Source organism: Eumetopias jubatus, unplaced genomic scaffold (genome assembly GCF_037043125.1).
Source record: "Eumetopias jubatus isolate StellerSeaLion01/CBP00866 unplaced genomic scaffold, mEumJub1_p1.0 scaffold_1, whole genome shotgun sequence".
NCBI classification, from domain to species: domain Eukaryota; kingdom Metazoa; phylum Chordata; class Mammalia; order Carnivora; family Otariidae; genus Eumetopias; species Eumetopias jubatus.
The window spans coordinates 160,374,632-160,496,229 of NW_028274807.1; the positions used below are offsets into that span (position 1 = coordinate 160,374,632).

At 40.3% G+C, this 121,598-nt stretch overlaps 1 protein-coding gene and 1 long non-coding RNA gene across 2 annotated transcripts; one reads left to right on the plus strand and one right to left on the minus strand.

Annotated features, from left to right (window-relative positions):
• Positions 1 to 5,558: 5,558 nt before the first annotated feature.
• Positions 5,559 to 95,134, minus strand: LOC114207792 (uncharacterized). The gene is made up of 5 exons (XR_003608918.2): positions 94,929 to 95,134; positions 94,443 to 94,556; positions 7,357 to 7,472; positions 7,150 to 7,260; positions 5,559 to 6,127 (listed from the first exon to the last, which is right to left on the minus strand). It is a non-coding gene; the product is annotated as an uncharacterized LOC114207792 (long non-coding RNA).
• Positions 58,262 to 121,283, plus strand: KBTBD12 (kelch repeat and BTB domain containing 12). The gene is made up of 5 exons (XM_028101819.1): positions 58,262 to 59,331; positions 64,112 to 64,382; positions 66,489 to 66,639; positions 96,080 to 96,277; positions 121,102 to 121,283. Exons 1-5 carry the CDS (start codon positions 58,262 to 58,264, stop codon positions 121,281 to 121,283), a joined length of 1,872 nt encoding a protein of 623 aa, XP_027957620.1.
• The last annotated feature ends 315 nt before the right edge of the window (positions 121,284 to 121,598 follow it).

The window sequence follows — 121,598 nt, forward strand, 5'->3', positions numbered from 1 at the left end:
TTCATAATAAAATCCTGGGGGGAAATTTATAGGTTAACTAACAAAGGAGGTGTGGACAGCAGCTTCCAGGATCCTACTCAAGTGTCCCTGCTGTACCAGTTGCCGACGAGATATTAAATTCTTGTGCAATCACTGTTGTCCCAGTTCAACATGCTTCCCTCTGCCCTCTGGGTCATGCTTCCTCCCTCCTCAGTCTACCCCGGGGCATCTGAGGGATAACAAATACATTGTTCACTGAAATAATCTTCTCATTAAAGTTACCTGGCAGCCCTTGACACCAGTCTCCCTGAGCCCTCTAGTTTGTGAATTCATCGCTGTCTTTGGAACGTCTGTTTATTTTTTGGTTGTAGATCAAAGCAAAATTGAGATGTCCATTTAACAAACATTTGTTGAGCGTCTACTACATGCTAGACGGTGGGGATGTGAAGACATTAAGAAATGGTCAGGGGCGCCTGGGTGGCTCAGTCGGTTAAGCGGCTGCCTTCGGCTCAGGTCATGATCCCGGGGTCCTGGGATCGAGCCCCACGTCCAGCTCCCTGCTCGGCGGAGAGCCTGCTTCTCTGCCTGCTTGTGCTGTCTCTCTATCTGTCGAATAAATAAATAAAATCTTAAAAAAAAGAAAAGAAAAGAAAAGAAAAGAAAAGAAATGGTCAGGAGTTGCCTTAGCGGCCAGAATGGGAAGTTTTAGAGGTGGGGAAGGAGTGGGTGAGGAGAAGGGAAGGAGAACAGGGAGCAGACCATGATCTCATCTTTCATGTCATGCTGAGAGGTTCAACTTCTATTCGCAAAGTAGCAGAGCTCTCCAAGCCCTCCTGAAAAGCTGTGTGTAAATCCTTTCGTGTTTCAAACATTTTACGGAAATGTCCAGGAGATTCTGAAATGTAAAAAACAATATTGGAGATATTTTTGGAAATAAAAAATTATTTTATATTGTCAATCATTCAGTTTTACTTTTTTTTTTCATTTCAAATTTGAAAATATATCCTATCCCTTGCCTTAAAGTGAAGTGTCCTAATTATAAGACCCCTACCCTCACATGGTCTTCGTGACATCAGTGGGCCATCCGATTACACATGCATGGGGTCATAGCTCTTGGATGAATTGATTCAATCTCAACACATAATAGTTTAACATAGGAATGCAACCTAAGAAGGTTAGGAGGGCTGTAGGAAGCACCTGGTCCAATGTCGCCTCACTTTTTGGAGAAAAAAGATAAAACGAGGCAATATATACATGACTCAGAGCTACATGGCTGGTGAGAGGCAAATGATGAGGCTCAGATTCAAGTTTTCAAATTCCAAATTCAATGTTCACATAGTCAGCTATCATTAAACAACCATTGTCTGTTCCTTTTTCTCCCCCTTAATCCATATTTTTTTAACATTTCTTGAGGGATGGGTACAAATAAAACTTAATTCTAAATATTTTTAAATTTCCTATTATTTTAGAAGTTCTTGTAAGAAAAAAATATTTGAGGAGAAATAATTACTCAAAATGGTTAAAGCTCTTAAATTCCACATATGAGCGAAATCATAAGGCACTTGATATAATGAGCACTGGGTGTTCTATGCAGCTGATGAATCACTAAATTCTACCTCTGAAACTAATAATACACTGTATGTTAATTAAATTGAATTTAAATAAAAAAATTTTTTAAATAAATACCCCAAAAAATGGTTAAAGCTCACGATCTATGATACAATTCAGTCACACACATTTCACATCACATGGCTCTCTGTCCAGAAAGAAACTTTCCAGCAATTTATGGATTTTGAAAACATGAACTACCTCACTAAAGGGTATTAAAATATCCTTCCATAAAGTCAAGTTCCACCAAATAAGAAAAGAGTTTTTAAAACAGGGTGACTTCTGGGGTGCCTGGGTGGCTCAGTCATTAAGTGTCTGCCTTCGGCTTCAGGTCATGATCCCAGTATCCTGGGATCGAGCCCCACATCGGGCTCCCTGCTCTGCGGGAAGCCTGTTTCTCCCTCTCCCACTGCCACTGCTTGTGTTGCCTCTCTCGCTGTGTCTCTCTCAGTCAAATTAATTAATTAATATAAAAAACAGGGTGACTTCTCTGAGTGCCTTATTCACAAGGCAACCAAAAGGATGAACGTTCCAGGCACTGTTCTGAGGACCGTGCATGCATTAACTCATTTATCCTTACAACAACCCTGTGAGGTATTGCTCTTATCATGGCTCCAGTAGGGAAACTGAGGCACAGTGATCCCTGTTCTGCTAAGAGGCAGAGATTGAACCAGGCAGTCTGGCTCCTGAGCTATTTGCTGAACCTCCCATGCAAGCCACTCGATAATGTCTTATTACCAATTCCACTGCAACTTCGTTGCTTCAGGGGAGTTGGTCCTTTGCGGTGTTTCAACTTTATCTTTTCTTTTTCCCCTTATGCTGTAGGGAATGGAAGTGAGAAACACCCTTGCCCAGATGCCCCTAGCAGCAGGGATCCAGCTGGGCTTTTCCAGGGGGAGGCCAGGCATATGCCACCCAGATGCCAAAGGCAGGTTCCAGCCATCTGCAGCAGCAAAGGGAGCGTCAGCATCTGCAGAGACAAGCAACAGGCAGACTCCATAGTGAGAGCGCGGTGGACACCAATGGGGGCATCAGCACATTCATTTACGCCCTGGTCTCTGGGCACCAACACCTCCCCCCCTTTATGCACCTCCAGCCCTTCTTAGTTGAAAACCAATTTCCTTCATATAATCCCTCTCTGCTTGAAATATGTAGGTCAATGCTTTTTTTTTCTGGACTACTGATTGATTCTGACACCTTACTTAAACGTATTACATTTCCCTGTCTTCTGAAATGAATATAATGAACTTGTGTACCCTCGACTTGACAAATCACAATGCTGTAACAGCGAGGTCCCTGGGACCTATCTCAGGAGCACGCACATCTGCCGCCCCGCTTCCCAACATCACTTTGTAATGATGGGAGAAAAACTTATTTTTCAATTTATGAGCTATAATAAAATTGGAAGGCAAGAAATGGTGCCCCCTGCAGACCAGAGTGTTAGAAGAATTTTAGGAAGGGAAAAAGCAGCTGGAGCCTAATGGGTGGAGAAATCAGGGCAGAGGGTAAAGGCGTTTTTTCCCAAGGGAGGCCTGGAGAAGCCCTCTGATGGGCATCAGTAGGTACAGAGAGCAGGAGCAAGCCATTCTTGGGCATCTGAGCCGCATCCAGAACCACTGGGGAAACCCAAGTTCTCCCCTCTGTGTACATACATTTCCTAGCAGTAAAGGCACTCCCAAGAAAGGGCAGGACCCCAGCTGAGGTCCTTGGTGAGAGAAGCAGAGCAGAGCAGACAGACACAGGGAGGATGCAGGACAGAAAGGGGAGTTGCTCAGCCAAGTACTGGGATACGGCAAAACAGAGCCCTTCTTGCCATGGTGCCCCGGGGGCAGCTCCCTGACCTGCACCGCGCAGCGGACCTCTGCCAACATGGGCTTCACTTCCGGTTCACACACAAGCTGCCATCAGAAGACCCAGCCCTGGGGGACAGAGGCTCACAGCAGGGGGACTGACACTGGCCAGGATGGTCCTTCCTTAAGAAATACACACGGCAACAAATGGTCACCAGATATTTGAGGAAGATGGACAGAAAGTTGAAGGACAACTGATCCTGAAGGAACCAGAGGTGATTTGGAACACTCAAGAAAAACACAGAATAAATCCTAAATTTAATGTTTAACTTTTAAAATCTGTACTATCTTTGCATGATTCAAAAATCAAAGAAAAGTAAGAAGGGATACATTGAGAAGTTTTGCTCCCACCCTTGCCTTTCAGCCATACTTTATGTGCAAAGGCAAGAAAATATGAAAAACATATACTTATTTTCCTTCCCATCTTACGCAGAACATGGCATGCTACCTGCATTAACAAAGCAGGTGGCTTCAGCAACAGAAACATACTGTCTCCATTCTGGAGTCTAGAAGTCCAAAATCAAGGTGGGCCGGGAGGGAAGGGTCTATTCCAGCCCTCTCTCCTTGGCCTGTAGAAGGCTGTCTTCTTGTTCATATGGTGCTCTTCCTATATGCATGTCTGTCTCCAGATTTCCCCTTTTTATAAGGACACCAGTTGTATTGGGTTAGGCTCATCCCAATGACCTCACCCTGCACTCAGTTACCTCTTTAAAGACCCTATCCTCAAATAAGGTGACAGAGATCCTGAGGGTTAGGACATCAACATACAAATTTTGAGGGGACACAATTCAACCCCTGTCACTACAATACCATTCTACTTTTTTCACGTACTAATATGCCCCTGAAGACTTTCCCACATCAATACATAGAGCGTTTTTTTCATTTTTTCATGGCTATACATTACTTCGTTCAGAGAATTACTGTGGTGTACCTGATCACTCCTTCATACTTGAAAACCTGGGTTGCTTTTTCAATCTGCCACAATTATAAACTAGGCTTCACTTCCTAAGTGTGTTAGGTGTGTCTATATGATCTGATCATAGCCATAGGGTTGCTTGGCCAAAGGGTAAAGGCATTCATAATCCTGAGAGATATTGCCAAAAGGCTCTTCTTGGGGGCTATGCCATTTTGCACTTCCCCCAACATTGTATGAGAGGGCTTGTTTCCCTCAGAGCCTTGCCAACAGGCTATGTTGGTAATCTCTGGAATTTTTGCCTATCCCATAGTTAAGAGATGCTTTCTTCATACAGTTTCATTCTTATTTCTCTTACTAGTAAGGTTAAGCATATTTCATCTATTTTAGGGCCATTTGGATTTTTTTTTTGTGTGCGAATTCACAATTTTTTATTGGGTTATTACCTCATTTTGCTCTAGATTCCTAGCCATGTCACACATTAACCAGATTAATCCTGTGTCTGCGATGTATGATGAAAGTATTTCCACAAATTTATCATCTGTCTTTTCACTTTGCTTTTTAAACTTTTCATTTGGAAAATTTCAAACACTGACATAGGTAGAGAGATTATATGGTGAACCCCACATACCCATCACTCAAATGCACCCATTACTAATGTGCGGCAAATTTTCCTCTGTCTGTAATCCCACTGATTCCCATCCCAGATTATTTTATTTAAAAAAAAGATTTATTTATTTATTTTAGAGAAACAGAGAGAGCATGAATAGGAGGGGCAGAGGGAGAGAGAGAGAATCTCAAGCAGACTCCCTGCTGAGCACAGAGCCCAATGTGGGGCTCGATCTCACTACACTGAGATCATGACCTGAGATGAAATCAAGAGTCAGACGCTTAAACCAACTATGCCACCCAGGCACCCCCCATCCCAGATTATTTTAAACACAACCCACTCATCATAGCCTTCATCCGTAAATAACCCAATCCATAAAAGATTCTGTTTGTATCTCTTAAAAAAAAAAAAAACTTAATCCCAATACCATTATCACATATACAAAATTAAAGTTTCCTTAATATCATCAGATAACCAATTGGTGTTCAAATTTCCTGAACATACATTATAATTAGTTAATATGTCTCTTAAGTCACTTCTATTTTTTATTTTATTTTTTTAAAGATTTTATTTATTTATTTGACAGAGAGCGAGGGAACACAAGCAGGGGGAGTGGGAGAGGGAGAAGCAGGCTTCCCACTGAGCAGGGAGCCCGATGCGGGGCTCCATCCCAGAACCCTGGGATCATGACCTGAGCCGAAGGCAGATGCTTAATGGCTGAGCCACCCGGGCGCCCCTCTTAAGTCCCTTTTAATCTATAGGTTCAGCCTCTGTCACAGTTTCTTCTTTCCTTTGAAATGAATTTTTGAAGAATCAATTGGGTTGTCAGTCTGGCAAAAACCCCACCATCTGGATTTTGCTGAGTGTGTCTCTGTGGTGTCTCTGCACATGTTCCTCTGTTGTCTGTACTTCTGTAAACCGGTAGCTAGATTTAGAGGCACTGTCAGATTTTGATTTGATTTTGGCCAGGGGCTGGGGGGGACAAGACGACTTCATAGGAGGTGTGGTGAACTTCCTTCAAGAGGCGCTTCATGTCAGGTTGTCCCTCTTTTTGTGATGTTGGCAGCTGTTGATGATCATTGCTGAAATCCACTGGTATGTTCAATGTTGCAAAACGATGCCTTCCAGATTCTAGCACCCCTTCTTCATTTATTTTCTGGAATACACCTATAACGAGAAACTCATCATTTCTTCACTTAACTAGAAGAGGAGTTTATGTGACAGAGGCAAAGTAAGTGTCTGTCTCTTTTCCTCTACTGTCACTTTAAAAAAATAATGACTGGTTCCCTAGGGCACTCCAAAGGAGGATAGTATATGCTTGCTATTATGAACTCATTTCTTTTAACATATGTTGTGTTTCTATCCATCATAGTTATTCTCCCTCTCGATGCTCCATTTGTCCCATCTTTGGCCTGTGGGAGCCTCTCCAGGTTGGCTCCTGAGCGCTCCAGACACAACCTCAGTCCTCATCATGACTTCCCCTGCTGTTCAGTCTAATGAGCTGTTGCGGTTCATCTTGCATCTTTCTTGCTCCAGACCTGGAATCAGCTTTTCCTCCAAGAAGCCTGCTTTCTTTTTTGTGGGAATGGTATTTAGAGACCACAGTATGGACATACTTACGAAATAATCTAGTCCATGTACTGTACACAGCATTATTTTCTGCTGCGTAAAAGGAATCATCTGAACCCCAAAGTTCTCAGAAACCAGAACATGCTTCCTGAAATAAAACATTCAGTGGATATAGAGAACGTCATGGGCATAGAGAAATACCAAATTAGTGATCTGGAAAATGAAACCCAATAAAGCTAAGAGCAAAAAGACAGAGATGAAAAAGATGAGAGAAGAAAATTCAGAGACATAGAAGATAGATCCAAGGTTCAATACTCAATTATTAGGAATTCTAGATGAAATGGAAAGAAACAATGACATAGAGAAAATAATTTTTAAAATGATAATCGTAAATGCTGTTTACATTTACAATTACAATTACAAGGCACTGTCTTAGAAATGGAAACAGTAACTGAATCAGCTTCATCATGAAAATGTTAAAAAAAAAAGTAAACTCTGTGGAGACGTGTTTCTGATGTACTAATTTATTACCTGGATTCAGCATTCAGTTACATCTTTCTCTTCTTTTGTTTGTTATAATCACTTATATAATTCTATAAAATTAGAAGACCCGGGTGTACCTGAGTTGAATCCATCTCGTATAAGGTCCCTCCCTTGGAGTGATGAAAATAACCCCAACAGCAAGCTGGTTTATCCTTTGAAAGTCTATTTTCTGGGAATCAAAGCGCCTCCTGTTAGGAAAGAGGATGTTAATGGCAGAAAAAAAGAACATACAGAGCAAACAAAATAAATACACTGAAGAGAGCTTCTCAAACTGGGAAAAATACCATATTGTGCTTTCTCTGTTGGCCTAGAGCAAGGGTGGGCAAAATCAGGTTTGCAGACCAAATCCAAGTGTGCCTGTTTTTGAAGATCCTGCAAGCTCCAGATGCCTCTTCAATGGCTGGGGAAAAAAATCCAAATGAGAGTAATATTTTGTGACATGTGAAAATATATGCAATTCAGATCTCAGCGTGCATCTGTAAAGTTTCATTGGGACACTGCCACGGTGTCCATTTTGCAATGGAGGAGTGGAGTAGTTATGACAGAGGCCCGCTAGCCAGCAGCATGGCTGGCAGAGCCTCCAATACTCACAATCTAAAATGCTCACTTTCCTAGAAAAGTTGCCAACTTCTGGCCTAGAGGGTGTGGTAGCCTCACAACCTCCCCTTCAGCCCAGTGCTCTAAGGAAGGCAGTCTTCAAGCTAAAAGAACACTGAAGGCCAAGCAGGATTTCATTTTACATAAAAGTCACAGGCAGACACATTGAGGTGAAAATTCAGAAGGAAGGTCAAGAACCTAGCCCGTAGCCCTAGCGATAAAGCAGGGCTTGTAAAAGGTAAGCGATTAGGCTTTCCCACCAGAATTTTCATTGGCAATACTAGCCACAAGACTACCGTGGAGCCATGTTTCAAAATTCTGGGGTGAAGACTTTGGAAACTAGAATCCTAGACCCACCCACACCTTAGATGAATGTGAAAGTAAGAGAAAGATGTGTAAAAAGACAAGAACTCATAATTTATTGGCCATAGTCTCTATATTAAAAAAAAAAAAAACTATCCTAGGTATTCTAGCAAAACAAACAAGGCTTGAATAAAAAGACCACATAGGATATAGCAAATTGTGGCATCTGTATGTGGCCCAGAAAGAATGAGTGAGCCAGAATGAAAATAAAAAGGATCCAACAGGATGAGGGGTGTCAGTCTTTAATGTGTGGGAGAACCACACTGAGTACCTATGAAAGATACAAATTCCCAAGAGCTCTTTCGGAGATCGCAGTGGGGTGGTCTGGGGTAAGATGATGGATTTTAAGCAAGCTCCCCGGTCACTTCCTTAGCTCTCTTGGAGAAGCCGCACTGCATTCTGGCCTCTTGCCAGCCACAGTACTAATGGCAAAGAATGACATTTTCTTCTCTATGGGTCCAATCATACCACTGAGTATTTTCACTTATTCAGCAAATACTTATTCAAATATTTATTCAGTGCTTACTATGTACCAAGGCACTGTTCTCTTCTAGGCTTTTGGGCTATATTCATGTCAAGCAGATGAAAATCCCTGCCTGTGGCACTTTTTCTAAATTCTGGAAGGAACACTTACATGATCATCATGCAGTAAATGAAGTTTATTGGCTTTCCATTTTTAGAATCAGAGCATGGAAGACTTGTTTACAAAGATAAAACAGATGTAAATAATACAAACCTTGGCAACCTAAAAATAATAGGACTTACACAAAATTATATGATAAGGGATAAATGGAGGGGGAGAAGTAAGCATAAATTTCATCATCTCTCCTGGTGGCAATCAGAGGGGTGAGGGGAGAAAAGTGTATGTAACAGCTGGGGAGGAGAAGTTCTCAATTATCATGAACAATGCTGCTAATTTTTTTTTTTTTTTTTTTTTGCACAGTATTCAACTATTTCTTTAGAAGAAATCCTAAAAGAAAAAATTGTTTGGTGAAAGGTTTTGATACAATAAACTGCCAGGTGGTCCTAAAAAAATTGTACTATTTCGTCCCTCCTAGGTACAAACTGCTAGTTATAAAATAAATAAGCCATGGAGTTAAAAACTACAGCATAGAGAATATGGTCAATAATATTAAAATAAGGTTGTGTGGTGACAGTGACTACACTACATGATGAGCATTTCATAATGTGCAGAGTTGTCGAATTGCTATGGTGTACACCTGAAGATGATGTCATATCATATGTCAACTATATTTCAATCAAGAAAAAAGAATGGTATGGTCAGATACACCCAAAGTATTAAGCTAACCATAAAGAAAGTACTGCATTACTTTATAGTTCCGCTAAGAGTACAGGAAAGTACCCACTACCTGAAACTTCACCTACCTTGAGTTTTAACCAATTTTAAAAATTTCTTACTTGATACATATACAAAAAAAAGACATCTGACATCCCACAGTTTGAGAATTACATTTATTTGTCTACAAGTAGGAAATATTTATGGAGGGGGCGGAGCAAGATGGCGGAGGAGTAGGAGACCTGGATTTCGTCTGGTCTCAGGAATTCAGCTGAATAGGGATCAAACCATTCTGAACACCTACGAACTCAACAGGAGATCAAAGAAGAGGGTAGCAACAACTATCTGAACAGAGAAGCGACCACTTACTGGAAGGTAGGACATGCGGAGAAGTGAATCCGAGGCGATATTCGGGAGGATAGACGGCGGGGGAGGGGCCTCCGTCGGCCGCTTCTGGCAAGTGATAGAGCCGCGGAGCACAAAATCGGAACTTTTAGAAGCCGGCTCCACGGAGGGACATCGCTCCAGTGGCTAAGCGACGGGTGGAACCCTCGCGGGACAGTGTGGTCCCAGGACCCTTGGGGTCACAGAAAGACTGGGGTGCCTGAGTGCGGCAGAGCTCCCAGGTATCAGAGCAGGGAAGCCGGCTGCAGAGACGGAGCCGCGGCGCGGGCTCTCAGCTCGGGGTTGCCATAAACTGTGATCGGTGACAGTCGGGCCACTGCTCCTCCAGCAGGGATCCAACAAACGGCAGATCCGGGGAGACTCCCCTTCCTCCACCCGGAGGAGCGGCGCGGGAGCGCACCGCAGGGATCTGCTGGGTTTGGAGACTCCACACGGGGTCGGGTGCCAGAGATAGAAACGCTCGGTCACAGGCCGGGTGAGCACGGAGTGCGGCCGGAGACCGGGGACACGGGAGTGACTGCTTTTCTCTGGGGGCGCACTGAGGAGCGGGGCCCCGAGTTCTTAGCTCCGCCGGGCAGAGATTGAGAGGCCACCATTTTCACTCTCATCCTCCAAAGCTGTACGAGAGCTTGCAGGGAACAAAAGCTCCCGAGAGCAAATCCGAGCAGATTGCTTAGCCCGGAGGAACAAGGGTGGGGCAATTCCGCCTCCGGCAAAGACATTTGGGAACCACGGCAACAGGCCCCTCCCCCAGACGATCAGCACGAACAGCAAGCCAAGACCAAGTTTACCGATGGATTGATGAGAACGGGAGAACTCCAGCGCTAGGGGAATACTGCAGATAGAATTCATGGCTTTTTTACCATGATTCATTAGTCTTTCAATTTCTTTTAACTGTTTTTTTTTTAATTTTTCTTTTTCCCCTTTTCAACCAACATCTTACCAGTCCCTTTTTTAAAAAAAAATTTTTATTTTTCATTTTTAGAGTCATATTCTATCCCTTCATAGTAGTTACCCTTATTTTTGGCATATATATATATAAGTTGTTCTCCCTTTAAAATTTTGAGATACAGTTTCTTTTAACAGACCAAAATATACCCTAAATCACGAGTGTATGGCTTTGTTCTAGTCTCCTGCCTGATCACATTCTCTCCCTTTTTTTTTTCTTTTTTAAAAATCTTCTTTCTTTTTTCAAACAACTTCTTATCAATTCCTTTTATAAAATCTTATAATTTTCATCTTTACAGCCATATTCCAGCCCTTCATTGTATCAACCCTTATTTTGTACATATATAAGTCTTTCTTTCTTTAAAATTTTAGGAGGCACTTTCTTCTAACAGACCAAAATATACCCAAAATCTAGTGGGTGGCACTGATCTATGCACTAGCCTGATCATATTTGATCATATTCTGTTTTTTTGTTTGTTTGTTCCGTTTTTGTTTGTTTTTATCTTTTTCTTTTTCTTTTTTTCTCTCTTTGTTTTTTCTTTCTTTTCCTTTCTTTTCCCCTGGTTTCAGGTCTTTTCTGATTTGTTTAGAGTATATTTTCTGGGGACATTGTTAACCTGTTAGCATTTTGTTCTCTCATTCATTTATTCTCCTCTGGACAAAATGACAAGATGAAAAAAATCACCTCAGCAAAAAGAACAAGAGGTAGTTCCATCTGCCAGGGACCTACTCAATACAGACATTAGTACAATGTTGGACCTAGAGTTCAGAATTATGATTTTCAAGATACCAGCTGGGCTTGAAAAAAGCATGGAAGCTATTAGAGAAACCCTTCCTGGAGAAATAAAAGAACTAAAATCTAACCAAGTCGAAATCAAAAAGGCCATTAATGAGGTACAATCAAAAATGGGGGCACTAACTGCTAGGATAAATGAGGAAATGATGGAAAATAAAGAAGCTGAGAAAAAGAGAGATAAACAACTACTGGATCACGAGGGCAGAATTCAAGAGATAAGCGATACGATAAGACAAAACATTAGAATAATTGGGATCCCAGAAGAAGAAGAAAGAGAGAGGGGGCAGAAGGTATATTGGAGCAGATTATAGCAGAGAACTTCCCTAATGTGGGGAAGGAAAGAGGCATCAAAATCCAGGAGACACAGAGAACCCCTCTCAAAACCAATAAAAATAGATCAACACCCTGACATCTAATAGTAAAACTTACGAGTCTCAGAGACAAAGAGAAAATCCTGAAAGCAGCTTAGGAGAAGAGATATGTAACCTAGAATGGTGGAAACATTAGATTGTCAACAGACCTATCCACAGAGACCTGGCAGGCCAGAAAGGACTGGCATGATATCTTCAGAGCACTAAATGAGAAAAATATGCAGCCAAGAATACTATATCCAGCTAGGCTGTCATTGAAAATAGAAGGAGACATAAAAAGCTTCCAGGACAAACAAAAACTAAAGGAATTTGCAAACACGAAACCAGCCCTACAAGAAATATTGAAAGGGGTCCTCTAAGCAAAGAAAGAGCCTAAAAGCAACATAGACCAGAAAGGAACACAGACAATATACAGTAACAGTCACCTTACAGGCAATCCAATGGCACTAAATTTCTTTCAATAGTTACCCTGAATGTAAATGGGCTAAATGCCCCAATCAAAGACACAGGCTATCAGATTGGATTAAAAAACAAGACCCATCGATATGCTGTCTGCAAGAGACTCATTTTAGACCCCAAAACACCCCCACATTGAAAGTGAGGGGGCGGAAAACCATTTACCATGCTAATGGACACCAAAAGAAAGCTGGGGTGGCAATCCTTATGTCAGACAAATTAGATTTTAAAACAAAGACCGTAATAAGAGATGAGGAAGGACACTATATCCTACTTAAAGGGTCTATCCAACAAGAAGATCTAACAATTGTAAATATCTATTCTCCTAACATGGGAGCAGCCAATTATATAAGGCAATTAATAACAAAAGCAAAGAAACACATTGACAACAACACAATAATAGTGGGGGACTTTCACACCCCCCTGACTGAAATGGACAGATCATCTAAGCAAAAGATCAACAAGGAAATAAAGACGTTAAATGAAACACTGGACCAAATGGACTTCACAGACATATTCAGAACATTCCATCCCAAAGCAACGGAATACACATTCTTCTCTAGTGCCCATGGAACATTCTCCAGAATAGGTCACATCCTAGGTCACAAATCAGGTCTCAACCGGTACCAAAAGATTGGGATTATTCCCTGCATATTTTCAGACCACAATGCTTTGAAACTAGAACTCAATCACAAGAGGAAAGTCGGAAAGAACTCAAATACATGGAGGCTAAAGAGCATCCTACTAAAGAATGTATGGGTCAACCAGGAAACTAAAGAAGAATTAAAAAAATTCATGGAAACCAATGAAAATGAAAACACAACTGTTCAAAATCTTTGGGATACAGCAAAGGCAGTCCTAAGAGGAAAGTATATAGCAATACAAGCCTTTCTCAAGAAACAAGGAAAGTCTCAAATACACAACCTAACCCTACACCTAAAGGAGCTGGAGAAAAAAGAGCAAATAAAGCCTAAACCCAGCAGGAGAAGAGAAATAATAAAGATCAGAGCAGAAATCAATGAAATAGAAACCAAAAGAAAAGTAGAACAGATCAACAAAACTAAGAGGTGGTTCTTTGAAAGAATTAACAAGATTGATAAACCCCCCTGGCCAGGGGTTTTCTTATCATTTCTCTTTTCTTATCAAAAAGAAAAGAGAAATGACCCAAATCAACAAAATCATGAATGAAAGAGGAGAGATCACAACCAACACCAAAGAAATACAAACAATTATAGGAACATATTATGATCAACTCTATGCCAGCAAATTAGATAACCTGGAAGAAATGGATGCATTCCTAGAGATGTATCTCTAGGATGGTTCAGACACCTGAACCAGGAAGAAATGGAAAACCTGAACAGACCTATAACCACTAAGGAAATTGAAGCAGTCATCAAAAATCTCCCAACAAACAAAAGCCCAGGGCCAGATGGTTTCCCGGGGGAATTCTACCAAACATTTAAAGAAGAATTAATACCTATTCTCCTGAAACTGTTCCAAAAAATAGAAATGGAAGGAAAACTTCCAAACTCATTTTATGAGGCCCCCATTACCTTGATCCCCAAACCAGACAAAGACCCCATCAAAAAGGAGAATTACAGATCAATATCCTTGATGAAGATGGATGCAAAAATTCTCACCAAAATACTAGCCAATAGGATCCAACAGTACATTAAAAGGATTATTCACCATGACCAAGTGGGATTTATCCCTGGGCTGCAAGGTTGGTTCAACATCCGCAAATCAATCAACAAAAGAAAGAACAAGAATCGTATGATCCTCTCAATAGATGCAGAAAAAGCATTTGACAAAGTACAGCATCCTTTCTTGATCAAAACTCTTCAGAGTATAGGGATAGAGGGTACATACCTCAATATCATAAAAGCCATCTATGAATAACCTACAGCCAATATCATTCTCAATGGGGAAAAGCTGAGAGCTTTCCCCTAAGGTCAGGAACGTGGCAGGGATGTCCACTCTCACCACTGCTATTCAACATAGTATTAGAAGTCTTAGCCACGGCAATCAGACAACAAAAAGAAATCAAAGGCATCCAAATCGGCAAAGAGGAAGTCAAACTCTCACTCTTTGCAGATGATATGATACTTTATGTGGAAAACCCAAAAGACTCCACCCCAAAACTCCTAGAACTCAAACAGGAATTCAGTAAAGTGGCAGGATATAAAATCAATGCACAGAAATCAGTGGCATTCCTATACACCAACAACAAGACAGAAGAGAGACAAATCAAGGAGTCGATCCCATTTACACTTGCACCCAAAACGATAAGATACCTAGGAATAAATTTAACCAAAGAGGCAAAGGATCTGTACTCAGAAAACTATAAAATACTCATGAAAGAAATTGAGGAAGACACAAAGAAATGGAAAAACGTTCCACGCTCATGGTTTGGAAGAACAAACACTGTGAAGATGTCAATGCTATCTAGAGCAATCTACACATTCAATGCAATCCCCATCAAAATACCATCCACTTTTTTCAAAGAAATGGAACAAATAATCCTAAAATTTGTATGGAACCAAAAGAGACCCCGAATAGCCAGAGGAATGTTGAAAAAGAAAAGCAAAGCTGGCGGCATCACAATTCCGGACTTCCAGCTCCATTACAAAGCTGTCATCATCAAGACAGTTTGGTACTGGCACAAAAACAGACACATAGATCAATGGAACAAAATAGAGACCCCAGAAATGGACCCTCAACTCTATGGTCAACTAATCTTTGACAAAGCAGGAAAGAATGTCCAATGGAAAAAAGACAGTCTCTTCAACAAATGGTGTTGGGAACATTGGACAGCCACATGCAGAAGAATGAAAGTGAACCATTTCCTTACATCACACACAAAAATAGACTCCAAATGGTTGAAAGACCTAAATGTGAGACAGGAGTCCATCAAAATCCTAAAGGAGAACACAGGCAGCAACCTCTTTGACCTCAGCCGCAGCAACTTCTTCCTAGAAACATCACCAAAGGCAAGGGAAGCCAGGGCAAAAATGAACTATTGGGATTTCATCAAGATAAAAAGCTTTTGCACAGCAAAAGAAACAGTCCACAAAACCGAAAGACAACCGACAGAATGGGAGAAGATATTTGCAAATGACATATCAGATAAAGGGCTAGTATCCAAAATCTATAAAGAACTTATCAAACTCAACACCCAAAGAACAAATAATCCAGTCAAGAAATGGGCAGAAGACATGAACAGACATTTTTCCAAAGAAGACATCCAAATGGCCAACAGACACATGAAAAAGTGCTCAACATCGCTCGGCATCAGGGAAATGCAAATCAAAACCTCAATGAGATACCACCTCATACCAGTCAGAATGGCTAAAATTAAGTCAGGAAATGACAGATGTTGGCAGGGATGCAGAGAAAGGGGAACCCTCCTACACTGTTGGTGGGAATGCAGGCTGGTGCAGCCACTCTGGAAAACAGTGTGGAGGTTCCTCAAAAGGTTGAAAATAGAGCTATCATACGATCCAGCAATTGCACTACTGGGTATTTACCACAAAGATACAAATGTAGGGATCCGAAGGGGTACGTGCACCCCAAGGTTTATAGCAGCAATGTCCACAATAGCCGAACTGTGGAAAGAGCCAAGATGTCCATCGACAGATGAATGGATAAAGAAGATGTGGTTTATATATACACAATGGAATATTATGCAGCCATCAAAAGGAATGAGATCTTGCCATTTGCAATGATGTGGATGGAACTGGAGGGTGTTATGCTTAGTGAAATAAGTCAATCAGAGAAAGACATGTATCATATGACCTCACTGATATGAGGAATTCTTAATCTCAGGAAACAAACTGAGGGTTCCTGGAGTGGTGGGGGTGGGAGGGATGGGGTGGCTGGGTGATAGACACTGGGGGAGGGCATGTGCTATGGTGAGTGCTGTGAATTATGCAAGACTGCTGAATCACTGATCTGTACCTTTGAAACAAATAATGCAATATATGTTAAAAAAAAAAAAAGAAGATAGCAGGAGGGGAAGAATGAAGGGGAGTAAATTGGAGGGGGAGACGAACCACGAGAGACAATGGACTCTGAAAAACAAACTGAGGGTTCTAGAGGGGAGGGGCGTGGGGGGATGGGTTAGCCTGGTGATGGGTATTAAAGAGGGCACGTTCTGCGTGGAGCACTGGGTGTTATGCACAAACAATGAATCATGGAACACTACATCACAAACTAATGATGTAATGTATGGTGATTAACATAACAATAAAAAATTTAAAGAAAAAAAGGAAATATTTACTTCATTTTCTACCTTTTTAATGTTTCTTGTCTTTGTGACTAGTCTGTTCATGCCATTCATTTCTTATTCATTTGTGCAAGCGCTTATATGTTAAAGATATTAATTAGTTGCCTACTAGATAGATAGATACATACATAGCCAAATTTTCCCCAGTTCACATTTGATTTTAATCATTTGTGTGGTGGTTTGTCACATACAAACATTTAAAATTTCAAGTAGTCAATCTTATTATCATTTTCGTTTGTTTTTCTTCTTGAGGCATCAGAATGACCAAGTCCTCCCCTACCAGAAATCACCTACAATTTCCTCATCTTCTTATGCTGCTTCCTATTATTCTTCCTTTTTTTAAACTCTAAGATTCTTAAACTATTAAAGACTTCTTGTGTTACATGTTATGAGATAGCGTTTCAACTTATTCTTCAAATACCTAACAGAATTTATTAAATAATGCCACCAATTTAAGGCACTCCATCTAACAGACACCGATTCCCATAAAAGCATGAGTCAGGGTATAAACTCCATTCTGTTCCAGTGAAATAGCTACCTGTTCTTCCCTCCACTCCACATTGCTTTATTTCCTGCAATTGCATTATAATGTTTCAGTATTCAATAGGGCAAGTCACCCTTCTTTGCTGTTGTCTTTTTTTTTCTTTTTTTTTAAGTAGGCCCCATGCCCAGCATGGAGCCCAATGCAGAGCTTGAACTCAGGACCCTCAAATCAAGACCTCAGCTGAGATCAAGAGCCAGACGCTTAACCAACTGAGCCACCCAGGTGCCCCTGCTGTTGTCTTTTCTAAATTGTATTGGCCATTCTCATATTTATTTCAAAAACTTACTAAAGTTTCAGTTAAATAAAAAATAAAAATAAAAATTTAAATAATTTTTTAAATAATTTTGAAAGTATAGAAAACATATTAAAAGTAAGCAAAAACCAACAAAACAAAAAACTGCCCCAAATTCCACCAACCAGGAAAAGAAAACAGTGTTAAGCATGACATAAATATCATTCCAGACCTACATCAGAAGACATACACAAATCAAAGGATTTATATTTAATATTTGACTTTACCAAAAGAATAAAAACTTGTGTGAAATTTAAGAAATTGCTGAACTTCAGAAAAAAATATTTTTTATAAGATGTCCCTAAAAGATTTCTCCAAGGTTATAAAACAATTGAAAAGTTGAATTTATTGTATTTTTTTCTACATGCCTCAATTTTGGATAAAAATTATTGATTCCCTGCTATGAAATATGAGATGTTTATTCTTACATCTCTTTCACCCACCGGCATCTTGTTAGCTGTATTTTCATTTTGTCAAGTGTTATAACACATTTGGTTCAATAAACATTTCCCCAGTTGCTCAGTTTTAGTCTGTGTTTTTATATGAATTTAACACGTAACATTGACCTTTTCTTTTTTCACTGAATAAGGGTAAAAAAATTAATCTCATCATTGGTTCTATTTAATGTCAAGTCATTCTTTTTACAAGAAGTGCCATATGCAATATTTCTTGGACTCTTCCGTGGTTGAGTGTGACTTCCTGTTTCCTTTCTACTAGAAAAACTCTGTGGCTGGTCGTCATCATCTTGGGTCACACCTTCTTCCCCTCAGAACACTACCAGTATTACTCCTCTGCAATGTCTACTAGAAATGAATGCTACTGTGGAGAAATCAAAAGTGATGTCCTCCCTCATAAATGACTTCTTTATCCATCTGGATGCCTGAAAAATTATGTCTTTAGTCTCAAAGTCCAATAACTTAACAAAGTGTAAGGTATTGATTGTTCTGTATAAATTTTCCCCTAGATAGTATGTGCCCCTATGAGCCAAAGATGTTATTGTTCTTTCATTACATGGGATGGGGATGTTTTCCTCTATCATATTAATGAAAATTCTTTCTGGTCAGTATCTTGAGTTCTATATTTGACAAACTCTAGTTATCTTTACGTTGGTTCATTTTGTCATTCCCTCAAATCCATCATCTATTTTCCCCAAGATTTACTTACTTTTAGAGAGACAGAGGAAGAGAGGGCGTGAGAGAGCACAAGTGGGGGAGGGGCAAAGGGAGAGAAATCTCAAGTAGACTCCCCACTGAGCACAGAGCCTGTGGCTCCATCCCACAACTCTGAGATCATGACCTGAACCAAAACCAAGAGTCGGACGCTTAACCTACTAAGCCACCCAGGGGCCTCCCCATCTCCTTCTTAATTGCTTTAGTCCTTTTGTATTTTTCCTCTGAAGTTACTGTGATTATCTTAAACTTTTTTTTTTTCTATATTAGGAATTTGATTTCTGGCTCTCTCTAAATTATGAATCAGATCTGTAATGGTGTTTGGAGTCTCATTGTTCTTCCACATCTCTTTTCTTTGCATCTCTATTATTTTATTACCCCTGTATTGAGCTAGTTCTTGCAGTTCTTCCATATCATGAAAAACACCTGGAGGTTTCCTTCTGCTCCTTAGATTATGTTTGCTTCCAGCCTGGGCTCTTTGTCATTTCCATGCAACATTTTGTGCATTTTTGTTGTTACAAACTTACAGAGCTACATGCCATTTCTTTTCATCTTGCACATGCTAATGATGGTACCCATCTGTCCAGATCTTCTATTCGCTCTGCTATCATGTGGATAAGTTCCCCTTGATATTTTCCACCTGATCTGACACCCATTTGTCTTCCCCTCTGAGCCACAATCTATAGCCTGAGAAGCATGTGCCATGTAGGGTGGGGGGCAATGTTGAGATAGCTGAGGTGTCTAAAGCCCTTACTAGGGCACTGACCAGCACCCTCTCTCTTTTGAGCATTCATTTAATGTCTTATATCTGGGACAACCATCCTCACAGAGATGTGTCCCACTCTCATGGGCATTGAGTCATTTTCTTCATGTTTTGGGCAAAACACCAAAGAATCCTGGGAAATGGCCTTTTCTGGCCTCCTCTATCATCTGTGCTGATGTGTGAGATGTCCCACTTTCAAAGATATTCCTTCTCTCTTCCCCAGGGCTGCATAGCTACACATTCCATCCACCTTTCTTCCAGTTGGAGGATGTTTGTAAGAACTTTCTGTATTTCCTTTTGTGGCAGGAAGTGAAAGGGAGGATATTCATGAGTTTGAAATTACTCTCAGGGATCTCAGTAAATTACCTTAAGGACCTTCTGACATGTTGAAAGTTAGACCTAGATTGGTGAGGAGGGAAACTACAAATATCTGCAAAGTGAGAAGGAATCCTGGAGATTGCAGGAAGCCAAGGAGGAGAAGAGAAGTGGAAAGGAGAGAGCCCAGATGTTGGATAGCAAACGTAAAAAATGGCCAATGAAAGATCCACAGAGGCATATGCATCATTTCATGTGTTATGTTCAATATTAAACTGCTCCACAGCTTCAAAAGTTCAGCCAAATGGACTCCACACACAACCTTCAGTGAAAATATTGTGCTGGTTTTGTGGATGTTATCCCAGGAAAAGAAGGAGTGTGAAAAGAGCAAAGGTAGCAACAGTCTAGGACACAGATCACAAAATCAGTAGAAGCAGAGATTTCAAGTCAGCAGTGATCAAGAGAATTATAATCCCTCCCCACTTACTAAGCCCCAGAAATATTGCCAGGGGAAAGCAGGTTTTAAGATTTCTTACCAGCCAAAGGGAGGATGGGGTGACATCCAAGATATTGACACATTTACAGATGTTTAATAATAAGAGTTACAAACTGTCCTTGAAACAGGTTTGGTCACATCCATGTTTTCTGAGTTTTGGTAATGTGGAACTATAGTTTTTAGTGCTTCCTACATTATTAATGTGGGACACATCAGAAGACTTCTAAAGACCTCTCATATGTACATATTAGATGAAACTATTATTCCTTGGGAATCCCTTGGGAATTTTTTTCATTGAAGTGAAATTTACATACAGTGAAATGCATAGATCATAGTGTATAATTCAATACATTTTGAAAAATACCTACACCCATGTAACTAACACTCAGTCAAGATACAGAACATCTCCATCACCCCAGAAAATTCGCTTGTACCCACTTCTAGTCAACTCTCCCCATTCAAAGCACCCACTACTCTGATTTCTGTCACTGTAGATCATTTTGCCTATTGTAGAATTCCGTATAAATGGAATCATGCATATGTACTGTTTTATATCTAGCTTCTTTTACTCACATTTGAGATTTTTGCTCATATTATTTTTGAGATGCATTATTTTGAGATTCAGTAGTTTGTTCCTCTTTTCCATTCTATGGATACGCTACAAATTGTATATTTATTCTCCTACTATTGGACATTTGTGTTATGTTCAGTTTTTTACTATTTTTTCTGTGTATCTTCAGCTGAACCTACATTTTTGTTTCACTTTGCTAAAACCTGTAAGTGGCACTTCTGGGAACTGCATTAACTGTATTGGAAAACACCAGTTTTTCCAAGTTGTTGTACCATTTTATACTCCCACAAGTCATATATGAGACATTTGTTGCTCCATACCCTTGCCTACACTTGATATTGTCTGTCTTTTTAATGTTAGTCACTTGGTTGGACATATAACAGGACCTCATTTCAGGTTTCAAATTGCATTTCTCTGGTGACTAAGAGGTGAGCATCTCTTCATGTGCTCATTGGCTATTTCTGTTTCTTCTTTTTGAAGCACCTGTTTAAGTCTTTTGCCCATTTTGAAAAGTTGGGTTCCAGTGCCATTTGCTGAAGAATCAATCAGCTATGTGTAAGTGTATTTCTGGATTCTCTTCTATTCCAATAATCCATTTGTCCATTATAACACCAATACCATGCTGGGTTTGATTACGTTAGCTTTATAGTAAGTCCTGAATTTAGACTGTGAGGTCTTCAGCTTTGCTGTAGCTTTTTTTTTTTTGAGATTTTATTTATTTATTTGAGAGAGAGAGAGAGCACATGAGAGGGGGGAGGGAAGAGGGAGAAGCAGACTCCCTGCTGAGCAGGGAGCCTGATGAGGGACTCGGTCCCGGGACTCCAGGATCATGACCTGAGCCAAAGGCAGTCGCCCAACCAACTGAGCCACCCAGGCGTCCCCTTTGCTGTAGTTTTTAAAGGTTATTTTGGCTACTCTATGTTCTTTGTACTTCATTTAAGTTTTAGAATTCACTTATCAATTTTTTCTGGGCTTTTGATTGAAGTCAGATTAAATCTAAAGATCAGTTTGGGGAGATTTTACATTTTAACTAAATTGAAACTTCCAATTTATAAGTATGGTATATTTTCCCACTTACTTAGATCTTTAATTTCTCTCTGTTTTATATGCAAGTGCATTTGACATATATATATGAATTATGATAATTTATATGCAAATAGTCAACCCAAAACTATGTGTGATTTTTTTTTAAACTCTGGAGTTCTAAATGAACTGATAAAAGACTCAGCACAGAAGGAGAAAGCAGTCAGTGAACACTATATAGAATTTTTAAGTGCTACTATAATAATGGTAATTTGATTTTTAAACATGGTAGCGGCTCTTAGTGAAGAAAACTGATATTGGAAAGAAGACATTAGTCTCACTGAAGCCTTGTGTAAAACATCATCTCCAGCCTTACCTCCCATGACTTGTTGTCCCGCTCTTCATCTGCTCCTCCCAGAGATCTCTCCTCACTGCCACGAAGGCTGTCTCCTTGCTTCCAACTGAGTACCACTGCCTGGGGTCAGGTGCTCCTCGCCTCCTTCCCTGACCATTGAAATAACGTCCTAACTGCTATCTGTGCCTCCAGCCTTCTAGCTGCCAATTCACCCCACATGCTAGACCCCAACGTTACTTTTAAAAACATACACCTGCACATTTAATATGTTTGTTATTTCTGTTAAATAAAGTGGCTCAGACACATGTTGTTGTTGTTGTTGTTTTTAAATATGGCATGCCAGATATATTCCCTATATATCTATGGTTATTTGGGTAAATTAGAAATGATTGGGGGGTGGCTCAGTCGGTTAAGTGACCAACTCTTGATGTCAGTTCAGGTCATGATCTCAGGGTTGTGAGACCGAGCCCCGCATCGGATGAGCACGAAGCCTGCTTAAGATTCTCTCTCTCCCTCTTCCCCTTCCCCTCTCCACCCCTTATCTCTCTGTCTAAAAAAAGAGAAAAAAGATAGAAATGATTAATCCCCCAGTAAAGAAATTAAAAGTATATGCTATGAATAATTTGGTTGTTAAAACACCTGAATCATCAATCTGATTTCTTAGTGATGAAAACATGAAATTTTAAATACTGCATTAAAATAGAATACACCTTCTAAGTCTTTGCAGAACACCCATTAACTTACCAGCAAACCAAACTGCTAGACCGCACCCTTTGCAGAAGGGAACAAATAGAAATCAAGTCTCCTTGATTGATGATTTGAATTGAGTCTTCCTGATTGTGACATAAATCATGATTTAAAATGTGATTAACGCTGACCAGATGTGAATAAAATCCACACTACCTGGAAGCCACATATTCAAAGATGGATGGTTTGTCATCATGTAAATTATACTCAGAGAAGACCCCCATGGTATCTTCAAGATATAGATAAGCAACAGAAAATTCCTACTCAATAGAATTACGGCTTTGTGTCTTAAAGTGGTGTATTCACTTTATTTTCATTATCGATGACTCTACAATCCATTCTACAAACCTGTCATAATTATGTCGAGAAAAAAAAAAAAGATGTGGTCCGCTGCTGTGTTTCTGCTTGCCAAGTTGGGAAACAAGAAAACAGAGTTATTATGCCACCCTGCTCTACCGCAACATTCCAGCAGTTCCAATCGACAAAATAGCATCCATCATGCTTTGCATCGCAATTTTTCCTTGCCATTTTCTCCCAGCTCATCATGACATAATTACGTTCCATTTTTTCTAGCCAGGGGCCTGTGTTTTCTTTCATCCAGGACAGCAGCTGTGAAGCTCAACCTTGATGTTTCCACAAAATGGTGAAATGTACTTGCTTTTTGTTGCAGCCTTGACAATTTCAATTTTCATACTCCTGCTTGACAAATTTTCTTGCTGCCAAAAAAAATGCAATCAGCCCTGAAACTTTCATAGGGCTGTGCAAAGGAGCTTCCAGGGGGGCTTAGTACTTGTCTGTACTGTAATTGATCCTTGAGCCAAGTTGTTTGGAAATGTGTTGAGAACACTATCTGCTCTCATTCTTTTTATAGCTTCCTAATTGCTAAAGGAGAATTGTCTTTGTGTCAAACCCATCTGAATATTTTTATTCTTCTTTCTATTTATGTCTACTCATGTATACTCACATCAACATTTTCTGAGAGATGGGGACGTCAGGCCAAAGGCTTGTCAATAAAAATCCGATGCTTCATGGCAAAAAATTCTAAGACCTTGTGTGAATGGTAATAATAGCTAACAGTTTTTTGAGTGTTGCTCTGTGATAGATAGATGTTCTAAACGCTTTTGGTGAAATACCTAATCTATGCTTCACAAAAACGGTGAAATACCCAATCTATGCTTCACAAAAACCATGAGATAGGTGCTACTAGGATCCTCATTTTTCAAAGGAAGACAGGCCAAGAGGGATTGGGGAAACCACATCCGCTTGGAGAGCTCACAACGGATGTGGCTGTGCTGGGAGTTAAATCCAGGCAGCCAGAACCCAGATCACACACCTTGCCTTCCCACCTTCCGTGGTGGTCATCACCAGCTCCCAAAACACAAGAGGCCCAGACTTATCCCTTGGGCTTGTTCCTCGGGAAGTAGTACAACGATATTGAAAACCTGATAGCCAATCAAAGACTGGTTACATTGTGTATACCAAATGCCTTCTTGAAATTTCTCTTCCTGATCACATAGAATTTAAACGGCTGTGGTCCTGGTTGTACACTATTCATCTGAATATTCACAGTTTCCTTCATCCCCACGTGGTGATACTGAATAGGAAAGGCAGAGATTCACAAGCCACCAGTGAATGGAGGCTTCCATGGTCCTGTAAGGAGGCTCCATACTGGTGAGACCCCTTATGGGAAGATCAGAGATAGAGGCCTGTGGAGCGCCGCCAGCCATTCTTCCCAGCCCAGGTGCCAAACATAGGACTCAAGAGGCTTTCAAGGTGACCCAGGCCCAGTCACCAACTGCCTACAACCTCATAAGAGACTCCAAGCAAGGACTATGCAGCTGTTCAACCCCCCAACTCACGGACTTTTGCTCCTTTTTAGACCACTGTTTCGGGGTGCTTTGTTACACAGCCATAGATAACTAAAACACTAGGCAAAATAGCAACAGAGAACATGGGGGAGAAAAAATTCCAGCAGGCTCACATGTTAACCAAATGTTTGTAGAAGGACCCACCACTGTGATGTACTCATAACACCTGTTGCATTGGGGCTGGGGTTAGTACGTAGGTAGGCAACGTTACCTGCTGGACTTTTATCCCGTGGATTGGGTCTGACTTGAAGAGTGAGATAATCCATTCTGTCAGTTATCAAAATTCTGCCTATCATCTGGGGACTGGGAAGAATCTATCAATCCAGAAACAAGAACCAAGAAGGGCTTTATAAAGGCATATAAAATAGAATCACTCTCTTGACCAGGCAGTGAATGACTTACCATGTCTGAGAGGCTGAGTCTGTGAGCTGTTGGTGATGCCTTCCGCGTGGACACAGGCCAGGAGCAGGGAAGTAAGAACCCATGTCAAGAGCCTGTCTAGTTGTACCAGCCTCTGGGGGTTCGGGAGGGAAGAGTGAGTGGCACAAGGCCTGTGTCCCAATCAAGTCTGTTAAACTAAGATCTTTTGTAAGCTGACCTCTTTTTATGCTTCTTGTATGTTCCTGGTTTTCACTTTTATTCTCCTTGATATTTAGCAAGGTCTTTTTAAAAACTCTGTCCTGCTTTGGCTATGCTATGGGAAATCATATTTGGGCCACAGTTTTATTGGTTTTTTTTTTTAAGACTTTATTCTAAAGTAATCTCTACACCCAACATGGGGCTCAAGCCCACAACCCCGAGATCAAAAGTCACACGCTCCAGTGACTGTGCCAGCCAGGCTCCACTGGGCAACAGCTTTAAAAGGGAGTAATACAATAGCAACACAACAACAACAACCACAACAAATAATCCAATTAAAAATGGGCAAAACACCCATATAAACATTTTTTCAAAGAAGATATACAAAAGGCCAACAGGTACCTGAAAAGATGTTCAACATCAGGGACGTGCAAATCAAAATCAAAGTAAGATAGCACCTCACACCTGTTAGAATGGCCATCATCAAAAAGACAAAAGATAACACATGCTGGCAAGGATGTGGGCATGCACTGTGGGCGGGAATGTAAACAGGTGCACCCACTAGGGAAAACAGTGTGGGGGTTCCTCACAAAATTAAAAATAAAACTACCATATGATCCAGCAATCCCACTCTGGGAATATATCCAAAGGAAATGAAATCAGTAACTTGAAAAGATATCATTGTAGCATTATTCACAATAGCCAAGACATGGAAACAACCCAAGTGTCCACTGGTGGTTGAATGGATAAAGAAGCTGTGATATGTGTACACATACACACACCAAACAATGTATACACACAATATATACAATTGTATATAAATGTATATATATATACATATACACACACAAATGGAGTATTATTCAGCCATAGAAAACAAGGAAATCTTGCCATTTGGAACAACATGATGGACCCTGAGGGTATGATGCTGAGTGAAATAAGTCAGACAGAGAAAGACAAATACCATATGATTTCACTTACATGTCTAAAAAATCCAAATCTTAAAAAGCCGGAACCCAGAGAAAGAGAGAGTAGAGTGACAGTCACCGGGGGCTGGGGTCTGGGGGAAGTTGGGACATGTTGGTCGAAGGCTGTAAACTTCCAGCCGCGAGATCAACAAGTCCCGGAGCGCTAGCGTACAGCATGGTGACCACAGCTAATAACACTGTATTATGTACTTGATGTTTGCTAAGAGAGTAGATCCTAAGTGTTCCCACCACAAAAAAGAAACAGTAATTACGTAATTAGGGTATTATTTTCCTGCATTGTGGTTTGCAAATCACACCCAAGTGGAAGGCCAGGGTAAACATGGAAGTCATCTCAAGTAGCTTCCCTTGGCTCAAAGATCATGGCTCTAAGCTACTCACTAATGCCTGAAAAGTACTGCTTAAGTTTTGTCCAATTTTAAAACAGTTATTAGTGGTAGAAGGTTACATCTAATACCAGCTACTCCATCATGACCAGACTGGAAATCTGTTGAATAAGTAAATATCAGAATAGGACAGCTCAAAGTTACCTAAGATAACTGAACCCTGAAAACCTACTGGCTGTCGCCCTCTGGGCCCATCCCATAGCTGAGCTGCTATCTTGAGCGCAGGTCCTAGTCTCCTCTTTCTCACCAGCAGGCCCTACAGCTGGTCCCATTCCAGTTGACACTCTATCCTTTTTCCCCCTCTCCGTCCATTCTGAGCCTTTCCTGAGATAGAGGAATTACAAAATGGCCATTGTTTGGAGGAAAGTGAAATTCAAGATAAAAGCTCAAAAGCGTCTCAAAACACAAAGATCATATAACATAATGTGAAACAGGACAATGGCTTCTAAACAGAGGAATATATTCTATTGAAAGGCAAATACAACATGAGAGATTAGAAACCCCTGAAGAGCTGTTGGCTTGTATTGCTCTTTAACAAGGCAGAAAATCCTCTGGATAATATACCCTAATAGAGGAACAGCGATGACAATTCAAAACTCAAAACAGCTCTTCAACGCAAAACAGGAAAACAGATAGATTCTATATATAGATAGATAGATAGATCTTACACTTGAGGTGGTACTGAATCAAGTCATGATCCCAGGGTCCTAGATCGAGCCCCACATCAAGCTCCCTGCTCAGCAGGGAGTCTGGCTCTCCCTCTGCCCCTCCCCCGACTCATGTGCACGCGCTCTCCCTCTCCCTCGCTCTCTCTCTCAAATGAACAGATAAAATCTTAAAAAAAAAAAAAAAAAGGCATGTTCCAAGTAGGCAGTCAGGAAGGTCCCAGGAATATTCTGGGCACCTGCTGTAGCTGACCAATACTGGGATTGAAGATTTGTGACAAAGAATCTATAAAATGGAAATAAACATATAGACAATTGACAACATTAACAACCTATTCTATGCAATACTGGGCACACTACAGGTGCTTTAAAGTATTTTTGAATACTTATATTCAAAAATATATTTTTGAATAAATATATATAACCCAAATCTTTAAGCATTCATCCCAAAGCCTTCCTTTCACGGGCCACGCTTCGATTCTTAGATTCTTCCCTGGTTCCCTCTGTTGACCCGAGATCTTATCCATTCACCCTGTTTACTGTTTTTGAAAATTTGTTTAACTCAGAAACCACTGTTGCATCTCTCCACAGCATTCTAGCTTCACATCTGGCTTTGGGAACCATCAGCTTGCTGAGTGCATTCCCGCCTGCTTATATTTCTACAAGCTTTATTTTGGAAATTCGGTGCACTTTGGCTTTGAAACATGTGTACAGAAGATTTTTAACATAAGAAGCCCTGCACGCATTGTTATTTTTAAATAAATGTATGCAACTGTTAAATTTTGTGCTTCTTGGGTTTTGTTTTCCACAGCTGACTGGGCACATTCCAAGTCAGGAAACGAGCTCGGCGAAACAGCTGCCATGAGCAAGGGGACCGTGGCCACAAGAGAGAACGGATGACAAAGTCTGCTACTGTATTGACACAATGTTGTGCCAATGTTTCATATGGCATAATAAAGTGCCATATGAAATCCTAAGGTATGAGACTTCCATGCAAGACTTCTTACAGGTTCAGAAAATCAAAACTGTATGGACACACTAACACGTACATAGTATAACACATGAAATGTAACATTTATCTTAAACTATGGTGGGTTCTAAGTCTAATGAGTATTCAGGTGGCAGAGCTGGAAGAAACTTAACATTTTTCTTTCTGGAAAGCAGTAATTTTGTTCTAATCTCAAACCTGCTTCTACCTAGCTGCGTAACCATAGGTGAGTCATTTAAACAATCCGAGTTGTCTTAGTTTCCTTGTTTGAAACCAATGATTCTCAGAATTCCATTATCGTACCCTTCTTCCCTTCCCATCCCACGCCCCTGGAAATCTATAATTCTTTGGGAACTTAATATTATTTGTTTCAGATATTGACGTTCTTTTAGCTAAGTGTTACAGATTGCAGTGGAAGAATAGTTGGTGGGAAGTATTTTTCACGTGTCAAAGCTAATGTTTAGAGCACAGAGAACAACCAGCAAATGTCTCACTCAGTGTCCTGATTACACTGCCTTTGTTAAGTCTAACCTTTTAAATTTGGTTTTAAGTCAGATGCTCTGGAGTTAGTCATATGATATGAATGAATTCATAAATGACTGTATTTCCTGTTTGGATGTCTCTACACATACCCTCAATGGGCCAGTGTTGCTGTAGATGTTCTCTATAAGGACTATACAGATTTATGCTAAATAATTACTTAGCATTTTCTTTAAAATACTGAAATCATCAAAACTACTTGCTAAAATCTACAGACTCTCAATTCTTTTTGCTCAAACAATGAATCACGCTTCCCTTATGGCTCTTCCAATTTTACTCACCTCTAAACACCCAATTTGCAGGTTATAATGAGATAACACAGTTACACACGTGGGATGTATTTTTTCTCATACGTTGTATACTTTTCCTCTAGAACTATATAATCTTCATTTGCAATGGCTATCAAATATTTAATGGAGTTGATATAACAATTTTTTGTCAGCTTTATCTGTCTTCCACTGAAATAAATGAGTTAAGGTCTATGATCGGTGCGTTTTGTGTATTTCTCCTTATGTCTCCTTAGTTTATGCTTAATAAAAGATGCTACGATTTGATGCATAGATGTGTGTAACTGCTGTATTTCCATGGTGTTCTGTGGCATAATAAAGTGCCAGCTTTTGTCTTATTCAATACTTTGGGGCCTGAACTTTACCTTGTTTTATATTAGGATTATGATGACCCCCCCACACACACACAGTTCATTTTTCTGCTGGTGTATCTTTGTCTATATGCTTTCTTTTGATTCAACAATTCTGTACATTACTCAGTGCTCATCATCATACGCTAAATCCCCTTCACCTACTTCACCCCTCCTCCCACCCACCTCCTCTCTGGCAACCATCCGTTTGTTCTCTGCATTTGAGAGTCTGGGTTTTTTTTTGCCTCTTTTTTCCTTTGTTTGTTGATTTGTTTTGTTTCTTAAATTCCACAGAGGAGTGAAATCATGTGTTACTTGCCTTTCTCTGTCTGACTTATTTCACTTAGCATAACCCCCTCTAGGTCCATCTGTGTTGTTACAAATGGCTTTTAGTTTTAGTTTTTCTATTTTGCTTTGTGATCCAGTCTGAAGATCTTTTTCTTCTAATGGGAGAATTATATTTACATTTGTTAGTTTGACATATGTTTGGTCTCAGTTTTGTCATATTTTATACGATGTTTTCTGTTTTTAGATGCTGCATTGTAGCAATGCCTGGTCACTTTTTCCCCCATTTTAACATCTTTGGAATTGGGATGTGTCTTACAACTGATGGTGCTTTGTGGTTTCATTGGCAACAGTGATGATTAAAATAATAGTGATCTTACAATCGATACAGTCTTAAGATCTAATAAAATTTGGTATATATTTTAATATATAATGTGATGTATTTTCTCTACCTTTTATTGCAGTGCTTCATCTATTAAGGAAGATTTGTATTCTGCTCTAGTGCTTATCTCTACATTTATATGTTTATATAACACCTGTAATGTCTTCTTTGTCTTGTCTAAAAAGTGAACAATAGAATCAGCTTCTGTCTCTTCTTCCTTCACCTCTTCCTATCTTTTCCTACCCAATTTTCGTCAATAATACTGTTTTTCTTATAGTTTATCTTTTTATTCTTAAATATTCTTAAATTTGGACAACGCGATCTGTCAGCATTAAAGGCAAGGCAATCCAAAAACTTACTCCATCTTATTTGTTCATTGCCAGGGCATACAACAATTACATTATGTATCATTTAGCTCTCTCTGTTTAACAAAACACCTCAGAATGGAGAGGCTCAAAGCAGTGAACATTCATTATTTGTCATAGTCCTGTGGGTTGGCTAAGCAGCTAGCTCCTCTGGGTCAGCTTGGCCGCGTGGTCTAGTTAAGGGGTTGACAGCAAGACTGGTCCTGAGGGGCCTCACTCAGGGGTCTGGCAGTGGCTGGATGTCAGCTGAGGCAACAGCAATACACCTCTAATCATCCAGCAGGCTAGCCTGGGCTTGTTCAGATGGCCACAGAAGGGCTTCCAGCAGCAAGAGAGGCAAGTCCCAACACCCAAGTGCTTTTCAAGTCTCTGCTTATACTACATCTACTATCACTCCATTGACCAAACAAGTCATGTGGCGAAGCCCAGAGTCAGTGCGGAAGAGAGGCCATTTTGCACGGTCTACCCCACACTCTATTCCATTCATCTTGTCCCCTTCTTTGCTTTTGCCTTATGTCTCTTGTCAAATATTTCCAACATTCAATCCTTTTGTGAAGTTTCCTCTGCCATCTCTTGGCTGGTTGGAACTCATCCTCCAGTGGCTCCCTGAAGAGGGTCTCATGAGCTACCTGCTTCCAGTCTGCACAAAGGCACTGTATATGCTGGCTGCAGCCAGGGCCTGAGTCTGAGAAGGAGGAGGATGTGTCTAGAATATATGGGCTGGGGATCAGCCTGCTCATCTGGCCAAACTTCTGTTCCCAGGCTGCTCTATGTTTTGTTTTTTTTTTTAAAGATTTTATTTATTTATTTGAGAGAGAATGAGCGATAGAGAGCACGAGAGGGAAGAGGGTCAGAGGGAGAAGCAGACTCCCCGCTGAGCAGGGAGCCCAACGTGGGACTCGATCCCGGGACTCCAGGATCACGACCCGAGCCAAAGGCAGTTGCTTAACCAACCGAGCCACCCAGGCGCCCAAGGCTGCTATATGTTATTCAAAGTCAGCTGCCAGCCCTTGGGTCTCACTGGATGCAGACAGACTTTTTTTTTAATTTTTTATTGTTATGTTAATCACCATACATTACATCATTAGTTTGTGATGTAGTGTTCCATGATTCATTGTTGTGCATAATACCCAGTGCTCCACGCAGAACGTGCCCTCTTTAATACCCATCACCAGGCTAACCGATCCTCCCACCCTCCTCCCCTCTAGAACCCTCAGTTTGTTTTTCAGAGTCCATCATCTCTCCTGGTTCGTCTCCCCCTCTGACTTACTCCCCTTCATTCTTCCCCTCCTGCTATCTTCTTCTTTTTTTTTTTTTAACATATATTGCATTATTTGTTTCAGAAGTACAGATCAGTGATTCAACAGTCTTGCACAATTCACAGCGCTCACCATAGCACATACCCTCCCCAATGTCTATCACCCAGCCACCCCATCCCTCCCACCCCCCCCACCGCTCCAGCAACCCTCAGTTTGTTTCCTGAGATTAAGAATTCCTCATATCAATGAGGTCATATGATACATGTCTTTCTCTGATTGACTTATTTCACTCAGCATAACACCCTCCAGTTCCATCCATGTCATTGCAAATGGCAAGATCTCATTCCTTTTGATGGCTGCATAATATTCCATTGTGTATATATACCACATCTTTTTTTTAATTTTTTATTGTTATGTTAATCACCATATATCACATCATTTGTTTTGGTGTAGTGTTCCATGATTCATTGTTTGTTCATAACACCCAGTGCTCCATGCAGAACGTGCCCTCTTTAATACCCATCACCAGGCTAACCCATCCCCCTACCCTCCTCCCCTCTAGAACCCTCAGTTTGTTTTTCAGAGTCCATCATCTCTCCTGGTTCGTCTCCCCCTCTGACTTACTCCCCTTCATTCTTCCTCTCCTGCTATCTTCTTCTTTTTCTTTTTTCTTAAAATATGTTGCGTTATTTGTTTCAGAAGTACAGATCTGTGATTCAACAGTCTTGCACAATTCACAGCGCTCACCGTAGCACATACCCTCCCCAATGTCTATCACCCAGCCACCCCATCCCTCCCACCCCCAACCACTCCAGTAACACTCAGTTTGTTCCTGAGATTAAGAATTCCTCATATCAGTGAGGTCATATGATACATGTCTTTCTCTGATTGACTTATTTCACTAAGCATAACACCCTCCAGTTCCATCCACGTCGTTGCAAATGGCAAGATCTCATTCCTTTTGATGGCTGCATAATATTCCATTGTGTATATATACCACATCTTCTTTATCCATTCATCTGTCGATGGACATCTTGGCTCTTTCCACAGTTTGGCTATTGTGGACATTGCTGCTATAAACATTGGGGTGCACGTACCCCTTCGGATCCCTACATTTGTATCTTTGTGGTAAATACCCAGTAGTGCAATTGCTGGAGCGTATGATAGCTCTATTTTCAACTTTTTGAGGAACCTCCATACTGTTTTCCAGAGGGGTTGCACCAGCCTGCATTCCCACCAACAGTGTAGGAGGGTTCCCCTTTCTCCACATCCCCGCCAACATCTGTCGTTTCCTGACTTGTTAATTTTAGCCATTCTGACTGGTGTGAGGTGGTATCTCATGGAGGTTTTGATTTGGATTTCCCTGATGCCGAGTGATGTTGAGCACTTTTTCATGTGTCTGCAGACAGACTTTTTCATATCCAGGAGCCAGAACTGAGGTATCAGAGGCCCTAAGTGGAATTTACATTCCTGAAGGGGAGCTGGCATCCTCAGCCTGGGGTCCTAGAAGGGGTCCTTCCCACGATGTGTCAGACTAGACTACTGCTCTAGTTATTTACTTGTTCCCTGGTACAAGAGTAGACATCCACACCCGTCGCTATGTAACATCCACCCAAAAGGAGCCAGGTATAGTTTCCCATCCTTTGACATGCGTTGGTCGAGGGGATGTTAGCAGATGAGGTGCAAGCAGAGGCTTGAAAGTGCTTGCATGGTTAGGCTTGCCATCTTTGCCTCTGTCATATTCATGCGAAGAACATTCCTGGGGAGTCCGTTGGCCCAAAGAAGATGAGAGACATGTAAACAGAGATGCTCCAGCTGACTCACAGACGGGAAGTAGGAAGCAGAGCAGCCCCGGCTGCCACAGTCTGGGGCAGGGACACCTGCTGAGCCTAGATCAGATCACCCCAAGGCAACCTGCAGTAATAAATATAATACCGGTTTAAGCGACTGAGTTTTGAGGTGGTTTGTTATGCAGCCATGTTATCATTGCAAACTAACTGACACATGTCAGAATTTCGTTTGTGAGTGTCAGTGTCCCTGGCAAAACCCTCAAGAGCCCCAGTGAAAAAAGGTGACCTACTTTCCAGCTGGCGCCACCTCCCCTCTCAGGCTCAAGCTGGAACTGCTCCTCCCACAGCCACTGAAAGCTGGTGACTGAATTCTGCCCAAGGATAGCCAGGAGCCACACAAACGATATGGGTCTCCTGTCTTCTCCAAGTTCTCTTATTCCTTACCACTGCTAGACTCTAAAATATCTCGCCGCTCTCAGCACAGTGCTAATGATTCAGAAGTCCTTTAATACCTATTATTTGAATAATCAATGAATACATTAGGTCATTTTCTGAAAGTGTTACATGAGTTAAAAGGTCCACCATTTATTGTATCTAATGCACTTAAGTACACCACTGATGTTATGAATAAATAAGCAAAGTTATATTTCAGTGGAATTTGATTTTGATTGCATTTCATTTAAAATCTAGCTCTAGGGGCACCTGGGTGGCTCAGTCGTTAAGTATCTGCCTTCAGCTCAGGTCATGATCCCAGGGTCCTGGGATCGAGCCCCGCATCGGGCTTCCTGCTCCGCAGGAAGCCTGTTTCTCCCTCTCCCACTCCCCCTGCTTGTGTTCCCTCTCTCGCTGTGTCTCTCTCTGTCAAATAAATAAAAAATCTTAAAAAAATAAATAAAATCTAGCTCTAGTATTCTGACACTGACACACATTTTAAAGGGCTGCTGGAACCCTCTGACAAAAGAGGGAGTAAAATTCCCTTAAATCTCCTCTAGCCCTTCCAAAGTTGGTGTTAAGGGAAACCTGTTTGGCCTAAAAGGAAACTATCCCTTGCACTAATATACTTGCTTAATCACTCAGCGAATTAAAACTGGATTCTTTGCTGCTGTACTTCTCAGAACTTTTAATATGCTAATGCACATTGTAGAGTTCTGAGTGGGGAATTAGCAGGCAGCATTTCCTAAGCCAACTTGGCCCCGGAACCCTGAGAACTTTTTGTGCTTAGGGCATTTGTATGATTAATATCAGCCCATGGAACACAGTTTGAGAAATTCTGCTCTTTTCCAATGACCTACAAAGTAATAAATCATTTTGTCAGCTACACAGTTATATTTAAATCCCACCTTCCTGGATCTAAATTAACTACCCCCCCCCCACACTCCTTGGTAACCTTTTTATGGCTCTAGCACACTTGAAGGGAATAAAGGATCAAGGCAGGGGGCGGGTAGGAAACCACTAAGCAGGTCAGAAATAATTACAGCGAAAACGCTTTTTTCAGTTGAACAAAGTCTCACAGGTCTCTAAAAGAGTCCACGGTTATCTTGCTATTCACCCCCAACACTGGGTCTTTGAGGGAAGCTTGTGACTGGGCCTGCACTAATAAGGAAAAGTTTTGAAGTGTTCCAAGGAACGCTGGATTTTTTTTTGGCACTGGCCAAGGTTACAGGACACCCTTTAACTCTTATGGGTAAAAAGCAGTATCTTGAGTCTTACAACCTGATCATATGCCAGAGCTGCACATGGACTCACTCGGAGTATAGCAAATTTGCACAGGTTCAACATTTAACAGACACCTGCCCTCAGAAGTCACAGTATCTCTGCAGCGAGCTCCCGGAAACCAAAGGGGAAACACTGAGTCAATCATGGCAAATCATATTGCACCAAAAACTATGTAAGTGCTTCGGATTAAATGGTAACCAAATAGAGCACTATTTTCCTCAATGGTACTCAGTTTAATTTAGTTATTTCAATATAAACAAACACAAGAATAAAAACGAGAATGAAAATACCTCTAGCCCACTTGGCCCTCCAGTGGTCATTTGAACAGCACGCATGATCTTGTGCTCTCATGGGTTGGGTTCTAAAGTCTGCACGTATGGAAAAATCAGTGATAGTCCAAATTGCCCTTAAAAGTCTTAAATTTTTTCTAAGGTGCATGACACATGGTGTGTGCCCCTCAGTGAGGTCCACCCAGGCCAAGAACTAGAGGCATTTTTCATGAAGAGAAAAATAATGCTATCAAGGGACATCATGGAAAGCTCCAACGAATAGAACGTCATATCTGAATCTTTTTTTAAATTTTTTATTGTTATGTTAATCACCATACATTACATCATTAGTTTTTTTTTAAAGGAAGTTGAGGATTTTTTTTAAATTTTATTTATCTATTTATTTGAGAGAGAGAGAATGAGAGAGAGAGCACATGAGAGGGGGAAAGGTCAGAGGGAGAAGCAGACTCAGGGAGCCCGATGCGGGACTCGATCCTGAGACTCCAGGATCATGACCTGAGCCAAAAGCAGTTGTTTAACCAACTGAGCCACCCAGGCGCCCCTACATCATTAGTTTTTGATGTAGTGTTCCATGACGTCATATCTGAATCTTGGATAAAATACCCAATATGGTAAAATTATTTTGTTTCCCCAAATAATATATTGGGCTTTTTTGCAATTCTAAATAACATTACAGAGTGCTTTTTCTTGGACACCAGACAAAATGATGCTAAAATGAAGTAGATAAAGATAGTCAAGAAAATATTGAAAATGAAGAGAAACTTATCCTAGCATGAGTTAAAGAATATTATAAAGCTAGGGGAATTAAAGTATTATGTTACTGTGACAGGACAAACAGACAGCCCAGTAGGAAAAAAGAGAGTACAGAAATGGACAGAAGTAAGTAAGGAAATTTGATATAGGAGAAAGTTAGAATTTCAAATCAGAACACTCCAGATGGAATGATCAATAAATAGAATTGGAATAACTAACTCAACACTTGGGAAAAAATAATAATAAATCTGGATCCCCACGTCATTCTTGACACCAAAATAAATCCCAAATGGGTCAAAAATTTAAAGATTTTAAGTAGACAAAGCCATAAACACACTAGAAGAAATATTGATGCATTTTTAAAAATATCTTGGGATTGGGGAAAAACATTTCTAACCATATTGCAAAACCCAGAAAGCAACAGAACTTTTAAAAAATCCGTAAAGTTGAAAGACAAAGGGGGAGGGGAGAATATTTATAATACATTACAGGGAAAAAAATTAATGTTTGATATCATTTCTATCCAAGCCTTAAATAAGCCAATAATAAAATAAAGCAAACCCATAAAAGGAAACTAGGCAAAGAAATTGGGCAAGAAAAGTTACAAAAGAATACAAATGAACAGTAATCATATGCAAAGATGTTCAACTTTGTTAACAATACAAAGCAAAAATAAAAACAGGATAATAATTCTCGCCTAACAGAATAGAGCAGAGGAAAGATCACAAGGGCTGGCACTGGCCAAGATGTAGACGTTGGGTACTCTCACACCCTGTGTGTGCAGGCTGCGGGTACAAACCCTGAGGGCAAAGTGTGCACACGGTAACAATATCCAATGGGAAAAGGACAGTTTCTTCAACAAATGGTGCTGAGAAAACTGGATAACGATGTGCAAAATAAAGAAACTGGACCACGTTCTTATACCACATAAAAATAAATTCAAAATGGATTAAAGATCTAAATGTGAGACCTGAAACCATTAAAATCCTAGAAGAGAGCACAGGCAGTAACTTCTTTGACATCGGCCATAGCAACTTTTTTCTAGATATATCTCCTTGAGGCAAGAGAAATAAAAGCAAAAATACACTATTGGGACTATAGCAAAATAAAAAGCCTCTGCACAATGAAGGAAACAATCAGTAAAGCTAAAAGGAAACTTATGGAATGGGAGAAGATATCTGCAAATGACATATCCAATAAAGGGCTAGTATCCAAAACATATAAAGAACTTATACAAATCAACACCCCAATTTAAAAATTGGCATAAGACATGAACAGACATTTCTCCAAAGAAGACATGCAGTTGGCCAACAGACACATGAAAAGATGCTCATCATCACTTATCATCAGGGAAAGTCACATCAAAACTACAATGAGATATCACCTCATACCTATCCAAATGGCTAAAATCAACAACACAAGAAAAAAACAGGTAGGTGTTGGTGAGGATGTGGAGAAAAAGGAACCCTCACGCACTCTTGGTGGGAATGCAAACTGGGGCAGCCACTCTGGAAAACAGTATGGAGGTTCCTCAAAAAATTAAAAATACAACTACCCTACAATCCAGTAATCGCACTATTGCATATTTACCCAAAGAATAAAAAAACACTAATTCACAGGGATACATGCACCCCTATATTTATAGCAGCATTATTTACAACAGCCAAAATATGGAAGCAGCCCAAGTGTCCGTCCATCGATTGATGAATGGATAAAGAAGATATAGTATGTGTGTATATGTATATACTCCATTCCATACATGTATGGCCATAAAAAAAGAATGAAATCTTGCCACTTACCATGACATGGATGGAGCTAGAGAGTATAATGCTAAGTGAAATCAGTCATTCAGAGAAAGACGAGAGAGAAACCAAGAAACAGAAAGAAAGAGAGAAACCAAGAAACAGACTCTTAACTATAGAGAACGACCTGATGATTAACACAGGAGAGGTGGGGGGGGAGATGGGGGAAACAGGTGATGTTTCTTAAGGAGGGCACTGGTGATAAGCACCTGGTGTTGTATGGAAGCGTTGAATCACTATATTGTACACCTGAAACTAATAAACATTGTATGTTAACTAAATGGAATTAAAATAAAAACTTTAAACAAACTACAAAAAATTATAAAACCAAAAAAAAGTATGCACACCTTTTGCCCACGAAATCCCATATCTAAGAATCTATCGGAAGAAGAAAATTATTAGAAGCTCAAAAAGCTGCACATGCAAGGAAATTCATCACCATATTTACAATTGCTAGACAAGAGAACAGAAAAAAAGAAAAGACCTGAAATGGAACGAGATCAGTGAGAAGCAGTTACATATATTCTGGTATACTCCCTGCACCATACCATGCAGACGCCAGAAGTGATGATCTATGTCACTGACATGTCTATCAACTGTCAAAACACCAAACCAAGTTACAGAAAAGGAAGTGTGATTCCCGCTGGCAAATAGTGTGTACCTTTATCAAAACAAGTACATGGTGTTTTTGTCTAGAGCTACGCTTGTCAAAAGGCTTTTGTTGTTGTTATCCTTTGCGGTACGGTTTCTTTTTTCTTTTTTTTTTTTTTAAAGGATACGGATTTTATTTATTTATTTGAGAGATAGAATGAGAGAGAGAGAGCACATGAGAGGGGGGAGGGGCAGAGGGAGAAGCAGACTCCCTGCTGAGCAGGGAGCCTGATGCGGGACTCGATCCTGGGACTCCAGGATCCTGACCTGAATCGAAGGCAGTCGCTTAACCAACTGAGCCACCCAGGTGCCCCTGCGGTACAGTTTCAATTAGTTTACTGTGATTACATAAAATTTTCCATAACCAATGTTTTCAAAAGAGAAAAAAGTCATGACTAGATGGGCAAGGAAAGCCGAGAATGTTTTTTAATGTAATGAAGGGGCATTTGCCCTTGCTGGTAGTAAAGCATATTCTAAAGATGTAACCATTAGAACAGAGAGGTAATGCTGCAAATGCGGGTGGAGATTTGAAAGGCAGAGAGCTAACAGAATGCCGAGAAAGTGATCCAGCTACATAGGGAAGTTTAGCTTATGACTAAGGTGGCATTACAAATTAGTAAGAAAGAGACGCATTCTGAATAAACTGTGGTGGAGAAACTACTGCATCATTGAGGGCAAAGAGGGGCACGCTCCTTTCACACGACTGATCCCAGAGGCATTAAAATTTAAGTGTAAAAGCCAAAGACAAAAGACGACTAGAAAACACAACAGGAGGATGTTTGTACAATCTTTAGGTGTGCGTGTCGGGGGAGGTGTCTTCTAAGTATGTGAATCCCAGAGGCCCAAAAGAGAAAAGATGGATAAATTTGATCACATAACAAATTTAAATCTCTATAGTGAAACATACCATAAACAAAGTTCAAATACAAATCTCACGCAAGAGAAAAATAGAGTATTTACTATAAGTACTACAAATTCTGTCTGCAAAGATATAACCAACACCTTAACTGTGGTGATCTCTATAATGTTTTGCATTTTCTTGACTTTTGTTATTGAATATAATACTTTCATAAATGAACAAAAAACTTCTTATTTTTTTATATTTTTTAAGATTTTATTTATGTGTCAGAGAGAGAGCGCATGTACAAGCAGGGGGAGCTGCAGGCAGAGGGAGAAGCAGGGTCCCCCTGAGCAAGGAGCTTGATGTGGGACTCGATCCCAGGATCTGGGATCATGACCTGAGTCGAAGGCAGACGCTTAACCGACTGAGCCACCCAGGCGTCCCCAAGAAGCCCTTTTTAAAAACTAAAACCAAAAAATGCTGGGAGGAAATACAATTATTCATAAAAAGTTTTGAAATAGGGGATGGAGAGTAGAATTTTCTAAGCTTAAAGGTTTTAAAGGAAGGAAAGAAAGTCCTTTCCTGTGTGGGGCCAAGACTTACACATCCAATGGCATCCTCGAAATCTCCACTTGGGCATCTTAGACATACTTCATCCCAGCACAGTGCAACTTCTTGGCTCCCACACCCAGAGAGGGTGGGGGAGATCTAAACCCCAACTACCAAAACAAAATGAAGTCAACGTATAACTTTTTAAATGAGTCCATCAAGACATAACAGGGTCTGCTGTTTTTTTGCTAAAAGCTCTTTAGTACTGTCATCACTTGGAAGGAAAAAGGGCAAGAGGCAGCCATGTCCCTTCCTCCTTGAGGACCTGGCCCAGAAGTCGCGCACCCTCTGGTCTCTCACATGCCATTGGCCAGAACAAAGTCACATGACTGTGCCTAGCTTCAAGGGAGACTGGAAGATGCTGTCTTCACTCTGGGAAGTCATGTGCCTAAATGATATTAGTCTGGGAGGAGGAGAGGCTGGGTATGGAAGGGTCAATGGTCTCTGGCATCAACAGAGCGTAGCCTGCAGTGCACAATATCACCTGTGTAAAATACACTGCCCACGCTCACACACACATGCACCTTGATGGATGGGAAGACACAACAATATTGGGACTTTGGGGACTTTTACTTACGTCCTTGAATTTTTTGGTAATGATCAAATATTTATAATGGGCATATTTTTCAGTAGAAATGAACAATAGAAATTAAATCTAAGGTCAGAGACTTCCTTGTGAAAGACATATAAGCCATAGGAGGCTCTGGGTCTGGGCTGGCTCTTCAAAGCTGTCCCAAAATGAGGGCCTTTATACACCCTCAACAACCAGTCATGGGATGCAGGCTGCCCTCAGGGAGGGGGGAAACTTGACCCAGACACCTCCTCTGGGTCTAGAGCAATTCCAGGAGGGGACTGAACTATGGGTCCTCAGCAGCTAACACTCAGTTGGTGGAATCAGTCAGTGGGATCTATCTCTGTGCTGGAGGGGGGAATCTCAGTGGTGGACGAGAGCATACACTATACCAGGGACAGATACGAGGCATGGCCTAGAACCAGAAGAAAGAAAGAAAGGAAAGTCAGAAATATCATTTTACACATACTACGTGCCATGTGTTTGTCACTGTGCATGTTACCTTCTTCAATTCAATAGTCCTGCAAGCTGAGCGCTTAAGTTCACAATTTTTGTATGTATGGAAACTGAAGTAAGGATATTAGGAAAACTTGTCCAGGAAGAGACAACAGAGAAATAATAGAATGAGGATTCAACTCCAGACGGGATATTTTATTGCAGAACCACTTTCTACCCCAGCATTAAGTCATGAAGATTGAGACCTTGTTTGGTTTGATTCAGATGAAAATTGCTAACGGCATCACAAAAGACTTTTAAAACTATGTTGGCAATGAGAACAAAGAAGGGAAAGTTCTGGTTTAAGGAAAAGGTCGTGAAAACAAATTAATAAATAGAAGAGGGGCGCCTGGGTGGTTCAGTCGATTAAGCACCTGACTCTTGTTTTCTGCTCAGGTCATGATCTTGGGGGTCCTGGGATCAAGCCCCGCTTTGGGCTCCCTGCTCAGAGGGGAGCCTTCTTCTCCCTCTCCCTCTGTGCCACCCCCACCCCCCGCTTGTGCTACCTCTCTCTCTCAAATAAATAAAATCTTTAAAAAAATAAATAAATGCAACATGTACTCTTGCATTGGGGGAAATTGTATAAAGGGCAACATGAGGGCTTAGGCATAAAGTCAGTATGGATTATAGGTATAGTAACAGTTTTGTTACTGATATTAAATTTTCTAATTTTGATAATCACACCATGGATATGTAAAATATATTCCTGTTCTTAAAATTATATGCATAAGTGTTTAGGGGTAGAGGGTCATGATATCTGGAGTTTATTCTCAAATATTCAGAAAACAATTATATGTAGAATAAAAAAATTATCTATGTATTATATATATATATCAAGAGAGAAAGTAAATGCAGCAAAAAGTTAATAACTGGTGAACCTAGGTGAAAGATATATGAGAATTTATTGTAATATTCTTGAAACCGTTTTGTATGTTTGAAATTCTTTCAAAATGAAAGAAGGAGAAAAATCCCCAAGACAGGAGAACCTCATCAATAGGATGAGAGAGTCTCCAGCCTTCCTAAAGGAACTCAGATCTGGTAAGTCTCCAGATGGGCAAGTGCCGCAATTGATAAAAAGTGGATTATGATCATTATCGATTAACAAACTTGAAGTTGATCCTTGGGAAAATTCTGAAATGTATTTTCAAATGGATGGGCTAAGAACATTTTAGAAAAGATTGCAATCTCTAGCAGTCAGTATGAACTCCCCCACAAAAACAAATAAATATATGCAAATTCGGTCAAGCTAAGCTCATTTTCTCTTGTAAAGTAAATTAAAGAAATGATCATCTGCACAAGGTGTCCTGATTTTGGCAAAGCTATTGACTAAGTTGTTCATAACATCTTCATGAATCAGAAGACAATACAACCCTTGCAGGCATTTTTACAGCAACCTGAACACCACCACTCACAATGAAGACTGAATCTGCTTGTGGGTAGGGATGGGGTCGTGGATTATTTTCTAGGGCTGCTGTAAGAAAGCATCACACACTGGTACCACCGCAGCATGAAATTTATCTTCTCGAAGTGCTGGAGGCTGGAAGACTGAAATTAAGGTGATGGCAGGGGCAGCAGGTTCCTTCTGAGGACTGGGAAGGATCCATTCCAGCCCTCTTTCCTTGTCTTGTAGATGACCAACTTCACTTGCATGGGCGACCACACATACATGTCTGTCTCCAAGTCTTCCCCCCCCCCTTTTTTTTAGATTTTTATTTATTATTTATTTGCAAGAGAGAGCAAGCAGAAGCAGGGGGAGTAGTAGAGGGAGAGGGAGAAGCAGGCTTCCAGCCAAGCAGGGACGCCTGATGTGGGGGCTTGATCCCAGGACCCTGGGATCATGACCTGAGCCAAAGGCAGACGCTTAACCAACTGAGCCACCCTGGCGCCCCCATGTCTCCCTTTTTGATAAGGACACCAGTCATATTGGATTAAGACCCACACTAATGACCTCATTTTAACTTAATTACTTCTGTACAGACTCTATCTCAAATAAGGTCAGATTCTGAGTTGCCAGGGAGTTAGGACTCCCACACATAAATAGGGGGGACACAATTCAACCCACAACAGTAAGAGGTGGTGGGGGATATCTAGCAAAGTGTCACAAAGCCTTGCTCTGTTAAACTCTAGCGACAGGAGATCCTCTCTTCACACTTGGGGACTATCTAAAGATGCAAAGGGAAAATAACCAGTAGGATGATGAAGCAGCTGGTATAACAGATACGGAATGAGGGGGTGGGATTCTGTGGCCACATCCCTCACCGGCCAGTGGCACCGCCCTGTTATTCCTCACACACACTCTTGGGTGGCGTGTGGATTAAATGAGAACTAGGCAGGAGGCATTATGCAAACGGCAAGGCTCACATGACCCACTAATCACTGGCACCGCCACCTGCTGGAGACAGAGTCAGAGCCCCCGCAGGAGCGCCAGGCGGAAGACAGCATCGACATACATGAGTGACAGCACTCTGTCATTTCCTTTACAGCTGTCTTTAGTAGGTCTGGGAGATGGAGAGGTGCTTGTGCCACTTTGGTTTCTGGTTCCTTCCCACCTCCCCGCCTTGATCCCATAACCTTCCACCTCTCTGACACTAGGGATCTCCCCCTTTCCAAGGATGTCTCTCAGTTCTTGTCTTTACAGAGACTTAAAGCTTCTATCTGAACATATTCTTAACTTAGGCTGAGGTCCTCTTCCACCCCTGTTTCTCAGGTGTGCCCCACAGGGTCTTAGCATGCATCATACCCAGACCCATAGTCACATCACTGATCCAGAGTCAAGAATATTTAGGAAATGCTTTGCATCTTTTTTTTTAAGATTTTATTTATTTATTCATGAGGGGGCGGGGCAAAGGGAGAAGGAGGCTCCCAAGGAGCAGGGAGCTCAATGCAGGACTCGATCCCAGGACCCTGGGATCATGACCTGAGCCGAAGGCAGACGCTTAACTATCTGAATCCCCCAGGTGCCTGAACTGCTTTGCATCTTTACTGCAGGATTCATCAGAACCTTTCATTCTGCATTCTGATTCTCCAATAAGGGTTATGGAACAAAGCGTTTCTCAAATTGTTCTAACTCTGAACTCCATTTTCCAATCTGTAGGAACTATTGTCCTGTGTTCGTCAGTGCTGGTTTGCACTCAGTGTCTCTGCTTCCAGTTGGTCCATGACACACAGATACCCACCAAAATCCTTTTCCCCTTTTTTTTGGACATGGAACTAGACTCCACTTCTCACCCTTCCTCAAAGCTATGCACCTTCATCCTCTCCAGTGGGATGTGAGCAGTGAGATTTACCCCTTCTGGGCCTGACCCACAAACCAGCTATGTACTCTCTACAGCATCCCTTTCCTTCTGGCTGGCCAGGAGATGAAGACCCGGGGGCCTTCGGGGGGGGCCACTGTCAGCTGGAGTCCCTGGACCACTAGATGAAGGACAGCTACCTCGATGGTCTAAATATCTGCCTCAGGCTTTGCATCAGCAAAAGATCATTTCTATTATGTTAAGCCATGAACCACTGAGGCCAGTTATTATGGTGCCTCACACTGCCCCATCTGCTTCTTCACTCCCTGTAATTCTGCATGAAGGAAAAAGAAATTTCATTTTCGTTAGGGAACTATTAGTCAAATTGGTTGTTAGAGCAGCAAAACCTATATACCTGAACTTACACAGTGTATAAATAGTGGTCACTGCATAATAATGCAACAGACGATAATAATTAGTTATACCTGTGTTGAGAAACTACTTGCTTAAAAAGCAAGATTTGATGATTCATATACTCGGGATTTGAGGATTTCATTGCTGGGGAACATGAAATAATCTTGGGGTATGGAGAGAAATTTGGCTTCCAGAAAGTTCATGATCTTTGAAAACCCCTCAGATCTACTAGATTTAGGGTGCAGCCTTGAACACCTGTAGGCTGAAGGCTGGACTGTCTGAGCATGGTTTATCATCACTGAAGGGGGAAAGCAGGGCTGAGTAGCTGAGAACTCCCTTCCCCATGCTTCCCTGTGACAGATTCTGAAAGTGGAAGAGCCTCTGGAAGAAATATGGTCCATATCTCTGCCTCAAGATGGGATACGATCAATATTACCAGGAAGAAATGGCTTTCGGTCCCATTTTCAAGATCTTTGGGGAAAGGAGTTTCCAGTGAATATCACATGCCTCATTAGGGAAAATGACGTTGAGTTACTTTACAGTTTATCAAAGCCCTTTTACATATCCGTTCGCTCCCCTCGCCCATACTCCTAATAACTTGGCCGTGAAGTAGATGCATCTTCACTTTGCCTTTATCCTCCAGGAGTCTGAGTTACACGAGGCTGTGAGGCCTTCAGGAGTGGTGCCAGGTTAGGATACCGGGTGTCCCATTCCCCAGCCCCACTTTCCTGTCACTTACCAGCCTTGCCTCTCGGTCATCCAAATCAGTGAACGTTCCCTGACCATCTATTCTCCGGAGGGGCTGAGGCAGCCACGTGAATGCACCACAGAGGTGAACAGGACAGAGCCCTTGGCCTCTGGGAGCTTTCGGGCTTGATGGGAAACTATGACAAGTGTGGACACATGCTACAAAACAAAGCTCTGTAGGGTGAACACCATGTGACAGCCACAGGCAACAATGCTCTGAGCCCTTCAGACCAAAACAGCCAATGAGGATATCAAAATGAAGGTGTTGCAATTGCTAGAACCCTCGCCCTTTCCAACCCTCCAACTATGAGAGCTGGAAAGTATAAAAACACTTTTTTCTTCAGGATCCATTTCTCAGCCTCTCTCAAAGCCAGGGTGTGGAGAGGTGACCCGGCTTCTGTCAATCAGAGGCACCCACAGTTCACCTGGAGGTGGAGGAGAGTCAGGTCACCTGGAAGTGAATCAAGGTCCTCTGACAAGCTCTGTGAAGGAAGAGTATGAGGCAGTTGTAGAAGTTTCTGATGTCCATGCCCTCACGGGGCAGAGCAGCAGGCGACGGGGGCATTTCTTCCGTTGCCCTGGGACACACCGCCCCCAGTGCTCTAACATCCAAGCCTGCTTCCAGGGCATCCTACACTAGCCACACTGAATTCCACTACCCGCAACAAACGGTTCTGACCCACTTACTTGTTCACTCCCTAAGAATTATTGAGCACCGCCTTTGTGCCAGGCACTTTTCCAGGTGCTAAGGATCCAGCAGTGAACAAGAAAGACATACTCCCTGCCCCTCAGGGCGCTAACATTCAGGATGAGAAGAGAACCAGCTACAGACAAAAGACATAAATTAACAGTGTGATAACTTTGGTTCTTGTTTCGTCCCTCTCCCTTTCAAGGTGCTCCTTGTTGCTTGCTGAAACTCAAGTTGAAAGAAGAATCTCCAGGCTCCCTGAACCCTGTCCCACATAGGGTGACAAACCACTTCTGCGGATGCTCAATGCTTCTGCACCAGACTCTGCGGGTGTCAAGCCCTCCATTTCCACAGTCCACAAACTACAGTGTGGGTGAAATACTACTTTATTAGTGTCAACACGTTCTAGTTGAAGTTCTCATGCCACCAGGATAGCCAAACCTTCCCTTTCCTCAGGGTCACATCTAAGTTCTGGGGGGCAGGGGTGTCTAACCAACACTGGAGTCAGGCCAAGGGGTGTGCCTTTGCTTGCTCAATGTCTGTCATCTGTCTGCACAGACCCACAAGAAGTCTGTTGCCCCTAGGTCCTTGGTCTTGCCAGAAGCTTCACGTACCTGTCTGCACAGGCCTCTCTGGTTCGGTGGCTCTCTCTACCACTGGGACCCCAGGAGGATAGGCAAGCCTCTGGAATGGTTACCTGAAGCCCTCGCTGGCCAAGATGCTGTGGGGTTATTTTTTTTTGGGTTCTGGCTGCCAAACCACCCCACACTTAGTCTGGCTGAACAGGGCATGGGTCTTTTTTTTTGCACATCAGAAATGCTTTTTTATTTTTATTTGAAATGGCATGGGTCTTCTTTATTCTCCTCCAGAGACCTCCCTGTTTCTCAGTTGGGGAAAGGGGTACTACGGGAAGAAGATCCATTACTGTAATTTAGGTTTCCTCCCAAATGTATTACAAATGCCAATAATTCATTTATTTCTTGAAAGAACCGAGGCTTCTGGAATCAGAAGAGAGCGTTTCTTCCATTCCCCACCTGCCAGGTTTTCTGAGGTCCTGATTCCTACCCACCCCCACCCCTGAGGCAATGACCCTAGAGCACTTTCAACTTTGAAACGGCATAGAGAAGCAAAGCATCATAAGGAAATATATGATGAAGGAAAGAGGGTGGGAAGAAACAGATAATATTTCAAAAATATCACTCCATAGACAAGAAGATAGAGCAGAAGAACTACAGCAGGAGAGTAAGAATGAAGACCACGAAAAGAAAGCTGCTACCACTGGTGTGTATCCATTTGTCATTCTGTGGCAGGACGGTTTTTTTTGGGGGGGGGCGTGTTAAATTAAGTTTAAAATAATCAGGTTGGTTGTTCATTTTTTCATTTAGAAGCCTGGTTTTCCCTAATCAAGGAACTGCTCAAGCCAAGTGATAGAAAATAGTTCAAGATGGGAACCAGTGTCAGGAATAGTAGTTCAGCTGTGTGTACTTTTCCTTTAAAATGTGGCAATGTCATGGCACAGAAGTGGATATGTGGGGAGAAAAGTGACTTCTCTATTAAGGAAAAGCTGCTCAGAGGCAAATCACAATCGAAGGGAGCCAGGCACAGGGTAGATTAGCTTCAAGGCACCAGAAGGAAGAATAAATTAAACCAAAATGGCAAAATATACCCAAAGGAATACAGGAGAAGCAACTCAGCATTTTAAGAAAGTGAAGGCTAAAAACGAAGCAGTAAGTCACTTCTGAGTAAAGTACATATTCATATATAATCTATTCAAAAAGCATGTTCCCTAAAACAAGTTTTGGGTACATCAGTATATTTGATAATATTAATCCATCATTAATCATCTGGTGAATCATCCGAGAATCAGCTAAAGTCCCTGAGAGCCCAGCTTCCAACTTAGCCTCTCTACCCACAGAAAGCCCTAGCTCTTGACACCATATTTCACTTCCTCTAGAAACAAATGAACGAGAGGAAATAAAGTAGCCACATGGGAAATCAGTCTTCAGAGCAAATGGAGAAAGATTCATTAGCTTAGCACAATCATCTGGTAAACAAAACCCGAAGCAAGAATAGAATCAGGTGTAGAAGGACCTAAATGGGGCTCACAGATCAGGAGATGTTTGTGGGAAAGGGAGACAGGAATTTTATCAAACAACTCTAATATGTACATGTAAATATAAATGAATGCAAGGATTGACATGAGCTTCTAAAATGCTTTAAGGAATTTTATTTACCAACATGGGGAAATGTGTTTTGTTTTAAATATGCTATGTGTGTAAACGCATAGACGCATATGTGCACGCACACACACAATGGAATATCATTCAACTTTTAAAAGGAATGAAATACGGATGCATACCACGACATGGATAAATCTTGAGGACATTATGCTAACTAAAATAAGCCAGACATATATGGACAAATACTGTATGATTCTACTTATATGAGGCACCTGAAATAGGCAAATTCATAGAGACAGAAAGTGGAATAGAGGTCTCCAGGTGCTGGGAGGAGAGAGGAAGCAGGGGAGTAGGGGTGGTAATTGGGAGTTAATGGGTATAGAGTTGCTGTTTGGGAGACTGTTTTTCTTTCTGATGACGAAATTCTGGAAATGGTTAGTGGGGATGGCTGCACAACATTGTGAATGTATTCAATGCCACTGAATTATACACTTAAAAATGGTTAAAATTTTGGGGCACCTGGATGTCTCAGTCGGTTAAGCGTCTGCCTTCGCCTCGGGTCATGATCCCAGGGTCCTGGAATCAAGCCCCGTATCTGGCACCCTGCTCAGCAGGGAGTCTGCTTCTCCCTCTCCCTCTGTCCCTGCTTGTGTTCCCTCTCTTGCTGTGTCTCTGTCAAATAAATAAATAAAATCTTTTAAAAAATGGTTAAAATTTTATGTATATGGTAAATGGTAAATTTTACGTATATTTAACCACACTTTAAATAAAGGAAAGAGGGAAGCAGAAAAATCAGTACCAAGTGCAATCTGGGAAAGACTCAGCTGTTTTCCAAAGGCTTTGAAGATGGAGGAAAGGGCCATGAGCTGCAGAGAGAATGAGTACAGTTAATAGAAGCTGGAAAGGCAAGGAAACAGATTCTCCCCTAGGGCCTCCAAAAAAAAAAAAAAAAAAAAGTGCAGCCCTGCAGACACTTTGCTTTTACCCCAGGGATACCAGTTTTGGACGTCTGCACTCCAGAATATAAGAAATAAATTTGCATAAGATAATTTTTTGTTACCACAAATTTGTTTTATTTTAAACCGGCTGACCTAATACTACTGCCTTATCCACCCAGTAGATATTTTGTTACACTTCCCTCCAGGGAACATTCCTCTTCCCTGCACCACCCCAAACCTGGGCATAACTCACCAGTCTTTTCTCGGGCTTATAGGGGACCTCCCACTTGAGGCCGAAGGTCATGGGGCTGCTGATTTTTCCAGGCAGACTTGCCAGACGTAGCAAATAAAAGTACGGAACCCAAAAGAAGCAACAACAAGCACCCACATTCCATTAAATGTGAATTGACCATGCAGTATTTGGGACATATACTTAAAAACTGTTGGTTGTTTATCAGAAATTTATATTTAACTAGCATTTCATCTGGCAACCCTATTCCCTGGCCACATTCAGTGAGCCCACACATAGTGGGTTTTGGTCGTTTGCATTTTTTAAAAAAGATTAAGCGGATAGATGTGTCATTTATAGAAATCTGATTTCCAGATGCTCTTTAAAACTATGTCCTCGCCCACTGCGGGCAGATCTTCCGCCGCCCTGGCACGCGGGCCCGCGCGGGAAGACTAGCGCAGGCGCAGAGCGGCCCGCGGGCCTGCAGATTGCGGATTGCCTTCGCAGAGCCGCTTGGACGACTAGCGCAGGCGCAGAGCGGCCCGATCCCGGGCTCCCGGGGAGCGGAGGGCGAGCACCTGTCACTTCAGAGGAGCTGCCAGCGCCCTCCCGCCCCCTCCGCAGGGCGCGGGCCCTCGGTCCCCTGCGCTCCCAGCGCGGTCTATTTATATCGTCAGGCCTGCACAGGCCCATATTGGGCAGTGCCCGCTGGTCAAGCCCGCTAGCTGCCCCGCCCCGGCCAGACTGGCCCGATCCGCGCGGCCACAAGGCCAGGTTGCGGCGCCATCCCTGCGGCCTCTGCGGAGCCAGTGGGGCCGTGCCTCAAGCCGGGGGTCAGCAGCTTGTAAGTAACGGTGACAGAGGAAACGCGGGCCCCTGTAGAGGGCCTTGTCTTAGCTCTAGGGCCAGGCCAATGGAGAAAGGTCGAGGGCCGGAGTTGGGGGCAGCCTCCCGGCCCTTGGCACTTGTGGGACCCACTGCGCTTCCCTCCCGTCGTCATGGGGCCGGCTCCTACCTTCACAGCTCAGCCCAGCCAGCCGCTTCCTTCTCGAGACCAGTTTTGCTCAGCCAGGAGTCTCTTCCCTCTTTAATGTGGCAGTAGTCACCGTCCTAGCATTATCTACGTTAACGTTTGCCTCCCTCACTAGAGTATAAGCTCCATAAAGGGAGGGACTCTTCTGTCTTTCCCTTCCTGGCTGTCTGCCTAGGACCTTGAATAGTGCCTGGCACTTTAAAAAGCTTCAATAAGCATCAAAAGTATCCCCAGGCAACTCTCTTAACTTTAAAGCCAGGAATATAATTACTCTGCATTTCCCCCCCACACACGTGATTCTTAAGAGGAACTAATGAGCTACTGCATAATGCATATTAAAGCACTTTGAAAAGTATAAAGTGCTCTGAGAATGCAAAACAGTGTGAACTCCTCAAAGGAAAGCAAGCAGAAAACTTGTCTTTTTAGCTTTATCACTTACAGGCCTGGCCGTTATTAAACACCTAGAGTATGGGATGGATTATTGCTATTAAGTGAATCAGGTGTTTTTCCATACTAGTGGGAGACTCAAAGTGCATTTAAGGTAGCCATTTCCTACCAGTGCCTGTGCAAGTTTGTGATACTGAAGCAAAATAAGGTGTGGGGATGGAATGGTGAAAACCAGAGGTCACAAAGAAGTGGCTGGAGGGTAACTAAAAGGGTGGGGGGAGAAAAGCAACAGCGTGAGAATTATAAATGAGGACTGACACTCAGGATAATGGGGGCTGGGGAAAGTAGATAAGATGTGCCATCTGAGAGGTGGCAACTGTCTACTCAGGTCGAATACACTGTTGTCACCATGGGAATGAAGGCTCCAATGTTGCCAAACCTTCCATTTTTTTCAGTAGATGTTACAGTGTTACAGTTGCACGTTAACAACTACTTTGCAAAAAAAAAGTGTGAGCAGCCAATTTGTGATCTCTGGCTTCAGTTCTCTAAAAATTGGGGCCGAATCCCTGAGAGCACGTGGTAACTGGGAATTAATTTTGAAAGTAGAAGTGAAGTGAGAAGTGGGTGTCTCAGTGCATCAGGGAAATCAAGTTAAGGATTCTGGGTGATTTGCTTGACTCGGACAAAACATGAGCAACTTAAAGAATCAAGCACAACTTTTAAATGTAGAAAAGAATCTTCAAGATAATGGTTTATTAACATGCATAAAACAAGAAGAAAAAAGGTTATCATGAAATTGTAATTTAGGACAAAGCAAAACATTTAGTTGCACAGACCTTATTGAGCAGCCCTAATGTAGCAGACATCATCACAGACAGATGTTAAGAGTATGGAAATGACTAAAACATGAGCCCCCTACGCTCAATGTGCTCATTATTGAAAGGGGAGGCAGGCAGATGCAACTATGTTCAAGGTACAGGCAAGGAAAAGCAGAGAAGGCTTCACAGGGGAAGTGATGTCTAGCTGAATTTGGAAGAACCACTTGTATTTCTTCAGGTGGAAGGGGGAGAAGGATATTCCCGACAGAGCACCATGTGTAAAGGTAACACGCATTAGAATTGTTAGTGGTTCGGTACTACTAAAAGACTGAAGTATAAGGAAGGAAAGCTAGGAGATGAGGTAGAAAAGGCGGGGGGATGCCAGACTGTGAAGGGCCTGGTAATGTTTGAATGAGGGGTGGTGCTGGTGACAATAGGCTCAGGATACATTTTTTTATCTTTATTATTGGAGTATATGTGACATATAATGTCGTATCAGTTTCAGGTGTACAACACAGTAATTGGACAATTTCAGACATTGTGCAGTGCTCACTACGGTAAGTGCAGTTCTCCAATTGTATCCCCTCCTTCCATACTTCCTCAAGGCAACCCTAATTTGATGTTTTTTATAATTACCCTTCATTTCTTTATATTCCACCAGAGTTGTATGTATCCTTAAAGAATATATAATTTTTTAAACTTTTTTTAAGATTTTATTTTATTTGGCAGAGAGAGAAAGCACATTTATTTATTTTGTCAGAATATATTGTCTATATTTACTCTATTAGAACATAATTATTTTGCATATTTTAAACATGAGATCAATGGTTTGTAGCATCTATTCTTCTGCAGTCTTTTGCACAGATTATGATGTTTGTGAAATTCATGTTGATACATGTAGCTCTAGTTCATTTTTTGTTTATGCTGTGCAGTATTCTCTTGAGTGAATATCCTCCAGTTTATCTGTTCTCATGTTAATCAATACTTAGGTTATTTCCACATTTTTGCTATTTCAAACAGTGCTACTATGAATTTAAACTAGTTTTGACTTCAGCAAAACATGGAAGCAAGCTCATGTATCATTCGTTATGTAGAAAAAGTAGCAACTTCAAAGAATAATATCAAACATTATAAAAGTAAATCCTTGGCAGCTTAAATTAACATTTTTATGCCACATTAGAATTTGTAGCAGTCCATCTCTCAAAACTAAATATACTGGACATGGGTATAACTGCATTTTGGATTTGCAGAGTAATTAGGCTTTATTCTTGTGATTTGTATTTATCTTTGCTACTCATTTTTTCTCTATTATTATGGGTACTATTAATATGAATGCACCAGTTCAGTCTTCTATAAATTGGAGCAGAGAATAACTTCCCATTGATATCATGAGAACATTTATACAATTTTGTTTTGCTGATGAGAGGAGAATGCCCTCTCTGCCCTCATTATAAGAAAAAGTTGCTGTCAGCTCTCTTTTATTTATGAGCTGTCTGTACCCACAAGCAGTTTGTATCTGGACCCAAACATTGTTATTATTAGAAAATTATTTATACAGGTATATCCCGCTTCAGCTGTACCAAGCAGATTTTACCAGGCAAATGATGTATTGTACACGCACGGCCTTATTTAATTCTCCCAACTATTCTTAAATAATTCTCAAAGCTAATCTCAAGTGAGGATACTGAACGAGGCTAAGAAACTTGCTCATGTTACTAGATAGTAGAGCAAGGATTCAAACCCAGGCCTCGGCAATCCAGCCAAAGCCCGTGTTTCTAGCCTCTGAGCTGCATTCTGCTACACTGTAAAATAACAATAATTTCCATTTATGGAGCACTTGGATGTCAAGAACTGACCTAACTACTTTTATATACATCCTCCCCATTTTACAGATGAACAAACCAAGGTTTAGAAAGGTTAAGTCATTTTAGGATTATAGCAAGTAAGTGGCTAAACTGAGATTCAAACCCAGGACTCTCTCAAAGCCCCCATCTGCAATGCTAGTATCTTCTCTGCACCTTACAGGAACAGGACACATTGCTGAGAATGTCTTTGAAGTGTGTTAGAATGTCTTTTAACTGCCTGGATATTTTTCAGGATTTCCATCAGTAGATTCATTTGGTCCATAAATCCATAGAAATTTCGAGTAGCTTTCAGGAGGTGTATAAAAGGCAAGTAAAAGAAGGGAATACTTAATAAATATATACGCCCCTGGGTGGCTCAGTTGGTTAAGCGACTGCCTTCGGCTCAGGTCATGATCCTGGAGTCCCGGGATCGAGTCCCGCGTCGGGCTCCCTACTCAGCAGGGAGTCTGCTTCTCCCTCTGACCCTCTTCCCTCTCGTGCTCTCTATCTCTCATTCTCTCTCTCTCTCTCTCAAATAAATAAATAAAATCTTTAAAAAAATAAAATAAAAATAAAAAATTTATAAATCCTTCTTCAGATTGTTGGGAACGATTATTTCTGTTTTAAAAGTGTTTGTTGTTGTTGTTAAAGCCAATATCTGGGGCAGACAGGCTGCATCCAAATTTATTCAAGAAATTGATTTATATTTGGGAATCTTGGGGACAACCAGATGATCTTTTTGAATCAAAACTCTTCAACTGGGCTTAAGCAGAGAAGTGGAGGTTGGGCACCCAGATGAGATATTGTCCTCCTCAGGATCTAGAAAGTGGATTTATTTATAACAGTAGAGCAAGAGTTGTTGACCTGCGGCCTGTTTTTGTATAGCCCACAAGCTAAGAATGGATTTTATCATTCTAAATAGCTTTTAAAAATCAAAAGAATACTGTTTCATGACACATGAAAATATATGAAATTCAAGTTTCAATAGCCCTAAAACAGTTCATTGGCACACAGCCATGCTCATTTGTTTATGTATTGTTTATGCCTGCTTTTGCATTACAACAGCAGAGTTGAGTTGTTAGGACAGAGACCCTAGAGCCTACAGAGCCTGAAATATTTACTCTCCGGCCCTCCTTTGCCCACACTTGCACGAGAGTGAATGGTTAAGAGTATAGACTTTGGAGTCAGATAGAACTGTGTTCAAAACTCAGTTCCTGCACCTGTAAAATGTTGTGGCCATTTAATGAGAAGAGGTAAACTTAGAAGAGTGACTTAGTGTATATTGCCTTCAAGAAGAAATGAAGGGGTGCCTGGGTGGCTCAGCTGGTTAAGCATCTGACTCTTGGTTTCAGCTCAGGTCATGATCTCGGGGTTGTGAGATCGAGCCCCGTATTAGCTCTGCGCTCAGTGCAGAGTCTGCCTGAGATTCTTTCCCCCTCTTCTTCCCTCCCTCTCTGCTCTTCCCCGTCTCTCTCTTTCTCTCGCTCTCAAATAAATAAATAAAATCTTTAAAAAAAATGAAGATAACTAGAAGCTTCTATGGTTCTTTTACTTGACAGCATACTAATAGAAAACATAAGAATATAACAAAAGTGGAATTTTACAAAATATATATTAATGTAATTACCTTAGGCAACCTTTTCTCAACCTTTTTGCATATGTCACTTATACCAGTAAGGACTCTTGAGTGTCAGTTACAGCAATCCCAATTCAAACTAGCTTAAACAATAAAGGAAATAGTTTGTCACTGACGCCTGAAAAATACAGATATAAAGCATGTTTCAAACCCATTACTCTGGATTCTCTGCCTTCTTCCCTGTATTAGCTGTGTCCTCATGCTGACTTATGGGGACATGGCTGTTGCAGTTCCAGACCTCTCATCTGCAGAACACATGGATGCCGCCAGCCACTAACCAGAAACCTGAGCTTCACTCTGATTAAGCCCATCTCTGGTCTCACACCCGTCCCTGAACCAGTCATAGTGGTCCTACACCATCCACTCCAACAGAAGGCAGGTTGGATTCTGGGGGAAACCCAACATTGTCCACAGTGTTTATAAGGTACTACTATATTTATAAAGAAAAGGAACACATACTTCTCTTTCAAACTAATGCTGCTTGTGTTTTTATTAAGATAGCCTTATGCCACAAAGTTCAACAAGGGTGGTTTGGTTCCTGCATTAAAGATACAAAATCCTGAGGTGCCTGGGTGGCTCAGTCGGTTAAGTGTCTGCCTTTGGCTCAGGTCATGACCCTAGGGTCCTGGGATTGAGCCCCGCATCGGGCTCCCTGCTCCGCGGGAAGCCTGCTTCTCCCTCTCCCTCTGCCCCTCCCCCTGCTGGTGCGCGCGCGCTCTCTCTCTCTCTCTCTCTCAAATAAATATATCTTTAAAAAATATATACATATATACATATATATATATATATACATATATACACACATACACACACAAAATCCTAGGGTTACAGCCACAACATCTGAGCCCCCAGCATCTCATTTCTTCCTAGCAGCAACAAGGTCAACACTCTGGGAACTTGAGGCACTTTCTGAACGGCCTGCCTCGTACTCGATCTAGTGATCCTATCTGGAAACTGCTCTTGGCTTTCTAGCACTGGTATCGATATCATCTAAGTGATTCTTAGGTATCAGTACAAATGGAATAGGAGAAACTCGTTCGTATTTATTTCCTTATAAGGAAACTTTTCTGGTTTTCAGCTCAAAGTAACAGCTGCCATCTTTAAAGTTGACTGATGTGTTTGTGTACAAAGAGGCCCACATAATATGATTTGGGCTACTCATAATGTGTTGTAGGAGAGCTCAGAAATATAATGACCTCTTAATTACCCATAACTGGATTCTCTTTGTAAAAATCTAAAACAAAGTTTCACTTTTAATCTGCAGGACCTCACAAAGAAAGTTTTAAGCTTTTATTGAAATAAAGCTGAGGCATTACTGCTGGAAAATCTGGCAAGAAGGGTTTTTATTCCTATTTCAAGTATACAGATTCTTGGATCGGCTAGTTGTTATCATTCCACACACTCCAGCACAGTGATTTTTTAGGTCTTATAGTTGCCATCATATACTTAAACATTCCTGTCGTGCTTAACACTTGTTTCCTGAAATGAACTTTAATTCAACACTGAAAAAAGTGCCATTTCTCATTGAGACACAGTGAGAATTGAGACGGAGAAATCTTGCTGCGATTTCTAATCTTGATAGGATTACAGAAATGTAGAACCTTTGCAGCTGACAAATTATGCTTTCATATGCTCTCTTAACTCCTAGGACTGACTTTTTTACCATGGCTCATTCTTACCTAGAAAGTGGATTTATTTATAACTGCAGAGCAAGGACTGACTTTTTTACCATGGTTCATTCTTACCGCGTGCAACTTCTAGCCAAGGAAGAACTAGACAGGGTGACTGGGCCCAGAGATGTGCTCCTCATTGTGAAGGTTGCTCACTCTAGGAATTCCTTCTTTAAATCCAAACAGCTAATTAGCTTCCTTGAAACACCCTGTTTCCATTCCCCTGGGCAAGGTGAAGACAGACAACTAGCTGAAAGAGACTTCTGATTAGACCAGGGCTTTTTAAGGGGAAAAGTGAGTCCATTTCCACTACTGTGAAGTAAGGAATGAAGAGAAGCTGAGCAAGGAGTGGGGATAGAGAAACGGGATGGTTTTTGTGCACATTCTAGGTTGAGGATGATTTAGCTGTAAGTTTCAAGTCTTGTGAATTCTCAGATCAGCAGACGTTTGGCTGTGCTTTCCAAAGCACTGTTTTGAATTATTTGCCCCATAGGAAAAGTCTGGGCAGAATTTTAATAGACTTTTTTTTTTTTTTCTCAGCCATCCTGTGTGGTTCTGGGGCCATTATAACATTTGAGTGCAGTTTTTTGTTTTTGTTTTTTTTTTGGCAGGGACACATGACATTTTCAGAGATGCACGTCCTCAGAGGGCAGGTTACCTAATGCCCCTGCCCCCTTGGCCTGCAGGCAGCTGTGTTTGGTAACTGCAAATGGAGTTGCAAAACGGGCTATCTTATCACTTCTCTCTCCATTCATCTTGGGAGAGAGGACTTTCCAGCCCTCCTAGAAAAAAAAAATCTCTGCTGCTGCTTAGGTTAATGTTAGAAGTTGATAATTTACTGTTTATGCAATCACTGACATTATTTCTAGGTACAAAAGTGGTTGTCTTAAACTACTGCATTTGGAGTGAATAACATTTATTTATAAATACTTTTTAGTACTAATGCTGCATATTTAAATCACAGAGAACTGTTTTCTTATGGGAAACCAGATTCTTTTCTTTCCCTCAGGAGTGTTCCAGCACATCTCTGTAGCTTTTTGAGTAATCAGACATGCAAATAGCCCCACAAGAATCCAGCTACCTTTAAAGAAGACGTACTTAAAAACACTGAAAAGTGTATCATGGAGTGCAAGGCTGAGGCAAAAGAAAAATACCAACATAGTTTGAATTTACTGAATCAAGTTAAGAGCATGAAAGAATTAGCAGAAATGATCGATGTCGTACTCATAGCAGAAGGGGAGAAATTTCCTTGCCACAGGCTAGTCCTGGCTGCATTTAGTCCTTATTTCAAAGCTATGTTCACCTGTGGACTACTCGAATGTACTCAGAGGGAAGTCATACTTTATGACATCACAGCAGAAAGCGTGTCCGTGATACTGAATTACATGTACAATGCGGCTTTAGAGATTGATAACGCCAATGTTCAGACTGTAGCTATGGCTGCCTATTTTATGCAGATGGAAGAAATCTTTAGTGTGTGTCAAAAATATATGATGGACCATATGGACGCCTCGAACTGTGTAGGTATCTATTATTTTGCAAAGCAGATTGGAGCTGAAGATTTATCTGATCAATCGAAGAAATACTTGTATCAGCACTTTGCTGAGGTGAGCTTACATGAAGAAATACTAGAAATTGAAGCACACCAATTTCTGACACTTATTAAATCAGATGACCTTAACATATCCCGGGAGGAGAGCATTCTGGACTTAGTCCTGAGATGGGTAAATCATAACCAAGAACTGCGTACAGAGCATCTTGTTGAGCTTTTGAAGCAAGTCAGATTGGAACTTATAAATCCTTCTTTTTTAAGACAAGCCCTGAAAAGGAACACAATGCTTCTGTGTGATGCAGATTGCATTGACATAATTCAAAATGCATTCAAAGCCATCAAGACACCCCAACAGCACTCTCTAAATCTTCGTTATGGCATGGAGACTACTAGTCTTTTGCTTTGCATTGGCAACAACTCTTCAGGAATCAGGTCAAGACATAGGAACTATGGGGACACAAGTTTTTGTTATGATCCCGCTTCACAGAAGACCTATTTTGTCTCGTCTCCCAAGTATGGAGAGGGCTTGGGAACTGTGTGTGCTGGTGTGGTCCTGGAAAACAACACCATAATTGTGGCCGGAGAAGCAAGTGCCTCTAAACTCTCTAGACAAAAGAACAAGAATGTTGAAATCTATAGGTTTGTATCTTGCAAATTTGTAAATTGGTTTTAATTATCTTGCTCTAACATTAGCAATGGTAGAAGAAAGTACTCCTGAAAGAGTGATCATCTCTTCAAAGATGTGTAGTCAAAATTACCCTGTAATTACATATTTTACATATATAGAAAATTCATAATGAAATCACCCACATTTCAAAATTATTTTTTCTCCTTTTATTTGTTCAGAGCATACAGCTGGATTTCCATAAGTTAAATGTATATATGTTATGATTCCATTGTACAATTTCATGCTTAGCTTTCATTATTGATCCATATGAAAGGATGTAATTGTTTAGTTACAAGTTTTGAAGAGCTTAAGACAACTTTTAACAAGAAGAAAAGTTTATTAATATGGATTCCTTTGAACTTTTTCATAATTCAGAGTAGTAAATAATTTTTTTTCTCAACCAAAAATTACTAATTATCTGTCAGTTTTCGTTCTGTATCCTTAATTTGTAGATCTTTCCTAAACCTCCAATAGCATGAAATGTTCGTGGCCTAAGAATCCTTTAAGTCTAGAATCATTGGAGAAAGGAGTGTCTGCTAAGAAGTACCTTGTCCTCTAGGTCTCCTGTGTGAGGACTAGTCATTCATTTACTGTTTCTTCAGCAAGTATTGAGTAAGCAATTCAGGGCTTCAGTCCAACTGGGTAAATAAGAAATATGTACATAGAATAAGCACTAGGCGTAAAGCTCTCCTTCAGTATCCTCCCCCTCTCAGTTCCCTCTGTGAGGGTTTGTTCAGACTTTTCAGTGAGAAAGGAATTCTTCTTGCCGGCAAAGTTGGGACAAAGAAAGGAGTAAGAGGTCTACTATTTTCCTGTCATCTTTTAACGTTCCATTATCTGCTTTCAGTGATAGACCTGTCCCCTTTTCACCTTCATCTCCCCTGGTAGTGATGGGGGAGGGACTGCAGAGCCCTGGGTGAATGACCTGGCCCTATGCCCTTGGGGGCCGAGCATGTCCCTGGGCAGCAAGCACAGCCTTCTTCAGAATCATCAGGTAGAGACTACAGAGCCAGGATGTCAGATCCCAAGGGCCATTCTTTTCATCATAGATGCATAGCTCTTTTTCTTCCTCATCAAGACAGTCCACAGTTCTGCCATTATTTTTATTTGTTTATTGTATTTAAATTCACTTAATTAACATATAGTATATGATTAGTTTCAGAGGTAGAGTTTAATGATTCATCAGGTGCATATAACATCCAGTGCTCATTACATCACATGCCCTTCTTAATGCCATCACCCAATTACCCCATCCCCAAACCCCCTCCCCTCCAGCAACCCTCAGTTTGTTTCCTAGACTTAAGAGTCTCTTATGGCTTGTCTTCCTCTCTGATTATGTCCTATTTTATTTTTCTCTCCCTTCCCCTATGATCCTCTGTTTTGTTTCTTAAATTCCACTATGAGTGAAGTCGTATGATAATTGTCTTTCTCTGATTGACTTATTTCACTTAGCATAATACCCTCTAGTTCCATACACATTGTTGAAAATGGTAAGATTTCAATTTTTTGATGGCTCAGTAATATTCCATTGTGTGTGTGTATGTGTGTGTGTATGTGTGTGTATGTGTGTGTATGTGTGTGTATGTGTGTGTGTATGTGTGTGTATGTGTGTGTATGTGTGTGTGTGTATGTGTGTGTGTATCTGTGTGTGTATGTGTGTGTATGTGTGTGTGTATGTGTGTGTGTATGTGTGTGTGTGTGTGTGTGTATATATCTATCACATCTTCTTTATCCATTCATCTGTCAATGGACAATTGGGCTCTTTTCATATTTTGACTATTGTAGACGTTGCTGCTATAAACATTGGGGTACAGGTGGCCCTTCAAATCACTGTTTGTATCCTTTGGATAAATACCCAGTAGTGCAATTGCTGGGTCATAGGGTAGCTCTATTTTTAACTTTTTGTGGAACCTCCATACTGTTTTCCAGAGTGGCTGCACCAGCTTGCATTCCCACCAACAGTGTAAGAGGGTTCCCCTCTCTCTGCATCCTCACCCATATTTGTTGTTTCCTGACTTGTTAATTTTAGCCATTATGACCTGTGTGAGGTGGTATTTCATTGTGATTTTGATTTGTATTTCCCTAATGCCGAGTGATGTTGAGCATTTTTTCATGAGTCTGTTGACCATTTGAATGTCTTCTTTGGAGAAATGTCTGTTCATGTCTTCTGCCCATTTCTTGACTGCCATTATTTTTAATAAACATCCAGCCCTGTCCATGTGTCTTTCTTATGATCCTCAGGCATCTTTCCTCTTAACTTTTTTGAAAGCCTACTTCCCTTTTTGATGACATATGTCTAACTATATACTCTGTGTTTTCCTTCTTATCTGTCTTGAACTCAGCCACATTCCCATCACCAACCAGCTACTCCACAGTGGTCAGAGTTAGGGTAAAAGTATCCGTTACCCTGCTTACCTCCTTCAATAATGAAATTGTCAGCAAGGCAAATAATGAAATTATCAAAAGCATTGCTTTGGGCTTCAATGAGCCAGACTTCCAGCAGATACCCAGATAGTTAAAATCTTAGAGCACTCCTGAAGGTCATGTTAGTGCCAGTTTTGTGATATGTGTGAGAAATGATCATTTTTGGTACATTCCTACTCTATTATTTCTGTTCTTATCCCTTTTATCTTTGCCTGGATGCTCTTCAACTTGCCTCTGTATAGTTCATAGATTTCTATGCAGATATATTTCTTCTTGACTTAGGAAATAGACCTGTACCCTAGTAGGCCATTTCTTTTCAGAAAAGATATATCTTCCTGTGTCCTTTAACTCTCTCTCATACTTGGGTGTACACACAGCTGAGGATGTAAGTGTTGTCTTTACACTATCAACCTCTGTGAAGCTGAGCCACTTTTGTCACTATTTCCTTTTTATGTCATATCCATTTTTCTTAATAATATGTTTTATAGTTTTATCTGGGCATTTTCCCTCCCCATTTTCAGTTCAAAGTGTTGAAAATCAGATTAGCAAGCTTGCCCTTCAAACACATACTTCCCAACCTTCATGGGATGTATTTCATTCTTGGCCTGTTTTCTTAAACCATGTCTCAGAAAGCCAAAAACCCATTTTTTTAGTTCTGTTGATATGTTCATCCACTGGCTTTACTTCAGTATCCCCCATACTTGACACCTAATCCTCCTTCCTCTTCTAAAATCTAGTACAATTAAAAGTAGTGATGAGAATAACTGTGATTCTAGGGACTGGTTTCCTACCCAGATTACACAGAAGACAACGATGACTGGATTTGTTGAGTTTCTGCTTTCAGTTTGTGACAAGCCAGACAGGAAAGGAACATTGTCTTCCAACTTCCCTGTCAAGCCTGAAGCAAGGAGTTGTCTCTAGGGAAGAATGTAAGAGTTGCTCAGTTGGGCAAAACTCATATAATCCGATTCACTGTCAAATGTTTGATACAAAGTAAGTAGGGTACTTTAAACTGTACTGTACTCTATACTTTAAAACTGTACTCCGTATAGAACATTTATCATTTCTTCATTTGTTTCCAAACAGAACTTTTTTTTTTCTTATTTTCCATATTTTCCTGGTTTTGTTTTACTTTTGAATTCCAGAATATATTCTGGATTTTCTGGGACAGATCCAATTTCATATCCCACTGTCCCCATAAGTACTTTTGTTCTTCTTAGACTCTTTGTCCCAAATCATGATTGGAGAAAACAGACTTACCATTATCAAGAGGCACGACAAAGGATACCCACAAAATCATAGATTTAGTGACTACATAATGCCACACACACACACACACAATCAATTAATGTGTTGGACTCTAGGAGGTATTTAAAGACCATATATCCTGGTGTCCCTACCTCCCAAAACTCTTCTCAGACTGACATACTTTTTCATGGAAGAAATTACTAAAATTATACTACCCAGAGCATTAAAATAGATGTTAAATGTAGCAGACACCTACAGGTGTTCCTGACCCTGTTCTAAGCCAGTTAGAACTATAAGAACAATCCTTAAAATTCTACATACTCTACCTTGTCCCATTAGAAATCTCTGAATTGAGATATTTTGAGATTCTCTACTGGAAAGCTGATTGCTTTAATGTAGTATTAAAGTGAGACCTCTAGGGACACCTGCGTGGCTTAGTCATTAAGCGTCTGCCTTCAGCTCAGGTCATGATCCCAGGGCCCTGGGATCAAACCCCGCATGGGGCTCCCTGCTCTGCAAGAAGCCTGCTTCTCCCTCTCCCCCTCCCCCTGCTTGTGTTCCCTCTCCCCGTCCCCCTGCTTGTGTTCCCTCTCTCGCTGTGTCTCTCTCTGTCAAATAAATAAATAAATAAAATCTTCAAAAAAATTAAATAAAAACAAAGTGAGACTTCTAGTCCACAGAATAAGACATTTTTGTATTTTTCTTCATTTTTACTTATTCCTCTTTTATAGTAAAATTACAAATGACTTGCTGCAAGATTTCCTATTTGTTCTTGATTTTCTTTCCCAGAATCAGGAAATGAAAGCTAGTCCTGGATAATCTATACTTTGTCCATATATTTTCTAAAATTCTGCAGAGATGGGGTTAGTTATTTCCATGCACGTTATAGTTTGTTCATCAATCCTTGCCAAAAAAAAAGCAGCACAAACCTGTGCTACTATCTTATACTAATGTTTCTTCCTCCCCAATTAGATCAACCAAATCGTGTTGTTTCTAGCTAGAAAAGAAATTTAAGTGTGTTTTTTGGATAACTTGTTTTCCAGTTAACACTAATCCTGGGTTTTCTCTCTTAATTTGCAGGTATCACGATAGAGGAAACCAGTTTTGGGAAAAGTTATGCACTGCTGAATTTCGAGAGCTCTATGCTCTGGGCAGTGTCCATAATGACCTCTATGTTATAGGAGGACAGATGAAAGTTAAAAACCAGTATCTCATTACAAACTGTGTGGATAAGTACTCTGTAGAACGGGATAGTTGGAGAAGGGTGTCTCCCCTTCCACTGCAGTTGGCATGCCATGCTGTAGTAACCGTGAATAATAAACTTTATGTGATCGGAGGCTGGACCCCTCAGGTTAAGAAATTTCCTATATACCTAGTTGGCATGGCTGTGCTACGTCTGGTGCTGTGTTGAAAAATATTGTAGTTGTTGAACACTAAAAGAGCATGACTTACATCTTGGTAAAATGCCTTTTACTTTATAGACTATTAAACTTAAGATCGTAAAGTGTTAAAGCAGTTTAGGAGAATGAATTTTAAACTGTGTTATTCATAGACATGACTTCATTCAGTATTCATGCTTTGCTCTTTATAATCCTTCCCATTCTTGATAATTATGAAAGATGCTTATGCTGAGAAATTATCTGTAGGGAGCATCTAAGCAAGAGGTGGAGACACTAGATCCTCATTCCACTTCTGTCTGCTTAATAGTTGTGTAAGCTGAGGCAAGTAAGGCTCAGGTCTTTTCCGAATTTAAAGTTCTTACTCTACATGGGAAACCAGAATATTCAACCTGTGATGGCCCAGTCATTTCCACAAAAGTATATTGTGATTTAAAACATTTTATGGCTTTGCTGGGCACCAGCAGATAGAGAAACCAGGATGCCATTTGCATGGAAGCCCAGCAAAGAGATGGCAAGCCAAGACTGCTGAGTCAGTAGAGCATGACCACAGGGGCCCACCCCTTCTCTCTGGGTGTCTCCCCACCCCCCCCACGTGCCTTGAACTCTCGTGGTAGTAGCAGGCCAGCTGCCTTCTGCCCTGGCCTACCAGTTGTTCTCATAAGATGAATCTTACTAGCTCATTGTCCATCCCCATGACAGAAAGCAAACTTATTTTTGCCTGTGTGCTTTCTTGTTTGGGAAATTGGCTTCATGATAAAACTGATAAAACTGATGCTTTTTGCATTCGTTTCATAAGCTTGGATTTTGCCATATATCATACCTGTTTTTAAACCTTAAACATCACATTTAATACATTTTGAAATGTGTCCTGTGTATCAAAAAGTAGTACAGATTTAATCACAGCTAGAGGCTAAAACCTTTGTAATTAAGCATTTTCGGAGCTATCCATTACATAGTTAATTTTGCATGAATAAGCTCGAAAGACAATGTAGAAGCTTTTCTTTGGTTTTCTTGCCACTAAAATAAAGATCAAATACTTAAAAATTAGAAGGAAAATTAAAACAATAAAGCCAATATGTGTTACAGTATAATGTCTTTGAACAAATGACACATGAATATTTATTGCATAACAAAAGCGGTCCCTATCTAATACAATACATTAAATTGCAAGATAACCTGGGGTTGTGATTGCAACATAATGATCTTATCCCTGGTGTATTTAAAGTAATTAAATTAATTACAACTTTCATAAGTATAGCAGTTATTTCTGTGTCAAACACCTGCATCCAAAACAAAAGACATTTAAAAAGCATCCTTAGACTGAAGTTATAAAAGTTCTTGACACACTGAAGGCAAAAAAGCACTACTTCGCCTGAAGTTTATGATCAGGGGAAGCCATATTCATGTGTATAAGAATAAATAGTTCAATTTTTACTGTCTCTAGTCATTAAAAATGTATATAAGTAAAATACATAAAAATAACTGCAAATAATGTATATTAATCCATCAATCTTGAAGATGAAGTTCAGACCATTCCCATATAGGTCATAATTATAGTATAAAAATACTCTAATTAGTAAAACACTAAAATGTTTTCTTAATTTTGTTCCATTTGGATTAGAAAGATATAAAGAAAAATGCCTTATGAATTATTAAAATGAGTTTCTCACAAATATCATTAAACTCTAGCACTATAAAGTTTGCTGAAATAAAATTGCACTTTAAATACTGTTCAAGAAAGTTGGGTTTCATTTTTAAGGCTCTGCCATTGCTTCATTTTTTTTTTTAAGTGCTGTCTTGTCTCCTTGCTCAGATCACAGATAATTTGCTATGAGCCGACCCCCTAGCTCCATTATTACAGAATACAAATTCCTCTGACATTGATGGTAGACTTATCACCCCAAGTCACGGGATCTGGTTGGTGTGTTTGTGAGTGTGAGTCTCAGCAGCTAACTCCTCTTCATCTCCTTGGCTGTCTGCTTAGATTAATTGCATTCACGTACTCAGAGAGATTTCCGAGTGGTATGTTATTATACCAGCTGTCATATCTCACACAGATGGATCTCCCTGATGAAGAACCAGATCGACTAAGCAACAGACTGTTGCAGTATGACCCCAGCCAAGATCAATGGACAGAGCGGGCACCCATGAAGTTCTCTAAATACCGATTCAGTACAGCTGTAGTCAACAGTGAGATTTATGTTTTGGGTAAGAAGAAAGCAGATTGCTAAAAGAGTATGACTACTTTTATTTTTCTCAGCAGTTTGCCTCAGTAAATAAGACCTATTCTCCCTTCCTCTTGCATCCCAGTTGAGATGTATCTGTAACTAGCCAAATGTGTTTTTTTATTTCTTGTTTTTCTAGAGCACAGCCAGATAAGATTAAATGGAAGTCCATTGACTTATGGAAAACAAAATTATTTGTATGGAATTTTCAAGTCCCTTGGAATTCAAGAACAATATTGATACATCTTTATATATAGTATCAAGTAAAATATTTTGAAATGGGAATAAGCCTTTGGCCACCTTTAGTTGATGAAGTGTGTGTTTTAGCAGCCAGCTGTGATTATCTGTGCTAATAGAGTAAGCCACCATAGGTAAGACACACATTATGCCAGCCCTCTTCATTTTGCCTCACCCACCAAATTTCTGTAGAGGTGTAATCAAATAATTCTCATCTGAATGTATTTTTTTTCTTATTTCTTAAATATGTGTGATCTTGTACTAATCAGTAGGAATTGGTGAAAGACTGGTTCATTTCCACTCAAGTGGGTAAAAATTCTAGAACATCTCCTATGCTTCCCTTATCCTTCTTCACTTCTTATTTTTTGCTCTTTTATTAAGTCCTTTGCTCTTCTAAGCACATTTCGTCACCTCGTCTCCCTCTCCCACTGTCCCTGTCCTGTGTGGGAAAGGGTGAGACTGGGACAAGGAGGCTGACTGGCTGGTAAACTGATAAGGATTCCAGTATTCTCTACTTCATCTCATGCACATTGATGACTAACTGGCAAGAACATAGGGAAGGTGATGGATACCAAAAAGAAGGCAAAGAAAAAACATGAGATATGGGCTGAGAGCAAACCAGGCATTTGAATAGACTTTTTTTTTTTTTGCTGAAGGGAAGCCATTATCTCTTGGCTGCCTGCACAGCATGAAGCAAAATAATTAATGCACTCAAATATTAATAGTTTTATAATTTTAAGAACATTATGCAACATAATTTATGACTACCTCAGTGATGAGACTCGTAATTATAATTAAGTTTTTCCCCTGGAAATATATCTGTTACTTGGTTATAACCATATGCTGTGTCATAGGCCCAGAAGAGACAATATCTAAACCAGGATAGATCGCTTAGGATAGATGTATAACTCCAGGGAGGGAAGGGCTGATCTCCTAATTATATTAAAGTTGGAGGTAGTCAAAAGTGGGATAAAAGTGATTTATCAACTGAACAAAAATGAGATTTCTGCCTCATGTGGAGCCACAGCTAGGCTAGATGTAGGATAAAAATGTAATGTTTTGTTTGTTTTTGGTAAGTTATATGGGGAAAAGCACCTTCCAGACAGCCTTTGGAAGCTCACCCTTGTTGGCATGAACAAATGCCCACTAGATGAATGAAAGAGGCAGATGCTAACAGATCTGCAAGATCTGGGTGGGTGACACCCAGGAAGGGAGATGATGCAGAGCAGCAGGGAAGAAGACAAGGAGGAGAAAGCTCAAGCAAAGGCTTGGAGGTGAGAGTGGAGGTGGTAAGAATAGAAAATGAAAGGAGAGTGAGTAAACGAACCCACCAGGTGCAGGGAGCTGCAGGAGACAGAGTTTACAGGTTAAACTGGGAGCCAGGTTACAAAGGACTATAGTGGAGAACCAAGAGAATAATAGAAAGTAATGAAAAACTATGCAGAAGCAACATGATTACATCAAAAACTAATGATGTATGGTGATTAACATAACATAATAAAATTAAATTAAATAAAAAAAATATTTGGGGAGTATTGGTGAGGTGAGGATTAAAGAACAGATCAAAGGTGCGAAGAGACTGAAAATGGAGAGACCAGTCAGGAAGGCTTTTGTAGTAGCATAGAATATAGTTTCTGGATATTCAGAACTGAGTCATGATTAAATAAAACAAAGTTGTAAAGTCCCTACAATATAAGTGTTCAGACATTATTATAACTACTGTTTTTTGAGCCCCTTTGTGTTACAGATACTTTGCTGAATTCTTTGCATAAAGAAATTCATTTAATGCTCATAAAAAACTGATAAAGTATTAACTTTTCTGTATAACAGACTAGATATCTAGACTAATCCACTAAAAATGCCAAAAAAAAAAATGTTGGGAAAACATTTTTAAAATTTTTCTGAAGAGCTTCTAAGATCTTGTAATGGCAGTAGGAATTTAGCAGGCCAAAAGCTAAGTGAAAGCAGGCGGCTTCCAACTATGAAGAAGTGAGTGAGTCGACATCCTCTCCCCAAAAAGCAACTATAAAACCAGAGAGATTTTTCAAAAACAGCCATTTCAGATCAACAAATTGAGAAGAGCTTATCTTCTCAAAACTGCTAAACTTGAGGTAAGTCTTCAGGCAGTCCTTGGCATTCTTTCCTGAGCTGCCCCAGTTCCCTACCCAAGTTGATCCAGCATGGGAATTCTAGCAGAGTGGGCTAGCTGTGAAAACCAGCATCTTTGTTTGCCAGAGGAGGCTGACATGTTTGGGAGTGAAGGGTGGGAACCTACACTTAACAGTGACAAATGGGAAAAGCCCACATTTCTTCTAACCTGAGTTTTTAGTCCTGCTTGGGACAGCAGCAGACAGGAGAATTAGTCGGAAATTTAATAGGGATGTTCCAGGAAAATCCTGGATATGAGAGTCCTAGAGGGGCTTAATAAATTCTCCATGCATCCCTGGAGACTAGGGAAGCTGCACAGACATGGAGCCTGTAAGAGAATATAAGCTCTTCACACATTCCTGGATGACTGGGAGTCTGAGCACATGTACAGAGATCTGAGAAGGCCAGGCAGAAGGTAAAAGTCATGGTAGACTTGAAAACTGCCTGAGCTTTGAATGTGCTCCCAGCCTACACATAGACCCACCAAGCAAGGCTGGAAGCCTTACCAGTGTTTGAGTACAAACAATTAGTCTTGACTTGACCTGAGCCATGAAGAAATAAGAGTAACACCTATGCTTTAAAAAGAGAGAGAGAGAGAATTTTTAAAAATGGAGGAGAAAGCAAAACAAACCACAGGAGAGGCATATTAAATCTAAGCAAATTACTTAAAAACAACAGCAACAACAACAAAGGAGAAAAAGTACCCTAGGGGGGAAAATAAAATTAAAAGTTGCTACAATGTATTATTTTAAATGTCTAGTTACCAACAAAAATTTACATACAAAGGAAAATAGGGAAGTGTAACCCATGCTGGGGTGGGGGCAGGGAAGCATTCAATAAAACCTGTTTCTGAGGGGTTCCAGATGTTAGATTTAGCAGGCATAGTCTTCAAAGTAGCTATTAAATATATGTTCATAGAATGAACAAAAATCATTTTTAAAGAATTTTTAAAGAATTCCTTTAAAGAATTAAAGGAAAATAAAATGACAGTGACTCCCAATGATATCAATAAAGAAATAGAAATTATCTAAAAGAACCAAATGGAAATTCTAAAGTTGTAAAGTATAATAACCCAAATGAAAAATTTACTAAGTGGGCTCAAAAACAGATTTGAGTTGTCAGAAGAAAGAATCCATGCACTTGAAATAGATTAGTGGAAATTATTAATCTGAAGAAGAGAGGGGGGATATTGGAGAAAAATTAGCAAAGCCTCAGAGACAATATAAAATACCATCGAGTCTACCAACATACGTATGATTCCCCAAAGAAGACAGAAAGGAACAGAATTTTTTTTTCAACTAATAATGGTCAAAAACTTCTCAAACTTGATGGAAAAACTTTAATCTCTATATCCAAGAAGTTCATTAAACTCCAAATAAGCTAAATTCACATAGATCCTCACCTAAACACATTGTAGACCATGCATTGAAATATATCATAGACAAAAAAATTCTTAAAAGCAGTAAGAAAGAAATAACACAGATCATAGTATATGATCATAACATCATAATATACTCAACAGGTGACTTATCATCAGAAATAGTGGAGGCAAGAAGGCACTGGAATAATATATTCAAAGTACTGCGAGGAAAAATACTCAACCAAGAATGTTTCTGTGTCCATCCTCTATGTTCGGCAAAACTATTCTTTTAAAATGGAAGTGCAGCAAAGACATTCTCAGATAAATAAAGACTGAGATAATTTGTGGCTAGCAGACTTGCAAGAAATACTAAAGGAATACTAAAGAAATACTGAAATCCTTCAGATTAAAAAGAAATATACCAGAATAATTCTAATCCATAGGAAGAAATGAAAAGCACTGGAAATGACAAATATATAGGTAAATATAAAAGACTTTATACATATTCTTTTTTCATCTCTTAATTTCTTTAAATGATATAAGAGCAGATAAAACAATAATTATGGAACTATACTGTTGGATTTATGACATATGTAGATATAATACATATAACTATCAGAATTGGAGAGGAACAAGAGATGTATTGGAACAGTGTTGCTATATTTTAATAAAATTAAGGCAGTATTAACCTGAAGTAGATTGTGATAAAGTAACATACATATTAGAATTTCTAGAGCAACTACTAAAAAAATTTCAAATAGTTTAAAAATCAAAAGAATTAAAATGGTACACTTAGAAAATGATAAACACAAAAGAAGGCAGTGAAGGAGGAACAGAGGAACAAAAACAGTATGAGACGTTGTAAATCCAACTACATAAAAAATTACATTAAATGGGAATGGACCAAATACTTCTATCAAAAGGCAGAGATTTCAGACTGAATAAGAAAATAAGACCAAGTATATGCTGTCTATAAGAGACACATTTTATATTCAATTACATGAATAAGTTGAAAGTTTTATTATTTTATAGAGAAAGACCTACCATGCAAACAGTAACTTTAAGAGAATTGAAGATGGTTTATCATTATCATACAAAATTGACTTTAAGAAAAGAACTATTACTATAAAGATAATTTTGTAATAATAAAATGATCAATAGACCAGGAATATATACATATATTACATATATATCTCAATTATAAATGTGTCACACCCAAAAACAGAGCTCTAAAATACATGAGGCAAAAACTAAAATGAGAACTAGAAAATCACCATTGGAGATCTGTATCCCACCTTCAATAATTGATTGAACGACCAGACAGAAAATCAGCAAAATGATAAAGACTTGAACAACACTATCAACCAACTTAACCTACCTGACATTTGTAGTACACACATATAATAGTGAAATACATATTCTTTTCAAGTGTACATGGCACATTCTCTAGGCTTAATCATTTGCCAGGTCATAAAACAAGTCTCAGTAGATTTGTTTTTATTTCTTTTAAAGATTTTATTTATTCATTTGATAGAGAGAGAGACAGGGAGCACAAGCTGGGGGAGGGGCAGAGGGAGAGGGAGAAGCAGGGAGCCTGATGCAGGGCTTGATCCCAGGACCCGGGGATCATGACCTGAGCTGAAAGCAGATACTCAACTGACTGAGCCACCCAGGTGCCTCTTAATAGATGTTTTAAATTGATGTTATTCAAAGTAAATAACTGACCATAAAATAATTAAATTATAAATCAAAGACAGAAAAAGGAAATGCTCAAATATATGGAAATTAAACAGCATACTTCTAAAACTTTGGGTAAAGAAATCACAAAGGAAATAAAATATTTTAAATTGAATGAAAACTATAGGTGTATATCCCTCATGACCATAGATTCAAAAATCTTTAAGAAACACTTAGCAAATTGAATCTAGCAACATAAAAATGATTATGTGTCATAAAAAATCCTTAAGAAACAATAAGCAAAGTGACTCCAGCAACATAAAAAATGATTATATGCCATGGCCAAGTGGGATTTAGCCCAGAAATGCAGGAATGCAAGGTTGGTTCAATATCCAAAACTCAATGTAATACACCATTTTAATAAGGGACAAAAACCAAATGATCACCTCAATGATGTAGAAAAAGCATTTGACAAAATTCAACCCCCATTCTTGATAAAATTCTCAACAAATTAGGAATAGAAGGGAATTTTCTCCACTTGTTAAAAGGTGTCTATGAAAAACCTACAGCTAAGATGATACTTAGTGGTGATTTTTCTACCTCCGGTCAGGAACAGGGAAAGATGCCTGCTCTGGCTCCTCCTATTCAGCATTGAACCAGAGGTTCCAACCCATGCAATAAGGCAAGAAAAAGAAGTTAAAGGTATATAGATTAGAAAGGAAGAATTTAAAAAGTCCTTATTCACAGATTATATATTCTTGTGTGTAGAAACTCCTAATGAAGCTACAAAAAGTAAATAAATAGAAAAGAAAGACTACTAGAGCTAATAATTAATTTTAGCCAAGGTCACAGTCTAAAGAGATCACAGGATATGAGATCGTACACACAAATTAACTGTATTTCTATGTGCTAGCAACTAACATTCCAAAAATGAAATTGAGAAAATAATTCTATTTCCAATAGTATCAAAAAGAAGAAGAAGGGCACCTGGGTGATTCAGTTAAGCATCCAACTCTTGATCTCAGCTCAGGTCTTAATCTCAGGGTCATGAGATCAAGCCCTGCATTGGGCTCCACTCTGGGCATGGAGCCTACTTAAAAGAAGGAGGAGAAGTGTATGAATACATTTAACCCCCAAACTGTGAGAATCATATGCAGAAAATTATAAAACACTCCCGAGAGTTAAAGAAGATCTAAATAAATGAGATATATTCCTTGATTATGTATTCAAAGATTCAATATCATTAAGATAGCAAGTTTCCCCAAATTGAGCTATATATTCAATACAACCCCTATAATATCCCAGCATTATTTTATTTCTATTTTTTAGTCTTAAATATTTTTAATTTTTTAAATTCCTGTATAGTTAACATACAATGTTCTATTAGTTTCAAGTGTACAATATAGTGATTCACCAATTCTATATATTACTCAGTGCTCAACAAGATAAGTGTACTCTTAATCCCCTTCACCTACTTCACCCATTCCCCCCACCCACCTCCCCTCTGGTAACCGTATTTGTTCTTTATAATTAAAAGTCTTTTGGTTTGTCTCTTTTTTTTCCTTTGTTCATTTTCTTAAATTCCACATATGAGTGAAATCCTATGGTATTTGTCTTTCTTTGACTAACTTATTTCACTTAACATCACACTCCATAGCTTGTTGCAAATGGCAAGATTTCCTTTTTTTAATGGCTGAATAATATTTCATTGTATATATATATATATATATATACACACCATACCCTCTTTATCCATTCATCTATCAGTGGACATAGGTTGCTTCCATAATTTGGCTATTGTAAATAACCAACATTGTTTTTTAAAATTGACAAGCTGATTCTAAAATTATGTGAAGACATAAGGGATGTAGAATAACCAAAATGATTTTTAAAAAGAAGAAAGTTTGAGGACTTAACTCATTTTAAAAACCTATTATAAAGCTATAGTAATTAAGATGTAGTATTGGCCTAAGGACAGGCAGCTAAATCAATAGAACAGAAATGAGAGTCTAAAAATAAATTGGTCTTTGACAAAGCTGTCAAGGCAATCAGTGGGGAAAGATGAACTTTTCAGCAAATATGCCAAGACAATTGGGTAGCTATATGCAAACCAATGAGCTTTTTCCTTAGGAAAAAGGAAGGAAAAAAACACAAAAACCTCAGTATGGACTCCAGATTTAAGAAAACGTAGGAGAAAATGTGGTGACTTTGGATTAGCAAAGATATGAAACTAAAGGCATGATCCATAAGAGGAAAAGTGTTGAGTTGGACTTTCTTAAAATTTAAAAATTTTTGTTCTTCAAAGGGCAACATTAAGAAAAAAGAAAAGCAAGAGACTGGGAGAAAATATTTATAAATCGTATATCTGATAAAAGTTTTGTATTCAGGGGGTGCCTGGGTGGTTCAGTTGGCTGAGCATCCAACTCTTGGTTTTGGCTAAGGTCATGATCTCGTGGTTGTGGGATCAAGCCCCACATTGGGCTCTGTGCTCAGTACAGAGTCTGCTTCAGATTCTTTCTTCCACCCCCTCTGCCCCTCCTCACTATCTCTCTATCTCTCAAATAAATTTTTTTAAAAAATTTGTATTCAGAATAAAGTAGTTTGTAAATAATTTTTGCAACTCAATTTTAAGAAAACAATCTAGTTTAAGATGGGCAAAAGGTTTGAATAGACATGTCACGTAAGAAGATATATGCCTATCTGGTAATCACATGAAAAGATGATGATTTCTCATCAAAAACCAGGGGAGCAAGTAGGCAGGGAAAAAACATTTTTAAAGTGTTAAAAGAACTGTCAACATAGAATTGTATATTTCATGAAAATATCTTTCAGAAGTGGAAATGAAATACTTTCAAGGAAAGAAAACTAAAATGCATGGGAATAGATTTACTCTAAAACAATTTACTCTAGCGAGTAGCAAGTAGATTTACTCCAAAAGAATTGTTTAAGGAAGTTCTTCAGACAGAAGGAAATGATGACAGAAGGAAACTGGGAACATCAAGAATGAAATAAGACCAATATAAATGGTAAATATCTGGGTAAATATAATAGAAAATTCTTCCCCTTTTGAGTGCTTTAGAATGCCTTTAGTGATTGAAAGTAAAAAACTACATTTTCTGATGGGATTTTCAATGCATGTAATATATGAGACATATATTTATATAGCATAAAGAGGGAAGGTTAACGGGACTTAGAAGGGAGCAAGTTTTCTACATTCCAATTACAATGGCAAAATATTGATTCTAAGTAGACTATGAAGTGTTAAATAATTTATTAATCCCCAAACCAACCACTGGAAGAACTATAGTTAGAGATACAGTCAAATCACAATAAATACATTAAGATAGAAAACTAAAAAATGTTCACATAATCCGAGAGTAGACAAGGAAAAGAGGAACAACAACAACAACAAAGAGCAGAGGGAATAAACACAACACAAACAATAAAATGGTAGACCTTATTCCAGCCATAAAAACTACTTACCTAAAGTGCAAATGGAATAATGATACCAATCAGAAAACAGAAACTGTCAGGATGGATTAAAAATAGAATGATCTAATAATATGCTGTCTACAAGAAATCCACTGCAACTATAATGATGTAGATAATTTAAGAGTGAGAGGATGGAAAAAATATATGATGCAAAACTAATGAAGTTAAAGCTGGAGTGTCTATATTAAAGTCAAAGTTAACTTCAGTGCAAAGACAATTACCAGGGATAAAGGAGGACATTTCATAATGATAAAATGATTGATTTACCAAGAAGACATAACAGCAGTAAATGTGTATGCACATAACAATAGAACTTCCAAATACATGAAGGAAAAATTGAACTGAAAGGTGAAAGAGACAAATCAACAAAGATATATTTAACATTCCTCTCTCAGTAATAAACAGACACTTAATTATAGAGAACAAACTGATGGTTACCAGGGGGGATGGGTTAAATAGGTGATGAGGATTAAGGAGTGCACTTGTGATGAACACCAGGTGTTGTATGGAAGTGTTGAATCACTATATTATATACCTAAAACTAGTATTACACTGTATATTCACTAGAATTTAAATAAAAATTTAAAAAAAGAAAATATATTGAGTTGAATGAAAACACAATATATCAAAAATTATGGGGGTGCCTGGGTGGCTCAGTCAGTAAGCGTCTGCCTTCGGCTCAGGTCATGATCCCAGGGTCCTGGGATCGAGCCCCACATTGGGCTCCCTGCTTGGCAGGAAGCCTGCTTCTCCCTCTCCCACTCCCCCCTGCTTGTGTTCCCTCTTTCACTGTCTCTCTCTCTCTGTCAAAAAATAAATAAAATCTTAAAAAAAAAATTACAGAGTGCTATGGAAATAGTGCTTAGAATTTAATTTGTAGCATTTAGTGCTTACATTAGAAAAGAAAAAAGGTCTCAAATATCTAAGCACTCACCTTAGGAAACTAGAAAAAGTAGAGCAACATAAATCCAAATCAAGCAGAAGGAAGGAAATAAGAGAAGAGAACAATGAAATTGAAAGCTAAAAAAATAAAATATAGAGACAATCAATGAAAACAAAGCTGTTTCTTTGAAAAGATCAGCAATTGATAAACATCTAGCAAGAGTGACAAATAAAAAGAGAAATAAGGTGCAAACTACCAGTATCAGAAATGAGAAAGAGCATATCATTACAGTCTTCCCAGACATTAAAAGGATAACAGAGCAGTGCTACAAAAAACTCTAGACACATATATTCAACAACTTAAATGAAATGGACCAATTCCTTGAAAACCACAAGCTACATAGCCACTTAAGATGAAATCAGGAACTCAAAACTATTAAATGTATTGAATTTTTAGTTTATAACATTCCAAAAAATAAATTGCCAGACTTAGAAGTTTTCACTGGTAAATTTAACCAAACATGTAAGAAAGAAATAACACCAATTCTGCAACCTCTTTCAGAACATATAGGGAGAGGAAACACTCAAAAACTCATTTTATGAGGCAACATTGCCTGATCTGAAACCAAAGATGGTACAGAAAAAGAAAAGTACAGACCAATATCCCTCATGAACATAGACACAAAAATCCTCAAGAAAATATTGGCAAGTTCAACCCAGCAATATATAAAAAGAATAACACACCGTGACCAAAAATGAGTTTTATCCTGGGAATGCAAGATTGGTTCAATATTCAGAAATTAATCAATGTAATCTACTGTATTAATTCTATAGACGAAACCACATGCTTACATCAATTGATGCAGAAAAATCACTTGAAAAAATATAACACCCATTCATGATTAGAAACTCTCAGCAAACTAGGAAGAGAAGGAAACTTCCTCAACTTCTCAACCTATTAAAGGGGACCTATGAAAAAGTTACAGTTAACATTATTCTTAGTGGAAAAATTGAATGCTTTTTCCCCTAAGTTCACGCATAAGGAAAGGATGTCCACTGTTACTATTCAACATCATACTCGGAGTCTTAATGCAATAAGGAAAGAAAAAGAAAAGTTAGGCAAAGAAAAAGAAGAAATAAAATTCCGTTTCAAATGACATCTACATAGAATCATCTGTGTAGAAAATCTCAAAGAATCTATTTCTTAAGTTCTTAGAATTAATGAGTTTGGTGTTGCCAAAGAATAAAAAAAGTCAATCTTATTTCTATACATTAGCAAAGTATAAAAACAAAATTTGAAAACTATTTACAATTGCTCCAAAGAAAATGAAATATTTATATATAAATCTAACAAAACATGTATAGGACCTATATGCTAAAATTACAAAATGCTGATTAAATCAAGGAGGATTGGAAGATGCAAGTATAAATGTCAATTCTCCCCAAATTGATCTATAAACTTAATGTAATGTCAATCAAAATGCCAGGAATTCTTTTGTAGCTATAGACTATCTCATCTAAAATTTATATGAGAAGACAAAGAAACTAGAGTAGCTAAAATAATTTTGAAAAAGTATAAAATTGGAAGAATCACACTATCTGGTTGTAAGTTTTTCTATAAAGCTAAAATAAGGCAGTGTGGCATTCGCACAAAGATAGGTAGATAGATACATCTATGGAACAGAATACAGAGCCCAAAAAATAGATCCACACAAGTATGGTCAGTTGGTTTTTGACAAAGATGCAAAAGAAATTCAATGAAGAAAGGATAGTCTTTCAGGCAGACAGCATTGGTGTTCTAATGAACTTTTATAGATTCTGTCATTGAAGATTTGGCATCCATTGATCACAGGGCCAAACTAACTGCCAAAGTTTACATCTCTCCACCTTCTGGGTTTTGTGGATGCTTGAAAATGATATAACAAATCTCCAACCACAATTCCTGACATCTGTGTTTCTCTTCCTGCCAAATAGGGGCTATCTCCACCTAATAACTTCCTGCCATATAGTAAAAAAAGCTTGTTTTCATGCTTTCCCTCTGCCCCTTCTGCCTCCGACTGACCTTGGTTCTTCTCCCCTGCAGCCCCTTGTGGCATGGCATGCCCACTTCTCTTAGGAATTGTAACTAATAAATTCTTATTTCAATGTCACTGATCTCTCCATGTCCTCACTCAGTCACCTTTATAGATTAAAATTTTATACAATCAAGATAATTGGAAAAAATGGTCATATGTAAGAGAAAAAAAGAACTTCAGCCTAAACCTCATACCTTACACAAAAATTAACTGAAAATGGATCATATATATAAATGTAAAACAATGGGGTATCTTGGTGGCTCAGTTCGTTAAATGTCCAACTCTTGTTTTCAGCTAGGTCATGATCTCAGGGACATGAGATTGAGCCCTGCATTAGGCTCTGGCTGAACGTGAAGCCTGCATAAGATACTCTCTCTCTCCCTTTCCCTCTGCAACACCCCCCCAACTTGCACACGCTCTCTCTTTCTCCCTCTCTCTCTCAAAAAAAAGTACAAGAATTTAAAACTTCCAGAGTTATAAAGAAGAAAATCTTCATGACCTTGAGATATGCAATGAGTTCTTACATATGGTACCAAAACCTTAATCTATGAAAGAAAATATTTTTTTAAATTTTATTATGCTATGTTAGTCACCATACAATAATACATCATTAGTTTTTGATGTGGTGATCCACGATCCATTGTTTTCATATAACACCCAGTGCTCCATGCAGTACGTTCCCTCCTTAATACCCATCACCGGACTAACCAATCCCCCCTCCCCCCTCCCCTCTAAAACCTTGTTTGTTTCTCAGAGCCCATAGTCTCTCATGGTTCGTCTCCCCCTCCGATTCCCCCCCCTTCATTTTTCCCTTCCTTCTCCTAATGTCCTCCACGCTATTCCTTATGTTCCACAAATAAGTGAAACCATATGATAATGGACTTTCTCTGCTTGACTTATTTCACTTAGCATAATCTCCTCCAGTCCCATCCATGTGGATGTAAAAGTTGGGTATTCATCCTTTCTGATGGCTGAGTAATATTCCATTGTATATATGGACCACATCTTCTTTATCCATTATGAAAGAAAATATTGGTATATTAGACTTTATCACAATTTAAAACTTTTGTTCTCTGAAAGACACTGTTAAGAAAATGAAGATACACTGTAGACTGGGGGGAAATATTTCTTTAAGACTTTCTCTTTACCTTTGTTTTCAGCAATTTCACTGAGATCTGCCTAAGTGTGATGTCTTTGTTTTCATTCTATCTGGGGTTCACTGAGCTTTTGGAATTTACAGATTGATGTTTTCATCAGTTTGGAGGAACTCTTCAGCTGTTATCTTGTTGAATATTGCTTCTACTTTATTCTCTCCCTTCTTTCCTTTTGTGAGACTCTAATTAGCTGTATGTTAGACCTTTAGATGTGGGCTATGATCTTATCTGGACTCTCCATTCATACTTTTCTCTTCCTATACTTCAGATTGAATATTTTTTATTGAGCTATCTTCAGATTCACTTATCCCTTCTTCTATTGTGTTCAGACTGCTGTTAACTATCCTATGAGTTCTTATTTTCAGATACGATTTTTTTGTTTCCAGAATATCCACCTTACTCTTTTTCAGGAATTCCAATTCTTTGATGAATTTCTCCAATTTTTTCATTCCCCTTTGTCCATCTTTTCCTCTATTTTGTCTTATTAATCAGTTATTTTATTGGTCTGTTAATTCCAATATTTGGATAATTCATGAGTCTGCTTCTATTATGGTTTTTTTCCCTTTAATTGGCCCTATTTCCCTGCCTACTCCCATGTCTGGTAATTTTTCATTGTATGCTGAACAATGGGAAGGCACCAAAAAGTGTCCTTCCACCAGAGAAGATTATGCCCTTCATTGGTAAGACAGAGCAAGGGACTAATCACCTCATCCAATCAGGGGTTGAGTTGGCCCAGGGCTGGGTCACAGCCTTAGCAACACTCAGTTCACTTGTTTGTCCCTGTTCCCTGGTCATGGTTCTTCCAGGCTTTGGACTGAGCACTTCATGGATCTCTGTGTCCTCTCCCCTGAAAGACTGTGGGGATTCAGTTCTTCCCTTCAGAATTTTTTTAGCTTTGCTCTTTAGCCTTCCTGAACAGCTTCAAAACCTGACAAAATCTCAAAGGGAGACCTCTCGTTTGCCACAGGGCTCCTCGCTTTAGTCAGGTTTGGTCTTCCACATGCCATGCAACTCTGGGAGATGTTCCTCTGACCATTAAAAGTATTTGGCCCAGAATCCCAGATTGCCTTTATAACTCAGCATTTTCAAGTAAAAAAAATTGGCCACGTGTGGGAAGTTCCTCTTTGCAGATCCTCTAGTTTTCAATCTGTCACACCAGCCCCACACAACTCACCCTCCCCCCCTCCCACCCTGGTTTCTCTTTCCCTCACTAGAGTCTCTCTGTCTGTGTCCAGTCCAGTTCTTTGCCTTGGTCTAGAATTAGCAAATATCCCAGGTGCAGAAAATGGCCCAGAAAGGGCTTTTTCCTCTCTGGAATTTTAGTTCATCCAGTCCTTATTGTTTCCACACCTCTCTAATGTCTTTAAAAATGTGATTTTTTCCAATTTACCCATTTTTTTCTAGTTGCATTAGGATCATTAGCCTGCCAAGACCTACTACTACATGTTACCAAGAAAAGGAAAAATGATTGCTGTACTTCATTTTTTTAGACACAATTCTTTTTGTATGTTATGTTTGTTTTACAATTTTATAAAGGGAAAAAGGGGAAAGAACAAGATCTGAGGGTAAGTACCTTATTCAAATTTACAGCTATCAAATGGCATAGCAGAAACAGAACCAGTCATCTGACAACAGAGCCTTACTTTCTACCTTTCTTACAACAAGATTACTGATTTTAATCCTGCCATTCAACTAAGACTGCTTTGGTAGCCATCATCAGGGGTTTGCAGAGGCCCTTAGGGAAGTACCTGGTTCTGTCTTTACCTTGAGTCAGCTGAGGGTGGGCGTCAGTAACCCCGCTGAGTTATACATTGGATGGTGCTGGCCCTGCAACTCTCTGCCTTCAAGATTAGGGCTTTAGGGTTTCACGATTTCCTTATCTCTTGCCAAACATCATAAGCTAGGTGCTCTCCACAAGGGCTGAGTTAGGAAATCTGGTTTACCACTATGTAAGCATATAAGTCCTGTGATGTTTTTTCATAACTGGAAGAATGCGATAAAGCAGAAACTCACATGCTCTAGGCAAGATCATACATCTCATCTATAAGTCCTGAATTCACAGGATCTTTAGGGTCTTCTCAAAAAGAGAGGAGTGGAGAAATAGAATGGTTGAATGTTTGAAGTTAAAGTTCTAACTGGGTCTTTTAAGAAATTCTCACTCTTTAGAGACTGAGGCAAGTGAGGTCTCTGCTTCTTTCCAGTACCTGAATTTTGGTCACTACACAGTTGATGTGCAAGCTGGATGGTGAGCCAGAGAAAGGAAAGGAGCTGAAAAATCAAATTAGCTGATTTGCCCTCTGACTTTAATAACTTTTGTAAGTGGTTTGCCAGGGCAGTAGCTAAATTATGGCTTGGATAAAATGTGAGTTTTATTATCTATGCTTTCTTTCTTCCCTCTTAGCAAGAGAATTTAAGAATTGGCTTTATAGTTTGACCCATTGGATTTGGGTAAAAATATAATGTGATTTCTGTTACTTTTGTAGTTTTATTGCTATCTGAACTTCTAGTAATATTGGCAATATGTATAAAAATTAAAATTACAAACCCCTTACCAGATACACAGTTTGCAAATATTTCCTCCCATTCCATAGGATGCCTTTTTACCCTGTTAATTATTTCCTTTGTTGTGCAGAAACTTATAGTTTGATGTAGTCCCATTTGTTTATTTTTGTTTTTGTTGCCTGTGCTTTTGGTGTCATATCCATCAAACCATTGTAAAACCAATGTCACTAAGCTTTTCTCCTAAGTTTTCTTCTAAGAGTTTTATAGTTTCATGTCTTACATTTAAGTCTTTAATACATATTGAGCTGACTTTTGTGTATGGTGTGAGATAAGGGTTCAATTTCAATTTTTTGCATGTGAATAAGTGTTGGCAAGGATGTGAAGTAATTGGAACCCTTGCATGCTGTTAGTAAGAATGCAAAACAATGTAGTCACTATGGAAAATAGTATGGAGGTTCCTAAAAAAAATAAAAATAGAAATACCATATGATACAGCAACCCAGAATTTATTCAGGGATTTTATCCAAACCTGGGTATTTATCCAAATATTTGAAATTAGGATCTCAAAGAGATATTAGCACTCCCATGTTCATTGAAACACTATTCACAATAGAGAGGGGTGGAAACTACCTAAGTGTTCATTGACATATGAATGGATAAAATGTAGCATGTACATGCAATGGAATACTATTCAGCCTTAAAAAAGAAGGAAATTTTGTAATATGCAAAAATATGGATGAACCTTGAGGATATTATGCTAAGTGAAATAAGCCAGTCACAGAAGGACAAAAACTGCATGATTTCACTTATCTGAGGTATCTAAAATAGTAAAATTCACAGAATCAAAGGGTGGAATGGTGTTGCCAGGGGCAGGAGGTGGAAATGGGGATTATTAATCAATGGGCATAAAGTCTTAGTTAAGCAAGATGGATACAGTATAGAGAGCTACTGTACAACATTGTATCTAGAGTCAACAATACTGTATTGTACATTTTAAAATGTGTTAAGAGGATAGAGCTCATTTAAGTGTTCTTACCACAATAAAATTTTTAAAAATTAAAATTACAAAACATGCCATTTGAGCTAAGAAAGATGTAAAACAGTGGGGGAAACACATGAAGTACGGAAAGAAAATATGGTATAGAAACTCAAAATTTGTACAGTGAGGGAAGTGGAAAGAAGGAGGTAGCAGGGCCTGGGCTAATGGGGAAGAAGCAGCATCGAGAGACTTAGGAATGAAAACAGTTCTTGGGAACTAGATGAATGAAAACGAGCAAAATTTGGCCTTTCCAAATTGAGAGGAGAAATAATTCAGTGCAAGGAAATCCTTTCTAAATAACAGGCAAGATTCAATTGAGTAACACTGACGTCATATAGACTATGAATTTCCATTGGAGAGATACTGTATTTTCTTATCATACTGTAATTTGATTCAACACATACTTGTTGGGCATGTGGTATGTTGGGCTCTGGGCTGGGTGCTGAGGATCTAGAAACAAAATCACACTCTATGCCCAGAAGGAACTTGTGGACCAGAATAAGATACAGTCAGATCAGTCATGCATACAGTTAAGTGCACACATAGGGACATATGGAGGGTCAAGTCACTCACTCTATAGGTAGGACTTAGAAAAAGGAAAAGGAGAAAGATGTTTGGCACCAGGGACAATATAAGTCAAAGCATGATAGAGAAAGATTAGATTGAGTTACTTTCATGCTTTAATATCTTCATTTCATGAGTGCATATTAAATTAGTCTGTTTCTCAATTCAATGTCAATTATTGATCACCATTCAAGGATGAGACCAGCACTCAGTATCTGGAATCAAAAAGAGCTGAGCGTATTGTTTATTTATGTGTAGGAATGATTAACTGGTCAGAGACACTTCGATTGAACAAAGCTGCCTAATAATCTCAGGGTTGTGGGCAGGAGTTTATTTTGGATTACTGTTTGTTACACAGGTGGGAGTGGGTTGCTGTCAGAAGTATGGTTTGTGCTCATGATAGAGGCAGGGGTGGGTCAAGCCAGACGTAGCAGAAAAGTCAGTGGAGCCGGTCCGCTGCTGATTGGCTCCCTTTCAGAGTCTGCAGCTCCATCTGACTGATTGGTTCTAGAAGCACGTTCACTGAAGCAAGCTGTCACTGATTGATTAATCAGGTTGAAAACCACTTCTGATATTGATGTGTTCCCATGGCCATAGAACAGCTAGGCTTTTCCTAGGAGTGTGGAACTTTGATATATTCTCATTCTCCCCTCCTAGTCTCTTATTAACCTAAGCAACAGGAGACATCATTGGGGTTGTCCAGATGCTCTCTGCTATTGTTGATTCTTCTTGAAGATAAGGTTTTACTTGTGGGTCTGCTTTTTAATTTGCTTATCGATTGGCATGAGTTTGTCCTGCTTTTGTCTTCAAATCATTTGTTGAAACATTTGTTAGGACAGTGACTGTGTAGACTTAAGACTCTGGAGAAATAAATCAAGCTGTGTGATATACGAGTATAACAAAGTATTACAAGAAGGGAGTGGAGGGCACTCTCGTGGCACGATCTAGACTTTTCCAGGTCTCATCATCAAAACAAGGCCCAGCAATTCCCTGAGTCAATAGTTTGCCTCTTCTTTTTGCATGGATAGAAATCGTTCTAACTTCTCTGTGGTGGTAATCAACGTACAAAATGAAGTGTCAGCAATAGCACAGACTCTTTTGGATTAGCAATAGAAAAACCAAAGGCAATGCTAATTTCCATAGCTATTTGGGCAAAGGAATTTTAACTGTTTTGTTTACTATTTTCTATATCAGCCAAAGTGAGGGAGAAATTTTCAAGGATCACCTGAGTTGAGCAGCACGTGGGGATGGGATTGTTATCCTCAGGAATCTGTCCCACCAGTGTGGGAAGGGTTTTATCCCTTCAGACTCTTTATAAGAAGACACAGCCCCCCAGAGGGTATTGGAGAGTCGTACACCTGGTCTAACTAAGAGACTGATAGAACAATTAATTGGTCCCGGTCTCGGGTTGGCAAAGAGCCTGGCTCCTACACAGAAGAAAAGAACCTGAGCACTGCAATAGAGATGTGATCAGCTCTACTGGAGCTGGAGGTATATTGTCTCTAGGGCTCATGATAAACAGTCACTGTTATATATCCTGTTAAATAACAAAATTCACCCAAGTAAATCTAAAGATCTAATTGGCTTTATTCAATGATTCGTGAATCAGGCAGCACCCCATCTAGCAAGTGGAGAGGCGCTCCGAGGAGTTGTACAAAATAGACGGAGGGTAGGGACAAGAAAGTTATTAGCAAAAGGAGAGGATTGTTCCAAGGCAAGGCTGTTTTCTAAGGGGAAAAGCAAGGTGTCTGATCGTGCAGATGACCTCATCTTTCCTAGGGAGCTGGAGAGGACCCAGGTGCAGACTAACGGGCAGGGATTGAAAAATTCCTGACTGACCAGTTAGGACCACATTTCTGGGGGAGGTTGAAACTGCAATTAGGTTATGTCATAAGCACCGGTGTGAGAACTTGGTCTAAATGACACCATTTGGGGCCTATGTGTATTTTTTGTGGATGGTTCTTTTTTCTTAACAATCTTGAGAAAATTATTATCCCCCTCTCTCAGTGGAGGGACATTGTTTTCATTTCTGTATTGTGTCATTGTTGGTGACCTCAGTTTGACATATCTCCATACCATACTTCGAGTTAGCTGCTCAGGCAATAGTTTAGGAGAGGCAAATTAAAAAGTTAGGATGGTCATCAGCCCTTGGTAAACCAGTAAAGAGAAAAAATATGATCAAAAAGGTAAAGAATAAAGTTACACAAAGAAGAGCATGACCGTGATTGTAGTAGAATCTTGTTCTGATGATCTCCTCAGTCTCATGCCCCATGGAGTAAATGCTTCTGGGGCGGGCTGTGGGTGAGTGGAGAACCTCAGTTTAAGATCCCCAGTGGCTGTGTGTCCAGTTCTACTGCTTTTTCTAAAGCTCTTTGAAAATGTTCAGCCGATCTACTTTTTTCATTCCTTCCCATTGTAACTATGCACCAATGACATACTGCATGTCCACACAGCCTGCTTTTCTGTGTAGAGCAGGTACACATTTTCATGTGAGGGACTCTTGGAAAATATCGTCCAGAATGTGTTCTTTCCATTTGAACTACTGGACACCGTGGCCATGGCTGACCTTCAAGGTTTGATATGAGTTGTCAAGATGTTAGAATATTGGCTTCAGTTCACATCTGTGCTAAGTTTCTGGGGAAATGTCTTTGAAAAGTGTCTTGCCACAGATAATAATAACTTGAATTTAGTTGAAAACAGCTCCTGGGATTATGGCAAACTAGCCAAGAGCCCTATTTGTCAGATATTGGGTAGTTTTTCCTGGAAATCTATCAATTGCCTTCTTAACATAAAAATACAGGAAAAGATACGGCTAGAGTGTTTGCCTAAGTGACTCTGCTATTCGCTCAGTTACATGTGTTATTGTCAGTTTTGCGCACTATAGTTGGCTCTTCTGTTGCATAACTTCCTGGAGAGCTTGAAATAATTTAAAGAGTCTATATAAGCCTTATGAGTAAATGACACCCTATTGAAAACCCAGGTATTTAATACTGGCTGGTTTTCATTTTGGCTGTTTTCTCAAGAGTGTGGCCATTTTCACTGGGACATGCAAGAAGGAGTGGGCCATGGGCTCAATGGCTGAACCGACGGAAACTCTCTGGGAAGAGACCAGAGGGTGCTGTTGAAAGCCATGCATTTTTTTTTTTTAAAGATTTTATTTATTTATTTGACAGAGAGAGTTAGCGAGAACAGGAACACAAGCAGGGGAAATGGGAAAGGGAGAAGCAGGCTTCCCGCTGAGCAGGAAGCCCAATGCGGGGCTCGAGCCCAGGACTCTGGGATCGTGACCTGAGCCAAAGGCAGATGTTTAACGACTGAGCCACCCAGGCGCCCCGAAAACCATGCATTTTTGAATGATTTATTTTTTATTTTTATTTTTTTAAAAGATTCATTTGTTTATTTACTTATTTATTTCACAGAGAGAGACACAGCAAAAGAGGGAACACAAGCAGGGGGAGTGGGAGAGGGAGAAGCAGACCTTCTGCCGAGCAGGGAACCCGACACGGGGCTCGATCCCAGGACCCTGGGATCATGACCTGAGCCAGAGGCAGATGCTTAAAGACTGAGCCACCCAGGCGCCCCTAAATGCTTTATTTTTTAAGAACAATCTTTTGTCATGTGTACTATGAAAGCTCATTATAACAGATAGTTAAGCTACTTTAACCCAAATATATCCTAATCTTCCAAAAAATGTCCTTTAAACAGGCAGCCTAAAAAAATTTAGGGTAATATATCCTATTACTGTGAGAAAATGTTAACTCCTTGTTTTCAAGGTTTAAAATCATATTTTTATGAGTAATAATGTAGGAGATGAATTAAATGCAGACTCCTATTAGTAAAGTTTGGAGAAATATCAAACCTTCTGGCCTCCACCTCTTTAAACCCTAGTCGTGAGCTCTTGTTGAGTGTCTGTATTAGAAAAACAAATGATTTTAAATATGGTACCAGAGGTTCTCTTTGAAAAATAAAAGCCTTTGTGAAATAAACTAGGAGGCATTTTAGATTTCCTACTATTAGTTATGCTTTTGAATTAATTATGCTTGCTTCTGGAATGACAACAGATACTCATAAATAGGGATTTCCAGCAAGTGTTATTAAAAAGTCAAATTGTATTCAGACATTGCTTCAGCTTGGTGGGTCAGGAAAATCAAATACAGAAAGTGAGCACCAGCATCTATTTGTGGAAATGTTCAGACCTTTCCCAAACTGGCCCCAGCCTGCCTATGCAGCCTCACCTCCTCTAGCCTCTTCCCTCCCAACCCCGCAAAACCTGAATTCCAGCCTCGGGAATGGACAGTCATTTCCTGAACATACCTCCATTCTGTGCCTGTGCTTACTCTCCTCTCTCTGCTTTTAATGCCTCCACCCCTGTTTCGCTAACTCTTACACATCTGGCAAAAGATGCCCTTGGTGGTTGTGTGACCACAGGTCAGGGTTGATTGCACTGGTTCCCTGCGCAAGCTGCTCTGGGCCGGTCACTGCCCTCCTCACCACTTAGGGGAAGAGACCTTGCCTCTTTTCGTGTCCGCGTGCCTTCCAAGAGCCCGCCCAGGGCCTGGCTTCTATGATAGGAGCTTGGTAAATATTGGTTTACTGAACTGACTTCTCTCATCTCTGTAGCCTGTCCACCCCCTAGAAAGCCACAAAAATAATCAGACTTACAGGTATTGTGGGTGATTTTTTAAAGTAGGATTTTTCCTTTCCCTGTCTGGGGAGCCAGCTAACCAGAAGCCTTCCCACACAACTGATGTCCCAAACCACTGGTGTCACTTTCTCCAGGAGACTGCTCTGGGCCTCACTGGCTTACTGAAGCGGTCACACTGCAGTCTGCCCCCCTAAGCTGGAGAGCCACTGTGGGTGACGCAGGGGAAGTCACCCCGAAGGTCCCAGTCACTAGAGTAATGCACTTCAAAGATCTCTTTAGAGGTGAATGATTGTATGAGATGAAAGAAGTGTTATTATGGTAAGGTCCTGCCTTTATCTTTCTTTGGATAAAACTCTAAGCACCTTTTTAAAGGTTAATATAAGTGTTTCTCAAATTCCCTCAGTTCTTTATTAAAATGGCATCTCCCTGGCCCTCGCCCTCGGCAAATTCTGAGCTAGGAGGTCTGGAGTGGGACTTAGGAATCTGAATTATAGGAAGCATCCAGGCAGTTCTGGTGTGCGTAATTGTAGGACTAGACTTTGAGAAATACAAATAATGGTGAGAACAGCGAAGAGGTGGAGGGATCACATACCCAGAATATTTACTAAACATGTATCACATAAGCCAGGCCCCAGGGCCAGCTCTTAGAAGAGATGAAGAGATGAATGAGGCAAACTCCCTTCCCATGGGCAGCACCATATAGTCAGGTACCCTAGGAGGATGGCAAGCTCATTCGGTCAAAGTATCCTGGCATTGGGGGCCTGGGCGGCTCAGTTAAGCGTCTGCCTTTGGCTCAGGTCATGATCCCAGGGTCCTGGGATGGAGCCCCACATTGGGCTCCCTGCTCAGCAGGGAGGCTGCTCCCCCCTCTCCCTCTGCCCCTCCCTGCTGCTCATGCTCTCTCTCATGCTCGCTCGCTCTCCCAAATAAATAAATAAAATATTTTTTTAAAAAATGTACCCTGGCATTCATAAGTTATCAGAGCAGACTGTTGGGTGTAGTCTGCTCGAATCCCAGAAGTGTTCTGGACTTAGATAGACATTTCTTAAGTTCATGCTGCACCAAAAAAAGCACTATGTTTTTACAATGGCCAAAGACGCCAGACAAGGTATTCTTCGTGCCAACTTTCTCTGAGAAAAGGCTTGGATTTAGAGATTCATTAGCTGAGGTGGCTTTGAACTGGAGTGAATGGCTCATCTTCTTTTTGTTATGGGTGTCCATGAAATGTATTTCCAGTTAATCATATGAAGGATTTTTTAAAAGATTTATTTAGTATTTGAAAGAGAGAAAGAGAGGGAGAGCCAGCAAGAGGAGGGGCAGAGGGAGAGGGAGAGAATCTTAAACAGACACCCTGCTGAGCACAGAGCCCAATGCGGGGCTCCATCTCATGACCCTTACATCACGACCTGAGTGAAATCAAGAGTTGGACACTTAACGAACTGAGCCACCCAGTCGTCCCCATATGAAGGATTTTAACCTTGATTATCTGGCACTCTCAACAGGGAACCCTGAAAAAGTACTCTAAGAGACCAAAGTTTGCCTATGGCTCCCAAATTGCAACTAGCTATAGTAATTTTTATCATTGGTATCCTGAAGGTTCACGGAGAGTTGGCAGTCCCACATTTCATTATGACCATTAGTTAGAAATTCTACTTCATTCAATCCATGTATAATCATAGTGCTATATTACTTATGGTTTCATATTTGCCTTTGGTTTCCCAGTTGACTGTGTCTTTTTTTTTTTAAGATTTTATTTATTTGAGAGAGAGAGAATGAGAGACAGAGAGCACGAGAGGGAAGAGGGTCAGAGGGAGAAGCAGACTCCCTGCTGAGCAGGGAGCCCGATGTGGGACTCAATCCCGGGACTCCGGGATCATGACCTGAGCTGAAGGCAGTCGCTTAACCAACTGAGCCACCCAGGCGCCCAGTTGACTGTGTCTTAAGGACAAAAACAAAAAGAGAATCTTTAACGTGTTATTCTCTGATACCTAGTACAAACACAAAGGGAATATCCAAAAAATGCATAAAATTAACTAGAAGTTTAAAGTACTATACATTCTATGCTCTTTGCTATGAAAAGAGATAAATTGCTAACAGCCACACCAATAGCAAGGATTTGTTCAAGAAAGTAAATTTTAGGTCTATTTTCATGAAGCCTGATGTATAGAGTCTCGTACGTATCTATGGCATATTATGACAACAGGTCATATTGTTACTCCTGAATACTTAAGAAAATGTTTAATTACATTTGGAATCTTCCACTCACTAAGGCAGAGATAACATATGTTTTAAAACATCATAAAAGAGTAGAATGTGTTATCTTCAACTAGTTTATCCTAATTCATAGATGTAATCATTTTTTATCACTCTCTTTCTGTACTAGTTCTTGGGTAAATATGGAAATGAGCACAAAATGATGGTTTTTTGCAAATCATTTTGTTTACACATGAGATAAATATGCCAAACATTAATAGTTAGTCAATAAATATTATTAAGATCCCTTAGAAGAAAGACATTATACTTAGCAGCTCAGAGAATGTAATAATGCATACCTCGCTTTCAAGGATTTATATCCTGTGTGTCTACATTTTTCAGCTGTGGAATATATCTGATGACTAGTTCTCACAAGGCCACTTTAGAGAAGTATTTGCAGGGGGTTGACCTGTGTCCTGTCAGGTTAGGTCCAGCCCAGGTTAAGAGAAGTTACTGATTCTTTAGGCAGGCCAAACTGGGGGAAGAGAGGAGCCCCAAAACAGACTCACACCAACAATTTCTCCCAATACCTGGTCTGAGATTCCTATATCCTTAAGAAGATAACCTTTATAAACTGACAGGAAGTGAGTTTTCAGCTCTCTGGACCCAGGGCTTGCCCCATTCTGGAAAACCAGTTATCGCCTTTTGTTTTGACAAAAAAAGTATAAGAAACAAAGATACCTGGGATGAAGGTGAGGAGCTGATCCATTTATGCATTTAGTTAAATTTTTCTTAACTATCTATAAACTGTTGAGGATGCAGATGTGAATTAGACACTTCTGCCCTCAAGTGACTTACAAACTAATCTAATAGACAAACATAAATAAAGAGCAATATATTTTATAGGAATCTAATTTCTGTTCAAAGGACAGTGGAAGCCCAAAGAAAGGAATGGCCAATTTTGTGTAGAGAGACATAAAGACTTCTTTTCTTTTAAGATTTTTTATTTTTAAGTAATCTCTACACCCAACGTAGGGCTCTAACTCACAACCCAAGGTTAAGAGTCACATGCTCTGTGGACTGAGCCAGCCAGGCACCCCAGACATGAGAAATTTCTTAGTGGTGACTATTGAACTGAGCCTTAAAAGAAAGGTAAGAGTTTATGAAGCGGGGGAGGAGGAGGAGAGAGAGACCATTCTAGGCAGAGACCAGCCTAAGCAAAGGCCAAGAGCTGAATGGCCTTAACCTGTTTGGGGAACTGCCCGCAGCCCAGCGTGCCTGGAGCATAAGGCGGTGGGGTGTGTTGGAGGAAACGTGAAGCTCCTGACAGTGTCTGGATCATGAAAGCTTGTGTATCTTTCAAGGAAGGGATAGACACAAGAAGAGTTGAGGAGGTGCAACCAACAGAATTGGGTGACAGATGAGATACGGAGGGTGCTGAACCAAGTTGGATGGTGGTGATATTCATCTGAGGCTGTGCCCTGTCACCTCTGACCTGTTGCGACATCTCCAGGTCATCCACTAAGCATGCTCCTACCCACCGTTCCCAGGCTCTCCCTTGTTCTCCCCATACTGGCTCAGCCTTCTGACCGGCCGGGGCCCACAGCACAAGCTAGTGAAGAGGAACAGGGAAGGAATGAGGGAAAGACAGGCCCAGGGCTTGAAAGAACTGACAGGGTGAGGCCAGACTTGACTCACATAGTGAAATCCACTGATGCCCCAATACCAGGTCAAGACATAAAGCCCAGGGGCCATTCAGAATCAGGTGGGGTGGCAACTTTGTAATTGCAGCTTATTTGGCACCCACAGGCTCAGTGACAGAACTTAACTATTCAGCTGCCTACAATTCCACTTGGAAATGTATTTCTAATTCCGGTGGAAATGTAAGACATTGCAAACACCTGATTTTCCCTCCAAAATCAAGCAAAATCAAGCTTTAACAAATGAGCTTGATCTTCCTTTTCAACTCTTTTATTTGATTTTCATGGTATTGTGTTTTGAAGAGCTAACAAAATGCAGACGGATGACTGTTTTCTTAGCCTGGTGAGAAAAAACTGGCAAAGGGCAGTAAAGGGTTAGCCAGTGAAGAGAATGGCCTTATTATAAATGAGGACTACCAGCCCATGTTCACACAAAATAAGCAGGGCTGGCGTCACCTGGAATTTTGTAAATGGCAGATAAGCGTGCTTTCAACCCAGTCCTTGGGGACTTTTTTTTCTGAAAACAGCTGAGATGCCTGTGTTAGACTAAGAAAGGAACAAGATCATGTCTTCTAGGGTCGTGGGCTCCACATCGGGAACTCTAAAATGAGAGTAAAAAAACTCAGAGAGCAGACAACTCCAGTAAGAACAAAATGGTCACAGGCATTATATCAGCAGTGAACAGATTGCATTTGGACATGCAAGTCAGAAAGTAGCCCATCCACTCAGATGTGTGGGCCAGCCTCACTCCTGGAGGCCTGGGGCTGCAAAGTCCTTGTCTGGCCTTTAGGACATCACCTGACGGCTCCTACCTCTCTCAGACGTTTAGGACCAGATGAATTCCTCTAAATCCCATCCGGGAGCCTTCCTCCCCACCTGATGGAGGAGGTGAAGGCTTGGCCTGCTTGAACGGCAGCCCTCTGATCTTTTGATTGTCTCTACCCAACCTTGGAAGAAACTTTTAAGAGAGATTTGACCATACAGTCAGTAACCATCAACTATAGACCTAGCAAATAGTTAAATCCAGAGAAAGCAAATGTAAGATTTCAGCTACTTCAGCGAACACTGGCTTATTTACCCGATGCTCTAGAACATTCAGGAGAAGGAATTAACTTGACTGAGTACCTGCTACATGCTAACCACTTTGTTCACAAGCAGCACATGAGAATAAAGAAATTCCAGTAGTAATGCCCTTCTCCCCCGTTACAGTTATGTAATTACTTACTCTTTGCCACAACTTATGAAATTGGTATTATTATCATTCATTTACAGATGAGAAAATTGAGGCCTAAAGAGGTTATATGGACCCACACTAGGAAATGGACACAAGCGTATGAACCAGGATCTGTTTCCAAAAGCCTACCTGCTTTTTTTCTGTGTCACAAGAAAGCCTACGACAGTAAACATATTTACTAAAGCTTGTTTCCAAAAAGCTTCTTTAGCAATGCAAGTAACTTTGGGAGTTTGCCCAAGCAATTACACAATCCCTTTCCTCTTTTGGATCCAGCCCAGGGAAGAATAGAGTAAGCCTGCCACCTGAAGGCAGCCCAGCAGGCAGAAGCAGGGAGCCAATACCACTGTAGGCAGGGTGCTGCGGACAGGGAATCCTAGGAGGTCATCTCACCGGTGACCTCAGCCAGCTCCCTGACAGGCTTTGCGTGTGCACACCCACAGAAGGGGAAGAATCTATAGCAGTGAAACATAAGAGTGGGTCTTCATCTTTGTAGAAACAAAAACGAGAGGGAGGCATTGTCCTATCATTTTCTCCCTCCTCTGTCCCCCACCACCAAAAAACCCTAAGGTATATAGTTTGCATTCGAGGTCGATTTGGGCATGACTTGCAAAGATGATTTCTATTCATTGGTCTGTTTTGAATAAAGAAAAGTCAGGCTGAGAGGTTCTGATAGCATATAAATTAAAGATATGGAGGTATCTCATTGAAATTCTAAAGATGTACTGATCCTACCCTAGATTTCTCTCATCAAAAGAGTTCTCTTGTAGTGCTGCTGCTGACTTATTAATAAAGATCACGCTTGTATTTGAGTATTTATCTAATTAGAATTCACCTTCAGTTTAAGTTCATTAGTCTGCTGTCACAGAGTGACACTCTAAGTGTACCTGTTGGTGGGATTACATCCAAGTGAGACGGAGAATGCATTCGGGCGTTAATGGCCAGAAGCCGAGACAATGGCCCGCCAGCCATGGCACCCTCGAGTAGAGCGTGTGCGCTGTCTGCCAACCAAACAGAAAAGGCACATGTTTCAAAGAGCAGCGGAAGGGCTCAACATTATAATTAAATACACCTAGTAACAGAGAAACAGAAACGGCAAGAGCCCTAATTATTTCAAAAACCAAGAGAACAATACCCATTCTTTATATGCATTATGTTGGGGAAGCTTTTCTAATGGGCTTTTATTGAAACTTCTAAGTTATGTTCAGGATGCTGGTTGCTCGGCATGCCCCAGCCTGACTCCCAGTGACTTGCATTTAACCTGTTTGCTTCCCCTTGTTAATAGGTCTTCTGAAGTGGTTGTAATATCATCCAGCCTAGTAATCTCTCTCCTGGGTCTTGGGGAGCAGGTAACTAAAGCATCTCATTCTTACCTGATGGGTGGTTGCCAGGTTTAGCTGCTGGTGATAAATCCTCTTCTTTAAGGCTGTCTTGCCCCACAAATCAGAAATTCCCCTTCGTGTTGAACTAAGAAACCTCTAGCTACCACAGTACCACACTGAAAGAGAGCCATGAACAGCAGAGCCGTGCAGATAACCAAGGCCAGTGTGCTCCCCTCCTCAGAAACGCTGCGGCTCACACTTGGCACTGGAATGGGCTAAATTATTTATCCAGTCGGATAAGAGAGAAAGCTGCTAAGAGCTTCCTGAGTTGATAGCCTCACTCCCTGGATCCATACTGAGAGAGGAAACAGGCTGGGCTCCCTCAGCAAAGAGGGGAAAAAAAAAAAAAACTTCCTCCATAGTTCTCTGCCATCATCACTGTTACTTACAGATACCTAATTGGTATCTCTTTTCAGTTACCTGTCACCATGCTGTCTACCTATTTATTTGCATACGTGACCCTTTTTCCACCGCATTAATTTCTTAACGGCAGAAAATATGCCTTATTCATCTTCCTAAACTTCTTATCATTTAGCATGTTGCCTTGATAACACAGGAAACCCGTGAATATCTGTTGAGTGAACCGTATCATCCAAAAATGGGAGATGCACTGGGCATTTGGAGCCTTTCTTTGACCCTAAACTTGAAATTTATCAGAGAATGGCCCTTCCCTAATGGGGAAAAGTTCATGCAACCTAAGAAGAGAGGAAGAGACAGGTTTACATTGATGAGGAAGAGAAAGGACGCATCCCTACTGGAGGTCAGTGAAATCATTGCTAACGATCAACTGAAAGACAGCTGTCAGAGTCGAGTTGCGCTCACATGCAAACCTGAAATTCTTATCCTAAAGGGGTTGCTCATGGTGTGAACCAGCGTTGGATATTGTAGAACATAAAGCCTGCAGTGGAATCCGCTTCATGCATAAGCACAAACAGAACACTCTACAAAACTGATATTAAACTTGGCTATGGAGTACAGAGCAGGCATCACTATTGCTTAGAAATTCTGAGAAGTAGCACCAGGCAAGACAGGAAAGCCAGAGGCCTGTAAATGTGTGATACAGACTGTAAGAGGAGGGGGGTGCAAGCCACAGGGAAATTCCAGTTCTTGGTCATCTCATTTCTGTGTACCATTCTTTGTAGGTGGAATTGGCTGTGTAGGTCAAGACAAAGGCCAGGTTCGAAAGTGCCTGGATGTGGTGGAGATCTATAACCCTGATGGGGACTTCTGGAGAGAGGGCCCACCTATGCCAAGTCCCCTGCTCTCCCTTCGAACCAATTCTACCAATGCCGGAACAGTGGATGGCAAGCTCTATGTCTGCGGGGGATTCCACGGAGCAGGTAAATTGATCCAATTCTAAATGCTTTATAACCTCCCTCGGCATTAACTTTAACACCCCCCCCCACTTAATTGACCCTGCCACCAAAAAATAATCCTGAGAGCAGGCTGAGCCCTGGCAAAAGCCCAGCCTTCAGAGTTCAGTGACCCTGAGCAGCTCACCAAAGCTCTGAACTTGGCTTTTCACATCTGCAAAAGGGAGCTGCTACCTCCACAGGCTACTGCACAAGTTAAATGAGATCTAGTTTATAATGTGTCTGGCACTCAGTAACTCTTAGCTGAATAAGAGGAGAAGAGAAATGGGAGAAGCAAGTCTAATCCCGATTGCAGGGCTGACAAGAGATCGGAAAACGCGAAGAACAGGCAGAAGTAGAGTCATGACCGGAAGTGTTGGATTTTAACCCCGTCTTTATTGACCAACAGATCCCACCCTCAGAGGACCCACTTATTCCTTCTCCATTACTCCCACTTCAAATAAATTGCTTGAAAGCATTTCTGAAATAATACCTAATGCATATATTACCACACTTAGTTCCCAAGTATCAAATTGTACCATCTTCGCAATATACAGTATGGATTTGTCATTTTTAACGTACCAGGGAAATTTTTAAATATGCACAAAGCTAATAAGCAACTCTCTGCAAGGCTTGACTAGTTGCATCAGTAAATAAGGCAGAGTGCAGTTATATTAAAATGACTAACTGTTCAATTCTAGCCTCACTAATAGAAGCACTGGGCCAGTACATATCCATGAAAAGCATGCCTCCAGAGCACTTAAAACTTTGGAAGGGTGCCAGATTCAAATAAAGCTGACACTGCAGCTAAGCCAAGCCTTTTATAAGCCTACCTTCATTGTTAATGCACATCGTTATATGGAAGTTAAAGAATGTAGTTATCATTACAAACTAAAAAAGACAGGAGATAAATGAACCAAATACAATGAGTGGGCCTTATTTGGCTCTTGATTCAGACAAATCCTCTGTAAAAAGATATTTTTCAGATAGTCCAGAAAATTTTAATATGGACTGGAATATTAGAGGATAGTAGGGAACTGTTCATTGTTAGGTTATGATAATAATGGCATTATGGTTTTGTATAAAGGAGAAAGAAAAAAAGAAAAACGTGAACAATTAGAGATCATTTAGAAGTATTTATGGGTGACAATGATATGCTGTCTGAAATTTGCTTTCATCTACTCCAGCAAATACTTTTTTAAAAAGTCAGTGGGGTGAGGGGGGCAAGAGCAGATTTTACAGCATTAGTAAAATGTTGATAATTGTTAAGGTTGGATAATGGATGCAGCAGGGCATTATTTCACTACTTTTGTGAATGCTTGAACATTCCCATAATAAAAAACTTCAATTTTCCTTTCCCTCCCTTTCTTCAGAGGACTTTCCAAAGAGGTTTTTTAAACACTTTTAATATCTTTTATATTAAACATCACATTCTTGTGTAAAGGAATCTATCATAGTAGCAAGAAACCTGGCTCAGGAAGGAGATCTGATGAGTGCCCCCTCATTCATGCTCTGGGTATAAGGAGGGACCCGAGGAGTCAGGAGAGAGATCCCAGCTGCTGTACCCACACACCTGCCAGGGCTCTCCCCCAGCTGTGATCACCACCTCCTCTCCATCCTCTGGCTTTTGGCTTTCTCTTGACCAGAAGAGAAGAACAGAGAATTACAAAAGGTAGCCTCAGGACATTCAGAGGGATGGGTGATAATTAGTGTCTAAGGACCTGGAAGATACTCTGTTTTGTCTTGTGTCTTATCTTTCCTTGTATAATAATGAGTTAGAGAACTGATATCCTCCAGCTTTTCAAACATGTCTACACTCATACCACAAGACAACCTCTTTTCTTGATACTGTAGTGGCCTAATGATGCTTTCAGCCAGAGGGAAAGGGATTTACCAGATGAGCTCTCAAAATCCATTTTAATTATTTGGTTCTAACATGGTGGATTTTCTGGGATTAGCTGAATGAATCATCACTGGGGTTTTATGAAAAATAGAGCAATTGTATAATAGCATGCCTGTTATGACCCAGCAACCTCAGCATCAGACCTAAAAACAGGCACTGAATTTTCTCTCCTTGTGTGATACAAACCTAGTCATCCCATTTATTTAGTCAGGAAACCACAATCAAGAAATTAATCTCTTATAATCTATTTAATTAATTCAGTAAAAATTTGGTGACTGAAACATAACTTTTGATAAGCATTTGGGATGCCATCAAGATGTCCAAAATGGGACAGACAGATATGTAAACATGTAATAAGTATAATAATTTGGTTTTGGTTAAAATACTAGTTTGAACACCTCTATTTTCTCCCTAAGCCCCACTAAAATGATAGTAAAAGGAATAAACCCAGTCGGACAAAGGAAAGAAGAGGGAGGGCAACAGCAATCAAATTTTAGAAGCTGGAGGGCAGATGAATGAGTAGTAATTAACCAGACCTTAGAAAGTTCCATCCTGAGCTGGCCACAGGAAAAGCAAACAAATAAACAAACAAAACCCCCAGATTTGTAGCACAGAACCCCAGGCAGCCTCAGGAACTGGCAACAGCAGGAACCTCTGGAGGAGGGAATGAAGGTGATGCTGGGTGAAAGAAAGCAAGACAGACCTGAATCTCCTGCCCCACTCTCACTAGGGATGCAGAGCCCCTCCTCCACCCTAGCAGAGACTGAAGCTGAGGCCAGGAGTGGAAGTCAGGCACTCAGTATTAAAGCAGGCAGAGTAAGTGAACAACTGCACACAGAATATTGAGATCCCCACCTTTCTTCTTTCCCTGGCTCCCAGAATGTGGGCAACCATACCCTCCAGGCAGGGGACTGGAAGACTTGTCTCTAGGGACCTGACCAGCCCTGAAATAAGGCAAAGCCAAATCACCCCATGGAGAACCTCACAGAGAAAGCTTCCATGGCATCCAACTCTTAAAGATGAGCAAACCGCTGGAGACTACCAGAGATTTGAGGAAAGTATGTCTGTCAGAGACAAAAGTCAAAGTAAAGAAAAGTAACTTGGACGAAACAGAAACTGTAACAGGAGAAGTAACCTAAGGGACATAAGAGAAAACATTGCATCAATGGAAGAAGAAAAGTATATTTAAAGGAGTTTTTGGAAATTAAAAATATGGTAGCCAAAATTAAATATACAATAGGAAACCTGGAGTGGGAGGAACTTCTCAGAAAGCAGAGTGAAAAGCAATTCAATGGAAAGTGAGAGAGAAAAGTCCAAAAGGTCCAACATTTGAATAAGAGGAGTTCCAGTAAAAAAGAGCAGAGAAAACGGGGAGGAATAAATCATCTGTGAAATAAATTGAGAAATTTTCCCAGAACTGAAGTCAACAGATACACCGTGTGAAAGATACACAGTGGATGAAAGCAAACTCAAACTGAAGCCCGTCACTGTGACATTACAAAACACTGGGGACAAATAAAAGATCCCAAAAGCTTCCAGAGAGAGAGGGGAAAAAAGTTTCATACAAAGTGTCAAGAATCAGAATGACATCTGATTCTGAACCATGACCTTGGAAGCTAGAAGAAAATGAAGCAAATGCTTTCAAGGATTCTAGGGGGAAATTATTTTCCACCTGCACTTCTACATCAACTGAACTATTCATTAAGCACAAGGGCACAAATTCAGCCAAACAATGTCTCAAACATGTATCTCCTCTGTGCCCTTTTATTAAAAGGATGTGATTCACCAAAAATGGACATATAAACCAAAAAAGAGTTGACATGGGATCCAGGGAACAAGATCAAACACAATAGAGAGGAAGAAATTCCCAGGAAGATGCTGGGCAGGCGGGGGGACCCTGAGAATGGCCACCGGCGCGGCAGGCCTGGAGCCACCACACGGAATGGAGCAGCTTGAACGGCTCTGTGGGAGGGGACCTCCAGCAGAGAAAACTGCTCAAATCGTAATGTTTTGAAAGATCCAGACATTTAGACGTTTGGAGAAGAGCAACGAAGGCTTACAAAATCAAACAACTGACTTTGAGAAAACAAGAAGTTGCACAGGAAAGGAAAAGTCCAGCATACGGCCCATCTGTGAATAGCTTTTATAAGAACAATGTCTAGTAATATAAATATTACATCTTGAGCTGACCAAAAGGACACCTTAACTATCCTGGAAAAAATGAGAAACCAGAAAGTAGGCAGATGTGGGGATATGAAAGAAAGGTGAAGCCACATTTTCCACAGCGGACGCCAAGAGTCAATACCTTCATCTGAGAAATCAGGAAGTGGCAGTAGTATAAAAAATGCTATTTACAGATGCAGTGCTCAATGGCAGAAGACTCAGCCAGAGTTGATAGAGGAGCCGTAAATGGGGAGGAGGGGAGGAGATGACTGTTTTTAAGGAATGCGTCTTGTAAAGCTGTTTGACTCTTCACATCATGTGCATGTACAACTGATAAAACAAAAACTAAATTTAAAATGTATAAAAAATAGTCCATATAAGGGAGGAATAACGGGGGGGGCATGAAGGAAAATATTAACAAGTACATCTGTTGGGAGATAATTCTCTGTGAGTCTCAGGCATGTCTTCTGAGCAGAAACACTGTCTTGTGCTGGACTATTTTTTTAAGCAGGTTCGTATAGCATACAGCCCAGGAGACAGAAACGGTGTCTCCCTCCATAGTAAAAGGCAGGCATGCTTACTGGCCATTATAAAAGATTTGGGGTCCTGAGGCCCCTGGGTGGCTCAGTCGGTTAGGCACCTGACTTTTGATTTTGGCTTGGGTCATGATCTCAGGGTCGTGGGATCGAGCCCCTCACCAGGCTCCGTGCTCAGTGGGGAGTCTGCTGTCTCCCTCTCCCTGTACCTCTGCCCCTCCCTCCAAATAAATAAATTAATTAATTAATCTTAAAAAAAAGATTTGGGGTCCCTCAGCTCGGGGTTCCTCTCCTATAATGCAGCGCACTGACTGTCCCGGTATCACCTGTCAGTCTTCATGTTGCCCTGGGGAACTGGGTCTCAAATAGCTAATGCTAACACCCTGCTACTGCTCTTCCTGTGAGTGACATTGTCCTTCACCTCAGACCTAGGAGTTTCACAGCATCTCTCAGTGTCCACAAAACTGTAACAAGCTAACGTGTAAAATCTCAGACTCTGCACAGTTCTTGACAGAGTCCTGGGACTCACCAGGGCGGAGTGGGGTGGGGAGGGACAAAAACAAAAACCAAACCTCTTTCTCCACCTCCAACAGAGTGAGGAAGCCAAGATTATGTTTCAAAAACTTCAGAGCTCATTAACACCAATCCTTCACAAACTTACAAAATATAGAAGAGGAGAGAACACTTTCCAATTCATTCTGATACCAAAACTAGACAAAGACATTGCAAGACAACTAGAGGTCAATATCCTTTATGAATAAGGATGCAGAAATCCTCCACAAAATACAAGCATACTGAATCCAGCAACATACCAAAAAAATTATACACCATGCCAAGCAGGATTTATCCCAAGAATGCAAAGTGGGTTCACCATATGAAAATTAACCAATGCAAGACACCGTATTTGTAGAATGAAGGACAAAAAACAGGTCGATCATTTCAATACATGCAGAAAAAGAATTTGTCAGAATCCAACACCCTTCCATGATAGTAATACCCAGCAAACTAGAAATAGAAGGGAATTTCCACAATGTGATAAGGGGCATCTGTGAGAACCTCACAGTTAACATCAAACTTAGTGGTCCAGAACTGAAATCTTTCCTCCTAAAATCAGGAAAAAGACAAGAATGTCTATTTTTGCCACTTCTATTCAACATTATCCTGGAGGTTCCAATGAGGGCAATTAGGAAAGAAAAATAAATAAAAGGCATCCAGATCAGAAAAGAACAAATAATTGCATATGGCATGATCTTTTATTTAGAAAAATCCTAAAGAATCCAAACACCAAAAAAGCTTTTAGAGCTAATAAATGAATTCAGCAAGGTTGCAGGATGCAAGATCAATATACAAAAACCAATTGTATTTCTATACACTCACAATGAACAATCTAAAAATGAAATTAAGAAGACAATTCCATTAATAATAGTATCAAAAAGAATAAAATACTTGGGAATAAACGTGACCTGTGCTCGCTTCGGCAGCACATATACTAAAATAGGAATAAACGTGACCTAAGCAGGACTTATACACTGAAAACTGCAAAACATCATGAAAAGAAATTGAAAACCTAAATGAAATGTAAGATATTGCACAGAAAAATTGACAAGCTGACCCTAAAATTTATGTGGAAATGCAAAAGACCTAAGAATATGCAAAAGTCTTGAAAAAGAACAAAATTAGAAGACTCACACTTCCTAATTTCAAAACTTACTTCAAAGCTATAATAATCAAGACTGTGTGGGGTGCCTGGGTGGCTCAGATGGTTAAGCGTCTGCCTTCGGCTCAGGTCATGGTCCCAGGGTCCTGGGATCGAGTCCCGCATCGGGCTCCCTGCTCCTTGGGAGCCTGCTTCTCCCTCTGCCTCTCTATCTCTCTCTCTCTCTGTGTGTCTCTTATGAATAAATAAATAAAATCTTAAAAAAAAAAGACAAAAAAAATAATCAAGACTGTGTGGTACCAGCACAATAACAGACATATAGATCAGTGGAATACACTTGACATTCCAGGGTGGTACAAGGATGCCAAGACAATTCAATGAGGAAAGGATCCCTTTTTCAACAAATGGTGCAGGAATAATTGGATATCCACATGCAAGTGAATGAAGTTGGACTCCTACCTCACCCATGGACAAAAATGAACTCAAAGTAGATCCACAATCTAAACATAAGAGCTTAAACTGTAAAACTCTTAGAAGAAAACATAGGCATAAATCTTTGTGATCCTGAATTGGGCAGTGGTTTCTTAAATACACCTGAGCACAAACGAAAAAATAAGGAAACTGTACACTGAAATTAAAAACCTTTGTACTTCAAAGGGCACCATCAAGAAAATGAAAAGACAACCCATAGGATGAGAGAAAATATTTGCAAACCCCATATTTGATAAGAGACTTGTATCTAGGATATATTAAGAACTCTTACAATTCAGTCATAAAAAGAAAAATAACCCATTTTTTTAAGTTGACAAAGGACCTGAATAGACATTTATCCAGTTATAAACAAATGGCCAGTGCTCAGTATCGTTAGCCATCAGGGAAATGCAAATCAAAAACCATAAAGAGATAACACTTTATCACCACTGGGATGGCTCTAACAAAGAAAATAAGTAACAAATGTTGACAAGGGTTGGAAAAACTGAAACCCTCATGCATTGCTGGTGAACATGTAAAATGGGGCAGTTGCTTTATAAAACTGTCCGGCAGCTCCTCAAAAGGTTAAACATAGAGTTGTCATGGGACCCAGCAATTCCACCCCTAGTTATAGACCCAAGAGAATTGAAAATACACGTCCACACAAACACCTGTACATGAATGTTCACAGCAGCAGTGTTTTTAACAGCCTAAAAGTAGAAACAACCCAAATCTCTATCAACTAATGAATGCACAAAGGAAATATGGTACATTCACACAGTGGAATATTATTTGGCAATAAAAAGGAATGGCATACTAACACAAACTACCACGTAAATGAATCTTGAAAACATTATGGTAAGTAAAAGAAGGCTATCACAAAAGATCTTGTATGATTCCATTTATATGAAATGTGCAGAAAAGGCAGATGCATAGAGATAGAAAGTAGATTTGTGGTTGTCAGGGAGAATCGGGAACAAGAAATGACTACTAATGGGTACAGGGTACAGGGAAAAGGAGCTCTTCCCCTTTCTTTCCCCCCACCCCCAAAGTAATTCGGCTTTGGCGTCTGATGCTAATGAGGAGAATTAACTGAATTGCGCACAGGGAGAGTGCATGGAGGCGAGTTCTTCGCTTCGCAGAGGCAGAAATGGCTCCATCTAGGAACAGAAATGTAGGTTTCTAGAGACAAGGAGAGACAGTGGTGGCAGGTGACACCTAGTGGCAGGAACTATTCCCTGCTCATTGAAGCCTCCAGGAGGAGAGGAGAACATAGTGTGACCTAAGAGCTTGCAAGACCCCTGTGTCAATGTTTGACACAAAGAAATCTTGCCTTTCAAGGGACCGCGTGAGCCTGGAGAGCAGACATCTCGGTGACAGCTGTAATGAACTGAATACCAAAGACCCACTCCCGTGTTTTCTAGCTCCAGTGAGCCCCCAGGATTCTCGGATATCCCGCGAGGAGTGGCTGCTCCCAGAGGGCTCAGCTGCCTTCCCTCTGACAAAGCCCCCACTCTGGCTCTCGTCCCAACTACTGGCTCTTTGAGACTCAGCTTTCTTCCAGCCTCTGGTTTTAACGTGTTTCCCCCTAAATCTCTGGCGCAGGATGCCCTCACCTCCTACCCCTGCACCAGCCAGTTGGCACACGTACGTATTTGCAGTCTGTAGTTATTCTCCCATTCCTTCCAAGGTAACACGGGACCTCCTTGAGCAAGCTGAGGGAGCCCTCTGGTTCTCCATTTCAGCGCTACCTGGCTACCCAAGCAGGTGGGGCTCTGGGCAGAGAGGTTCCCCCAGGGTCCAGCCCTAAGTCCCTTCTGCTTTCAGTCCCCCTTAACCCATCTGACACATGTTCACCATCCTCCTTGGATAATTCCAGGGGACCCAGGAATCTGTCCTTCCTCCACCCAGGACCGGAGATTCTCTCTGCCTCCCTTATCCCCAGCAAGAATTCCTCTCAAAGCCCCTCTGTGTCTTCTCTCATTCCAACACGGGGCCCAGTCCTGTAGGTAGAGAGGCTGCCAAGAACAAACCTGAGTTATCAAAAAGAGAAAACACATTGGGAAGTATTTCAAAAAATTAATTACCTCACTAACAAATGTAGAATCAAATGGCCAGCTAACAATTACCAGGTGTTGACTCTGCTAGGAGCTGTTCTGAGCACTTTGCATATGTTAATTTATTTAATTCTCACAGGAGCCTGTGAGGTAGATATTCTAATTACCCTTACAGACCGCAGCAGAAACGGAAGCCACCTAAAAGAGGTCACACAGAGGGTAAATGTTCAATCTGGGACTCAAAATCCAGATCGTCGCACTCCAAAGTCTGTATTTTTTTAACCAGGAGGCTAAGTTGTCTCTCTGTGCCAGACAAATTAAATCAGAATATTTGGGTATGGGGCCTGGGCATCAATATCTTTTCAAAGCTCTTCAGATTCTTCTAATTTGCAGTCAGGATTGAGAACCACTGCCCTGGCTGATGTCCATTGTTCATTCATTCAACAAAGCTTTATTGAATGACTTCTAGGTAATAAGCCTATGTTAAGCCCTGGAGAACGAATATATGCAGTCCCAGCCCTGAAGGAGTGAAGTGAGGGCAGAACTGAAAGTTGCTACATTAGTGGAGTAATGCTTTCAGCCGGAGGCTTAGAAGGTAGCTGTGTTCCTTAGAGAAACAGCTGATTCCAGGTTTTGAAGCACAAAAACTATGAGGTGAGCTTAGGATACCTTGTAATACCAGAAAGCAAAGCGAGCTGTCAAAGACTTAAGGGAGTCATATCAAAAGACAGAGAAGCCAGCCTAAAAGGGCAGTCAGTCAGTGACCAAATTTGGAATAATTTAAACACCAAAAATCATTATTGACTGTAATTGATTGAATATATGATAAATGTAGAAGGAATGCATTATATACTATAATAGTTATATTAAAATAAGCTAGAGAAAATGTTGTTAAAATTATAAGAAGGAGGAAATCTATTTACAGTACTATACCGTATTTGTTGAAACAAATCTGCATATAAGCAGACCCATGCAATTCAAACCCATGTTGTTCAAGGATCAGCTGTATTTTCTTTCTGTATAATACGGTAGGAAGGACTCTTGCCCACCTACCACCACCAAAATGATTAACTTGTGTCTAATCAAGCCTCTAGACCTCCAATTTATAGGAACACAAGGGAGAGGAACAAGTTAAATGACCCTATGCGAAAACAGACAGATTCAGAATGTGGACATTCAAACAAGAAAGCTGGCCCCAGACCCAGAAAAGTTAGTGTCATGGGGGGAAAAAAATGGTGCCATCCTAAACGAAAAGAGATCAGAGGGACATAAAAACCAAATATAACATGTGAGTGTTTATTGGATTCTGACTGAAAAGAACAGTCATGTAAGGACATTTTTGGGACAACTGGGGAAATCAGAACATGGACAGGATGTTATTTAATGTGATGGAATTAATGTATTTTCTTAGGTATGATAATGGTATTGTAATTATGTAAAGAAATATCTTCATTCTTAGAAGAGGTATGCTGCGTAGGGGTGAAGTATCATGTCTGCAACCAATTTTTAAGGGTTTCAGAAAAAGAAAATGGGTGGTCATGTGTAAACATGAGGGAGGCAGTAAAAATACAGAAACACGTTAACTATTATTGAATCTAGATATAAAGTCTTCAGGTATTCACTGTACTCTGCTTTCGACTGTTTCAAATTTCTCAAAATAAAAAGTTGAGAAAGGAACAAAAAGCTTTGGTGGCAACTACACGATCAATTTCTGCTTTATCCTAGGACTATCGGCCACAGAGAGAAATATAGTATAACTGAATTTGTCTGTTTTACCATTGTTATTTCAGTCCTCCCTGGAAGAAGTTGTACTAAACTTGTAATATCCTGAAGGAGAGTTGCTCCTTTTGTTTTTTATATGTCATATATATCGTTTATATTTCCAAAAAGAATGGAGACAATTTAAAGAATAAGCACAGGTGCAATGAAACTAAAAACATGCTTAGTAATAAGTGGAGGGGGTAAGTTTATCAGAAAACCTAAGCTAAGAAAAATTTCCAGAATTTAGCTCAGCTTGCTGGCCACCAAGGCAAAGAAGGAAAAATGATGGGTACTAAAGCTCCCGTTGAGGGAGGCATACAAGTGTCTCCTTTTATTGCTTCTCATCCCAAGTCTGCCTTAGCCTTTTCTCAGTTCCATCTGTGTTCTTCCCAGAGACCTTCCACAACACAGGGCAAGATGGTGCAACAGCCATCAATTCACCCTGCTCTGCCACTCCCATCACCCAGCACTGTTCTCTAGACCCTAGAGCAATGGTTCATGTGCAGCGGATCAGGAAGGTAATATCCTCCAACAGAGGGGACCTCCTGTCACTAGAGAGAAGCTAACATGCCATCCTGAAATCCTGTGGCCTCACTGCATCGGTTCCTGTCCTAACTGCTAAGGGATTAACTCGCTGTTCCATACCAGCTTTTCCCTCCACACCAATTGGCCTCATTTTCCAACTAGGTTTCCAATAAATAAAAGTAACCATCTGCTTAAGGCTGGGCTCCTCCAAAAACAGGCCTGAGACAGGATTTGAGTTTACATAGTTCTGGGAGGCATTGAGAGAGGGAAAGAGAATGAGACAAGAAAGGAACGGGGCCACAAGGAAGAATTAACAGGCAGGTTACCGCCGTGGGCCACTGGCGCTCAGTCCCATTGGAAAACTCAGAGACAGTGTGGATCAGCTTCTGGGTTGTTCCCTATGGTGGGGAATCTGAGGTATTTATCCTCAGATTGACTCCTTGGCACTCCCGACTTGCCCCACTTGAGCTGAGAGAAAAGCCTCAGGCAAAGAGTAGCAGGTGGATGTAATCAGCATGTTCTGGAACAAACATCACAGAGAGGATATGGCTGACAGCTGATCTGTCAGTGATCTCACTGACAGTGTCTTCTACACCATCCCAACCACCCACCTTTAAACAAAGAGGGTTTATTACTTCTAAGTAAAAAGATGCATCTGAACAGATTCGGCCTCTGGTGGTTTTCACCGACTGTCACTCTGTTCATCTTGCATGAGTTTCTTCTTACCATGTAATCACTGGTTTTGCATTCTTTTTTCTAGAACGCATCCAAGAATAGGAACACAGCCTCAGTGCTCTGTGCTGAGCTGGCGTACAGATCTATGTATGTTTTATAAGGTTTTGCAAACTTGAAAGACTGACATTGATTCGTAAGCATGACATACGATTTTCTCTCCAATCTCCAAGCTGGGAAAGGCTGGGCAAATCTGCTATCGGATGGACTGCAGGCAGCAGAAAAGGCCTGGGATCCTGCAACATTGACATCGCAATGGCCACGACAGAACCGAAATTAGGGAACTCTGTTCTTTAATAATTTCAAGCTTACAGAAAAGTCACAAAAATAAAAACAGCATAATCAATACACAGATTCACCTATTGCTAACACGTTGCCCCTTTTGCTTTATTTAGCATTTGCTTAGTCACTGAATCCATCTGGCTGTAGGTATGTGTATATTCATACATGCAGACAGGTACGGAACTTTGTTCTCTTCATATTCTATTCATATGCCCTTTCCCCCTAAATACTGGAGTGTGTGGAATAAAAAAATATTCTCTTACATAACCACAGTGTAACTAATAATTTTAGGAATTTTAACATTGATTCATACTTTTATTTATTCTACTCTTAGTATTCTAAGTTTGTCAATTGACCTAAAAATGTCCTTTACAGCATTTTTTCCTCTCCACACCCATCTACCATCAGGTATTGCATTTTGTCGATATGTCTCTTCAGTTTCCTTAAATCTGAAATATTTCTACATACATTTTTTGCCTTTTATAACATTGGCATTTTAAAATAATACAATATTCCCCCTTTTTAAATAAGATATTCCTCTTCTGAGATCCAGTTGATGATTCCTTGTGATAAAACCGAGGTTATGTGTTTCTGGCTAGAATGTTACATCCCTGCTATGTCCTTCTCAGGACATCTAGAGGCAAATCAAGTCCATTGCCCCTCACTGGCAATGTTATTTTTATTTACCTGGTCAAGATACTGTCTAACTTCACCATGGCAGAGTTACTATTTTTTCCTCACAACTAATAGGCAATGTGTGAGGAGATGCTTTAAAAATATGCATTTTAATTTTTTCACTTAACAATATCTCCCAGAAATCATTCCATATCAGGTAATAGAGATCATCTGTGCTCATTTTTATAGCTGGATAGTGTTCCATTGGGTATATGTATCACAGAAACTTTGTTCTTTATTTTTTTGCTAAGGTAACTCCCCAACATCTCTTTGGACCAAAAGCTAGGGACATCTTCCTGATTTTAACAAGAGACTGTAAACTGGGTTCCAGTCAAGATGGAGTAAGCACCTGTCACCCTGTCTCTCCCACTGAATGCAAGCAATGCCCCTGGGCAGAATGCATGGAGCAGCTACCTGAGAACTCTGAAACTATATGGTCATGGGCAGATTGGGGAAGAAAACCAGAACTTGCGGTACCAGCGAATCAATGACAAGTTCCCCCATTTGTTTCCCTTGGTACCCACTGTCTGAGACTCAAAGGCAGCCTGAAACCCAGAACTTTGCACCAAGTGTGTATAGAAAGAGCTCTAAAAGAAGTCCTCTACTTTTTCAAGGAACAAGAAAGAGGACCGCATGGGTCAGAGAAAGTGGGGGATGTTGTCCTCTTCATTTTCCATTCTCTCCCACCCCAGCCCTCAGGCAATGCAGGTGGTGACTTACAGCAGCAGAGGCTGGGCTGGTACCCTTCTCTCTTGACCAGGGGAACTTTGATCCCAAGAGTGTGAGGAAAGACCTCATTGCCTTTCTCTCTCAATCTACTAGCCCTTAGACCTGGAAGCAAACACATTTGAGGAAAGTGTGCAGCAGCGTGGGGACTCTAAAGTCCCAGCTTTTTAGCCAGAAGACCAGGAAGGGGAACAAGGGAATTCCTAGGGGCAAAAAAAGTGTCAGGAAGATTGCAGATAGAAGCAAGCTCAAGAAAACGATCCCATAGCTTTTGGCTTTTGTCTCAGAGAAAGTGAAGGTGCAACTGTCTTCACTGTCTTCGTTCGCCCCAAATCCAGGTTCATCTGACACCAGCCACCTCCACCATGCCACCTAAGTTCGACCCCAAGGAGATCAAAGTCACATACCTGAGGGGCATGAGTGGGGCAGTCATGCCACATCTGCCCTGACCCCAAAGATCAGCGCCCTGGGTCTGTCCCCAAAAAAGGTTGGTGATGACATCACCAAGGCAGCCAGTCATTGGAAGGCTCTAAGGATTACAGTGAAACTGACCATTCAGAACAGACAGACCCAGATTGAAGTGGTATCTTCTGCCTCTGCCCTGATTGTCAAAGCCCTTAAAGAACCACCAAGAGAAAGAAGCAGAAAAACATTAATCACAGCAGAAATACCATTTTTGATGAGATTGTCAACATTGCCTGATAGATACAGCACGGAGCTTTAACCACTAAAGCCATTTAGCTTTAGCCAGTTTCCATCTCTGGAACCACTGAAGAGATCCTGGGGACTGCCCACTCTGGGCTGCAATGTTGATGGCCGCCACCCTCATGACATTAGAGATGACATCAATAGCGGTGCAGTGGAATGCTAGTTAGTTAGAACTACAAAGGATCGTTTGACAAGCAAAAAAAAAAAAAAATAGATCCCATAAAGTTGGTTATGAGTTCCTGGGCTCATGCCCCACCTGCACATGGATGATTTAGCCCTAAATGGCATACGAAAGTCTTTGAGAACTGATCTGCATAGTAATCAGTGCTCAGTCCCTCCCTGGCCACTGTGTAACACACACATGGAGAGAGTCCAATAACATTGCAAGGGCTTTGAAAACTGAGCTGACATTGGGGCACAGCCCACAAAAGGTAGGTGGGAACTAATGTACCTCACTGGAGCAGTTTTCTGCTTAAAAAAAAAAAAAGATCAATATTTTTTTAAATAGGATTTAAACAAGACCCAGAATCATAATATTCACAATGCCTATATGTAATTCAAAATTACTTGACATACCAAGAACCAAGAAAATATCAACGTCTCACAAGGGAGAAGACAACATGCCAACTCTGAGATGGCACGGATTTTGAAATAACTAGGCAGACACTTTAAAGCAGTTATTATATTGGGGCTCCAAGAAGTGACTACTTTTGTTTTTGTTTTTTTCAAAGATTTTATTTATTTATTTGAGAGAGAGAATGAGATAGAGAGAGAGAGAGCATGAGAGGGGGGAGGGTCAGAGGGAGAAGCAGACTCCCCACTGAGCAGGGAGCCCGATGCAGGACTCGATCCCGGGACTCCAGGATCATGATCTGAGCTGAAGGCAGTCGCTTAACCAACTGAGCCACCCAGGCGCCCGAAGTGACTACTTTTGAAAGGTATAAAAAGATAGAAAGTCTCAGTAGAGAAATAGAAGTCATTAAAAAAAAAGAAGAACCAAATGGAAATTTTGGAACTGAAAAACAAAATAACAAATAGATTACTGAATGGGCTCAATATCACAATGGAGATGACAGGAAAGAGTGAAAAGTAAGTGCATTTGAAGATGATAAATCAAATTATCCCATCGGAATAACAAAGAGAAAATAATTGGGAAAAAAAGTGAAGAGACTTGGGGACCTATGAGGCAATACTAAGAGGTCTAATAGTCCTGTCATGATCCCAGAAGGAAAGGAGAAGGAACGTGGGTGAAGAAAAAATATTTAAAGGAATAATGGCTGAAAACCTGCCAGATTTGGCTAATGAAATACACTTACAGATTCACGAAACTCAACAAACTGAAATAAGTCAATCAGAGGAAGACAATTATCTATGATCTCACTCATGTGGAATTTAAGAAACAAAACAGAGGCTCATAAGGGAAGGGAAGGAAAAATAAAACAAGATGAAATCAGAGAGGGAGACAAATCATAAGAGACTCTTAATCATATGAAACAAACTGAGGGTTGCTGGATGGGGGCTGGATGAGGAACTGGGTAACTGTGTGAGGGACATTAAGAAGGGCATTTGATGTAATGAGTACTGGGTGTTACATAAGACTGATGAATCACTGAACTCTACCTCTGAAACTAATAATACATTAAATGTTAATTAATTGAATTTAAATTTAAAAAAGAAACTCAGCAAACTAAAAACAGGATAAACTTGAAAAAACCACACCCAGACACATTATAACCAAACTTCTAAAAACTAAAGATAAGGAAAAGATCTTGAAGAAGCCAGAGAAGAACAACAGATAACATATGAAGGGAAAGTATTAAAAAGAGTGTGGAGGGGCGCCTGGGTGGCTCAGTTGGTTAAGCGACTGCCTTCGGCTCAGGTCATGACCTGGAGTCCCTGGATCGAGTCCAGCATCGGGCTCCCTGCTCAGCAAGGAGCTGGCTTCTCCCTCTAACCGTCCTTCCTCTTATGTACTCTCTCTCTCATTCTCGCTCTCTCAAATAAATCTTTAAAAAAAAATAAAATAAAAAGAGTGTGGATTTCTCCAGCTAGGTCAGAAGGCATGGAACAAAATTTTTAATCTCTGGAAAAAAAATAATCATCTGGAATTATATATGCAGCAAAAATATCCTTCAGGAATGAGGGCAAAATTAAGATAAGACATTCTCTGATGGAGTAGAACTAAGAGATTTATGGCCAACAGATCTGCCAACAGAAAGTTAAAATTCCTCAGATCAAAGGCAAATGATACAGAGGAAGTTGGAGCCTCAGGAATCAAGGAAGAGAAACAGAAATGATAAATACCTGGATAAATATAATGGACTACTTTTCTCCTCTTCAGTTCTTCAGAATATGTTTGACAGTTGACGGCAGAAATTTTAACATTGTCTGACAGTGTTTTCTTTTTTTTTAAGTTTTTATTTTATTTCCAGTTAGTTAACATACAGTATTATATTAGTTTCAGGTATACAGTATAGTCATTCAACACTTCCATACATCACCCGGTGCTCATCACAGCAAGTACATTCCTCATCACAAGTGCAATCGCCATCACCTATTTCATCCATCCCCCAACCCATCTCCTTTCTGGTAACCATCATAGTTAAGGGTCTGTTTCTTAATTTCTTTGCCTCTCTCTCTCTCTCTCTCTCTCTCTCTCCCCTTTGCTTGTTTGTTTCTTAAATTCCACATATGAGTGAAATCATATGGTGTTTGTCTTTCTCTGACTGACTTATTTCACTTATTTCACTTAGCATAATACACTCTAGCTCCATCCACATCATTGCAAATGGCAAGATTTTGTTCTCTTTTATGGCTAAGTAACATTCCATTATCGATCAATCAGTTGATAGGTAGATAGATGTAGCATCTATCAGTTGATGAACACTTGGGCTGCTTCCATATCTTGGCTATCATAAATAATGCTGCTATAAACATAAGGATGCATGTATCCCTTTGGATTAGTGTTCTCGTATTCTTTGGGTAACTACCCAGTAGTGTGATTATTTTTAACTTTTTGAGGGACCTCCATACGGTTTTCCACAGTGGCTGCACCATTTGGTATTCCCACCAACAAAGCACAAGTATTTCTTTTTCTCCACATCCTCACCAACACCTGTTGTTTCTTGTGTTGTTGATTTTGGCCATTCTGACAGATGTGAGGTGATATTTCATTGTAGTTTTGAGTTGCATTTCCCTGATGAGTGATGCTGAGCATCTTTTCATGTATCTGTTGGAAATCTGGATGTGTTCTTTGAAGAAATGTCTGTTCATGAGTCTTCTGACCATTTTTTAGTTGGATTTTTTGGTTTTGGGGTGTTGAGTCTGATAAGTTCTTTATATATTGTGGATACTAACTCTTTATTGGATATGTCATTTGCAAGTATCTTCTCTCATTCCATAGGTTGCTTTTCGTTTTGTTGATTGTTTCCTTCACCGTGCAGAAATTTTATATCTTGATGAAGTCCCAATAGTTTGTTTTTGCTTTTGTTTCCCTTGCCTCAGGAGACGTAGTTAGAAAGAAGTTGCTATGGTGAATGGTCTGACAGTGTTTCAGTGTATGGGTTTTTTTTTATTTTTAATTTTTTTAATTTATTTGAGAGAGAGGGAGAGAGAGCGAGCACAAGCAGGGGGAGGAGTAGGCAGAGAGGGAGAAGCAGACTCCCCACTGAGCAGGGAGCCCTACTTGGACTCTGAGATCATGACCTGAGCCAAAGGAAGACACGTAACCACCGAGCCCCCAGGTGCCCCGTTTTCAGTGTATGTTAATGTTATACAGAGAGGACTATTTCCCCAAGGGTAGACATAGGAACTACATGGTAGTAAGGTTCCTATGTTCCACTCGAAATGATAATATATTAATTAGTCTGTTAAAAGTTAAGTATGTATATTGTGATCCTTAGAACAACTACTAAAAAAACTATACAAGCAGGTGTGGCTAAAAACTCAAGACAAATTAAAATAGGATATTAAGAATATTCAAATAATTCAAAAAGAAGGAAAGGAGAAATGAAGGTACAAAAATAAAAGAAATAATAAAATAGTGACCTAAATCCAAACATACCAATATTTATATTAAATATAATGGTCTGTATTGGATAATTTTGTCTCATAGACCTTCCACTTGTGCTTAAAGAAAGCATAATCTCATTTTAAAAAACGATGTCTTCCTCTTGGGAAAATGAAAGTCAAAAAATTTCTTGAAAGAATCATTTCCTATTTTAACTCCTACATGTAACTTTAAGCATAAAACACATTCTATGTTTCTTATAAATAAACCTAGAATACTTAGTAGGATTTGGTGGACACAATCCATTATGTCGAATGCCAATTATCCCTGGATCACAAGTGGTTTTACATATCCATTCCTTCAACTTGGTGGAAAATATAAAATCTTTGATCAACTAATTGAATTTATATACAAAGACTGTAACTATGCAACATGATTTTGTAATTACACTGATATCTTTAGAGGGCTATAAAGAGCTGTTGCTCCCCCTTCCACCTCCTTTGCAGATAGACAATTGGATCTACTCAGCCATCCGTTTGTTTCTTTTCTGCCCATTTGAATGGACTCTTGGCCTCCTCCACTAGCTGAGGCCATCAGCTGCTGGTCATGCCTATTTGTGACACTCATGACCCTCCTCTTCCTGCTTGAATCAGGGGCATTTAAATGGAGACTTTCACTGGCCCGTGGCTCCTTCACCACAAGAAAGGGCAGGTAACACCCCTCAGCTGAGGACAAGCCAACTTAGCCTCAGGTCTGTTACTCATTCTACGATTGATTATTTATTCACAGGCCAATTCATTCAAAATGAAATTGAATTTGAGATGGCTTATAGAGAGATGCATGCACCACAGTAAGATAGAGATTAAAATAAATCGGGAAATTGAATGGAAGGAAAATAAAGATAGAAAAATAAAATCAAGGAAGAGGAGGTGAAGTTGGTACATAAATGCACCTAAAGTTCTTTTTCAGGGGTGGCTGGGTGGCTCTGTTGCTAAGTGTCTGCCTTCGGCTCAGGGCATGATCCCAGGGGCCTGGGATCGAGCCCCACGTGGGGCTCCCTGCTCAGCGGGAAGCCTGCTTCTCCTTCTCCCACTCCCCCTGCTTGTGTTCCTTTTCTTGTTTTGTCTCTGTCAAATAAAATCTTAAATAAATAAATAAATAAATAAAGTTCTTTTTCCCTAGCTGTATTTCACTAGCCAGTTTACCTCTGCTCTCATGAGAGGCCAGAGCAGAAAGGAGAGCATGCCCTGTTTGCAGTGTCCTCGAGGGAAGAGCAAACCACTGCTTAGAAGGTACATATCTTTTAAACATGGGAGAAACTTCTCACCGTAGCCTCATGTAGAGTAGCGGGAAATGCCCTCAATAATACTCCTATAATGAATAAAATGGCAAGTTAGCATTTCATTGAAGAGCAAGTCAAAAGGAAACAATTCTACAAAGGACTAAAAATACCCTAAGTTTTTGGTTTTCTGGTAGTCTGATTGAATTCAAGGATGAAATTTATACTGCAGTGTGCTTCTCAAATTTTTCCACAGAAGGACCTCCAACGGCAGAGAGCACCGCCTAAAACACATGGCGGTACAGCCCAAGGCAGTCTACCACACAAATGGAGTTTCTTTGCCATCTCATTATTTACTTCAAAAAAATCATGTGAATTTTTTATTTACTTCATGTAAAATAAGGTTTTAAATTGCTTACTATTGGCGGTATCAGGATTCAGGGAGAGCTTCCTAACTCCTTTAATAATTAAGATGCTGTTGCATTAAGTGTGTCTATTTTTGGAAAATTAACTGAATTGAAAAAAGCTGACACTGAGTTCAACCTCCCATTTCTTTTCCCTTGTTAGTGTGATAATGTTTCCAGAACCCAAACTCACATAAATAAGTAAACACAAATGCCAAGCACTGATTCCTCACTTTATGAGCTCTGTTAGTAGAAATTTAGGACAGCATTCAGGATGGCCCCACGGAGGCCTGTGGCGCTGCCCGGTGATTCTAGGTGACAGCTTTTGTGGGGTCTGCACTCTTCCAGAGAGTTCAAGTCTCCATAATCAGGCCTGTGATCTAGCACACTATCTCAGAGCTTTCATACTCAAGAAAACTCGCAGGGCGCCTGGGTGGCTCGGTCGGTTAAGCGTCTGCCTTCGGCTCAGGTCATGGTCCCAGGGTCTTAGGATCGAGCGCCAGATCGGGCTCCCTGCTCAATGGGGAGTCTGCTTCTCCCTCTGCCCCTCACCCCACTCATACTCTCTCTCTCTCTTGCTCTCTCTCTCAAATAAATAAAATCCTTAAAAAAAAAAAGAAAGAAAACTCACTGGTTGTCTGCTTCTTTGCTACTGATGCAGTAATTTTCATTCCAGGTAAATAACGTAACAGACATCTAGGAAAGATGGTAATATGCATACATGGATTTAAAAAAAAAAATGTCTCCCTGGGGCACCTGAGTGGCACAGTCGGTTAAGCATCTAACTCTTGGTTTCGGCTCAGGTCATGATTTCAGGGTCCTGGGATCAAGCCCCGCATTGGGCTCTGTGCTGGGCATGGAGTCTGCTTGAGGATTCTCTCTCTCCTTCTCCTTCTCCCTCTGTCCTTCCCTGCCCCCACATGCTTGCTCTCTCTAATAAATAAATCTTAAAAAAAAGTCTCCCCAATAAACACTGAAATGAGCAGAAGGAAGCAAAATTAGTGAAGAAAACTCTCTACTCTGAAATTGTAAAAGGCCTCAGCCTGCATTAATTTGAATAAGGACACCAGAAGCCTTCACCCAGCTGAAACAAAGCAAAACAAAAATGGTAAGCCAGTGTGGCAATGATAAAAGATGCATTCCAAGATGATGGCAGGAACTAAGACGGAAAAGGCTGTGTCATCTCCGTAGCGAGTAACAAGCAAGAAGACGGAACAGCTGTACTGGACACCTGTCATGTTTTACGTGCCGGTAGGCTTTCTAGCAGCACTGCCCAGACCCAGAGCAGCCAGCCGTGTGAAGGAGCCGTGGTAGCACTCTGCCCTGACGCAGCCTCCCGCCATGCCTCCCGCTCTGCTCAATCTGCTGAGCTACCTTCCTTCCAATAAATCCCGATTTTGCTAACACCAGCGCAAATTGGCTTCTGCTGTTGCTACCAAGAACCCTAACTGATTCAACAGGCATGACCCTTTTGCATTTAATAACTTTGAAATATATAAAATAGAAACTTTTACAAATCATAAGATAAAAGGATAAATCCACAAAAATTGCATGGACTTTAAGATACCTTCCTCAGAAATTGATAGATCAAATAGATATTTTTAAAAAACTGAAACAAAAAGAGATGTAGAGCTTTGTGTTAATTTAAGCTAATTACAATTAAATAAGAGTTCAAAATCAGTTCCTCAGTCTCACTAGCTACATTTTAAATCATTCAATACCACATGTGTCTAATGGTTACTGTATTGCGCAGCATGGATTATATAACATTTGCTTCATCACAGAAGGTTCTATTGGACAGAGTTGGTATAAAGAACATGTGATATACCACACGTGCACGCACAGGGGAATATTACTCAGCCATTAAAAGGAAAGAAATCCTGCCCATTTGCCACAACCTGGAGGACATTATGCTAAATGAAATAATCTGGAACAAAAACACCCAAATACTATACCATCTCATTTATATGTGGAATCAAAAATAGCGAAGTTCAAAGATGTGGAGTGTGGAATGGTAGTTGCCAGGGACTTGGGATAGAGGGAATGGTGATGGTGGTCAAAGGCTACAAACTTTCAGTTATAAGATGATAAGTTCTGAAAATTCATAGCATGGTGACTGTAGTTAACGATACTGTATTGTATACTTGAACTTTGCTTTAGTGTTTTCACCACACACATGCGCACACACACAAAGGTAACTAGGTGAAGTCATGATGTGTTAATTAGCGTGATTCTGGTATTCATTTCACAATGTATATCTTAAACATATACAATTTTTGTCAATCAACCCCAGTAAAGCTGAAAAAAGTAAATATTCGCTTTCATACCTAATTTTGTACTTGTGATTTTGTAATATTTTCCTTAAAGAGGACCACCAAATTTGTATAAGATTTAGGTCCCACTTATTGGTCTCATCAATAAGCTGTAAAAATACAGTGATACCATGATGTCCTCCATTCAACAGCTTAGTAGTTATGAGCACAGGTCTTAAGGACCACATATCTGGTGCATATTCTGGTTCTGCCACTTCTAACTGTATGCTGTAGGCACAGCATTTAATTGCTGTAAGTTTTTCCTAACCTGTAAAACTGGAATAACAATAGTACCTGCTCACAGGCTTATTACATGGATGATATAACATAATGCCTCAAATGCAGCCAGCACATTAAGCATAGTACACCGTAAACATAGTACACAGTAAGCATAGTACACAGCAGACATAGAATGAGTATCAGTCTTACTATTTTATGGTGTTTGGGGAGTGAAAATTCTTTCAGAAAATGAAGGTGAAAAAAGACATTTTTAGAGAAACAAAATCTGGTAGACCTCCTCTAACATACATACTTCAGGTGCAGGAAAAGTATCTTAGATGAAATGTCTAAGATGCAAGAAATAATGAAGAGCAATGAAAGTGTAAAAGTGTAAATGTGTAAAAAAGGTTAATTCTAAATGAACATTTACTGTATAAAACAATAATGATAATATCTTGCAGAGTGAAAAGATATATAGAATTAAAATGCACATCAACAGTAGCTAATAAATTAGGAGGGAGGTAAATATAATTAAACTATTCTAAAGCCCTCCAAGAAGAGGGTCAAGTATTGATTATGTTTAGGTCTTGATAAGTTAAGTATGCATGTTTTACTTTTTAGGATAAGCACCAAAAAAAATAGAAACAGGGTTTATAACTTCTAAATGAGTAAAGTAAAGCAAATGGAATGATAAAAAAAAATGCTCAGCCAATCCAAAAGATGGCATTAAAGGAGGAAAGAAAGAACAAGTAAGACAAAGACAATCCACAAATGAGGTGGTAGATATAAACCAAAATATATCAGTAATTGCGTTAAATGTAAATGGACTAAATGCTCCAATTAAAAGACAAAGTTCATTAGAATAGTTCTTAAAATCCTACCTTTTAGAATTTATAATATCAGGCGCCTGGGTGGTTCAGTCGTTAAGCGTCTGCCTTCGGCTCAGGTCATGATCCCAGGGTCCTGGGATTGAGCCCCGCATCGGGTTCCCCGCTCCGCGGGAAGCCTGCTTCTCCCTCTCCCACTCCCCCTGCTTGTGTTCCCTCTCTCACTGTGTCTCTCACTGTCGGATAAATAAAATCTTTAAAAAAAAAAAAAAAAAGAATTTATAATATCAGTCAAAAGAATGGAACTTATTCTAGAGTACAAGGATCACTCATAATGATAAATTTATAAATGGTAAAATTTATATGTACTTAATAACAGACTCAAAATGTGTAGACTAAAAATTGACGGTACTAAAAGGAGAAACAGACAAATCCACAATCTTAGTGGGATATTTTAACACAGTTCTCTCAGTAACTGGAAGAATAAGCCCACAAAAATCCATAAATACATAGAAGGGTTGGCTAACATGACTTAGTGAATGCATATGGAACACTACACCAAAAACTACAAAATAACCATCCTTTACAAGCACGCATGGGCCATTTTCAAAAATTGACTTTAATATGCAAGGCCTGGGCACTTATGCATACATTATCTCCTTTGATCATCATAAAATTGTGAAATAGTCAACTAGGCTGGAAATCTTCCATTTGCCCCTCCAGACTCACTCTGCCCCATTCTCTATCATGCTCTGTGTCCTGTGAAGTTGACAAATACTGTGTGTATTCACAGACACCCTTCTCCTCTAGCTTCTGGTTGAGTCCATCTGGTGGGAGGCAAGAGCAGAGATTGTTGGGTGAAAGGAGAGTAGAGTCAGGGCACTTATTATCGCCGCCCCTTCCCTGTGGGGTTGCTGAGGATGGATGTTCCATCTTCCCTGCCTAAGTCTCCTCCTTCCAGGCTGCACTCTTTAACAGCTGCCCTTTCCAAGGCAAGTACCCATTTTTCCCCTTGCTGCCTCTCAGGTCTAGGGGTGGTAATGGCCCTTGCTGTTCTTAGTGGGTCTTCCCGAACCCTTCCCACACCTTTCCAAAAGTTCCTTCAATCAATTCTCTTCAAATCACCCACTTAGGGTGAGCCATTTGTTTCCTGCAAGAACCCTGGCTGAGTATTAGCATCCCTGTCTGCCTTTAAGGAAACATAAGTTTGGGGAGGTCAGCAACTCACACAAAGTCACAAGCTGTATCTCCCCCTAGGTGTAGAAATAAGGACAATTTCATCCCTAGCTCCCAACATTAATAAATTATTAAATTTAGACAATGGTATGCGCTGTTAACATATCAATTATTCAAATAATTTTTGAATGTGAGTTGTAATATGGCCTTTTTTAGTTTCTTAAATGTTAGGGGCACTGTGTCCTCCATTTAAAGTATGTTTATTCCGTTGTTTGTTCATTACTTTTTGGTGCTTGGTGCCTTTTAGAGGAAGTTGTTCAATAGAGTGAAGATGACCTCTGAATTTCGTACCCCCATGATATTTTGTCTTCCTACTTTGCTATTTTTCAGATCGACATGAGGTTATCTCCAAAGAAATATTGGAGCTGGACCCATGGGAAAACCAATGGAATGTTGTAGCCATCAATGTCCTCATGCATGACAGTTATGATGTCTGCCTGGTGGCCAGGATGAACCCCCGAGACCTCATCCCCCCGCCTTCAGATCTGGTGGAAGAAGGCAATGAGCACTGAGGTCAGTGTTTGCGGTAAGACCTCCTGCTGTGTCTGCACAGGAAGCATTAGGAATGGAGAGAGCCCACAGGCACCAGCCAGTCACCCTGGTTATTGTGTGTTACATGCATAGCGGCCCATGTGCAAAGCAGTGTGTGCTGGATGCTGTGATAGGGAGTGTGCAGAGTCTGTGCTCAAGGACCCCCAGTTGGCTAGGATGGACAAGACATTACAAGGTCAAGAAGCACAGGAAGACCACAGGGTGAGTGCCATAGGAATCAAGGGATACAGGGACCTCACACTGCTGGGGACTCAAGGAGAGCATTGCCAAGGAGC

What these genes read in the sequence shown, in the direction of transcription:
- KBTBD12 (XM_028101819.1), top strand. Translation starts at nt 58,262, where the DNA reads ATGGAGTGCAAGGCTGAGGCAAAAGAAAAATACCAACATAGTTTGAAT. An exon ending in CAGTGAGATTTATGTTTTGG is followed by an intron (nt 66,640 to 96,079) that starts GTAAGAAGAAAG and finishes CATTCTTTGTAG; the next exon opens with GTGGAATTGGCTGTGTAGGT. An exon ending in CGGGGGATTCCACGGAGCAG is followed by an intron (nt 96,278 to 121,101) that starts GTAAATTGATCC and finishes GCTATTTTTCAG; the next exon opens with ATCGACATGAGGTTATCTCC.